At 33.9% G+C, this 121,896-nt stretch overlaps 1 long non-coding RNA gene, 1 other non-coding gene and 1 pseudogene across 2 annotated transcripts; 1 reads left to right on the top strand and 2 right to left on the bottom strand.

Moving 5' to 3' along the window:
• The first annotated feature begins 2,659 nt into the window (after positions 1-2,659).
• On the top strand, positions 2,660-16,818 carry LOC123569786 (large ribosomal subunit protein uL30-like 1 pseudogene; annotated as a pseudogene).
• LOC123569896 (small nucleolar RNA SNORD38) lies at positions 12,897-12,965 on the bottom strand. Its single transcript, XR_006693781.1, has one exon. It is a non-coding gene; the product is annotated as a small nucleolar RNA SNORD38 (small nucleolar RNA).
• A 14,490-nt stretch (positions 16,819-31,308) lies between the features above and the next one.
• LOC135968123 (uncharacterized) lies at positions 31,309-70,647 on the bottom strand. Its single transcript, XR_010582632.1, has 3 exons — positions 70,456-70,647; positions 40,357-40,535; positions 31,309-32,297 (listed from the first exon to the last, which is right to left on the bottom strand). It is a non-coding gene; the product is annotated as an uncharacterized lncRNA (long non-coding RNA).
• Positions 70,648-121,896: the final 51,249 nt, after the last annotated feature.

Raw genomic sequence — 121,896 nt, 5'->3', positions numbered from 1 at the left:
TGAAATTCATTTTCATTTTTGCATTACATAAAAAACAAATGTTACAAATATTTGAAGTTAAAGCTTAAAGAGATGTTCACATTAGAGACATTATTGTAAATATCTGGTCTATTTAAATTGTTATTGTTTGGTTTTGGTTGAATAATTTATTTTACCTGTTGTTTTTAAAGAAGCATAAAATAGATATATTATGCTGAAATATTTGGTGCTAAATTTTTTATAGTATTTTAAATATTTTTCTTTATGACATCTTTCTCATAACAGAATAAAGTATGAAATACTGAGCTATTTGTTGTCACTTCAAGCAAAGTGTGAAAACTGCATGCCATAACTGAGTAGGAATAAATAGTATACATATGAAATTGACTCAGAGACATGCTATTAGTGCTCCCATTCATTTATTAATAAAAATTAATCCCAGATATTAGTATTGGGATATAATTAAAAATTGGGACTAGTTCCTATTCTATAGATTATATGATAGCAGTAAAAACATAAATAAATTACAGAAAAATGGTATTCTCTTTCACAGAAGAAACTCAAAATGGACCATAGACCTAAATGAAAAGCACAAAACTATGCAACTTCAGCAAGCTAATACAGGAGAAAATCTGGGTGACCTTGAGTTTGGTGATAACTTTTTATATGCGACAGCAAAAGCACAATCCATAAAAGACAAAATTGATAAGCTGGATTTCATTAAAATTAAAAATATCTGTTCTGGGGAAAACATTGCTAAATGAGTTAAAGATAAGCCACAAACTTGAAAAATATATTTTCAAAGCACATATCTGATAACGTACTTGTATTTAAAATATACAAAAATTCTTAAAACTTAACAATAAGAAAACAAACAATCCAACTAAAGAGTGGACAAAAGAAGTTGCTATATACCTGACTAAAGAAGACATACCAGTTGCAAAAAAACATGTGAAGAGATGCTCACTAATATATATCACTGAGGAATTACAAATTAAACAATGAGAAACCAACGTGCATCTATTAGAATGACTAAAATCCAAAAACACTGAGAACATCAAATGCTGGCAAGGACGTAAAGCAACAACAATGTTCTTTTATAGCTGGTTAGAACCCAAAGTTGGATAGACACTTTGGAAGATAGTCTAGTGGTTTCTTACAAAGCTGAACATAGTCTTACCACATGATCATACTCTTAGATACTAAGCAAATCATACTCTTAGATATTAACCAAAATTAGTTAAAAACCTATGTCCACACAACATCTACCTGCAAATGTTTGTATCACATTTAATCAGAACTGAAACACACTGGAAGTAATGAATAGATAAATGTATAAAGAAACTGTGTTATATCCATATAATCTGCTGTTATTTGACAGTGAAAACAAATGAACTAACAAGCTGCAAAAAAAAGGAAGAACATTACATGCATATTACTAAGTGAAATAAGCCAGTTTGAAAGGCTACATGCTGTATGATTCCAACCACACAAAATTCTTGATAAGGCAAACTATGGAGACAATACAAAAAAAATCAGTGGTTGCAGGATTGTGAAAGAGAGGGCTCAAGGCATGAATAAATGGAGTACAGGGCACATTCAAGGCCATGAAAATATTCTATACAATAGTTTACATAATTTAATCACTGTATGTATTACCTGACATTGTGCATTTGTCAAAATCCATAGAACTGTACAACACAAGGAGTAAACCCTAAAGTGAACTATGAAATTTAGTTAATAACACACAATGTATCAATGTTTTCCATCAATTTTAACAAACATACTATACTGATAAAAAATGTTAATAGGCTCAAGCCTGTAATCCCAGCACTTTGGGAGGCCGAGGTGGTCGGATCACCAGGTCAGGAGATCGAGATCATCCTGACTAACACGGTGAAACCCCGTCTCTACTAAAAATACAAAAAGAAGATTAGCTGGGTGTGGTGGCGGGCACCTGTAGTCCCAGCTACTTGGGATGACTGTGATAATTGTGTTAACTGTACAAATTGATTGTAAAACATGTGTGTTTGAACAATATGAAATCAATGCAATTTGAAAAAGAACAGAATAACAGCGATTTTTATGGAACAAGGGAAGACAACCATAAGGACAAGCTGCCTGCGGGGTCAGGCAGAAAGAGCCATATTTTTCTTCTTGCAGAGAGCCTATAAACGGACGTGCAAGTAGGAAAGATATTGCTAAATTCTTTTCCTAGCACGGAATATTAATATCAATATCCTGGGAAAGGAATGTGTTCCTTGGGGGAGGTCTATAAACAGCCGCTCTGGGAATGTCTGTCTTACGCAGTTTTGAGATAAGGACAGAGATACACCCTGGTCTCCTGCAGAACCCTCAGGTTTCCTAGGGTGGGGAAAAACTCTGCCCTGGTAAATTTGTGGTCAGACCGGTTCTCTGCTCTCAAACCTTGCTTTCTGTTGTTAAAGATGTTTATCAAGACAATACGTGCACCGCTGAACATAGACCCTTATCAGTGGTTCCGCTTTTGCCCTTTGTCCTGTTCCCTCAGAAGCATGTGATCTTTGTTAGACCCTTATTAATGGTTCTGCTTTTTGTGCTTTGAAGCATGTGATCTTTGTACCTACTTCCTGTTCTTACACCCCCTCCCCTTTTGAAACCCTTAATAAAACCTTGCTGGTCTGAGACTCAGGCGGACGTCATGGTCCTACCGATATGGGCTGTCACCCCCGGCATCCCAGCTGTAAAATTCCTCTCTTTGTACTGTCTCTCTTTATTTCTCAGCCAACTGACACTTATGGAAAATAGAAAGAACCTACGTTGAAATATTGGGGGTGGGTTCCCCCAATATAACCATATATTTCCTGTAAGGCAATATAATGGTTTATTCTTCCAAATGATGTATGTTGTCAACTCTTGACAGTTGACAGTTTTTTAAGCTGTAAACAAAATATCAGGAGCTAACAAGATATGAAGAAAATTAGGTAGAAATATAAAAACATAAATTCTTTTGCAGTGTTATCCAACAGAGAATGTTTGTCTATCTTGTTATGAAAGAAGTATCCTGAAATCTGACATTTCTTTTTTTGCCTGCTGTCTTAAAATACTTGAGAAAAAAATTCCCCCAAATATAAAAACATAAAGTTGTACGTGAAACATAGCTTTTTTTTGGGACAATCCAAATATTTCAGTGTTCTCTCCTCCTCTCCCCTGGTAACAGTGGAAGAGGCTGGTCCCACATATGGAGGACTTTTGATGGCCTAGGGCTAGAGAAAATTAGTTTCATACTTCTAAAGATAAATGCAATTTGCAAGGAGAGCTATACTGGAATGTTAAGGTCACAAAGCTAACAGACACAGTGGAGTATTCAAAACTGTGGGAGAAGAGAATCCTATAGCAAAATGAGTATAAAGAACTAGGAATGTTAAGAATAATCAAATAGTGCAAACTGAGATCAAGATAAATTATGAATGATAATTCTTTCCTTTTGATCAACCAGTTATCAATAAGGCATCCTGACCCAGTCTTGTTTTGCTTTGCCAGTAGCATGATTTGATTCGATTAATGCAAAAACTTCTTGTTTTATATTTTTAGAGATTATGTTTTGCTTTTTTTTTTCTCGCAGTGCTTTGTAGAAGGGCACATACTCCCCTTTATCAGAGCAACCATCCTATTTCAAAACATGCAGCATCTTTTTCCACATTTTTTTTTCTTTTCTTTTCTTTTTTTTCCTCTCTTTTTTTTTAAGATGGAGTCTCATGCTGTGGCCCAGGCTGGTGTGCAGTGATGCAACTTTTGCTCATTGTAATCTCTGCCTCCTGTGTTCAAGCAATTCTCCTGCCTCAGCCTCCTGAGTAGCTGGGATTACAGGCACCTGCCACCATGCACACCTAATTTTTTTTCTTTCGTACTTTTAGTAGAGATAGGGTTTCACTATGTTGGCCAGGCTGGTCTCGAACTCCTGAAAACCTAAGCAATATCATTCAGGACATAGGCTTGGGCAAAGAGTTCCTGACTAAAACAGCAAAAGCAATGGGAACAAAAGCCAAAATTGACAAATGGGATCTAATTAAAACTAAAGAGCTTCTGCACGGCAAAAGAAACTATCATCAGAGTTAACAGGCAACCTACAGAATGGGAGAAAATTTTTGCAATCTATCCATCTGACAAAGGGCTAATATCCAGAATCTACGAAGAATTTCAACAAATTTACAAGAAAAAAACAAACAACCCTGTCAAAAAGTGGGCCAAGGATATGAACAAACCCTTCTCAAAAGAAAACATTTATGCAGTCAACAAACATATGAAAAAAAGCTCACTGGCCATTAGAAAAATGCAAATCAAAACCACAATGAGATACTATCTCATGCCATTTAGAATGGTGATCATTAAAAAGTCAGGAAACAACAGATGCTGGAGAGGATGTGGAGAAATACGAATGCTTTTACACAGTTTGTGGGAGTGTAAATTAGTTCAACCATTGTGGAAAACAGTGTGGCGATTCCTCAAAGATCTAAAACTAGAAATATCATTTGACCCACAATCCCATTACCAAGTATATACCCAAAGGATTATAAATCATCCTACTATAAAGACACATGCACACGTATGTTTATTGCAACACTGTTCACAATAGCAAAGACTTGGAACCAACCCAAATGCCCATCAATTATAGACCGGATAAAGAAAACGTGGTACTTATACACCATGGAATACTATGCAGCCATAAAAAAGGATGAGTTCATGTCCTTTGCAGGGACATGGATGAAGCTAGTATCATTCTCAGCAAACTAACACAACAACAGAAAACCAAACGCTGCATGTTCTCACTCATAAGTGTGAGTTGAACAAAGTTTGAATCTCTTAACACTAGTACTATTTTAAAGATGCTAAATCATACTGATGCTTAGTACCTCTTCAGTCTTTCAAACTCTAAGGTCACCTAGATAACCTAGATAACTGTTAATTTTGCAAGCTATAGGAGTCTCTATTACAGTCCTCTCTACCAGGCTGTATCCTTTATATAGTTAGAGATTGTTCTCAACCAGAGAAGAGCCATGTTTTCCATCTATATTCTTTGAATGAATGATATTAAAAGTATGTTTATTTTATAAAATTATATATAATAGATACTATTTATTAAATATAATAATAAAGACACATTAAATTCATAATTCAGGGGTATGAGAGTACCATCTTGGCAATATTCCATTTGGAAAGGAAGGACAGTCATTTTTAAAGTCAACATTCTTGTCCTCTAGTCTGTATTTGTTTGAAAACTGCCATTCCATATATGCATTTAGTCAACCAGTTGTGCTGACTGAATAATATTTATTGAACATCTTATGTAAAACATCTGTTAGTTTCTGATACATTGCTGAATAAAATACAATTTCTGCTTTCAAAAACCTTTCATACTGTGATAACAGCCTGATAAGACAGATATAATTACATGTATACATGTAACACTAGTATACATGTAATATTATAATTATGGGCAAATGATAGAAAGTGTATATTAAGGTGAAAAAATGTGGCAACAAATTTTCATAGAGAGGATAATTTCTGAGCTGAGTTGACAGAATACACAGAAGATCCTTAAGCTGAAAGAATAAGGGATCTTGTTTAAGTGGCAAAAATAAACATACGTTTAGAAACGTGTGAAGCTTCACGATGATGGGGAAGTATCAACAATTCTATAATCCAAGAATGCAAGTGTATGTGTAAGAAAAGGTGGAAGCTGATGAAAAACAGCAAAATAAGAAAGTGGATTAATAAATAGAGGCCACATCATGATTATTCCATCTCACATTTTTTGAAACCAGGCATACTAATTCTGGACAATAAAGACAGAGTGAACTCTGGTTGCTCAGCCATTACTTCTTTGCTCATGTCAACAATAATACCATGACCTGGCCAGGCATGGTGACTCATGCCTGTAATCCCAGCACTTCGGGAGGCCGAGGCGAGCAGATCACCTGATGTCAGGCGTTCGAGACGAGCCTGACTAACATGGCAAAACCCCGTCTCTACTAAAAATACAAAATTATCCAGGTGTGGTGGTAGGCACCTGTAATCCCAGCTACTTGGGAGGCTGAGGCAGGAGAATCGCTTGAACCCGGGAGGTGGGCAACAAGAGTGAAACTCTGTCTCAAAAAAAACAAAAAAAAAACAAAAACAAAAACAGAGCAAAACAATAAAAAAAGGCATGACCTTCTTTCATGATGCTCTAACTCTTTTACGTCTCCTAAATCTCACCTCAAACAGGACTCCTAGCCAATACCTGGCCACAACGTACATACTTCAGTCAGAACAATAAAACCAAGTAAAGCATAAAAGAAAGACAGTAAATCCCTATCCTATATCCTTAAAAATACAAAGTATTTTATATTTTTTCTAGAATTCCAGCAAATGTTAAATCATTTGCAAGAATTGTCTAAACACGTGATTTGAAAGTTTCTCATGCTCTTTTGCTGGGTTAGAATTACTCTTTCCAGAAGCCTAACCAGGAGGTAGGGTTGGGAAGAGAACCGAGGCGAGGCTTGCTTGGGCATTGTGGAAGATTGAGGACCTGGCACTGTCTGCCTAGCTAGTAAAAGAAGCAAATGAAGAGGAGCTGCAATAGACACTAAGATTAAGCATGTGATTTTGTTTATAGGTAACTATAGAAAGAATGAGCATGCTAAAGATATTAGAAAGGAATGAGAAAATCGAAAAGGAGGTAGGAAAAGATGATAGGCTTCAGTCTTTAGGCTATGAAAAATACCAGTATACCTTTATTTGATGCTGTTGGTTACATAAGACGGACATCGTAAAGGTCAATTTTCACCAGAGAAGATTTAAGAAGCATTGGAGAAATATCTATTTATTAAATTATGTATTCCACAAACAGGAAGTATGCTTTTAAAAATCATTTTAAATTGTTTTTGTCTCATAAAATCTAGCATAATTATTTGTATGTATTATGCTAATAGATAGTAACTAATTATCGTAGGAATAAGGCAATGCATTTTAAGACTGGATGTATAGCTACAGGGTTTTCCATCAAACACAAACAATAATTTCTACAAAGATTTAAACTTCTAATGGAATAAAATAGAAAAAAAATGTATATATATCCTAGCATACAGGAGCAATGATTCTCACAATATAACTTTTATCACATAGAATAACTTATTTGAAGTGTTACATTACATGGGATACTCTAGAGGAAGTCTTTTTATATTTAACCAAAGATATGTATACCTGCTGTGTTATAAATATTTGTTTAAATTTAAGGGTATTGGCCATGAACAAAAAATGAATGGTCATTGAGAAATCTGTTATAATTGGGCATACATGATACAAGATTTGCCTGAGCACATTTTAGAACTCTGGAAAAATATAAACTATTTTTATTTTCCAGGGTTGTGACTGACAACATCTCATGGTTGACGGGTCAATCCTAATAAAACCATATATCTGACAATCTAGATGGCAGGCAGAGGATGGAGATCAATCTTTACTTAGAAAAGTTGATGGAATATGTCATAAACTGAGGACACAATAATACTGTGACCTTGTATATAATAATGAAAAACCCTTAAAGTTTAGTAACTTGATAAGTACCAAAATATTAAATACATTCTTCTGTATTTTGGATTAAATTATATGAAAATACTTAAATGTACCGGAATCAAGAACCCAGAAAATATAAACTTGCTGTAGAAATGACAAGAAAAGTAGAAATAGATTATTTACAGTGTATCTATTATATACAATATACAAATTCTAAAGAATGTTTGGGTAATTTTTATATCACTTTGAAATTTCTTAATCAAGAAGTGAAGTGATGACCCCTCTGCAAAATTGCAATTAATTAAAATAACAGATAAGGTGGGTTTTTTCTTTTCTTGTTTTCTTCCTTTTTTTTTTTTTTTTTTTGAGACGGAGTCTCGCTCTGTCACCCAGGCTGGAGTGTAGTGACATGATCTCAGCTCACTGCAACCTCCACTCCTCCAGGTTTAAGCAATTCTCTGCCTCAGCCTCTGGAGTAGCTGGGATTACAAGTGTGTGCCACCATGCATGGCTAATTTTTTTTTGCATGTTTAGTAGAGGCGGGGTTTCACCATCTTGGCCAGGCTGGTCTTGAACTCCTGACTTCATGATCCACCTGCCTCAGCCTCCCAAAGTGCTGGGGTTGCAAGCGTGAGCCACCGCACCCGTCCCCTTGTTTTATTTTCTAGGAAGCAACATGACTTATTCAAGTGGGTAGCTCAATTAATTATTCAGTGATAATCATAGAAATTATGATCATAGAAAATATTCAATACTTTTTCAGGTGAACATTCATTCGTCTTTTGCACATGCTCCTGTTAGATGTCATTAAAATATTGATGATAATAATCAAGTTATCATATCTTACCATCTGCAATGCTTTTCAGATTTAGTCAGATTTTGAAGTAGCATTTTTCTGTTGAAAAAATTAAATAGGCTTATGTAAAATTATCTAGGAAATCACAAATTAAATGAATTTTATTTTAATTGTTTATATGTATGGAATACCTTCTATGAAAGTAATTAGAAAAACACTAGCAAAAACATTGTTTCAATATTGTATTTGTAAAATTGTTTCCCAAACTACCTTTTATTCTAAGAAATAACTAAGATAAAGAAGCTTAAACTTAAATACTTTATTTTGATATAAAATTTTCCATTATTTGTTTTTTAGGTGAATTTATAACATAAAAACTAAACAAATTTTAAGTATTAGGAGAAGCTTTGGTTCTAATAATGGCAGAGTAACTTATATTGGACTAACAGTGCTTCAGATAACATTTATATATCTTTAGGGAAAGTATAGAATTAAAAGAAAAATAATTTGAAAGCTTGAATGTAACTAAAACCAGGCAATAGTTGGAAGAGATGAAAAGGTAACTCACTCTTTTCTCACCTATTAGAGGAACATCAGTGACATGTATGAGTATAAATAGTAAACATCTATTCACCTCTATTAAAATAACCAGTCTGATTTTTTTAAAACTTTATTTTTTAATCCCAAAATAGTACATAAAATATTGTCTTGATAGTACAATATTCAATAAGTGCTCAAAAAGTGTTAGTTCCTGTTCATTCTTGAGAAACGTTTTGAAATTTTTCATGGTGACCAAAAATAAAATAAAACAAAAGTTGCGTGTTATGTGGGCATTTTGCTGACTTCTCACTTAGAAGAAGAGTTTATTCATTTTTTTGACAAATTGTAAAATCTGCAGGAAGGTACTTGTTGGGAGGCATTAACAGTCAAAGGAGATCACTGTAGGAAGCATCATTTAGTAACATGTGAGAATCTGATTTATATAATTTTACACTGTTCTAGAAATTAGAGACATGATGTTGAAATTACTATATTGGTTAGATTATGCTTCAAAAGAATGAACTGTTTGGTCAAAGAGAAGGAAATTGAATAGTTTTACGTATTGGTTTTGACATCTTGGATTTCAAAAAAAAGCCCAATGGAGAAAGATATGATCTTTGGATGAAGAAACTTAAAATACATATGATTAGCAAAGTTCATTTCAGATACTTCAGGTAAAGCATAATTGTATCATCCATAACCAAAGTCATTAAAAAGGTTATGTATTTAAAAGTGTCTAAAATTTTGAAAGCTGAATTTCTCATACTATGATTGAGAAAGGCCTAATAGAGAACAATGAGTTTATATTAATAGTGATTGTATCAGGAGAGAATGTACATGTGTATCTAAATAAAAGTGGTAACTATGACTAGATTAGAATATCTATGTCAAGAAATAATTGTTTCCAGAAGTCTCAAGCTAATTACAATATAAGGTAAATGAGTTATAAAGTTTAATTACAATGTAAGGTCAATTTTAAAATTTTAGTATTAATAACTAGAGATAGAATAATAGATCTCTTACAGGTAACCATGAAACTAGGCAGAACATATATTCATACTTTTAGAAGATCACCTCTGAAATATAGAACTTGAAATTCATTTCCATCATTAACCGTCTGACTGGATACCAAGAAGCAGTTTAAAATTATTTGCTAAATAAATATTTTCCCTTTAAATAACTATTTTCAAGAAATTTAAAAATCAAATAAATGTCACCTCCAGAATTACTTCTTTGCATACAGTGTTGAATACTACGCTCTTTTTTTTACAACTTCTACCTTGGTTTAACTCAATCCTCTTGCCTCAACCTGGTGGCTCTGAGAAGCTTGAGAAAAATGCAAAAATCTCAATTGGTCTCATTTTACACATATAAAGCAAAATCCAAGTGGAAATCGGGCACTCCATACAATGCTAATCTTTCCATATTTCTTAGTATATGTGCTTTGTTTTCTCCACGAATTGAAATAAATATTTCACCTTTGTTCTTCTTTTCAACCATCCTATTTTATGTATTTTTCTTACTCTGAGTTTATGGTATTTATTCAAACGTCCATGAGTAAATAAAAACTTTCAGAAGATAATTTCCTCAACTTCTCACCATCAAATTTCCATATTTACCTGTATCTCTACCCATAAACTCTCCTCTCATTAGTTACAAAAGATGGCCTGTACTTATTTCTATTTCAGACCAGCTTTTTGACTCGTGTCCTTGATCCTATTCTCACTCATTGGCTCCAGAACTGTCCACTCACATGACTAATCTCTAGCTTCAATTCTCCATCTCCGCTGTAGCGTTTTGTGACTTGGTGCTATGGTTTGCAAGTTTGTTCCCTCAAAACCTCATGTTGACATTTGAATCCCAAAGTTGGAGGTGGGGCCTAATGAGAGGTATTTGGGTTATGGGCCAGATCCCTTATGGGTAGTTTAACAGCATTCTTTGGGTGGGGGGAGTGAATGAGTTCTCACTGTATTAATTCCCTTGAGAGCTGGTTGTTTTTAAAAAAACCCTGGAGCTTCCCTGCTCTCACTCTTCTTTTCTTATGTGATCTCTGCACACACTGGCTTTCTTTGCTTTCTGCCCTGAGTGGAAGTAAAGTGTCTCTGTTGTCTGGGGTATATACCCTGGCTCTTGGTCTTGGCTGAGAAAGGATTCAGGACATATACCCCCACATGAGGAGTGGGTTTTGGAGCAGAAAGTTTAATGGAAAGAGAAGAAAAGCAAGAGAAATGGTGTCCTCATGTTGAGAAAACTCAAAAGAGGGTCTCTGATTTTTGGTGGAATGCAACTGGTTTTGCACAGAGGCTGGAGGAGGTGGTGATTGATTTACACAGGGACTAGCGAATTGGTTTGACCAGGTGTGCCTTCTACACAGCCTGCAAAAAGACTGGCCGTCCCACACATGTGGTTTTATCTGGAGGCTGGCATGACACCTGGCACACCCAGTGACAAGGAAAAGAGGGTGGGAGCCACCATATTGGGTGGACCTGGCTTCTAGCTGCCGGTATTTGCATATCAGTGCTTTCAGGTCTGGTTATTCAAGCCCCTTTCTGATGGAGAAGACATGGTTTGGGAGTTGCTTTTTTATTAAAGGAAGGTTCCACTGGAAACTTTCACCCTTTCTAGCTGCCTAAAAATTATTTCTTAGTAACACCTGTAATAGAAGAAGCCTAAGGCGTCTCACTAGATGCAAATGGTCAATATTCAATTTTATAGATTATTAGAGATGTGAACCAAATAAACCTTTTTCTTTATAAATTACCCAGCCACAGGTATTCCTTTATAGCAACACAAAACAGACCAAAATACATGAGAAGTAAGAAAATTTCTGCCTTACATGACAGAGGTCCTTCTCGTCATTATTATGTGACACTCTTTACTGCGTCTGGTAGAAAATAGAGGTATTTCATAAACAATTATGAAGTAGTCAAACTTCCACAAAGTTTGGGCCAATTTATTTATTTGAGAGATATTTGCATAAGTTTCAACAAGGTGGAGGAAACAAATCTTGATTCTGACTCTATAAAAAGAGAAATAAATATTTGCTATTAGAAATATTTCTATTAGAGGATACAGAAATCACACACCTCAGTATAATACATTTAATAACAAAAGACATTAATGTGATGAAATTGCTGACATTCACCTCAATTATAAAATGTAGACAAGTTTTAGCAGTACTTTAAAAGAAATACTTGATCAGACAAGGACAAGATGTAATAACAATGAAATATGTACATCCCTATACTTATCTATCCTTCCTAGAACATGGGGAGGAAGTTGAGGGGAAGTCTTCAATTAATAGACTTTTGAAAAATTCAAAGAACCTCATCAGCCAAAACATAAGAAAATAATGCAGTTACTTTATTAATGTTAACTATTATTGTTAAAAATAAAAGCATAAAAATAAATTTGTTGAAAATACTGTCTCTTGGAATGCCGACTTTTTAAATGTATTTCATTATAATAAGAATCTATTAATTACATTAATTGCTTTGCTGCGAACTAGAAAGTTGTTTCCCACCTTGTTTTTGATTGGAAAAATAATCTGGAAACACATTACTGTTTACATATCACTTGCTATAATAGGTCCCATATTCTTGAACATGATACTTCTCTGACTACTACCAAGTAAATATTGTCCCCTTTTAGAATAAATTGTTTTAAAGGACTCAGAAACAATTTCTCCATTCATCCACTGCACATTCTCTTCAATCTCCTCCATTCATCCTTGTCACTACACCTCTGAAATTTATTATGGGGTCACCAATGTGCACCATATTGTCTATTCAAGTCTATTACCCATATTCAACTTTCCCACCAGCACTCAGACAGTTAACACTTTTATTCTAGAAATATTGGCATTGGTTTCCATGTTACCACACTCTCTCAGTATCCCTCAAGGATTACCAGCTGATGACACTCTGTACCTTTGCTCTTCTGTCTACTCCAGACCACAAAGTGATGGAGAACAACTGTTTTCAGTTCTTGTCATTTTTCTCTTCTAAAACACCACTTTCCCAATAGGTGAATTTATTTATTTTTTTCTCCTCAGACACACTTTATCATCACTTAATGTCAGTAGCATAACTTGACAAAGTTTTCATCACTGAGATTAATTTATTAATTCCAATATTTGGCCTTGAATTTTGTGTTTCTCTACTCACAAATTGCTTTTGTGTGTTTCATACAACATAGTTAATACTACTTCAATTTACCCAGTTTCTCAGACCAGAACACTAGGCTTTCTCCTTGATCCTTCCAGTCATTGTAACCTTATGTAATCTTGCTATTTATTCTTTCGGAAAGTATCCAAACTGGACTATTTCTTAAAACAGTACTGCCTGGATCCTACTCAAGTATCTAACATCGTTTACATAAACTCTCCAGTAACCTGCGAACAGTTCTAAAACATTTTCTTTTTCCCAAAACTATTAATGACCTGCAACACAGCTGCAGTTATCTTCACATTCTAATTCAATCACGGATATTATCCAGCATAAAACCCAATAATTATTTCCCATTACTCAAAATAAGGTATAAACTCTTTATCTCCTCCCACCTTATATTTTCCTGTCTTTATTCTCTTCTTCTGAAACTTACCCTTATTCGTTTTGTTCCAACCATGTAAGGCTTCTCACATTTTCTCTAATGGGTTATCCCTATTTCCATTATTTTTTCTTTTCCTCTTTCTGAAAAATACTTGACTCATAACTTCTGATAGCCTGCTCCTTTTTATCATTCAAGTATCAGCTCAATAGCCCCTTTTAGAGAGACCATCTTGTCCACCCTATCTAATTTCCTGCCCAGTCATATCTGTCTCCTCAATCCACTTTATTTTCTTCAAAGTGTAATCACCATCAAAAATTACATTTTCTTGATTCAGGTTATTTTTTCATCCAAAGATGCCTTAAGTTTTCTGCCATTTCTATCATCTCCCTTTGTTCTTCCTCTTTCAACTATTTTCTAAATCTGATCAAAATGCTGCTAGAAGTTTATACCTGAGTTTCTCTGTATAAAAGAAAAAAAGATGAAAAAAAATAGCTGAACATTTTCTCACTAATTTGGCATATAAAGAGCTTTTTTTTTTTTTTACTTTTTTCCCCTCAAGGACTTATTTGTTATTAGTATTCTGAATTTTAAAAAGAACATGTATATACGTGTGTGTGTGAGAGAGAAAGAGAGAGAGAGAGTGTGTTAACTGAATCATTTGTATGTCTTCATTTAAGTGTGAAATATTATTAAGCATCTTTGAAGGGAGTATGTGTAGAAAGTAATCTCAATGCAACACCTTACTTTTAAAGCTTTATATATGGAATACATATTTTTATCATTGATATTTGATTTATGAAATATTGCTATGTTCTCAGATAGTACAAATACAAATCAATTTGTAGATACAAATTTATTTAAAATTTATTTTCTCTTATTTTTGTGAATTACATATCTATTAGGAAATCAAAGACATTTATTTTCACAATGATTCCAGAGGGAGTTAAATGTTCTTAACTTATGTAGATGAGCCTTCAATATATCCTTAAGAATATATAAAAGAGATGAGAATTAAACAATTCTCATCAATGGAGCATCAAGAGTTTATTTTTATTATCAGCAAATACCATACTTCAAATTCAAGTACTATAAAATTAATAAGATTATTATTTATTGTTTATGTACATTTTCTCATCACCTAAACCAAAATAGATACTTCAAAAAAATCAATGAATGAAGAGAATTTCTCATCTTAAAATTAACTAAAATTACCAGTCTCCACATATTACCTTGGTACTACTAAATGTGGACCACTTATTTTGATTAAAATGTTAGAAATAACAAAACAAATTTGTTGAACATTTATATAATAGGAGCTCTTATAATGTCTTTTTATTATTTATGAGACAGTGTCTTGCTCTGTAACCCAGGCTGAAGTGCAGTAGTACAACTGTGGCCCCCTGCAGCCTTGACATCTTGGGCGCAAGTGATCCTCCCACCTCAGCATCACAAGTAACTGGGATATTACGTTAATTAACTTACATCAATAATCCTTCTGCATCTGTCAAAATATTTTGTCATATTTATTTAGTGAAAGAATACTTAGCAATACGAAAGGAAGGAACTACTAATTGATGTAATGATAGATAAAAGTCAAAAAATAAGTTAAAAGAAGCCAGATACTAAATAACATAAACTACATGATATATATTTTATATAAGGGGCAACTTTTTGGCAAAATCACTCTAAGGGATTAAAAATCAGAAAGTTGCAGTGGGTGGAAAGAAGGATCAACTTCAAAAGGACACAGGCAAACTTTCTGAGGTGATGGAAATATTCTATCTACATCTTGTTTTGGGTGATATTGCATAGATACAGACAGTAGTAAAAACTCATCGAATTAAATGCAATCCATGCATTGATGTAACAGTCCCAGTTTTCTGCTTGGGAGACCTAGACAGACCGGGAGACTCTTCACATTTCTTCCTGCCTACAGTTTCTTTTAATAAACTGCAATACTCATGTAAAAAAAATCTGAGAAAAATATGCATTATAGAAGATAGGGTTAAAGAGTATGTATTGCTTTAAAAATTTAAAAATAATGTGGCATGACCTTGTACAGGAATTTTGTCTCCTAGGGATATATGTTAGGGAATCCATGTGTGTATAGAACAGATCTGTACACAAATATTCAGAGTGATAATATTGACAGAAGCAGAAACTAAGAAGAAATATGTTGCATGTCTATCAACAGGAAGATGGATGAATAAAATGTGAAATATTTAGACAATATAATTTTTATTGCTTAAAAAACGAACTATAGCGAAACACTAAAACTTGGACACTTGTACTATATTTAATGTTGCGTGAAAAAGCAATTAATGTAAATACTAAAATGTTTATATAAAGTTTAAAAAATAACCTACACTAAACATTGTATTGCATGGGATGCATACATGTGAGTGATAAATGTATAAAATTAAAAGAAAGGCAATGACAAATACAAAATTTAATAACATATTGTGACCACCTGTTGGATTAGATAGAAGAATTTAATGGACAGCAATGCAAAAGTAAATGCCAGGATTTTGATATTTCTTAGGCGGAGTGGTGGCTTAGCAGCTGTTCATTTTATTACCATATTTTACAGTATACATATATATTATATTTTATATACGTATTATATAATGCAATTTTTAAAATGTGTAGTTAATTTATAACGTGTAAGATTTTTGAGCCACAACACAAGAAAGGCAGCGAAACAAGACCAAAGAAAAATCCCTTTGGCTCCAGGAAATCTCCTGAAAAAGAGGGAGGCTTATCAAGCCCTCATAGCCACCTAGGCAAAGCAGGCATTTTGGCAAAGGAGCACAGGAAAGGAAAAGGGCTCAGGTTTAAGCAACTGGAATCATTCCTGCATGATTCCTGAAGGCGGAGATGTGACCAGGTACATCTCAGATGGCTAGAAGTGAAACCTCATACCTTGGAATTGCCAGATAAACATTCCTTGGCCTTTGTTGTAGGCTGGAAAGGATTGATGGCGTGAGTTTACTGGTGCAGAGAACCCGTTGCAAGACTTCACTTAAGGAAACATTTTAGTGGTGTCTTTGTAAATGTCACCCCCCAGAACCTAAAAATGCTGCTTTTAGTGGAACCTTATGGACCTGAAGATTTCAAAATCTGAAATACATTTTGAAACGTGGACAAGCCAAGGTCAAGAAGAAGACCATTCCTCTAACAAATAACATAGTGATTGAGGAGCACTTGGGGAAGTTTGGTGTCATTTGCCTGGAAGACCTCATTCATGAAACTGCCTTTTCGGAGAAGCATTTCCAGGAGATCTCATGGTTCCTGCACCCTTTTCACCTCTCAGTGGCCCATCATGCAACCAAAAATGCATGGGCTTCCTCAAGGAGATGGGCTCACCTGGCTATCAGAGTGAATGCATCAATCAGCTCATCCACCAACTGAGCTAGACTCAGGTGCCAAACTGCAGTAAATTTTTATCAGGGAAGTGGAAGCATGTGTTTTTGTTTTTGGGGCAATTTTTATAAAGTATCTTCGAAGAAAATTATTTCCTGCTTTCATCTTCAAAAACTAGAAAGGAAGGGTCAAAGAAAAGACAGTAGGTTATTTTCATGGCAAGCACGTCTCATCGCAGTCCAGTTCCAAGGAAAAATTCCAGTGTTTTCTACATCGGCTGCCACCTCCTCTGAAATCAGCACATTCCATGGAGGAAGGAGTCCGGCTTTGTTGCATCCTCTCTCCTAGGATTTAATGTTGGTGAATGAATAACTCTAGCATTTGAACAAGGCTTCCTAAGACTCTGGCAGCAGTTGATCTAGTGCAGGTACATAATTCAATCTGGAGATACCTGGAGCCTCGTTCTGAAAAAGACTTGACATACACATAGGAAAAAAGGCACATAAACAAATGTTCACTTGTTTCTGCTGTTAAAAAAAAGAGATTTTTATCATCTGATTGACAATGAGAATAGTGAAAATATTGAATTGGTTGGGGGTTGTTCGCAAATTTTTGTGGAAATAATGTATAAAGGAAATTAGAAAATGAAAAGTATATTGGCACAGTTATATATTTGAGTTTTGAGAAGAACCTAGAAGAAAATTCAGATACTACATTTTATGCAAATGATACTTCTCAACAAAGAGTTGTCTGTTTCCTGTTGGAACACATAGAATGTTGTCCTCTTTCCTGACAGTCCAATTTATTAAGAGTAAAGGCATAAATTCCATTTTTGTGTCTTTTAAAGTTTGAAGCCTTAGTGCTTATTAAGACTAAGTCTAGTAAATAATGCTTTACCTAGAAATTTTAAAATAGGTTAGATTATTTCTTGGAGAAAACAAGTCTTTCTGAAAATAAAATTATTAAAGAATACCCTTCAGATAAAGTTTCCTTCACCTCATTTACTTTTCTATTTCTCTGTTTAATTAATTTATCCAAAGAAATTATCACTTTAGCAATGATTCTGATAAATTAATTTAAAATCTTTATTTCATCTTGCCTTCTAATTCAACTTTTATTAGTTCTAAGTGAATTAGAGAAATAAAACTAAGGGGGAAACATTTGATATTTCAATAACATTGATATTTCATTAGTGCATTGTTATGTTTTATTTATATTACATAATTTACTCAGCAAAAATTATGTACTCCAATCCTTTTGTCTGGAATTGTAACGAAACTGGAATTCTGACACATAACTATTTTATTTCATCTATACTCATTAAAAGACCAAGGCATACAAGAAAAACTGTATTTTAAATAATATTAGGTTTTTATAATTTGGGACTAAAGATATTCAATAATAAATTTTAAAAATATACTTTTTATCTAGATTTTAAGACAAAAGTATTATCCACGTATATCACTGCATGACCCTAAAAGATTTCTGAATCCATACAACTAAAAAGAGGCCAAATATCAAAGGGATATCAAATACGATGGCAGCTTTTTCTCTGCCATTACTGACAACAGCTTCCAAATCTTTTCAGCCCTAAAGCTTTGGAGATCAAAGAACTATCATAAAGGCTCCTGACACATAAGTGTGATCTCTTTAAACAGTATACTAATCCAGGCAAGAAATATACAGTGAAATAACCCATGTTCCTATATTCAGTGTTTTGGGTAGATACACCTGCTTGTTTAAGTCGTATCACTGAGGAGTTTTCAAGCATTCACCTCGCTACTCATTTATATCATATTATTGAGAGAGAAAAAAATGACAGAATAGTTTTGAGCACTTTGTCTGCACAATCACCTTCACATCTTTTTGTCCTATGCTTTTCTCAGATTTTAAAAATAAACTCTGAGACAGACAATTATGTCCTTATTGTGGATTTTAGTAGTATATATGTGTTAGTTATATTTTATTATTTAAGCTAATTTTACTTCCAATTTACAAATGTACTTTGACCAAATTCCACATCCCCTTGCCCAGTTATAGTCCATTTCTCAATCCTGAGTTAGTACTCACAGTTTATAACCCGTTTGCCTTTATCATACTCTCCATTTTCTTCAATTACCATATGTAAATGTTAGATTTTCTAGGTTCTTGCATTTATAAAGACATTTTCATTGCCTCAATTTATGAAAGAGAATTTGGCTGGATATTAATTTCATGTGTCATAAACTTTGTTATTTAAAGATCTGATAACATTCTTATATAAATATTCCATATATTCTTATATAAATATTGTTGAGAAATCACTAATCCAGTACTTGTTCATTTGATAAAAAGAAATCTTTACTTGATATATTATGATATTTTTATCCAACTATGTAAAAATGTATGTGTGATATATTTTCAGGCCCTCTAAAGATCTCAATTGCTTTTTGGGGGAAATATAGTAATAAATGGCTTCTTAAAAAGGAGGCTCCTTAATCATCTTGGAAATGTTTGTTTTATAGCTTTCATTGTGATTACACTTATTCATTTTTCTAAAGTGCCTGTGTTCTTATGTTAGGTTTCTGCTTTTTTCCATATAGATCACCTCATCCATCCTTCTTTTCAGAAAGATTTTCTACTTGCATTTAGAGAGATCTCTTCTGCATGTTTCTGACTCGTATTTTATGTATCAGTATTAATTTTACAACTTATGTTTTTTAATTTTTCTATTGGGCATTTTAGGTCATTGGTGCTTTCTGTATACCATTTCCAATTTTCACTTATCTTGGCTCCTTACCTTACAGTATATTCTCTTTAAATGGTTAGTTCTTAGCCAGGTGTGGTGGTGCACATGCTCAAATAAGAACAAATTATTCCAAAGCCTATGTTTTAGTAGAAACTTGATAAACATTGTTCTGAGCCCCTCTCTCTTCCAATTTGATGAGACTTAAATACTTTAGTTCATCCTGGATATGTACGTTAAATGTAAAACTCTTGGCCCAACATCCAAATTTTGATGTTTAGGTTATCTGATAAATTGTGATGAAAATATTATTGTTTCCTCAATGTTTTGCTATTTGACCCTATTATCAGATGGTAGACATCGATTTGTATTTCTTTCTGATTTCTACCGATTTTTTGCCTTACATTCAGTTCTGCATATGAAGTATGTTTTATGGGAAGCAATATCTTACCAGTGTCTTTGCTGATAGTTGCAAATTTAGAAAAAATATTTGGGGATGAGATAAATAGTGAAATGAAAAGAAAAATTCAGTTTGCTTCAAAGAGCACTCACTGTACAATAGAAAGAAACCTGAACCATTTTGAACTTGGTACAAGATTTTATTTTTGAAATGAAGAGACAGGATTTGTTGCTCAAATGGTCTACATTCAGGTTCTTGGTTAATAATTAGTATTGAAAAGTGCCTCATTCATTTTTATACCATGTCAAACAGGCTTACCATTTTCTGTTTCACTGGTATTGTGAGTCAGCATCAGGTTAACTCTCAATCCTGTTTAAACATTATTGCAGTTATGTTTCCTCTCTTCTTGAATATCTATATGGCAATTGTAATATACTATGTTAGAAACTTCTGGTCACACACCAAATTACCAGGATGTGTATGTAATTTTCCAAAGTTTGTTAACTTGGAAATTAGCTAGATTATTTTTATAGCCTCCTCCACCTTTTTTTTTTTTTTTTTTTTTTTTTTTTTTGACCAATGCTCTACTTTAGCTAGAGTAAAATATGTTCAATTATTAATATAGAATTTATTTTCTGAACCTAACCAAATGGCCTCTTTCCTTTTACATTTGGGCTAGCCTCTTCCACTGCAGTAATTTTATCTGTTTTTAATGATAGTTAATTGCTCCATCTGTTAAATCTCAATAAACTTATGCTTACCTACACCTCATACCTATGGTAATATGCACAACATATTATATTTTTCTAGTCATTCTTCTGTCTTCTTCTTAATAATTTTAAACATTCTGTCAGGTAAAAAAGCTGACAATAATTTTTATGCTCACACTGCCTAATACTGTGCTTGGTGCTTATAAAAAGAATAAATTAAATCATTTGTCAATTGCTTGAGTTTCTCATACCTAACTTAAAATAGCATACTAAAAACAACATTATAAGTAGTTTCCAATGATATCAACATTTACAAAAATGTATACAGTATACATTTATATAAATGTATAATTTCAAAGTGTTTGCAATATTGCAAACAAAGTGTTTCAAAGTGTTTCCTGATTTCTTTTGATTTGTTCTTATGCCTTTCGTACCACTGAATACAATTTGTATTTAATCATGCAAAAATATTGCAGGATGTTGTTGCAATATAGTGCTTCATTGCAAAACTCTTGACTTCATGTTTGTACCATAACCATTTAACATTCCATTCAAATTTGAAGGTTGTAACTTTTAAAATTTATTAGCTGTAATAAATAAAGCTGAGTTTCCTTTTTATTTCATTAAGTAAAAGCATAAAAAGATTCTAAGTGAATCCAATTTGTGTGGTTCCTACTGTTATATTCTCAGAAATAGTCATTGCAAAAGTTTTAGTGAGTATAAATTTAGTTCCAAGTGGTTTAAGTCGTAGAAATTTAAGCAAAATAAAATACTTAGTATTATGTTCCTTGCTAAGGTTTCTGTTTGTTCCAAGGTATAAAAGCAATACTTTTACATCTCATTGGAAATTCTGAAATTTTGATTCATTCTAAAGGAGCAGTTAAACGGTGTCGTGCTTTTTAAATATAGAGAACAGGATTGTAATTACTTTTCCCAGTGATATTCAGATGTGTGCCTTTAGGAAGATAAATTATTTCACGGAAATACCCTTGCTTACACATTTTTCCTCAGGCTGTATTTCAGAATTTTCTATTTACACAATTTCTGTGCTTCCGACCTTCTCCTTGACCTACTGTCACCATGGGCACACTGTTATCTACATCAGACCAATCTTATTCAACTTAATGTAACAAAGTTGTGAATTGTTTTTAGTTGCCATGGACCCCCAGATTGAAGGTCATCTAGGCTGAGTATGCTCAGATGAAGACTGTGTAATCACAGGGGAGGACCTAAGTTTTGGAACAAAGGAGCAGAGACAGAATCAAGAAACAAATACCATTTAGCAGGATCCAAGATCCAATCAGACCAAGATTTAGAGTTACCCCATGGCAGAATCCAATCAGGTCATGCCTCCTGGCATCTCCTTATTGTAAGATCCAATCAGATTATACCTCAGTGCCCTGTGCTTAAAAAACCCAACCCAAATCCCAGCCGAGGAGACAGATTTTAGCATTTTATCTTATCTCCTTGCCAGTTGACTCACAATAAAGCTTTTCTTTTTTCAAAAGCCAATGCCATGAGATTGGCCTCTATGTGCACCAGGCAGCAAGTCCATTTATTACTCAGTAGTAACATTAATATTCCAAGTTTGTTTTACGTAGTGTTCACAATGAAACTAAAACCTGAACTCTTTTGTTAGTAATATTTTATTTTTTTTGAAATAAAAGTAAACTGGATTAGAATGAATTGTTCAAACATGACAACATATGGTTTTATAATACATTATCTAAATTTGAACTTCTAAAGACTCAGCCAGAGACTTTCTGCAAAGTAAAACTAAAGAATTCTTAAGTAACAAACTACATTTGTATTTTGATCAGGACTTTAAATAATTGTAAGCTTACTTTTCCTTAAATATTTTAAAGCTATTAGAATAAAAAACATACAGTTAACATAATAAGGAATTCTTGTCTATTTCTATATAGTAAAAATGTTACTTAGGCTTTAAAGTTTCCTGCAAACTAAATGAGTGCAAATTATTATGAGTTACTACTGAAAAGATTGTAACATACCATTTAGATAAATAATGCACTAGGGACAAAAGTATTTAAAGAATATTAGGGTGTCCCTTTAATGGTAAATAAAATAAGGTTTTGGAGATAATTAAGGTACTAACTATGTATATGCATTTATGTATGTGTGTATATGAATACTTAGAAAATAGATAAAACAGGGAAGAAACAAACACCAGGAAAAAAGTGGAAAAAAAGAAAGAGAATGAATTATTATCATGTAGTATCAAAATAGACTCATCTTGAACTTGTTTTCCTAATTTTTCAGTTGTACATTCTTCCCCATTAACTATTTTTTTCTGGGATTAATTTTCCATAGTGTAAAATAATAGAATATTCTTCCATGATACCTTCAAAATCCCAATGAATTTTTTAACTTCAGCAATATTTGAATATTTTTGGAAATTTAACATATTTTATTTAAATGTTCTATATTGTTAAATAGTTATTACATGTATTCAGTATTATTAAACATTAAAAAGTTTAAAAGATGAGTTTAATACATAGTATTCAATCATACGACTGTACAACCAACCATTTGTTATTATGTTTATGTAATTACCAAAGGCCAAGAAAGAAATAATTTAAATAAGATAAATATGAAAGTATAATATATAGAATGAAATAAATGTCTATGAGTTTATTCTAATGATTTAAATAAATAACTGGTATGTATTTTTTTTTTTTTGACAAAAGTCTTGCTCTGTGGCCAGGCTGGAGTGCAGTGGCGCAATCTCAGCTCACTGCAACCTCTGCCTCCTGGGTTTAAGCGATTCTCCAACCTCAGCCTCCCTAATAGCTGGGACTACAGGTGCGAGACACCATGCCCAGCCAATTATTGTATTTTCAGTAGAGATGGGGTTTCACCATATTGGCCAGGATGATCTCGATCTCCGGACCCCAGGATCTACCCCACTCAGCCTCCCAAAGTGCTGGGACCACAGGTGTGAGCCACCATGCCCGGCCAATAAGTGAGAAAATTATTGAGCATACATATGAGAAAAAATATGATATTGGCATATATTCAAATTACCTCTCCTAAAGTATTTATTAATTACAAAGGAAAAACATAATACGTTTATTGTGAAGAAATCTTGGCCAGGTACAGTGGCTCATGCCTGTAATCTCAGCACTTTGGGAGGCCGAGGAGGGCAGATCACAAGGTCAGGAGATTGAGACCATCTGGCCAACATGGTGAAACCCAATCTCTACTAAAAAATACAAAAAATTAGCTGGGCGTGGTGGCATGTGCCTGTAATCCCAGCTACTCGGGAGGCTGAGGCAGGGGAATCGCTTGAACCCAGGAGGCGGAGGTTGCAGTGAGCTGAGATCATGCCACTGCACTCCAGCCTGGCGACAGAGCAAGACTCGTCACAAAAACAAACAAACCAAAAAAATTGCATAATTTCCTCAACCAATTGAACAGGATAACAATAATAATAAATACCAACACCTTGTATTCCCTGATGTGATATACTAAGACCATCACTTCTATGATGATCTTGCCTAAAGGGCACAATCTCAGTCTAATTATGGGAGAATATCCCAATAGGAAGGACAGTCCACCAAATTAACAACAACAACAAAAACCTAACAATTATTTTTCAGAAATGTCAGTCATTAAATACAAAGAATAACTAAGGATTGACACTGATTAGAAGAGACTAAGGAGAAATTAAAACTAAATGTAACACGGAAGGCTGCTTTGGATTCCAGTAGAAAAACAAAAGGGCATGAGTGAAGAAACCCAGTAACCTTGAAAAAAAAGACTATAAAATCTTTCCTCTGTATCCAAGAGGGATTGTTTCCAGGACCTTGGCAGATACCACAATGACCACATGCTCAAGTCCCTTATGTAAAATGGCATACTACTGGCTTATAATATAGGCAAATCCTCCTCTATACTTTAAATTACATATAACACCTAATTCAATGCATATGCTATATAAATAGTTGTTATGTTGTATTGGTTCCTTATTTGTATTTTTTATGATTGTATTGCTATTTTTTGGTTTTGTTTTCTGATTATTTTTCATATGTGTTTGTTCCAGTCCAAGGATGTGGAAGGTCAACTGTAGCTTAATTAATAATATTATATAAATGTTAATTTCTTTGTTGAAAAAATTGTAGTATAGTTAAGTAAAGTGTTAGTGTTAGGAGCCTTTTTGTAAGCCTAAAGTTCTATTTGTGTATATATATATATTCTATCTATATTTTCTATTATAGAATGTAAATGATACTTTATATATTTAGAATGTACTACATATACTATATATAATACATATATTATCATCCCAAATGAATATCTACATATAAGAGCCAAAAGCTATCTACATATATTTAAAGTTAATTTAAAATTAATTAATAGAAAATACAATTTAAAATTCAAGTGTTCAGTCACACAAGCCATGTTTCAAGTGCTCCAAATGTTAATATGGCTAGTAACTACTGCATTGGACATCACAGATTATGTAACACTTCCATCAATACAAAAAATTCTATTGGCCAGAGATGCTCTGAAACATAAGATCTTATGTAGGCCACTTCGAATAGTGAATTGAATTATTAAAGCAATTTCATAGAATATCATCAATCTGCACACAGCTATTTTTAGCCTTCTAATCCCTCAGTTGACTCCATGGGAAAATTTGACTTGAGTACTATGATCTCCCTACTGTTTTATAAATGGGCCATGTCTACTTTAGTACTTTTGTATATATGCCATTTGCACAGTATTTGACTATCAAAAAAGAACTTTTATTTAGAAAAACAAATTATCTAAATCTAGTTGAACAAGAGTAGCATGCTCCAAGAAATACGTTTGTGTATGGGGGTGGGGAGGTAAGGGAAGAAGGTGCATGGTAAAAAGACAACTTAAGAGATAACAACCAAGAAGGAAGTGGTGCTAACTCTCTTGTTCTTTTTGGCTTCATTTCACACAACTAGGTCAAATTAATGCTGGGGATGGATGTTTAATGATGAATGTGGATATCAATTGTTCCCAGTATAATTTATTGACTATTTTAATCCATTGATGTCTCCACCTCCAGTTCAAAGTATAATTAGAGAATGACTTTCTAATAATTTTGGAACAGAATAAACATAAGACAACTATTGCAATGCTATTTTGTGATGAAGCCTCAGGTATTTATGATACTCCTCCTCTTGACTTTTGTCCATAGGGACTATGAATGTTTCCAGTTTATGCTAATCTTCTTCTCTAAAGGCTATTACTTCAGAAGAAGGAGCTGGTGCTCTTTTCTCTTTCAAGGAATCACTTACAGAATTGACACATAACTATTACCCTTCAATTTGTTTTCTTTTCTTTGGGTAACTACTAAGTTAGTAGTAACTAATGAATTTTTTTAAGTACTAACAACTCTTGATGACCAGTGAGGTTAGCATTCTTATTTCTGATTTACTCAAAAATACCAACTTTTAAGCAGTTTTTCTCTCTCTCATTCTCTCACTAAGAGAGGAGACATAACTTATGTAGGAAATTTCCTAGAAGTAGGCTGTTAGCTTTTATTTCTTCATTCTGTAATTTTAGGTAATTACAAACAGAACTTTAAAAATTTCACATTAACCAACTAATTACATGTGCTCTTTGTTGAATCAATGAATGAGAGCACATTGATCTTAATGAGTAAACAATGTGTAAATAAACTTGTATTTAAAATAAATATAACTATAATGCATTTCACAGGTTGTTAATTTTTTTATAGTTGTATTTATATATATCGGCAAAACTGTTTAAAATGTAAAATTGTTTAGGTTCTTGTTTATATATATACACACACACACAAACACACATACTATATATGTATACACACACACATACTATATACATATACACACACATACTATATAGACAGTATATATTCTTTTTACTATATATGGTGTATATGCATGTACATCCCTATATATATATATATAGCTATTACTATGTACATAAAGTAACAAGAACCTAAACAATTTTTACTAGAATAATAAGGATGTTTATATGAATAAACCTATATGTACTTTAATTTTATCAATAATGTCTTGTTTACTTATGGGATTTAAATATCTTGTGAGTCATAAAGTCAATGTTTAAATATTTATATAAAATTAAAAGCAAGCAAGACATATTTTACCTAACAGATTTAATTTTAATTATTCGGAATATGCTACTGAGATGTTGATTTTATTTGGTTCGTAATTATGTATTGTTCTGCTTTAAATGTTTAAATGCGGTATCTGTATTTTTCCCATTTGTGATTACTATAAAGGAAAAAGAGTATAAACCATTACAAATTCCAGTCACAATTCTTTGCTGACATGATCCATTTATGTTCAATAATTCACCTCTCTTGTGTCACTCAGACAAACTTGGTATTTATATCTCCTAGTTACTTGACATTCATCAGGTCTTGTTCTCTTCTTGGTCAGAGATTGAGGAAAGAAAAATAGTCGTAAATACATGAGGCTCTGTCATGAATACACAAAGAACACTATTCACTATAAAAATGCACTGCGTCTGAAGCATCAGATGCAAAGCACTCATATAAAGCATTCAGAGAGAGAGTGAGTGAGAAAGGAAGAGAAAGATTGAAACTGTTCAGTTTGGGAGTGAAAAACGATCTGTCGGAAGTAACTTAAGGAACAAGCCAGTGACAAACATGGTTCTGTGAAAGTGCTATATAACTTAGGCATCATTTTCTTTACAGTCCTCCCATTAAAATATCCACCATCTCATTCCATATTGTAAGGGGGGAAGTGAAAGCACAAGTTTCTCTACCCTGCATAAAGAGCCTCACACTTTCCTCCTTGGCCTGATGGAAGACCTCAGCAATAGAAGTACCAGACAGCTTTCATGGTTATTAGCCTCCATTCCAGATGACATTTAAAAAATTCCTTATTAGGCTATTATATAGAAAAGAACTACTACCTTTCCATTAGTCACTATATATTCTAACTAGCCCAATTGGTCTCCAATATGATAAATAAATGAATAATTAGATAACATTTAAGCAATCCTTATCATCAATAATGTAAATGAAAAAAACTATTCATTCAAAATTATTTAGTCCTGTGAAACAGTTACTGAGATTACTTTCATTACTTCATCAAATCTTCAAAACATCCTTATAAGTTAGAGATTATTATTATTATAAATTTTAGATTAAGGAAACTGAAACTCAAACTAGCAGAGAAAATAAATGAAGGCAGCTTTCAATATATTTCTGTCTGATTGCAGAAGCCAATTTAATAATCTGATTGTACCACTGCTTTAATAATTTTTTAAATGGCATCATTATTTGTATTTCCTCTCATAAGAATATAATAAAAATGAAAAATACCCATCAGAACAAATTTCAAACCCTCAAATACCTGAAAAAATTGTCTTTTACGTAATTCATGAAGTCCTAAGGTTGTAATACATTCCAATAACATATTTTGGAAAACTGTTCTCCAGATAATATATATTATCTAGAAAATATTAAGATACGTAGTTGAAGGTCTGAAGAAAGTTCATTATCCTCACTGAGATCATTATTAAGGCAGGCTAATAAAATGAGGATCTGACTGACAAGCCACACATCACTACATTTTGGTCTTTTTTGTTATAATGAATATTTTTGTTTTAGGGGAAAAAAGCCCACTACATACTTGCTTGTCAAGTATATCTTTAATTAACCAATTGCATCTTTTACTACACTAACATTGAATTTCAAATGTTCTTCTCAGAATGTTAGCATCTATTCTCCATATATCTCATGCCTTCCTAGTATGAATTATTTTCAAAATTATATTGATCTCCTAAGTGATCTTGGATCGCTGCAACCTCTGCCTCCTGAGTTCAAGTGATCCTCCTTCCTCAGCCTCTCAAGTAGCTGGGACTACAGACATGCACCACCATGCCTGGCTAATTTTTGTATTTTTTAGTAGGGACAGGATTTCACTATGTTGGCCAGGCTGGTCTCGAACTCCTGACTTCAAGTGATCTGTGTGCCTCAGCCTCCCGAAGAGTTGAGATTACAGGCGTGAGTCACTGCGTATGGTCAGTTTTTACATATTTTGATGATGTTAGACTTTGCTTTCTCAGTGGAGAAATTGGCATCATCTAAGCTATTTTTCTGATCACTTTGTTTTATAAGATATAAACAAATAAATTGTGATAAATATATGCAGTGCCTTATGTTTAGCAATATAATAGAGAAAGATCTGCAGACGTGCACGTGTGGACACACAGATACACAAACTTCAAATTTGAAAGAAGAAAATAATCTGATATTTTAAAATAATGCTGTGTTTTGCCATAGAACATGCTTTAAGGAAGCAGAGGATGATCAAAGTGTAAAAATCAAGTTGTCTAAAAGAAGAAAAGAATCCGTTTTGAAAATTTTGCAGCCAGGCACGGTGGTAATCCCAGTACCTTGGGAAACCGAGGCAGGCGGACCACGAGGTCATGAGATCGAGACCATCATGGCTAGCACAGTGAAACCCCATCTCTACTAAAAATACAAAAAATTAGCTGGGTGTGGTGGCACGTGCCTGTAGTCCCAGCTACTCACACGTAGGTACTCAAGGCAGGAGAATTACTTGAACCTGGGAGGTGGAGGTTGCAGTGAGCCGAGATCAGACACTGCACTCCAGCCTGGAGTGCAGACACAACAGAGGGAGACTCCGTCTAAAAACAAAAATGCGTTATAAGTGTGTAGTAGAAGAAAGAGAGCAAAATATTCACTGAAATACACAAAATGTTTTCATCTATTGAATCTATAACAACTTCAGAGAGTGTCAGAGCAGTCATTTAATTAAAACACCACCTATACTCTCAGAATATTCCTAATGTCCAGATCAAATTTTACAAATGAAAGAGAACCAGATGACCCTCATAGGCTGTTACAAAATGCAATTTACATTGTGCAAATAACTTACTAAAATCAGTGATTATGACAATATTTCCCATAAAAAAGAAAGTTAACATTCAAATAGAAATAGGTTCTTTACACATTTATGTTCCTTTATTATGCAAACCTGTGACCGTGTGATTCTCTAAAACTGAATGTGGACCCAGAGTTCATAAAAAATATGCATGCTTTGATAGTAGATTTTGTTCCTGGTTAAAATGTATATATATTATATATATTTAATATATATATATATAAAATAAAAAGAATTGCCTTGATTCCTTAAGCCCTCAATGTGACTGTTACTAAGTTAAATAAAGGGTAACAATATAATACTTTAATGTGAACAACCTTTAAGGAGATAAAGGGGTGAAGAAACAAAGTAAACCAACAAAACTGCATTTTATTTTATTTTTATTTTTGTTTCATTTTTGTATTGCTTTTTCTTTTCCTTTTCTTTCTTCTTCTTCTTCTTTTTTTTTTTTTTTGAGGCAGGGTTTTGCTTTCGTTGCCCAGGCTGGAGTGCAGTGGCACGATCTCAGCTCACTGCAACCTCCACCTCCTGGGTTCAAGCGATTATCCTGCCTCAGGCCTCCTGAGTAGCTGGGATTACAGGAGCCTGCCACCACGCCTGGCTAATTTTTTGTATTTTTAGAAGAGACAGGTTTTCATCATGTTGATCAACACCTGTAATCCCTGCACTTTGGGAGGCCAAGACGGGTCATATTGCTTTTTCAGATGGGGGTTTCACTGTCACCCAGCCTGGAGTGCAGTGATGTAATCATAGTTCACTGCAGCTTCAAACTTCTGAGCTCAAGCAATCCTCCTGCCTCAATCTGCTAATTAGCTGGTGTATTAGTCCATTTTCATGCTGCTGATAAAGATATATCCAAGACTGGGCAATTTACAAAAGAACGAAGTTTAATAGACTTACAGTTGCACATGGCTGAGGAGGCCTCACAATCATGATAGAAGGCAAGGGGGAGCAAGTCATGTCTTACATGGATGGCAGCAGGCAAAAAAAGAGAGCTTGTGCAGGAAAACTCCCATTTTAAAAACCATCAGATCTTATGAGACTCCTTCACTATCATGAGAACAGTGCAGGAAAGACCCATCCCCCAAAATTCAGTCACCTCCCACTGGATTCCTCACATGGGAATTCTGGGAGTTACAATTCAAGAAGAGATTTGGTAGAGACACAGAGCCAAACCATATCATTCTGTCCCTGCCCCTCCCAAATCTATGTCCTTATATCTCATATCCAATTGTGCCTTCTCAACAGTCCCCCAAAGTTTTAACTCATTTTGGCATTAACTCAAAAGTCCACAGTCCCACGTCTCATCTGAGACAAGGCAAATCCCTTCCGCCTATGAGCCTGTAAAATCAAAATAAAGTTAGTTATTTTCTAGATATAATGGGGGTACAGGCATTGGGTAAATACAGCCATTCCAAATGGGAGAAATTGAGCAAATCAAAGGGGCTACAGGCCCCATGCAAGTCTGAAATCCAATGAGGTAGTAAAATCTTAAAGCTCCAAAATGATCTTTTCTGACTCTGTGTCTCACATCCAGGTAACAGTGATGCAAAAGGTGTCCGGGCTAACATGGTGAAACCCCGTCTCTACTTAAAAAAAATACAAAAATCTAGCCGGGCGCGGTGGCGGGCGCCTGTAGTCCCAGCTACTCGGGAGGCTGAGGCAGGAGAATGGCGTGAACCCGGGAGGCGGAGCTTGCAGTGAGCTGAGATCTGGCCACTGCACTCCAGCCTGGGCGACAGAGCGAGACTCCATCTCAGAAAAAAAAAAAAAAAAAAAGGTGAATTTCCATGGTCTTGGGCAACTCTTGCTCCTGTGGCTTTGCAGGTTACTACATCCTTCCTGGCTACTTTCATGGGCTGATGTTGAGTGTCTGTGGCTTTTCCAGGCACATGGTGCAAGCTGAGACTGGATCTACCAATCTACCAATCTGGGGTCTAGAGGACAGTGACCCTCTGTCACTTGGGAACTTGTTGGAGATTTCCCAACAAGTTCCTCATCTACATCTGAGACCACCTCAGCTTGGGTTTCGTTGTTCATATTATATTCAGCATTTTGATCAAAGCCATTCAGCAAGTCTCTAGGGAGTTCCAAACTTTACCAGATTTCCCTGTCTTTTTCTGAGCCCTCCAAACTGTTCCAATCTCTGCCTGTTACCCATTTCCAAAGTCGTCTCCACATTTTCAGATATCTTTTCAGCAGCATCCCACTCTACTGTTACCAATTTACTATATTAGCCTGTTTGCACGTTGCTGATAAAGACATATCTGAGACTGCGCAGTTTACAAAAGAAAGAGATTTAATGGACTTACAGCTCCACATGGCTGGGGAGGCCTCACAGTCATGGTGGAAGGGAAGGAGGAGCAAGTTACATCTTACATGGATGGCAGCAGGCAAAAAGAGAGAACTTTTTCAGGAAAACTCCCATTTTTTAAACCATCAGACCTCATGAGGCTCATTCACTATCACTAGAAAAGCACAGGAAAGATCCACCCCCATAATTCAATCGCCTCCTACTAGGTTCCTCCCACAACATGTGGGAATTACAATTCAAGATGATATATGGGTGGGGACATAGCCAAACCATATCAGCTGGGACTACAGACTACCACCATACCTGGCAAATTTGTGTTGTTGTTTTTGTGGAGATTGGGGTCTCGCTATGTTGCTCAGGCTGGTCTCAAACTCCTGACCTCGTGTGATCATCCCGCTTCAGTCTTCCAGAGTGCTGGGATTACAGGCATAGCTACCACACCTGGAATTGCATTGTAAAGTTGTTTGCATTAAGTTCATTATACATTTATAAAATGATTAATTTGTTTGGAGGTGTTTACTATTTTTTTCTTTTAGATATTCTATGCAGTGTTTATCTTTTGTGTTACATTATTTATATATATATGTGTATACATATATTATGGAGATAGCTCCATAAAATATATAATATATAATATAATATATATTGCTCCCCACACTACATATATATATAAAATGGGTTTTTTATATATATGTCACAATCTACTGAGCTGTTAGGCCAATTGTGTGATATAATCCTGTATTTATCACTAACACCTAATTGTCTTAGGAATTAAAAATTCTAAAATACTTTTTTTGTAAAAAAAAAAAAAGATAATTGCAAAAAGCAATCTTTATATTTTTTATCTGCTACTTTGCTTTTATTATATATTAAAGCTTTTTTTTTTTTAGTTATTTAGCACATTCAGTAGTACAATTCTGCTTTAGTTTTATTATTTAGTTTATTTCCTAGAATGTGCAAGTTTGTGGGGAAAAAATTATGTGAAATTAAGCAGTGCAGTGAGAAAATGTCTTCTAAAGGGTAATGTCTGTGTCTTCTGCATGGTAATAACTTCAGTGGCAGACTATTGATTATCTAATTGTGATACTTTTTAATTAAATTCTGTATTCACACACCTCAAAGGGAATGTGATCACTTGTGAAGTAATACATTCACTGTGTTTCTAGTACAATCTGTGCCTAATGTTTTAATTATTTAGTCTAAATGGGATCCTCAGAGACAGATGCAATGCCTTCACCAAAATACATGCTCATATCCTCATGGTTGGCAGCAAAAGGGCCCTAAACCTTTGTTCCTTACTTAGGATTTTAAAAACAAAGTAAGCTCAGCTTCTTTTACTTGATTTAGATCTTGCCATGTGCATCAGACAGACTTTGTTCAACTGTCATTTTCTTAATGGAGACTACCTTGCCATTTTATTTAAAACATGATATCACTCTAGTTATTAAAATCTTCATTACTCTGCTCTATATTTTCACATAAAATGTGAAACCTTAAGATTTCAATGCCATATAGTTAGTTATTATATGTATTTGTATTATCTATTGACAAGTATCTTTTAATCTATTTTATCTCTTTTTATATTCTAATCACCTAAGAATGTGCCTTAAACACAAAAGAATACTCCATAGATAGTCACTAAATAATCTGTCTTTAAATGAACATATTTAAAGTATATTAATTTTAGACTTGGGTCTGAATTTGCAAATATAATATTTAGTTAAAATTATGCTATATTCTTTCCAAATAGTGATACAATATAAATGTCATAATGGCAGGAGAGTGGATTCCATTTTTAAGAAAGACATAAATCAAATTAGCAAGGTATTGTTCTCAACCTTAGAAACACTTCTGATCTTGAGACTTTTTTTCAGGGTTAAGCATTTCCTACTACCAACTTGGTGTTTCCTGGAAACACCTTCGACTTGAGAACCCCATCAAAGCAAGGCCTATGCTTGATCTTTTTTCTTTTTTCTTTCATCCTTAGTATTAGCACTTATTCATCATGTTCTTAATTATTTAAACAGAAGAACCCACTTCCGAAGCTAGTACACATATAGTCATTATCAGAAAATCAGTCTTTTTTCTTTGTATTTCAAAGAAAATAAAGGTATTTGCTTGTTTTGATTTTATTGTATAGCAAGTTTCTCAGCATCTTTTAATTTTTTTTTTACCATTTCTAACATAAAAATATCATTGAATCCACTCCCCCATCTTTTACTTATACCTCTCCCAAAAAAGAACATGTGATATTATTCTGCAGAAACAATCACCTTATGATCTATCTATAACTATCATCTATCTGTCTCTTTTTTCAGAAATTGAAAACTGTGTTACCCTTCTACTTTACAATGCAAAGTCTAGGGAGGGGAGATAGAGCCATTGCAAGGTGACTTTATCATTCACAATATGTGATTATGATAGCAGTCATAAATGTGCTGGTTAGATCATGCATACCATCTCTTGACTCTAGTGGGAATTCCCTGAGATTAAAATTATAACACCCAATTTTGAAAGCAGTGCATATGGCTAGAAGTTAAAATAAATTAGTAAATGAAAACACATATTTCCTTAAATGAAACATCATAATAAGATGGATGATGTCAAAAGAACTGCACGTGTTCTTACAATAATCTTAAAAGATTCTTCAGGAAAATATTACCACAAATATATGGAAAGTTTTGAAATACTACAAATGCCACTACAGCTGTATTAGTTTCTAATGGATGCTGTAACAAAATAGCACAAACTACTGACTTAAAACACTTATTCTCTCAGTTTGGGAGTCTAGAAGTCTAAAATCAAGTTGTCAGCAAGTCTATGCTCTCTTTGAAGGCACGAGAGGAAGAATCTTTCTTTACCTCATTCTAGGTTCTGGTCATTGCCAACAAACTATGTCATTCCTTTGCTTATGGATACATCATTCTAATTTCTGCCTCCATCTTCACATAGCCTCAACCTGGGTGCCTGTGTCTAAATTTCCCTCTCTTTACAAAGATAGCAATCATTGGATTAGGGCCCACCCTAAAAAAGTATGACATTATCTTAACTTAATTATCTCTGCAAAGACCCTATTTCCAAATAAGATCATATTTACAGGTGATAGAATTAGAAGTTTGACATACTGGTTTTTTTTTTTTTTTTTTCAAGAGACACAGTTCAACCAGAAATGGTGATCTATGACTGAAAATTTCAATTATTCCTCCTGTGGAAGAAATTTCAATATATTCGTATTTTAGCCCTGGCTACTCTCTTTATCTCCTGTCTGGTGCCCCACTGTCTGTAGAGGTTTATGGGGATAGGGATAAAGTCATACGGAAAAGAGGTGAGCAGAATTAGACATTCTGGCTGAAGTTTGGTTCTGGTGCTGGAATCTCTGGGTAAATTTTGGTAAAGTTGTTGCCCAAAGAGGCTACAAGCTAATTAAATTCAAAGCTGTATTTAAAGCCATTACCAAGGAAAAGTACTGATGCTCAAAACCACTCAATCATTATAACTGTTCAGGAGCTGACTACCGGATGAAAAAAACGGAAATAAAGCCCAAAGTTGACAAGAGAGGAAAATGGAAAGATTTTAGGAAATGGAGTATGTTTATGAATTGTTTGTGACCTGGACAGTCTGGCTTTTACTTTGACCGGATATTGTCTTCTATACAAGTTGTTCATCACCATACTGTGTTTAGATCTGGTAGCTCTCAAGCTATATTTTCAATATAAGAATATTTTAAATAAATGAGCACACTGTCATCTAAATAGGAACTTATCAAAATGAATGTCATACATATGTCCTAAAAATGAAAAGCTTGATCTAATCAGTTTCTATTTTATAATTAACAATAAAACCATGCCTTCTCTCTTCTAACTTCCATGTTCGAGACAGTTGTTAAGTACGTTTTTTGTATGCCTTCCCTTTCCTGTTTTCTTTCCCATTGTCTTCATCCCAGATCAGCTTTTCTGTACCTCTCTCTCTGACTCTTGTAAAGGCTTGGCAATTAGCTTGCCAACACCAGTTGTTTTTTTTCTGCTCTAATTCATCCTTTAAAGTTCCACTTGAAGATTGATCTCTCTAAAACACATCACTGATCAAAATCCCCTGATTAAATTAAGCTAAAAAAAAATCTCTTCAGCGTGTTTCAAAATGTGATCTAAACCATTTTCCATCGGTAGTGTCTACTCACTATTTATAACCTTTGTGAAAATAAACATAGCTTATGCTTTCCCTTCCTCATGCATTTACCACCACTTGAAATAATGTGTCATCTGCATTTCCATTTGTTAAAATCCTTCCTGTTTTCCATGATTTGGCCAGTCAATAATAATGTTTTATTGCTCACACAAATGCTGTGGAAAATTCCATCAACACTACCCATGTATTAATCTATCCTTTAAATCAATTCAATTTATTCTTGCAGAAATCAATTCTCACAGAAATCAATCTGTGATATTCTGCAAGTGTCATTTCACACACAGGTTATTTAGATAGTGCTTTGCAGTTATGGACTTCTAATCTAAGGTTTGCGCAATCCACATCTCAATTCCTGCTATGAGTTATAAAACACCAGATTTTTGAAAATTTACTTTGCTAAATATGGAAATTCTGTTTTCTCATTTAGAAAATATGATGGATTTCCTTATGTTCAAGATCATAGAGGTAGTCTTCAGACAAAAATATGAGGCGTATTTTCTGAGTTTATATCTTGAAACGAGTGTGTCAAAGATTTAGTTAGTATTTGGCAACCACATTCTTACATTTATGGAAGACATCCTTATATCTACATGATGATAATGCTATGTGATGAAGGTAGTTTAGTGAGGGAGCATGATCTCCAAAGAATGTTTTGACATGGTTTAAATGTGGGTCTCCTCTGAATCTTATGTCGAAATGCAATCCCCAATGTTGAAAGTGGGGCCTAGTGGGAGGTATTAAACCATGCAGGCAGATTTGCCATGAATGACTTAGTGCCATTCTCTTGGTGATGAGTAAGTTTTTGCTCTGGTAGTTCAGCAAGATCTAGTTGCTTAAAAGAGTATGGCACCTCCCCACTTTCTCTTCTTGCTACCTATCTCACCATGTGCTGTGCCTGCTTCTGCTTTACCTTCTAAATTCCAAGGCCAAGATGGAACAATTTGTAATGACTTTTAGAAGCAAGGAAATGTTGACCACTTTTTCATCTTAAGGGGGATAAAATTTAAATTTTACTTGAGTATTTGAGTAAAAACATGTATTTAGAAGGATGCTTCTCTGAAAAGCACGTGGGCTTACAGTTGTAAGGAGTACCGGCAAAGGCTGACAGGGTGAGGGGAGAGTGGGAAATTTGGTTGCAGGTGAAGACGTGTGGAAGATGTTTCCAATGCAACTTGTGATAAGGAATGATTACTAAGGAAGATTTATTATCTGATAATCAAGGAAAATAAGAATTACATTCATGGTAAAATGATAAGATTAGTAGAGTAGCATCAGGGGGTAATATGACAGAATTGAGATTCCTAGAAATTAGAGAACCACATTTTGTTAATCAGTGAAAGAGAAGAAACCCAAAGATCAGCCATTGGAGAGCATGCTCAGTCCCAATTCCTGCTATCCTTTCAAATAACCATAAATATTTGTTCTATAACACATACTTTACACAGACACAACCAAGTGATAAAATTGGAAAGGTATTTAACATTCTGTATCCAGTGCTTGTACCTTTACTTTTCCTCAAATGTAATATTCTGCAATAATTATCAGAAAGGTGTTATCAATTAAAGGCTATGAGGAGGAGCATTTCTCAGGCACCATGTATGTAAATAATAAAGGAATCAAATTAGGTGGGTCCAAATGATTAAAGGTGTGTGTCTCAAAGTGTCTTATGAGATCTAGAAAACATGTCTCCTTTATATTAAAAAAAAATGAGCATTATCTTTCATCCTCCACCAATACTACCACTTTTAAATACTATGAATAATATTTTTAGGTCACATATTCTATGTAAAAGTAACCAAGATAGGAATAAATTAGCAACATACATAATCATTACTACTGATTAACATACACTGAGACGCATGAGATCTAGAGAACGTATCTCTTTTAAATTAAAAAAAACTTCTTCAGCATTATTTTCCATCCTCCACAAATACGATCATTTTGAATACTATGAAAAATATTTTTAGCTCACATTTTCTATGTAAAACTAGCCAAGAAAAGGAGAAATTAGGAACATATATAATCATTACCACTGATTAACTTTCTGATGCATGAAGACTAGAAAATAATTTCTTATCTAAAAATCAATCACAATTTTAAATTAATGTATTTAATAAAACCATTGTTCCAACAACTGAGAAAATATTTTGCAAAATGTCTCAAAAAGAGAGAAAGTTGGAAAAATACTGGGAAAGTGTAAAATTATCTTTTCTTAGACATAGAGAAACAAAATGCAAAATAGTATATTGGACTGACAACTGTGAGCTTCTTCCAAAAAGAACCGAAACAATCTGTTGATCAATCAAAGGGAAGTTATGTAACCTAATGAAGTAAGGGAGAAACTAGGCTGGGAGATTTTACAGTAGTGTTTGTAAGGTAGGCCATGGTCTAGTACTAGGCTGCTTTTGTGACATGCTCACTTTGAATAGGTGGACACGGAAAGTAGAGGAAGCCTGCATGAACAAGCTGGCAGTCTTCACGATGCATGTATTTTACTTGATTCAGACTTATGTTCAAGGATCAAATATATTTTGGAGGTAATAGCTAAGATATTTTTGCTCGTTCTTACTTTTTTTTTTTTTTTTTTTTACCCAATGGGGAAGGCGATTATATTTGTTTGACTTCTCAGTATTCAGCACAAATCAGAATTAGGAGCTCAGCAATTTATTATTTACAAAAAGCAACGGGCAATTTTCTTATATGCAAAGTGAGAGCAAGGCTCTCTATCCAATCAGCAGTTGTAAAGATTAAAAATAATAACGTGTAAAATTTATGAAAAATAGTGCTCACCAAAGTTTTATTTTATCACACCCACATACATATACATATATAGTATATATCCTGTAGAAAAATCCTTTAAATGTCGGCAGTGCCCTGTGGCTCACGCCTGTAATCCCAGCACTTTGGGAGGCCGAGGCGGGCGGATCAGGAGATCAGGAGATCGAGACCCAGACCATCCTGGCTAACACGGTGAAACCCCGTCTCTACTAAAAATACAAAAAAATTAGCCAGGCGTGGTGGCGGGTGCCTGTAGTCCCAGCGGAGAATGGCGTGAACCCGGGAGGCGGAGCTTGCAGTGAGCCGAGCTCGTGCCACTGCACTCCAGCTTGGGCGACAGAGTGAGACTCCGTCTCAAAAAAGAAAAGAAAAATCCATTAGACGTCATTTATGTTATAACAAATATTTTTATAAGAGTGATAGATATTGTAAAAATATGACCACTATATGTCAGAAAAACATAAAAACAATTACTGATTATTGTTTAACAATGGTTTGTTGTCTTCCATCTATATCTGTATCTGAATCTATCTGTAACTTATCTATATAAATATTTATATAACCAGACTTTTAAAAATACTGTCTTCCCTCTTTTTCTAATACATTTCCTTTTTAAAATATATATGTATCCGAATTTTATTCTAATTTATTTTGTTCTAGTTTATGTTGTTACTCTATTCATTATCACCACTGCTAAAAATGTAGTGTGTGCTTTTTTCTTTTTTTTTTAAATACAAATACTGTTGCTATGATTATAATTTTGCCTGTATTTTGATGTACATTCTAAAAAGTCTTTAAGTGATCTGAGTAAAATTTAGTCACCGGGCTTGTACATTTTCAAATAAACTAAAATTTGTCAAATTATTCCAGAGAATTACAATCATATAACTTCCCCCAGCAGCATACTAAAGTTCCTTTGCTCCACATCCTTGCCAAAGTTAGACCCTAAAAATTGTTCTGTTTCTAATGGAGATGAAATTACATCTCATCCTAATTTTTATTGAATTTTCTTATTTCTCCTGAAATTGAACATCCATGAACACGTTAATGTATCATTTGTATTTTATATTCTGTTGATGACATGTTTTTAACTGTTTCTGATTTTTCTAGTGAGTTGTTGATATCTTGATACTGGTTTGTAGAAGTTGTTTACTTATGTTCTGGTCACTAATATTTGTTAGTTGTACATTTGCAAATGTATTTTTAGTAAGTGGCTTTTTTTCTCTTTTAAAGTATCTTTTCATAAACAGAATTTTACGTTTTAATATAAAATGTATTTATTTTAAATGTTTGTGCTGCTTTTAGTGTTATTTAAGAAATAGATCAACTAATCTTTTTGGCCATAGCTCTACCTTTATTATTTTAAATCCTCCTTTAAGCTCTAGTAACTGAACTTTTGTGTGTGGGAGAAGATTTTGGCGCTCTCTTTTAAATTAATTGTTTAAATTAATTTTAAACAATTTTAAATTAATTGTTTAAATTGATAGTTAATTGTTCCAGCACCATTTTGTGAAAATATGATTTTTTTTCCAGTTACCTGCAATATAAATGTAGATTCTCAGGTGTGTTGCGTTGCCATATTTGTCTATTCCTGTGTCAATACCACATTTCCTCATTACTGTACTTTGATAGTATGTCCGGCTTTTTGGTAAGGAAATTCTATAATCTTGTGCTTCTTCAAAACATGATTAGTTATTCTTGTTCTTCCGTTTTTCCCTAGAATCAACATTTCAAGTCTTATGAAAAAATCTCTCGGCATTTTGATTAAAATTGCCCTAGTTTCATAGATTAGTTCAAGGAACAAATGACAGCTCTACCATACTGACTCTTCCTACCCATGAACATGGTTATCATTCTACTAACTAGGTCATCTATATATTTTTCTGAAATTTCTTCATAAATATTATAGAAGTCAATTGTTAGATTTATCCTTGTACCACTTATAATTTTGATTTTATTTAAATAATTCAATTTTATAAACTATATGTTGTACTGCTTTAAGGCTGGAGCATATCAATGTAGTTTTTAAAATTTTTTAAATTGGGCCAAAAATCTGTTGCAATCTATTTTTATATTTAATACTCTGTACCTTTGTCCTGGGTTCCCTAAGTAGACAATCAGAATAAATAATAATAATGCTAAGCAGTTATAGTCCTACTCTGTCAAGTGAATCTGACCTATATGCTTTTTAGGTTAACAGTTATAATATATACAACGAACTGCATATCCATACACTTTAGTATACTTTGTTGTGAGTCATATCATATCTATTTAGATAAATGTATAAATTTAATTTGTAATAGTTACACAGCATTGTATGCATGGCGTTGAATGTATGCCACACATTCTTTATAGATATTAACTTATTTTGTCTTCCAAACGATCTGACCAGTTAGATTTAGTTTACATATAAAGAAACTAAACCATAGAAACTTGTTCAAAGCAACAAATCTGGTATATGTTAGAATTAGTATGTAAAACCAGGCACGTGGGTGAGAAAGTCAACACTTCTAGCCCCTTTGTTATACTTCTTCACACTGCATATTAAATGCCTATAGAGTTGCTATGAGTGCAAAGAAAAGTGATCTGTTCCTGTCACATATATGAGATTTTTAGACAAACACGCAAGTATATGTTCTAAGAGAGGTCCAAACAATGTTAGAGTGCCACATCTAGATGAAATTTGTGGAGTAGGTGGCATTTATTTCATTTGTTGAAGACATATTCATTTTCTGCACTCCATATTAGTATATCTGCATCCATTGCTTATGGTGAGATTTATATTTTATAGGGAGATTTAAATTGTTATAGTGACAGATAATACATTTAAAGGTGATAGGCAATGATAGTACAGTATGAAAGGGACTTTATATATAAATATATGCATATAAATTTCTCTAGATTGTGTGTGTGTGTGTGTGTGTCTGTGTCTGTGCGTGTGTGTACATAAACTTCACGGGCTTGAGTTTTTTTTAGTTACTGAGATGGAATCAATAGTCCCCTACAATTTTGAAATTTAGGTGGCAAAAATATTTCTCTAGTAACTTTAATAACTCATAAAGACCAGGAATTCAAAGGTTTGAGACAGAGTAGGACAGTAGAAAGTGATAAAAAGAACTGTCAAATGTTCACTAGCAACTCATAAAGACCAGGAATACAGAGGTTTGGGACAGAGAGAGATAGAAAGTGGGAAGAACTCTCAATTTTTTTTAATATTTAAAGGTTTTTATGTTCTTATTTATTCATTTATTTATTTTCTTCTTTTCTTCAACTTTTATTGTAAGTTCCAGGGTACATGTTCAGGATGTGTAGATTTATTACATAAACATGTGCCATGATGGTTTGCTACACAGATCAACTCATCACCTAGGTCTTAAATCCAGCATCCATTAGCAATTCTTCCTGATGTTTTCACTCCTTTCATACTCCAAAAGGCTCCAGTCTCCCTCCCCCTTCATATGTCATTGTTCATCTCCTGCTTGTAAATGAGAACATGTGGTGTTTAGTTTTTGTTTCTTTATTAGTTTGCTGAGGATAACGGCTTCCAACTCCATCCATGTTCCAGAGAAAGACATGATCTCATTCCTTTTCATGACTGCCTAATATTCCATGATGTATATGTACCACATTTTCTTTATCTGTCTATCTTTGATGGGCATTTGTGTTGATTCCATGTCTTTGCTATTGTGAATAGTGTTGCAATGAACATACATGTACATATATCTTTATAATAGAATGATTTCTATTTCTTTGGATATATACCCAGTAATGGGATTGCTTGATCAAATGGTATTTCTGGTTCTAGGCCTTTGAAAAATAGCCACACTGTCTTCCACAATGGTTGAACTAGTTTACATTCCCACCAACAGTGTAAAGGCAGCACTATCAAATGTTAATGGTGTTTGTGCAACGAAGAGAGTAGGTGGCATTGAATCTTACAGACAATTTGTTTGGCTTACCCTCTATAATACTTAGTTTTCTCAACTCTAAAGCTTGAATGATTCCATACATGCTTTATTATGAATATTAAATAATATAATAAACACATTAGAACCTGACACATTATCAGCACCTGGAGATGGTAGACATGTAATCATATGAGAACTTACAGGACAAGAAACCTTACTATGGACAGTAGATTACTTAAGGTCAAACATAGGCAAAAGTGGACATTATTGTTATATCGAAATGGCAGATTTGGAAGTTTTTATGCAATTGAACTTGCATAAGAGATACACAGAAAAATATGCAACTGCCTAAGATCATTAATATGTTAATTTTATAGGTTTCACCGTCTCACACTTCAGTCTAAACTTCAAATTCTCTCTTCTTTGCTTTAAATAGACCAGCCACCTCTCTGTTCCTTGATCATATTAACAATTTGCATGTTTTGTTAAATACACTTTAAATGCTCTTGTCTCTGCTGTGAAATGGCTAGATACTTCTTCTTCAGGCTTCAGTTTCACTTTATCTACTCATTGAAGTCTTTCTTGATTACACTGTCTAATGTAAACCTTCCCCAATAGCATAATTTTCTATTGTATCACCCTACTTATTTTCCTTACCCCACTTATCACAACATGAAGATTATTATTAACTTATTCATTATGATTTTCCACCTTATTAAAATATAAGCTCCTAGGAGTTATTAAACTTTCAAGGCTCAATCTATATTCCTAGTGCCTAGAATGGCTCTTGAAAATAGAAATTTAGGCATTTGTGCAACTAAACCACTTTATCATTAGACTGATTGAACGGAAGTTTGGTTGCACCTCTCCTAATTTTGATCTTGGATCCTCAGAAACTAATTACTTCTTAAAAATGAAGGCAACATCTATTCTGGCATGTATGGAAACAGCATATAAACACATACTCTACAAATGTTTCTTACCTGAATTTTCAGGATTATATTTGACTTGAATAAGTAATACTTAAATTCAATTACAGATAAAATTAAGGACACGTATTTCCTAAAATATAATCCATACATACCTGTCTATAATCACGCATACATGAAATACGTTGATAACTAGTAGATTTTTCTAATGTTTAACATTTAAGGTCACAAAATTAGGGAACAGATTTTTAATGTGGAATGCACAGAGCAATTTAACTTTTAAAAAGTGCCATTGCACTTGCTTAAACTATCTGGAATCAGCCTGTGTATCTAGCACATAATTGTTTAAACATGTTCATTTTAAAATTGGAATTTTAACACCTTGCTGAAAAACATACAATAAAACTCCATTCACCACAATGTATTTTCTTATCTAGCAAAATGAAAGCATTGAATTAAAGAAGAAATATCTAAAAGTAATGGGAGATAAATGGTAAGGTGTGGCAATAGGCTTAGAAAAGTAGAAAAAGAAAGTCTTAAAAAGGCAAATTAGTTCATAGTTTATTGTATAGATATTATAAAATCATCAATATATTAAACTTAACACCAGAGATTTAGTAAAATTCAGTGTCATCTGAAAGGGTACAGATAATTTATTTCTGGGTGATTTAAAGATAAACATTTAAAAAATTTATAGTGACATCCCAGTGGGTATCTTTCCATATATAAAGAATCTCTGTTTTATAACCAAATTAAATCTCTCATTTCCAATGATTCAATCCATTCCTTTGTATTTTGCTGATGGGGGAGATAAATAAGCAGATCCCTATCTTTTTTTAAATGAAATAATTGGAACTCAAGTTAGATGTGATCTTAAGTTTTATAGGAAGGCAAAGAACTGGGAGTAATAAAATTTATCCTGATATATATATATATATATATACACACACACACACACACTTATTTATATTTCTTATATATATCAAGAATAATATATGTATATATCTAAATTATGCATGTATTATTATACATGTTTTATTAAGAGTTCTTTCATATATTGATAAGATATATATAAAATACAATTATATATGTATGAATAATTTAGAATTATTGTATCAGTATGGATTTACTTGAAGATGTAACAACAGATATCTATAAAGCAAATAAAAAGTGAGCAAATGCCTGGTGCAATACAAGGACCACTGGGAAATTCCTTCTGGTTACCAAATTTTTCACCTTAAATATTAATCTTTGAGACCCGTAAGCAACTGAATCCATGGTTTAATAATAAAACTACCTTTGACAGTAAAATTTGTCCTAAGAACCATGGGCTGGGTTATTCTGGATTGTGGTTGTGTTTAATACTAGCAAATATAAGATTGGCCAGTGATAGGATGTGGTGTTTTGCCAAAGAAAATTTGGCAACAGAACCTTATGATTTTCCAGAGCTGGAATTATTTACTCATGTCATGTTGTTAAAAGCATTAAGAGATGAGGAAATTTCAGTATATATCTACTAATTGTGTAAAGCAATAATGGGATCTGTTCTTGTGGTATCTGGAATTTCAGATGTCAAGGAAAACCATTTTATTTTTAGAGTTTTTGAATGGCTTCTAATCACAAAGTTTTCTCAAGTACAGAGGGAAAGAGTCTGCCTTTTTAAAAATCTCTAAATTGCTCCTTCATATGGAAGGAGAAATGACTGCATTGCATCTTATGATAGATCAGTCTCTGGCTATATTATTCACATCCACCCACAGTCAGGAGAACTTTTTATTGTTTTTCTGTTTTGTTTTCCTCCTCTTCTCTCTGAGTTCAGCCTAGTGAAGCTGACTCAATCCCTGAGGAAGGAGACCTGTGAATGAGTGGGTAGGTTTATTTCACTGGACGTAGAATAGATAAGTCAAGTTGACCGTGAGTCCAAGCTGCACTTTCTAAACCGGCCTTATCAGTGACAATATTAATCCTTTAACCCAATATATGGTTTGAAACTCTCAAGTTATATGGAATTTGCGGCAGGCCCTCTCCCCATAATGATCTCTTATATAATTTCCTCCTATTGTGTAGTTTGCTTCTAACCAATAGAGATGCCAATGTTAAGGGAATATTGCGATCGTGATTAGTTTACAAAAGATTGACTTTCTTCTTTCTAGCCAAGTCCCTCTCCAGAAAAATGTGAAGGAACTGATATTGACTGCATATTATGGTTAATTACTTGTAGAATATATGAGACCTAAGGAAATCTAGTCTGTCTCAGATGATGTCCAGGGTTTCTAACTTAAGTCACTTGATAATTTTTGGTGTTATTTTAAAAGCTGGGAAATACAGAAAGCAGATAAAATTTGTGGAAAATTTTGTAATTTTGGTTTTGAAATTATTGTTTGTTGTGGCTGTAGGCCTGCAAATACATTTATCCAACAGACAAATTTATGTTTGAGTTTGGATTATCAAAGCTGAATATCAAGGGTAGTGATATGGGTATTTTCAAATGATGAAAATACATAGTATTTATATAGAAGAAAGAAAGAGTGATAAGGAGAACAAATATGTAAGAGTTGTCCCTGGAGAATAGATTTAAATAGATACTTAAAATGATATATTTTTTTCAAAAATTGAAGAAAGAGTAGTCTCATAGAAGTCAAGGAAGGAAGGTAGCATGACTCAAGGCTGTGATCAAAATCATGTGTCTTTCAAGTACTGTTTTATAATTGTTTGAGTCTTTGCATACTATATCTCTGTTTATATTGGTATTTAAAATGTCTTAAGTTGCCTATGCTTACCTAACGGTTTGTATCTAATTTATATGAGAATGATATTTAGTTGACATTCTAGGCATTAATGTCCTTTGAAAGAGTGGGCCAGGATTTCTAGTTTCGAATGCAATATCAAGAACGGACTATAAAAACTGAACACAAAAATATGCTCAATAGAGCAGAAATGTATAATAAGAAAATAATTAAATAATTTTATTGAAGTTGGCAGCATGAAAGATAGTGACTTCAACTAAGAAATTTCACTGAAGTAAATAAAAGACAGAATTTAGATTATACATGACCGAGGAGTTAATTGGAAATAAGTAAATAATGTCATCAGGAGGAGATGAATTTCATGAATCCACAATTTAAAGAACAGTGAAAAAGTACTGTGGTAGAGGTAAATGATTAGTCATGTAGGATTTCTACAAAATAGGAGAAATTTGAGCTGGTTATATAGATGTGAATAAAGGATAACAGAAAATAAAAACAATGAAAATCCAAAAGAGATAGGGTCTGAAAAATGTACAAAACACATCATATAAAGGAATGAGATTCCAGAAAATAATGGATAAAATGTTTTCAGGGTCACTGGCAGAGGGGATTACATTGACAAAAACCTTATTCATTAAAACTGAAGGAAAAACAATAAACACAAGTTACAGTGCTGGACAATGACAGATTCATTCTTCAAAAATATAGGGCAAATTCATAAACATGATGCAATTAATTGAATATATTACATAAACCAAATATGCTTGTAATGTACTTTCAGCGAAAGAGGTTACAGGGTATACAAGTAGTACTATAAGCAAAAATTAAATAAGCAAGTGCTAGCATTTTGGGCAGATCATTAAAAAATTAGTTTAAACTGTTAAATGCAAGAACCCATAGAAATAATATCAGTTTAAGTCTGGTTTCTCTGAGTTATAACAGGGGGCACATAATTGCTTCCTTTGCTCAATGAAGGGAAGCAAAACAAAACAAATAACTGTGAATGTTCCTAATTATCTGTCAACCAAGAGAAGAGCATATAAGGATAGGAATGAAAATGTTACTTTACTTTCAACCTCATTCTCTCCTTCTGTTGACAGGTAAAAAGATTGTTAACGATTATTTTATTTCAGCTGAGGCTGATTTGTCACTATTGATTCAACTTAATCAACCTATGTTTAAAGTCAGAGTAGTATAAATCAAGGGCTGAATTCCCTCCAACTTTTAAATTAGCTGTATATATGTATCTGTATTATCCGTAGAAAATTTTCTTGAACATTAAAAGTAATGCATCTTTTAAGCAAAATTGTTATTATACCATATTGAGTTAAGATAAAAATGAAGGATATAAGAGTACCTAACACATAGGGATTGATGCAAGAAAAATTCTGCTTCTGGCCAAGATTTAGAAATAGAGACTACATTAATCTCCCATCTGAACCCAATAAAAGCATGGACAAAATACATTAGATTAAAAAAAATGTTGTGCATCAGGCAACAAGGAAGAATTACCAGAAGCATTGAAACACAGGTGGAAAACTAGAACTACACACATAAAAGCGAACAGCATCTGTTTTGAAAACTACATGACAAATATTAATGTTCTTATTATTTCAATATCTGTAAAAGATAATTGTTTAAAAAATAATAACAATGTATTTTAATGTTTGTAAGTCATGTGTAAGTAAAGTGCACGCCAATATCATTAAAACTGGGAGGGGAGAGATGGATGTATACTACATCTGAAGTGCAGATTCAATATCACTTACAAATAGACTATGGTATGTTAAATATGTACACAATAAATCCTAAAGTATACACAAACAAGACAAAGGATTACACTAATAAGTTAGCAAAAGATACAAGTATAAAATAGAAAATTGATGGAAATAGAATAGAATAGAAAAGGTGATGGATTAAAACCAATTATACTAGTAATCATATCAACTGCAAACGACTGATACACACTAACCACAGAGATCGTCAGAAAGAAGAAAGAAGAACTAATTACGTGTTTCCCATAAGATACATGTTAAATAGATTCAAAGTAAAAAGACATTAAAAGATATACCATATTTTTGGGTAAACTGGATATTCACAAGCACAAGAATGAAAATGGACCCTTATCTCAGTCTTCATAGGAAAATTAACTCAAAGTTGATTAAGAACTTGAATGTAAGATCTAAAACTATAAACCTAATAGAAGAAAAGACAGGGGAAAACCCCATGATATTGGTTTGGTCAGAGATTTTTTGTATATAACCACAAAAGCACGGGCAAAGAAAGTTAAAAAAAAAGAGACAGATGACTGTATTAAACTAAGACACTTTTGTGTAATGAAGGAGACAATAGGGTGAGGAGACAACTCACAGACTAGGAGAAAATATTTGCAAATCATACATCAGATTAGAGGCTAATATATAAATATATAAGAAACACAAATTAGATAATAATAGGCCAAAATAGCCATATTTTTTTTAAAAGGCATTGTTTGTTTTGCTTAGGAATGCTTAAACAATTTGGGTTACTTTTTGGTTCCGTATGAAATTTAGAATGTCTTTTTCTACCTCTGTCTGTGAAAAATGACATTGATAGTTTGATAGGTATAGCACTGAATCTGCACCTAACTTCAAACTATACCACAAGGCTACAGTGTCCAAAAAGTATGGTACGGTTACAAAAACAGACACATAGGTCAATGGAACAGTTTAGAGCACTCATAAATACAGCCACATATCTTCAACGAAGTTGACAAAAATAAGCAATGCTGAAAGAATTTCCTATTTAATAAATAGTGCTTGGATAGCTAGCTAGATCCAAGTGGAAGACTAAAACTGGACTCCTACCTTTCACCATATATAAAAATTAACTCAAAATGGATTAATGATTTAAATGTAAAACGTCGAACTGCAAAAATACTACTAGAAAACCTAGAAAACACCATTCTGGACATCAGCCTTGAGAAATAACTTATGACAAGGCCTAAAGCAATTGCAACACAAACAAAAATTGACAAGTGAGACCTAATTAAACCAAAGAGCTTCTGCACAGCAAATGAAACTAACGACAGAGTAATCAGGCAACCTACAGAATGGAATAAAGTAATTGCAAACTATGCATCCAACAAAAGTTTAATATGCAGAATCTATAAGAACTTAAACAATCCAACAAGCAAAATACAAATAATCCATTAAGAAGTGGTTGAAAGACGTGAACTAAAACTTCTCAAAAGAAGACATACAAGTAGCTAACAAACATGAAAAAATGCTCAATATCATAATCAATAGAGAAATGCAAATCAAAACCAAAATGAATTACCACCTCACACCAGTAAGAATGGGTGTTAAAAAAAATTCAATAACGACAGATGCTGACGGGGCTGAGGAGAAAAAAGAGGATGTTTATATAGTATTGGTGGGAATGTAAATTAGTTCAGCCACTATGGAAAGCAGTTTGGAGATTTTAATTTCTTTGGGAACTTAAAATAAAGATGACTCTATCTTTTAATTTAAATAGAGCCATCTCAATACAGCAATCTCTTTCCTGGGTATATGGCCAAAAAAAAAAAAAAATCATTCTACGAGAAAGAAACATGCAATTGTATCTTCATCACAGCACTGTTCAAAATAGCAAAGACATGCAATCATCCTAGATGCCCATCAATGGTGGACTGGTTTCTTTTTTTAATGTGATTCATATACATCTTGGAATACTATGCAGCCATAATAAAGAATAAAATCATGTCTTTTTGCAGCAACATGGATGTAGCTGGAAGACAATATCCTAAGCAAATTAATACAGGAACACAAAACCAAATACTACATGTTCTCACTTATAAGTGGGAGCCAAACACTGGGTACTCGTAGACATAAAGATGGCAACAATAGACACTGGGGACTACTAGAAAAGGGGAGGAAGAGAGGAGATAAGGGTTGAAAAACTAATTATTGAGTACCATGCTCATTACCTGAGTGACAGGATTAATTGCACACCAAACCTCAGCATCATGAAATATACCCATGTAACAAACCTGCACATATACCTCCTGAATCTAAAATATAAGTTGAAATTATAAAAAATAAAAATAAAAAATAACAAATAGAGAAAGACTTGAATAACCATTTCACAAAAGAAGACATACAAACAGCCAACAGAAATATTTTTTAAATAGTCAAAATCTCTAAACATCACAGCAATGCAAATTAAAACTACTATGAGATATTGCCTCACATATGGTAGATTGGCTATGATTAAAAAGATAAAAAATCTTCAGTGTTGATGAGGATATAGAGAAAAGGAAACTCTTATACACTACTAGTCATATTGTAAATTAGTGCAGCCATGATGGAAAACAGTATGGAGTTTCCTCTGAAAACTAACAATAGAGTTAGCATATGACTTAGAAATCCCAGTACTGGGTATTACCAAATGAATTTAAATCAGTATAAAAAGACTTGTTTGCAGTCCCATGATCATTGCAGCATTATTCACAGTAGCTAAAAATATATATATATATATAACATATATATATATATATAACCTGTGTCCATTAATAGATGAATGGGTTTTTAACATGTCTGTCTATACACAACAAAATCCTATTCAGCCTTAAAAACAATACATTTTGTTGTTTGTGACGGCATGCATGAACCAAGATGACATTATGTTAAATAAAATATACCAGGCACAGAGAAACAAATACCACATGATCTTAACTGCATGTGTAATTTAAAAGTCAAACTCAAAGAAGTGGAGAGTAGAATTGCGGTTAACATATGCTGAAGAGGGTATGGGACGAAGAGGAAAATGAGAGATGTTGGTCAATGCATACAAAATTACAGATAGATTAGATGAATATGTTCTGGTCTTTTATTGCACAACGAGATGACTATAGTTAATAAAAAAGTTCTGTCTCTTTAAAAATAGCTAATAAAGATAATTTTCAGTATTCTGGCCATAAAGAAATGATAGATAAGATTATTATTATATAATCTATACATAAAACATCACACTTTACCCCATAAAATGTATGTAATTATCATTTTTCAATTAAAAATAAAATAAACTTTAAAATTAAACAATGTTAACATCACTCAAAAGACAGCTGAGTGTCAGACAAAATAGTTTCAAGAGCAAAAATTATAGCCATGTATAACAATAAGCATATCTTAATTAAGGTGTTAATTAAGAATACACAAGAATCTCACATAGTATGCACCTAGTAACAAAGCTTCAAAATGCACGATGAGAAAACTGATAGAATTTCAAGATGAAATTCCTCTCAATAATTGATACAAATAGACAGAAAATAAACTAAGGTGTAACAGACTTGAACAACATTAGTAATTACTAATATAATGGTATTTATATATTACTCCTCAACAAAAAGAGAAATACATTATTTTCAAGTTTATGCAGAGAGATCAAATTTGGGCCATACATAATTTCTCAATACATTTTTAAAAAATCAAATCATAAAAATTATGTTCTCTGACCATTATAAAATTTAATTAGAAATGAACAAAAGAAAAACCTCTAGAAAATCCCCAAATATCTGGAAGCTAGATAACCTACTAGTAAATAAGCCATGTCTAAAAGAAATCAGAATTGAAATTGTGAAGTATTTTAAGCTAAATTAAATTAAAATGTGGCATATCAGAATACGTGAGCTATTGCTAATATATTATGTAGTTGGAAACGTATAGCTCTAATTACCTGTATTAACAACAGCAAGAAACACCTTAAGGAAAATTCCCAAATACATGAATCCAGCTTAGAAGTTAAGAAACTAGATAAAGAAGAGCAAAATACACACAAATAAGAAGAAATTAAATAATAAAGATATAAGAAGAAATCAATGAACTCAAAAATGAAAACAACAAAGAAAATGAATAAATCCGAAACCTGGATCTTTAAGGAACCTGAAAAAATTGATAAACTGATTACAAAAAAAATAAAAAAATAAAAAAACAGGGAATACAAAATTTATCATTATCAGGAATAAGGAAGGATACAGCCCTAGAGATTCTACAGATAGTAAAGAGATAATAAGGAATCATTATGAAGATCATTCCCAACAATTTTACAACTTGGATGAATGCTTCCTTGAGAGACAAAAATAACAAAATCTCTCTCAAGAAGAAATATTGAAAAAGACAAGCTTAAGATAGTGAAAAGGCAGCACAGACACTGGGAGAAAATGTTTGCGTATCATATACCTGATAAGAGGCTTGAATACAGAATGTATAAGAGCCCTCACAAATGACAATTAAGAAGATCAATAACCCAACTTTTAAAATGAGCAAAAGACTCGAATTGGCATCTCTCTAAGGAAGACACATAGATAGCCAGTTAGTATGTGAATAAATATTCAACATCATTAGTCATTAAGTAAATGCAAACCAAAACCACAACAAAATTCCACTTCACACTGACCAGAATCCCTCATCGAAATAACACACAATAACTACAATTGGTGAGGATGTGGAAAAACTGGAATCCTCACATGCTGGTAGGAATGTAAAATAATGTAGTCACTCTGGAAAATCAGTTTGCCAGTTTTGAAAAATGGTAAGTATAGAGCTTTCCTATCACCTAGCAATTCCACCCCTAGATTTATACCCAAGGTAAATGAAACTATATACCAATACAGAAACTTCCACATTAATGCTCACAGCAGCATTGAGCATAAGCATCAAAAAGGGGAAACAACCCAAATGTCAATCAATTATCTAATGAATAAGCAAAAAGTGGTATATGCATACAATGAAATGTTATTCAACCATAAAAAATAGCAAAGTACTAAAGCATGTTACATTATAAACCCCCAAAACATTAGGGTAAATGAGAAAAGTCATACACAAAATACTATGTTTTATATGAATCAATTTTTATGAAATGTCTTTGAAAGGGAAATCTATAAAGACAATTCAATTGGAAATGGTTAACGCTGGAGTTAGTGAGGAGAAATAAGATTGATCATCACTGAGCAGAAGGTTTCTTTTTCAGGTCATGGAATGTTGTAAAATTAAATGATGATGACAGTTACACAACTCTGTAAATACACTAAAAACATTGAATTGTAAGTTTAAAATGGGTGAATTTGAAGGTAAGGAAATTATATTTCAATAGTGTGGTCTTAAAAAGAGAAATAGATGAAATGAATAATCTCAGAATTATTAATTCTGATTTAAAACATAATTTTATTTTTTTAAATTTTTTTATTACTATACTTTAAGTTCTAGGGTACATGTGCACAACGTGCAGGTTTGTTGTATATGTACACATGTGCCATGTTGGTGTGCTGCACCCATTAACTTGTCATTTACATTAGGTATATCTCCTAATGCTATTGTTCCCCCCTCCCCCTGCCCCCTCCCCACAATAGGCCCTGGTGTGTGATGTTCCCCTTCCTGTGTCCAAGTGATCTCATTGTTCAATTCCCACCTATGAGTGAGAACATGTGGTGTTTGGTTTTCTGTTCTTGCGATAGTTTGCTGAGAATGACGGTTTCCAACTGCATCCGTGTCCCTACAAAGGACACAAACTCATCCTTTTTTATGGCTGCATAGTATTCCATGGTGTATATGTGCCACATTTTCTTAAGCAAAGACTTGGAATCAACTCAAATGTCCATCAGTGACATGACTTTATTTTTTAATAAAATATTTGCATAAGGAATATTCTGGGATAAAATGGCTTTATTGATTAATTCTACCAATTGTTATTTAATAGATATTATTAAATATTTAAATTATGAAATATTTTTAAATATTTAATTTAAATATTTTAAAGAAATAAGTTATACCAATCTCACATGAACATTTCCAGGAAACTGAAGAGAGGGTGATATATCCCACCTCATTCTATCAGGTCAGAATCACCTTAATACCAAAACAAAATAAAAACACTACTAGAAAACAAAACTATAGTTAAAATTTTTTGAAAATGTATATGTAAAACCTTTAAACAAAATTTTAGGAAATAGAGTCCGACAGTGCATAGGAAAGATAACGCATAACAAAAAAAGTGATGTTTGGACCACAGATGCACTATTAATATAACACGAAAAAAACAATTAATTGAAATTACCATAATAGCGACAACATCAACAAAAAAGGTGATAACCTTGAGAGTGAAAAAATATTGCAGAAAAATTCAACAATGATTCCTGATTTTTTAAAACAACTATCAACCAACAAGGAGGATTATTTGCTAATCCTTATAAAAGTCATTTGTGATCCAGCTTCAGGAGGCTATCTGAAATTTAAAAATAAAATAAAATAAAATAAAGGTCATCTGTGAATATGTATAGCTAGCATCCTTCTTAATGGTAAAAAATATGAATGATTCTTCCTAAGATTGCAACAATTGAAAAATGTCTAATCCTATTATTTCCATTCAACCTGGTGATGCATGTTTTATTAAGTGCAATCAAGCAGAAAAAAAGAAGTAGGAAGCACACAGAAGATGTAAAAATCTAGAAAATGTTACAAATTCTAAAAAGACAAAGGTAGAATGAAATGGGAAAACCATAGGGGAAAGGTTTATGGAGGGGCTGGAAGAAGAGACATGTGTTTTATTTTGACTGATGTGATGGTATCTTTAGTGTATACATACGCCAGCAATACAATTCCATAATTTAAATATGTTCATTTTATCATATGTTCATTACACCTCTATATTAAAGAATCAAACTATCTTCAACAAATAGAAGAAAAAGTTTCGTCCTTAATGCTATAAATACTATAAACATGAAAAATATTGCCAGTAAAATAGAAAAAATGAACATACTGATTAATTTTTTTCAACATTTACTTTAAGTTCTGGGATACACGTGCAGAACCTATGCAGTTTTGTTACATGGTTATACAGGTGCCATGGTGATTTGCTGCACCTATCAACCCGTCATCAAGGTTTTCAAGCCCCACATGCATTAGCTATTTGTCCTGATGTTCGCCCTTCCCTTGCCATCCACTCCCTGACAGGCCCTGGTGTGTTCCTCTCTCTATGTCTATGTGTTTACATTATTCAGCTCTCACTTATGAGTGAGAACATGCAATGCTTGGTTTTCTGTTCCTGTGTTAGTTTGCTGAGAATGATGGCTTCCGGCTCCATCCATGTCCCTACCAAGGACACAAACTCATTTTTTATGGCTGCATAATATTCCATGGTGTATATGTGCCACATTTCCTTTATCCAGTCTATCACTGGTCGGCATTTGGGTTGGTTCCGAGTCTTTGCTATTGTAAATAGTGCTGCAATAAACACACATGTACATGTGTCTTTATAGTAGAATGAATTATAATCCCTTGGTTATATACCCAGTAATGGGATTGCTGGGTCAAATGGTATTTCTGGTTCTAGATCCTTGAGGAATTGCCACACTGTCTTCCACAATGACTGAACTAATTTACATTCCCACAAACAGTGTAAAAGCATTCCTATTTCTCCACAGCCTCACCAGTATCTGTTGTTTCCTGACTTTGTAATAACTGCCATTCTAACTGGAGTGAGATGGTATCTTATTTTGGTTTTGATTTGCATTTCTCTATTAACCAGTCATGATGAGCTGGCTAGCCATATGCATAAAACATAAACTGGACCCCTTCCTTACACCTTATACAAAAATTAACTCGGGGTCGATTAAAGACTTAAATGTAAAATCTAAAACTCTCAGCCCTGTTCTAGCAGTAGTTTACATGTTTATTACATTTTGTGTCTCACTATGGAGTTCCCTTAGTTTCTGCGAGTCCAGCTCTGCATTAAATCTTTCATCTATTATACCTGGCATTTAATACTATTTAATTCAAAAAAATAGCATATTCGTATCTATTTTTCCAGAACAAATCATCAAAAGTATTTTACATTTCTCATCACTTAGGTTCTATTCAGACACTAGTATTTAAGTCGGCCATGATATACCTCTGTGGGTAGGCTTCTTCCTGTTTGTGCCTTGTAGGCACGGGGGCACCAGATATCAATTTATTTTACCATGATATCAGATCTTATCTTCCTCTTTTGCATTTATTTTGTGTGTTTTCTAGCCAGTTATTTTTCTTCCAGGAATGAGAGCTCAACATAACTGGAGCATCTTGTTAGAGGCTATTAATATACCAATCTTAAAAGACAATCTAGAGCAAAATTGTTTTCACTCATCAAGATTCACATTGCATCTGCTTCCAACAGGTGTGGTGTTTTTCTCTTCCTCTTCCTGAAGGTAAGAAATAGGCCTTTAAAAAAAATTTCCTGGTGGCCTTTGTTATTCAAAAATAGTAAGTGGGCCAGATGGTATCAAAATGAATGTGTGGATTGGATTGCAAAAGATGAGCTTCCTCCTGCAGGAGTGAACACTGCTAACTGGCTCCAGTAACACAGCTTTGACTGTGTTTTTTTTGTTTTGTTTCGTTTTGTTTGTTTGTTTTAGTTTGTGCAATAGACCTATAAGATGAGCTTTTTCATAAGGTTAGAGTTTGAGTGTTAATTATTCAATAGTATTTACAGTAAAACATTTCTCTTCCATTATACATAATAACTAATTTGCAATAAAATAACCTACTTTATTTAGTCTCTTTGGTTTAGTTTATAATGCTTAAATGACTTTGGTCTAGGAAGAATGAGCAATAGATTGAAGTCCCAAGGCATCCCATGTCATATTTAATTTTTGGTATATTAGACTGATTTTTGGCCAATTTCAATACAAGTGTGGATATATATTTGATAGGAAATCCCACTTGGAAGTATCCCTATTTCATATTAATGTATGGAAAATGTTTTGAACTTCATTAAGGTCATGTTACTGACAACAGTCCCAGGAAGCATTTCTGGCCAGGACTAAACTTCACTTCCAGTTTCCAGGAAGGAGAAAATGACCTCCTCAAGTGTAATTTTTGTAGATAGTTGCTCAACTTTTGGTTTGAAAAGGTTATAAAAATCACACTCTGCTTTCCATCTTCATATTTATATCAGTGTTGCCTTGGTCTTTTGCACAAGTTTCCAAGTTTATTTTAGTTCCAGTGCAATGGATAAATTATTTTCCCTTTACCAAAGCACCTGAGGATGATCAATACATTTTATGGGTGTGCCTGAATATAGTAAAAGTCAGGAATCCAGACATATGTTGACTCCCAGTGGAGTCCCAAGGGCACCATTATACACAGAGATACCCTTGCTAATGCAAAGCTGCCACTACTGCTGTATCTCTCAAACTTTCTTCACGTTTATTTTATCCAATTAAATAATGTTCATCCAGTCAAGAGCTCATCTGTTTCATTCTTCGGAATGACAGCACTAGCTTTGAAGCCATTTCCATTTTTGGAGACAAAGAGAGGTTTTATTAAAGACACTTTAGACACAATCTAAAGTAAGAGATTTAGGGGCTTTTATAAGCCTCCTCTTATTTTACTTATAAAGGGATGTAGTGACTGAAACAAATCCATGGAATTTTCTGATCTTAAGAAATGGTTCTGTGGAATAAGTCTTCTACTAGACCTTCTAAAATTTTCATTTTCTCAGAATAGAGATGACATTTTTAAGCACGCCATTCTGTTTTACCATTCTCTTATCTTTTAGAGAGTAGATGAGTTACAATTTTTAGTGAATGACTTTGTTTAGTTCTGTTTTAGATTGATGTGGCTCTACATAGATGACTTAATTACAGTAGATGATGTGATACCCATGTCACGAAAATTTTCAGTAGTCACAGCAACAATAGAGATATTAAAATGCTATATTTTGGAACCCAAGGCACATTATAGTTTGAGAAAGTATCATGTGAAAATTTACATTTACAAATTCATAATATGGAAGGGACATATTTATCTCTTGTGATAGCCTAGACACAGATGTGTAAATTCATGTAAAGGTCATTTTGACCTGCTTGAAGCTGCACACTTAGAGTAGTCTTTTGTAGTTTGTCAGAAACACACAGATGACACAAACCCATTTTGAGGAGCATCCTATTCCTGTCACACTCTGTTATGAATCTATTGTTACGCCTATGTTATCTGGTGGGATATCAGGACTAGTTAGGTATCCACTTAATAATAACTAGGTTCAATTATTTTCAAGAATTATTTGTAGATATTTGGAGAGAAAGTGAGGGAAAGGAATCAGTTATAAATCAACGTTTACATATTTTGGAATGCAGCTCATTTTTTGAGTTGATTACTTTCATTTTAATGTTCAACAGTTACTGATATTTCAGTGATTAAAGACCTTGTTTAGTTAGGCCATTTGCTGTGGCCTAGGAAACAGTGTTAATAAGTATGAGGTTCAGTACAAGTTTTGCAACTATGATAATTTCTCCCTTTGCCTTGTGGTCCCATAGCAATGTCAGTCACAGTGTCCATGACATTATCCTTCTGTCATTTTCCCAAGGAAAGAAAGTGATAAGCTATCACAAATGTGAGAATACAAATGGAGTTAGAGTTTATGAAACTAGTGTATCCCCACGAATAGCTGTGACCAACTCTATAATCGGGACTCTCACTTAATAAGCCAGCTATTAATATAGGTAAGGATGAAATTCTTGAAAGGCCTGGATTGAGTCCTAGTAGCCCATCTCTACTTTTTATGTAGTGCTCTCATTACCATGGCTTATGCTGTGGAGAATGAAATACAGCTTATGTTAAGTTAGTGATAGTTGTTATGTTTCTTACAAAGTTCAGTGATGTTGTGCAATTTTCCAAAAACAGCCAACTCTGAGCAGAGTTGTGGGCACTGTGGGTTTAGTAATACTATTAGAGAATTTGGAAATTATTGAGCATGAAGTCAAACTTCCAGAACCACATTCACATATTCAACAAAAAATATCATCTTAATAGAGCTTTGTGGATTTTATATGAAATAATTTATCCCATGGGAAGCCACAGATTTTAGCATCAATGTGTGAAGCATAACTGTTGGTGTGAAAAGGAGCATATGAAAGTACTATTCTCTAATGTCTATCTTCTTGATGTATACCATAAACTTGTTTGCACTGCTTTCTTTAGTATGTCCCATTAATATGAAATCATATCATTTCAGCACATTTCCTTTAGATGGATTTAGAAGGCATCACTTTTGAAAATTATGCTTATGAAGAGCAACAGACAGTCCTGTTCTCCCCTAGGTACAGTTCTTTCCACATTCTTTATTTCATTTAAAACAATCAAATATAGGCCTGTATAAGGCTGGGATTATCTGCTAAATTGATCTTTTGAATTTTCCTCTTTTTGATGTCTATAAATTCATCCTAAATATTTTCAAACATTTCCAGTATTCAGATAAAGATAAATGCATAGAAAAATTTTCATGGTCAGAAAAAATATATGCAGTCTTATATATCTAGTGTCTATTATATAGATTTTATTTTGACCTGAAATTTTAGTTTCTTGAAGTCTAGAATTCTGAAGTTATAGAATCGAATATAATGCATCAGGTTAAGAGATGGTACAGCTATAAAATGACTTCACGCATCTCCTTCATTTTTTTTTTACCCTCTCTCTGTGATGCCAACTATGCAATCTAGGTAAGAGACAATTTCATAAATCCTTTGGAGTGGATTCTACATCAGGAATCTGAATAAGTAAATTCCTTCTGAGATGGTCTTGACATATAAACATCCATAACAGATGGAGCCAGCCAGTTGTTATCAACAACTTATCTCTAGAACTCAGGACATACTATTTTGGTTGTCTGCTGACTTCATTTTAAATACAAATGGCAGTATTTATTTGAACCATCAAGTTGAAAAGAGCCTCTTTAATAATAGACAATCTACATGAGTAGACGGCACTGCTTGTCCAAGGAGAACTTAGTCTGCCTCCTGAACACAGCTAGAGTCCAAGGTTGGTGTTTCTGAGACATCATTCACAGGGGGAATTAAACCCATAGAGTTTTATTAACTTACACTGTCATTCAGTAATACAAGCTTCACATATTAACAAATATATGGTTTTTGTTTCTAATAACTTGCTTCGTTTTTTATATATTAATAGTGGCATTCATTACCTCAAGATAAGGAATAATATAAAAGTAAGAGAAAGCAAAACAAAGACATAATTTCATAGATTTTGACCTTCAAAATAATTCTTTGAAATTTACAGCTGTAACAAAAGTTGAGAAGAAAAATGTAGTATACATAACTCAACTAGAGACTTGAAGTACTCAATGAATAAAGTATAACTTAAAATATGGATAGAATCATGTATGATTGGTAGGAGACAATCCCCACTCAGGTCACTTTATGAAAAAAAAAGAAAAAAGAAAAAAAGAGAGGAGAGCTGTTGAGTCTAAGAAAGGGCCCTAACCCTGAATTCACTCCAGTCTAGATTATGAGGGGTGGGAGAAGAAAACACCTTTAGATAAGCTTAAGAGTTTGCAAATGAATGTGTTTTTTATCTCTTGGTTGAACTCTAATGCTGTGGTCTAAATGTTTGTGTTTCCCCAAAGTTCCTAAGTTGAAACCTAATCACCAATGCTATGATATTAGAATCAGGATAATAGGGAGGTAAATAGGTCGTGAGGATGGAGCTCTCATGAATGAGAAGAGTATCCTAATGAAAGAGGTCCCAGAGAGCTGCCTCCTCTCTTCTACTATGTGAGGGCCCAGCTAGAGAAACCATCTATAAACCAGAAACTGGGCCCTCACCAAACACCAAATTTTCTGACTTCTGGACCTTGGACTTCCCAGCTCTTCAAACTGTGAAAAATTTCTGTTGGTTGTAATTTACCCAGTTTATGGTGTTTGGTTTATAGTAACCCAGACTAGAAACCTGAAAAGACAAGAAGCATTGTTTGTGAAGCCATCTTGCTCCAACTGGAACGTAAATGAGTTTTTTGTGTGTGTTCAGGCAAAGAGGGTTTAGAAAAATTTGCAGACGTTATTTGCTGTCCTAAGATGGTTGTAAAAAAGTGTGTTTTCTTCTTTGCCCAACAATAAATCAGAAGGAGGTCAGAACTAACAAGAAAAATACGGAGCTGGAACAAAAAGAATAGACACAATAACAGTGAACTGCATGATTTAAATCACCTGGAAGTGTGGACAGATTTCCAGAGGACGTTATGGAGAGAAACCCAAAGTTGTCCTGTCCTAAGACCTAGCTCCACACTCTAGTCATATCATGGCACTATACAGGCCCCTGGAACCCACAAGTCCCATGTAAAAGAGAATTATAATGAAAACAGACCAAAAATAAAGTGGAAAAACTGAGCTTAAGATTTTGCCCAAATCACAGTTAGACAGGAATTTGATTCAGCTATAGACACTCTTTTTGTTTTACCCAATAGATATACTTATACAAATAATATATGATTGTAATTTTCATATACAACTATGCATATTGAAAGGATATTTTTCTAGCTCTCTTAGATAATTGTTCAGAATGGAAGGAGAATCATGACAAAGATTTTGGGAAAATAAAAATAAAAGTAAATTAAAAAAGAAGGGTTCCAAAGGATGGATATTATCCACAATATTTTTCTCTGTAGCCTTCATTTTTTTTCTTTCTCCAGTATACCTTCCAGATTTAAACAATTCCAATACACTTCCAGTCTTAAACAATTCTTGCACACTAGCCATTCCTCATAATTACTACAAGATTATCTCAAAGTCATCCAAATTTAAATGTTTGTGTGCAGTTAGATGAAGCAAAAGTTATACTTGGCACATTTTATCAAAATATTTTTTAAAACATGATTATTTACCATTTTATTTAAATGGCACTCTTCCTTTGTAAAATAAGGAAGAAATTATAGTGAGGTATATAATTATACAGTTGGAAAAACTCTTATTTTTGCAGCTTTCCATGAAAAAAATCTAGTAGCCATTTGTTTCATTGGCCCTTTTAAAATCTTACGTTTACTGATATTAATAGAGCCTTTAAAATACAAGGTTTCGACTTTTATTTTTTATATGCGGAAAGGCTTTGAGAGAGAAGTTATTGCATTCAAAGACACTGATAAAATTAAAGCATTCTAAGTTTCTAGGTTAATTTAAATCATTTTATGTTCCTTAGATACCCATTTAATTTTTTCCCGTTGTGTTGATCACGCCACTGCACTCACTCCAGCCTGGGCGACAGAGCAAGACTCCCTCTCAAAAAGAAAAAAAAAAAAAAGAACAACTATTTTGGTTATTTTTTTCTTCAAGACATAATACTTGCTGGGCACTGTTTAAATAATGCGAAAACCACAAAAAGTCTTCACTCAAAACACCGCAGCCCAATAAACAAAAGTAAACACAAGAATGAATTATGACGAAGAAAACAATGGGAATAAAGACAACGGAGTGAAGGATTGCACTAATTATTTTATCGATTTGACTATAGACAGAATCATTTTTAGACTTCTTAGTTACTTAGAGCAGCAGTCATAATACTTGCTGCCCTACTAAATAATGGTATAGTATACATTCGATTTTATTTCTGAAGTCTAATGATGTCTAGACAAGTCTATTCTTCATGATGGTGGCAACGGGCCACCTGCAGCAGCCCCTGGGAGGACCTTGGCTGCAGCGGGGGAGGCAGAGCGGGGGCCGCACTCTCCATGAAGCCAGCGAACGCTGGGAATAGGTGAGAGCCCCGCCCGCTACTTAGTTGGAAGTGCAGGAGACCCCGCTCCTGGGCACAGCCACAGCCACCCTGCTGGAGCTCCAGGCCGGCATTCCTGTGCTCTTGGGGACCCAGAAAATCCCCTGTCCTTGTTGGTTAGAAAGTGCCTGCTCCTGCTCTCTGGCCTCTCCCCACTCCCAGCACTCCGGGGGACAGCAAAGTTGTGGGCGAGCCCGGGCACTGTTGCAAACCAGCTGTGTGTGCACTGACACAAGGGCCCCCTGCCGCCTCAGCCCTCTCCAAACTTTGGGCACCAACCAGCATGGCAGGAAGGCCAGGGGTTGCTGAGGGCAGCTTGGTCCTGGCCTGCTGGAGCCTCATAGCACGGACAGCCTGGACACCATTGATGGCATGTTAAAGGCAGACAGGTTCCTAGGCAGGAAGGGGCGAGTTCCCAGTGAAATCTCACCTTCGAGCCAGGGAAGGCCTGAAACCTGGAAGCTGGGTTGCCAGTTCTGGGAGAAGTCCGTGCCTTGGTATGAGAACATCATTGATGATCATTCAGCCATTCAGTTACTGCTTTTTTCAGGCCCACTTATGGCCTCCCATGGACCAATCAGCATATACTTCCTCCATTCTGAGCACATAAAAACCCCAGATTCACACACTTGCCAGGACAACCTGCCTGCAGAAAGGAGCTCTCCCCATGGATTTACTCTCCACCAAGAGCTAGACACTCACTGGGATGACCTGCCTGTAGAGAGGGACTACCCATTACAGGTCTCCTCTCTGCTGAGAGCTTGACACTTGGTGGGATGACCTGCCTGCAGAAAGGATTTACCCACTATGCGTCTCCTCTCCCGAGAGCTGTTCTGTCCCACAATAAAGCACCTCTCTGCCTTGCTCACCCTCCGGTTGTCCAGGTACCTCATTCTTCCTGGAAGAATTTCGCTCTTGTTGCCCAAGCTGGAGTGCAACGGCAAGATCTCGGCTCCCTGCAACCACCGCCTCCCGGGTTCCAGCGATTCTCCAGCCTCAGCCCCCCAAGTGGCTGGGATTACAGGCACACACCACCACGCCCGGCTACTTCTTTGTATTTTTAGTAGAAACGGGGTTTCACCATGTAGACAGTCTGGTCTCAAACTCTTGACCTCAGGTTATCCACCCGCCTCGGCCTCCCAGAGTGCTGGGATTACAGGCGTGAGCCACCACACCTGGCCAAAAGTTTTAAGTATAAATTCAGACAGTCATTATCATAATCCGTTTTTGTTGGTGAGATTAAGTAGAAATTTGACTTTGATACTTAAACTTCATCATTAAAATTCCCTATATTTGTTTATAATAAGAAAATAACTTTTTTTTTTGGCTGGGCACAGTGGCTCATGCCTGTAATTCCAGCACTTTGGGAGGTCTAGGAGGGTGGATCACCTGAGATCAAGAGTTCAAAACCAGCCTGGCCACATGGTGAAACCCCATCATTATTAAAAATACCAAAATTAGCTGGGCGTGTTGGTGGGCACCTATACTCGGGAGGCTGAGGCAGGAGAACTGCTTGAACCCAGGAGGCAGAGGTTACAGTGAGCTGAGATCGAGCCACTGCACTCCAGCCTGGGAGACAAGAGCGAAAGTCTGTCTCAAAAAAAAAAAATAATAACAACTTTTTTCAGTTGCAAGAAGCAAACAAATAATTCAGGCAATTTTCTGTTATTAAAAAGTAACACTGTATTCTCCCTCCTTCAAATTCCCTTTTTTGCACATGAATTTATCAGAGTCACTACTGAAAATTCTGCATAACATGTAATTATCAGGAGTCACTATTCTCAATATATAGAAAATGGGAGAAATGAGGCAGTCATATTACAAAATTTTAAGACAAATGTCAAAATTAGATTCTAACAGGAAAATTAATCTTACATCAGTTATGAAATTTGATGTTGTCAGAATATGTTTCTTTTCACGTGTTCCCAAGAATGATTCTTTGATTTATCAAATACTGTTTTGGGCCTTGAAATGTTCATATTTTATGAACAAACACATTAATATAAATATCTTATTTTTCCTCACACATCTTTTCTTTTTAAACAAAAATAAAATGATAAATACTTTTTTCTAAGCATATTTGGTCTTTTTTTATCATCAAGATTGGAGGCATTGACTATTCTCCCAATCTTTATCTCTAAATTCATTATCCCCAGGTTGTTGTCTTTTTGATAAAGCTTTCACTTTTATTCAGCTTCATGCTCAGATTCTTTCTGTTAATTTGTTATTCTTGTGTACTTGCTTCAAATATTCAATAAGCAAAAAAAACCTACATTACTATTTGTTTACATTAAATGATACGTTTACTTCTTCCACATAATTTTCTAGTCAGAAATAAAAACTATTTTTATAGTGAAAAATTTCAATAAAATGGTTGAGATTGATTTCACCAATTAAGTAAATTTATCTGCTCCATTCTTCACGATATGTTTAGCTATTCTGGGCCAATATTCCAAGTATATGCTGTTATATGACACATTTCAACAGCTTATCATCCATTTCCCAGATTAGATATTACTCCATCGTGAAAGTTTCTTCTGCAGATCTTGAGAACCACCCTGAGAACTCTTCCCTTCACAAATCTTTGAAGATCACAATAAATATATGATTTGGTTTCTAAATGAAATCTAATATAATCCCATGGCTTATCATAGACAGACAATCCAAAACAAAGGTAGAGAAAAGATGTAGAATGTTTGGGGGAGATTGAGGTCTCACCATGTTTCCTAGTCTGATCTCAAACTCCTGGCCTCCTTTTATCATCCTGCCTCTGCCTCCCAAAGCTCTGGGATTACAGGTGTGAGCCACCATGCCTGGCTGAAAGTCAAATCTTAAGCAGATATGAGGGTCACTTAATCAGAATGCAATTTTTTTGTGATTCCTCTTTAGCCTCTTTGATACTGACAAGTTCCAATCTATGCAAAATAATGGTAATTACTTGTTTAACTGCTCTATGAATACCTATAATGATTATTAATCAAGTGAATTAAAATAGATAAATATAGATATATACATATATATCTACAATACCTTAACATGGAGACCTTTTTTTAATCTCAGGTCACATATGAAAATTGTAGATATAAACTTGCTAGCTCAGTGTTCAATAAGTATTTACTTAGCACCTTTTATATGTCAGACAATGTTCTAGAAATTGAGAGTTCAGCAGTCTGTTAGAGAGGCCCAGGCTTATATATTATGGGAGACAAAGAGAGGGAGAGAGAAAGCAAGCAAACAAGACGAGTACAGGTGTTGCTGTACATTAAAAATAAAATAAACAGGGTAACTGCCTACAATTGATATGAGATGGAGAGAGAGGTTCTGCCTTTTAAAGGGTTTCTGGAAAGGCCTAAGAAGAAGTATTTTTGGTCTCAAGTGATCTTCCTACATTGGCCTCCAAAAGTGCTGGGATTACAGGTATGAGCCATCACTCCCAGGTTTCTTGTAATAATACTGTCAACAATAATGGCAGTAACAATACAATAATGTTTAAAGACCATTTTTTGTATTTAATAAGTACATTATTTTTCCATTGTTTGAGTGTAGAATAAGGTTCAGAAGGTGTACTAGTCACTTCTCATGCTGCTATGAATAACTGCAGGTGACTGGGTAAATTATAAAAGAAAGATTTTTACCACAGTTCCACATGGCAAGGGAGGCCTCAGGGAACTTACAATTATGGCGGAAGGGTCAGCAAACACATCCTTCTTCATATGATGACAGAAAGAAGTGAAAGTAGGGAAAATGCCAGATGCTGACAAAACCATCAGATCTCATGGGACTCACTCATTATCACAAGAACAGGATGGCGGAAACTGCCCCCATGATGCAATTATCTCCACCTGGTCCTTCCCATGACATGTGGGGATTACGGAAACTGTAATTCAAGATGAGATTTGGATGGGGACACAGCCAATCCATATCAGAAGGCTTAATTGACTTCTGTGACCCGTGCAGCAATTAAAAATTATATTTTGGAAAATGAGCACTCAAATATTTGCTTTGAAAACCTAAACTTTTAACTGGTGATCGTTAATTCTGGATGAAAATTAGTAGCCCTCACAGAGCTTAAAAAGTTCCAGTACCTTTATTCCCAGTCAGATAACAAACACATCTTTGAAAGTGGGTTCTAGTCAGTGGTATATTATAAAAATGTCCCAAGTAATTATAATGCACAATCAAAACTGAAAACCACTGACTTATTTATTACAATAATTTGTCATTACTTACCATTAACATTAACACATAACATATATTGATCTCAAGTTTCATAAACTATCACAGAGAACTTTAAATTTGACACAGAACTTACAACCTTGTTCATTCATGAATTTTTAAAAGCATGATCTATTTTTCTTGGTTCTGGTGAAGTCTACGAATAACTCTATAAATGAAGCATATTGTTTTCCCTGATTGTTTTCCCATTTTAACTTCAACTCTTGCTTATAAGACTGAGTCAACTGTTCAAATTCTAGTAATTTAACTAATAATGATTTTAGTTATATAAATAAAAATTAAGTTATTAACCATAAAAAATTGTATAAATTCAATCTGTAGGTCTATTCTTCTTCCATATGCAATTGTTGAAAATTAAGATACATGAGGTATGTTTCTACTTACCTTAATGATTTTGATTTTTCATCAAAAATCTGATATAATTTTGTATATTTTCCTATTGCAAAAATATACAGTCGTTCCTCATGGGAATACCCACAAGATATTCCAGGACCTCTCACGGATACCAAAATTCATAGATGCTCAAATCCTTTACGTAAAGTGGGATATTTGCATATAACCTCCACACATCCTCCTGTATGCTTTGCCAACTCAAGATGGCTTATAATACCTAACATAATGTGAATGCTACGTGAATAGTTACTGTACCGTATTGTTTAGGGAATAATGACAAGCACAAAACTGTCTATATATTCACTACAGGCACAATATTTTTCAATTATTTTTGACCTATGGTTTGTTGCATCCACAGGTGGGGAACCCACAGATAAGAAGGGTCAACTGGACATAAAAACTGAGAACTGCTAAGGAATGACTAGGAAGTTTATTGAGTCTTTCCCCCTGTAAGTATATTAATCCGTATATTAACTTAGGATTTTTATTAAGAATAGCCAAAAAGCACACAACCAGTGGGGAATATATTTTCCTTAATCCTCCTACTTTAATCCCCACATCACTGTTTTTCTGGCTACTTATATCTCGTTTCAAATATTGATTTTTTTCAGCTTTTCCTTTTGGGTTTCAAGACATAATGTATTTTTGTATTTGGTGTTTCCAATTTAATACCTTCCTGTTAGAGTTGACAGAGTGATGATCAGAAGAAATACTCCTCAAAAAATAAAAAGAAAATAACAGAAATACTCTCTCAACACCGTTACCTTTCATTACCTTTTAATGTACGTAAAAGGTGAAATAAATTGCATAGATTCAATAAATAATTATACTTTAAAAATCTAATTAATTATAAACTTTATTTCTTAAAAAGTGTTCTAAGATTGACCTTACTTCCACTGGGAAAAAATAAAAATCAATGACACTGATTTTCAGTCCTTGGGCTAAATTATGCAATGGGTGTAAAACTGCCCAATATTTCCTAATAAAGCCCACATTTTCACAATATATTATGTATCCCCTAGAGTACACAGAAATATATTATTTGAAAAAATAACTTTATTATAAGTAAAATTCATGGAGCATGAGGCCACAAGGGAAAGTTTTAAATATTTGATACTTACTAGTAAATCATGGTGTGGTGTTAGATTAGCTGGCACCTCTCTTACTTGGTCTTAGACTTACTTTCAGTGTATGGGAGATTCCAATTCTTATCTTGAGTGCTTTTTATGTGACTATTTAAAATCAATAAAATATGTTGTCTTGGTTATACATAATTCAATCGTATTTTTATTTTGATCATTTAGTTTGTAAATGACAAAGTAATCTTTAACAATTATAGGACAAGAAAACAAGAGTCAAATTAAGGTTTAAAAACTAAAACCTTGATTTAATTTTTCTACAATGTACCTAGTTATTGTATCTTTATGAAACATCACATTGTATATAATCATTGTCATTTAAAAAATAAATAATATTATTTATAAAAAGCAAAACCGTGCCAACAGCTGTTATTCATTTGAACTTTAAGAGCAACATGAAGTAATTATTTTCTCAGTCTGTTGATGTCTCTTATGCCTTGTTTATTATTTGCCTGTTTTATCTTCCCTGTAGTAGTTTTATTTTCATTTGCTTCCTTTTGTGTTGTTCTCTATGTAAAAGAATTGACAAGGTTTCAGGCAGGGTGCAGTGACATTTTGGGAGGCTGAAGCAGGCAGATCACGAGGTCAGGAGATAGAGACCTTCCCGGCTAACAGAGTGAATCCCGTCTCTACTAAAAATACAAAAAAACTAGTTGGACATGGTGGCATGCACCTGTAATCCTAGCTACTCAGGAGGCTGAGGCAGGAGAATCGCTTGAACCTGGGAGGCGGAGGCTGCAGCGAGCTGCACTACAGTCTGGGTGACAGAGCAAGACTCTGTCTCAAAAAAAAGAGAAGAATTGACATGGTTTCATTTTACATCGTCAGCCACCAGGGTGCAATTGCTTTAGCTCTCTCTGTCCAAAATTTATGAAAAATCTTTGTGCTCTAACTTGCGTCAGAAGCCAAAACTTGTAGAATTATGAAGGCCCTCATATTTATAAACAAATCACACATTCAGTTTTACTCGATATATTTGAAGTCTCTATATATTTTATCATTTAATCATTAATATCATGTATTAATATATACAAAAGGTGAATTAGATTATATTGATTCAATACATAATTATACTTTAAAATCTGTTGATTAATTATGAACTTCACTTCTTAAGAAGTTTTACATTTCTTACATTTTCAAAATTGTGTAGTTTAAATAATAAATTATAAGTTCACACTACATAGTTACCAAGTACTTGGGATGAGAAAGCTCTTGGAATAGAAGTGCTGGGCTGATAACTCTAAGTATCTGCTAGGATAACTTAAAATAACAATAAATTTTTAGGCACCTACTGTATTCTACGCTTTAAAAATGTCTTTTGACTTTTCTTTCCCAATTTGGATGAATAAACTATATTTTACTGTACAGGTTCTTTTAATTAACATTCTTTACCTTTTCCCATTTCACCTATCACATAGCACATCACAAAGTGCTGAAAAATCAAACATCAGGGAATAACAGAGCTTCTACTTTGATTAATCAAAAGTGCCAGATACCATAGGCCTTGTTTCTAATGTTACTGGCATTCTTTAACATAGGACAGGAAATTAAATTATCTGATATAAATTCTGCTGCAGCTTAATAGGCTAAGAAAAAAGGAAAAATAAATAAAGTATAAAATGTTTATTAAAAAACATTTGCTAAAGTGAGTATGGATTAAGAAAAGCAAACCATTATCAACAAGCATGATTTTAAAACATTACAATGACTTACTTGCTCTTGAAATTTGACTGGAACTGTGCTGAAACCTTTATTCTGTAGCTACAAACCATTCACTCTAATTTCCTCTTTTTTAAAACAGCCTTCTTTCTCCTGCAAAGGATGCAGTAGTTATGTTCCTAAGTATCTTTAAATGGCATGAATGTACAGCCATGCAATGCAGAGCTTTGTGAAAGGGTCAATAATGACAGTTTATTTACCAATTCTGACAGTTGTACGTGAATCTGTGGAAACCACAGAGGGAAACACTTAGCAGACAGACAGGAAGTTTGGCAAGAATGAACCTACTTTGCAACTACTCCAAGCTAACTTCAAAAGTGTCTAAAGAACAACTGGATAGTAAGGAGCTATTATAGATCAAAATTGTCTTTATCATTCTGCCATCATGAACATGTCACTGAGAAAAATATATAAGGAACAAAAATACTGCCATGGCAACAATTAGACAGCCTTTATCCCATGCTGAACCTTCTAGGAGCATTATTTTTTCAGAATATAGAAAGATTTTTCAAGTTAACACACTAAAACTCTATGAAAAAATTATACAGTTATTTGATGAAGACTGACCATCAGGCAAGATACTAGTTGCTTATATTGTGTCTAGGCCTTGGCAATCACTGCCTTAGATAAAAGTGCTCTTGATAACTTTTTATGACAAATAAAATATACGACCTGTGGTAGATTGTATAATGGCTACAAATTCATTCCATCTTTGTGCACGTCTTCCTTCGTATTGTGACTTTGCAACTCATTTCCTCAAGAGATACGATACAATGCTTCCCTGCTTCGATTGGATGTGGCTAATGGAACATCAGCATATGAAACACAAGCAGGTACTGAAAATGGCTTGCTCTTTGGTGCTTTCCCTCTAACACTGAGCTTGGAAATCTGAGACCACCATCTATAGCGGCATTGGCAAGTAGGCTAAAGATAAGAGTTGAAATGGAAAAGATTCATGCTCCCAATCTGACAGTTTTTAATCACTAGATGTCTGAGTGAAGCCATCCTTGATGAAATGAAAGAGTCCAGGAAGATCAGAAGGCTGAGCTAAATATCACGATTGCTTTCTTAAGCCAACAGAACTGGAGGAATTTGTTAAATAGTAAAAGCTAACTTATACATTATTGTACATTAAATTATGAGTGAACCATCTGTATATATAGCATTATGGCATGGATCCAACCTTTCTCAACATTTATTTGTGTACTTGAAATTTAATGTCAAAAGATCTTTCGATTACCTTCAGATGGTACCATATATACTTGTGCATTGTTGATTAATTCAACATTAAAATTTAATTAAGTATTATTTGTGTAAATTTTTAGATACTATTATACATGTCTCTGAAATATTGGGATTATTCGTAGACTATTGTCTCAATTCCATAGCACATGAGGAATTAATTAGTTTAGAGATGGGACTTATATAGTTGAGTATGAGAACCTATTCCTTTTTCATATTTCCAGAAAATAAATTATCTTTAAGCACCACATAACAGATAAAAATACCGTTTTGTATTATAATTCCTTTGGATTAAGGATATATATTATTATTGTTGTTCCTTTTTTTCTTCTGGGACACCTAAATAAAAGTAAGATTTCCATGGAATTCATAGTGGAGATGAATCAGATAAAAAGAGTTACAGTGTCTTATCAGATGTCTTCTTGAAACATGCATTTTTAGTAAAGTATGTGCCTGACCCCAATATAAAGTTTCAGCAAACAAATGGAGGAAATGTTACATTGCCCCACCTATGCTCTTAAGAACTCAATAATAACAGAAATATGATTTCCAAAGTAGAGTTTAACATTAAAATATACACATATTGTTGGGAGGCCAAGGCTGGTGGATCACAAGGTCAAAAGATCGAGACCATCCTGACCAACATGGTGAAACCCATCTCTACTGAAAATAGAAAATATTAGCCAGGCATTGTGATGTGCACCTGTAGTCTCAGCTACTCGGGAGGCTGAGGCAGGAGAATCGCTTGAACCTGGGAGGCAGAGGTTGCAGCAAAGCAAATGTGCTACTGCACTCCAGCCTAGGTGACAGAGCGAGACTCTGTTTAAAAAAAAAAAAAAGTATATATATATATATATATATACACACACACAGACACACAGACATATTGGATCAAAGTGGTAACATGTCAAGCCACTATAAGTCTTGAAATTTACAGGATTAGAAAACTTGGCTATAACCCAATATAGATGTATTAATATAACTTAAGCACAATCTCATTCAGGATAAAGAAAATGTGGTATGTATACACAATGGAATGCCATTTGGACAGAAAAAAGAATAAAATTATGTAATTTGTTGCAACATTGATGAAACTAGAGCTTATTATGTTAAGTGAAATAAATCAGGCACAAATACCTTAGATTCTAATTCATATGAGAGACCTAAAAATGTTAATATCATGGAGATAGAGTCAAATGATATCAGAGGCTGGAATATCAGAGGCTGTAAAGGGCTTGTGGATGAGAGTCTGGAATAAAGAAAAGTTGGCTAGTGGGAAGAAACACTCAGAAGGAATAAGGTCTAATGTTTGATAGCAGAGTAGGGTGACTGTTGTTAATAACAGTGTATTGTATATTTCAAAATAGCTAGAAAAGAGGTCTTGGAATGTTCCCAATGCATAGAAATGGTAAATACTTGACGGATACCATAAATACCCTGTCTTGATGATTACACATTTTTTGCATGCAATGAAATATCATATGCACCCCATAAATATATACATACATTATGTATCATTTAAAAAATAAATAAAACTATCTCATTTAGAGAAGAGGGCTCTCTTTCCATGTAAAGGGAAATTGGAACAACACAGGGAAATATCAAGTGTGTCTATGCAGACATTCAAAGGGGAGAATGTGCCTTGGCCTAAGAACAAAGACTTTTATGCTGCAGTGGAAGATGTGTGGATAATGTGGAGATAGATGTGTGAGGCTGCCTGGGCCAGATTTCATAAAACAGCACACCATGACTTACACTGCTAGTTCTCAGAGCATATTGAAATAGCTCCAATGAGCATTGGACTTCTCATGCAGCATACACACAGTGAGAGATCGTACCAACCAGATGGTGTACAAGTGTAGACTTTTGGACAGTGTTATTTACTATTTAAAATTAATAAGCCATTGTTCTAATTATAGTTGAATTTTCATTATACATTTCCTGTTATCGATATGAGAAAATACCAAGCTGACAGTTTTATCGCTTATCGTACTTAGAGAGATCGATATCCTGACTTCCTATTTATTGCCTCTGAACTTGATTGTTCTCAGTTATCCCTTGAAAGATGAAGATATATTGAGTTTGTAATCAATTCATGTTTCTGATTATGTATATGGATCACCATTTTGAACTATACTGATTCGAAACAGAAATTCCACATTTTGGAGTCATGACAGATTCCGCAACCTACTCTAAGCAGCATGTCCATTATTCTGCTTTGATTTTTTTATCTTTTAAATTATTACATAGCAAAATTAAGATAATTGTGGTGCTAGCATTTTAATAAAGAATTATGTTATTTATTACAAAAAGTTTGTAAAAATTCCTACCTGGAAAGGCTCTTGATTTAGAAGATTTAGAGTATAGGGGTACTTGCATTTTAAAATACTTCACAGCACACCAACATGGCACATGTATACATATGTAACAAACCTGCACGTTGTGCACATGTACCCTAGAACTTAAAGTATAATAATAAATAAATAAATAAAATACTTCACAGGTTGTGTTAATAGTACAGATAAAAACAAATGGTTTATTAAGTTTAAAAGGGAAGTAAATAAGATCTATCATCAAATGTTTTACCGAGAATACCTCATTTAACATAAGCAAACTGATCTATACACACAGGAAAATCCTCTGAAACTTTAAGAAGATGAAGAGCTAGAAGTCAAATGCTGGCTACGGGGGAGAGGGCAGTCGCTTATGCTGATAACTTTGGTTTCCTGTAAGAGTTCCTTTCACAAGATGTTTACAAAGATTCTGTATCCAGTGCTGTAAGTGGTTGTGTCTCCTGGGAGACATTCTCAGTATAAGAAATGTTAAATTTATCAGGATGTTGCATCTCACTTCCCCTGAGAAGCAGTGGTAGCAAAGCTAGACATCTGCTTAAAAAAAAAAAATAGCTGCAGGAAAACCTTCAGAGAGAGGTGATCTTCGGGGGCAAAACAATTTTGTTGTTATAGCTTGATTTTTTACCTTTGTTCTAATTTGAAATGCAAGTTCCAACACATGCAGCTGAAAACGTACCTAAACCTTCAGCATAGCTTTACTTTAAGAATCAGAGCTTCTGTCTCTTCTTTTACTTCCTAAGAAAAGCTATAATCTTAATAAATAAAATGAGTTTTATTGCAAACATAATTATTAAAATATTCTTTTTTTTTTTAGGATTTCAAGATGTTACAATTTCAGCATATAAAACCAATACGTCATGAAGGAATTAAATAAATAATCACTACCTCTCTGTATTTCCCAATGCAGGCTTGTAACTCAATTAGTACTATACAGCAAGCGTTATGTTAGGATATTCAGAAAAGCGTAAGTCACTCGTGGTGTGTTACTGTAACGTAGAGTGGTAAAGATCTTTGGCTCTGAAGTTAACCAGTGACAGATTCAAGTTCCAGATTTTACAACTCTTTTTTGTGTGACATTGAGTGATATACTTAACCTCATAAACTTCATTTTTCTTACTTGAGGTTTAGAGATAATATGGGAAGTAGATGAGATAACATATAAAGCACCAAGCTGGATATATGGCATGCAGTAAGTGCTCAATAAAGGCTAATTAGTATTTCTGTTATTATCATTATTTCTACCACAAGATAGGTTTATGTAGGAAAGATAAAGGTGAGGCTGTATACAGATAGGAGGGTGAAAGAAGTGTTCTGTATATGAAACTGAGGCATTTTGTACTTTATGCTGAAGGAGACCATTCCAGATGGGTTCATAAGTGTGTTGATCAAATGTGTGAGCTAGAAAAATTATTTTATTGTTTCTGAATGAGATGACATGAGTGACAAGCACTGGTGTGCCAATCTTGACTTCACACTCAATAAATTCACACACTGCTAAGATTCCTATTTAGAATGATGAAGAGAATATTGAATTAGGTTTATGCCTGAATGAAGAGTAGTAATAGGGGCAGATCTTAGGCATATGCCAGGGAATTTGAGAAATTCCTCTTTGATATTAGAGTGGTTCAAATTAAAAGAAGGAACAGAAGGTCACTCCCAATACCCGTTTGTTGCAAAAGTAGAGGACCCAGATGGATATTATTGTAATCATGTGTGATTCACAGTTTTACAAGTACCATAATTTCTAAGTAGTGAGGAACATGAAGTAACTTGGTAAGTATACTGTAATGACCACAATGTGATAAGAAATAATTATTATTTCTATTGGTGACAGTGTAACAGATACCATTATATTATTCTACTCTTTTGCCTATGTTGATAATTGAAGGAAATATTATGTTTTAGTAAGAGGATATTGAAAATAAAAATGTAATAACTTTTTTCTTATGCAACTTCATTGATCCCCTGAATTTTATCTTCACGATTCATCATAAGATGATTGGAAGCAAGGTCACTGTACTGCACAAAGCCAAATGCAGTTAACTTTCCATTTCACCATCTACCTAACTCTCCAGGTTGAGTGTAATATTTGGAAAGGGCTTCTTTTTTTTGAAAAGTCAGTGAAATTTTACAATTATTTCTTCAGTTTGCACATAACTAAATTTGTTCATTCATCAGCGATTTCTTTTTCATTTTCTCATAGAAGGAAAGTTACAAGGAAAATAAAGGGGAAATGGATGGAGTGTTTGATGACTATTTTATATATAATGAACCTAAAGATCTCTCTTATATATAGACATTTGAACAGAATGTAAAGAAAATAAGTGGATCTAAAATGAAGATATGTGGTGAATATCACTCTAATCAGAGGGACTAGGATGTGCAAAATACCTGTGGCAAAAGTATAATTGATATGTTTTAGGAATATCTCCAATGACAGGTAAGTTAGGACATGGTGTACAGAAAGACAAGAGTAGAATAGTAGTAGAATAGTAGAATAATAGAAAATAGTAGAATATTAGTAGAAGATGAAAGCAAGATAAGTAATGTGTGTGTGTGTGCGAGTGTGTGTGTGTGTGTGTTTGTGGACGATGGGGATGGTGAACATTACATTTAGTGCCTCAAAGGTCATGAAAATGATGAATAAAATCTTTAATGAACTGGGAAGTTCTGCTAATGAATTTGATACAGAGAAATACCATAGTTTACTTTACTTTATGGTACTTTAGAAGTACCATAGTTTACTTTACATTTTAATCACTTTGCTTACAATATGGAGAGTTGACAATAGGTGAGAAAGGAATAAAGGAGAACATTTAAAAGTTACTGAAACAATTCAGACGAGAAATGATAGCTCAGGTGGCAGTGGTGCTGAAGCTTACAGATGAAGGAATAAAGTTTCCATTTACTGATGTAGGAAAATTTGAAAGCAGAGTAGCGTCTTTGAAAACAAAAGTGGAGTTTTGGACAATTAATTTTATATGCTGTTATGAAACAGCAAAGACAATTTTGGTAATTCAAAATCATTAGATTCTTCTTGCTGTATGGTGTAACCTTCTAATAAAGGCAGGTGAAGGATGTGAGGCTGCATTCACTACAGTGTTCCCTCCAGGTAGTATATTACAAAGAACAAAATTCTCAGGCAGGATTCTGTCATGGATACAAGCGTTTGTTAGCAGATGACAAAAAATTATCAAAGAGTGTCAATTCTTTGTGTGTGTGTGTGAGAGAGAGAGATTTTTAATCTCACCTTGTGTAAAATGTTATTTAAGAAAAACAAAATACTATTCTAGATCCCAAATTCAGCAAATTTCTTAGTCAAAGTCAGGTGGGTCATTTCTAATTAATTTTCAGTAAACAGGTCAATTTCCAAAAGAAAATCCCAAGAGCCAGTTGGCTGGGAAAATCATGGGCTCTATTATTATTTTCAAGAAAATGAAGGGAATTCTTACATTATTATCCATATAGCTTTAGAACCACTAACTTTATCACAAAATGCGTAATTCTAGGAACCATTTTAATTCTAGAAACTTCATGTAGTTTTAGTCTCACACATAAACTAGTTACTTTGTCAAAGAACAAAATGGACACAACTTATTTGTCACGTGGAATATGGAATTATGGAATTCTCTTAGAAAGAGCTGCAAATTGGCAAAGACATATGAAATGTGAAAGAAAATTTAACTAATAAGGCAAGCTCAGAAGCTTTAAGGTACAACTAACAGGACTTGCAGAGTAATTTGGAGATGAAGAAATAACAGATATAATAGAAGAAATACAATAATATATGAATTATTTAGAACAATATTTCAAAAAGGTCATAAGTTGATTACTTGTATATGAATAACTTTGATATCTTCATGGGTTTTTCAAAAGATAGTAGATCAACAACTTCAAATTTATAAGGAGAGTTTAGTTTGAGCCTGGATTTCATTACCCAAACGATTTAACATTTACATGCAAGGGCAGAATTAATATAATTTTTAGGCTTCACTTATTCTAAATTGTTAATACCCACATCATTTTGTCACAATTAGAAATGATAAAAATTAAAGAAGCTACATTAGCAACATTTCTAGATATGATTATCTGCCAACATATTTAACAAAATCACCTGAAAAACTTACTAAAAGTGCATCAGCACTCAAATCGTGTCTGTTCCGCATAAGGGGGTTCACAGCATGCTACGCCAAAACATGCCAGTTTGGCATATTGACTACTTTGAGCTAAAGACACCTGTAAAACAGCAGATGCAAAAGGGGCACTCTGACCCTCCGTTTTCTTTCCCTAAGCAGGAGATAAAACTGCCACGTGAAACATGCACTCCCTATAACCAGAAAAAAAAGAATATTCTCATCACCAGAGGCAAGCAGTTAAGGCCAAAATCTGTACAGACTCTGTTAAATAGCCTGTATCTTCCTTTAATCTTTTACTATCCCACAGTTACTACTCTTTGTTCAACCTAGTGTATCAGCACTTAGACCCAACTACTTTCTGTATCTTCTTTTTCCTCTGAAGTTTCTCATGTACAATCAGTCCTCTGTAGCTGCAGGTTCTGTCTTCAACTGTGGATTGAAAATATTTTAGAACATAAACAAAAATAAAAATACAACAATTAAAAATAAAATTAATTTTAAATGCAATGGTATTACAACTATTTACACAGCCTTTACATGGTATTAGGCATTATTAGTAAAATGTAGATGATTTAAAGTATGTGGGGGGGAGTGTGCATAGGCAACAAGCAAATACTGTACCATTTTACACAAAGAACTTGAGCGTTCTGGGATTCTCCTGTGTGTAGGTAATTGTGGAACCAATCCACCTGTGTATACAGAGATGGTACATGTAAAACATATTAAATTAAAAAATTATGCTTTTTCCTGTTAATCTGTCTTATTTTGTGCTAATTCTTAGTCCCAGATGGAGACCCTAAAAATGCTTTGCCCCTCCTCTATGTACGACATCATTAGCAATTTAGAATGCTTAATGGCAAAGCATTTGTTTCATAATAGCAATGCTGTCTGTAAAAGCTAGGCCTAAAGAAAGTTATTCAAGACTCAAATAGCACAAGGCAAAAATTAACTGGTAACTAACAAAAGGGTCTCAAATGAAAGAAAACATACACTTGTTTCCAGACTAATAATGTCAATACTACATGTATGTCACCTCTCTTGAAGTTCTTCTGAAAAGGACTATGTGAAACAATAACCAGAAAACAGTGGGAGAAAGAAGAGAGGCATATAAGTTGCTAGATTTAATGTCAAATCACCACTACTTAAACATTGTGGTTACAGAGAGATGACCGGGTCAAAACTGATCCAGAAATTTACCCTATAGAAAATGTTACTTGAAGTAAGACAATATAAATCCAGTTTGTTGTCCAAGTCTTAACTATGATCAACTAAGAACAGAAAATCAAAATAATTTACAATACACTCTAAATTATATAAATACCAAAATTCAAAAGGAATCTCCCCACTCCGCATACACACACTCACACATACACTTGCAAACACTGTATCATTTACAGTGTATCATTTACAGTAATTAAGCAGAACTAAAAACTTGAAAATGCTATAAAGCATGAATGAATTGGTATATAATTTTTACTTCTTTTATTATTATTTTTCTTAGGTTTCTAAATTATTTACAAAGGGCAGTAACTAAATTCATTGAGAGTTTTCTAGGTTCTCTGCAATATGAGAGCACTTTACATGCATGCCATATATAATATTCACAAAAATTTTAAGAGATAGCTATTATTAATCTCCATTTATGAATGAGAATGTAGTGTCTTGAAAAGTTTAAATTTTCATTATTGGCAGATAGTATCAAGTCTGAATTTGAAAACCACATATATTACTAAAAACAACTATACTTTTACAAACAGATACAAGTTTTAAAGCAAATAGAATATTTGCAGCAGTACTGTAAAGGATGATAAGGAGGTAATGGTGGAATACGTGTCCCTGTTAGAAAGATATTATAGTTTTCCAGGTGAGAAATAGAAGATTGTTCTCGGGCAGTGGTAACCAATATGAAGATAAATTAAGAGCTATTTACGAGGTTGATAAATTGAACTGTTATTGTTGTAGGTATTGCTTATTTACTGTTAAGGAAGAATCCCCTGGTATTTTCACAATCATCAGTATAAGGTAGAAATAGCCTCACAGAATGATACACAACTATAACTGTGTGAACTAACTGCAAGAAAAAGAATCTTACATGCCTTAGAGTGCTACAGCCCAAGATCAGAGGATTCTATTATGTGTTTGCAAGTGTATGTGTGAGTGTGTGTATGGGGAGTGGGGAGATTCTTTTTGAATTTTGGTATTTATATAATTTAGAGTGTATTGTAAATTATTTTGATTTTCTGTTCTTTAAGGGAAAGTTTCAGGTGCCTGCTTGAATACCATTACTATTGGTAAGTAGCTGATTATCTTCAATTATTTTCAATCTTCCTACACTATCTCTTTCATCACACACACACACACACACACACACAAACACACAGACACGTATACACAAACCTGTACTATGATGCAGAAGTGTTTTTAAAAATGATAAACTATGTCTTAACACAAATAGTTCTCAAGTGTCAAACAAAATTGAGATTACCTGAAAATCAAAGAACATTTTCCAAAATTTTATTTAGAATTTTTTGGTACAAATTTATGGGATACTTGTACAATTTTGTTACACGTATAAACTGCGTAATAGTTAAGTCAGGGGTTTTAGTGTATTCATCACCTGAAAAACGTACATTGTGCCTATTAACTAATTCTCATCATTCACTCTGCCTCTCACCCTGCACCCAAGTTGGGACAGTCCCTTCTGAGCAATATCCTGGCATAACAGGAAGTTCTTCACCACGTTTCTTCCTGTTTGATGCAGAGACAGTACAGGTACTGTCCTGTGGTTGTTCTAGTGAACATGACCTTCTCTATCCTTCTCCTGAAACCTTCCCTATTTGTCTAACCAGTGACTAACTGCTTCCTCACTCACTAGTACTGCAGTATTCACAGTGACTAACTGCTTCCTCACTCACTAGTACTGCAGTATTCACAGTCATAGCATTGCTGAACTAATACAGCTAAAAACACAAACCAACTAATTAGAAGTCAATACTGATTTACAGTTGTATTTGTCTTTAGCTAAAGAGTACATAGTCAAAGTACTATATTCAAAACCTACTTGTATTTGTTTTCTTTTCTTCCATACCATTATTTTACATATAGTTGATATATAGGTAAGTTCATTTGATTGTTTTCAGAATATACATTTTATTCCCTTTAATAAAGACATAAATGTATATTTTTAATTCAAGGCAAAATATTTTTAATGCAAGACATAACATTAAGATGATTATCACTAAGCATATGTTATAAAATAATCTTTTTCTATAGCTGCATATATTTTATTTTAAAACATTTATAGTTTAGATGACATGAACATAGTGAAATATGACAAAATTTTTAGTTCAACTTTCTAAGATCAGTTTTTATAGTTCTCTGATATAGATGAACCATACAAATGATGGCCTGTATAACTTTTGAAACAACTTTTACACATTTGAGTGATTCAGATCCCTATTATCCAGCCACATTTTTTAAAAATTTCATTTTGAAGAGAGAGGCATAATTTGAAACTGTGTTGATCTTTGAACTTAGGACACATTTCAGGAAAAGGAGGTTTTCATATGCATAAAATTGAATTTTTTGCAATAGCCTTGATGTGTAAATTATGATTAAGTGTTTCCTTATAGCTGAATTAGAACAGATGCATGTGATGAATACAACAAAACAGAAACAGATGGCATACCACATGTATAACATCTTAATACATCTCTTTTTATGTAAGATAATTAGCATAGCAAGTATACTATATTTAACTGATTTTCTTAGAACGTTCTGTTTCCACAAAGGAAGGAACAAAATGGTTTTTTGAAATGTACCGTAAATATATACACCTTCACACAGTGTTTTATTGTTATTGTTATTGTGACGTACTAATTTTCCCAGTTAAACCCACTAACACACACACACAAAAACACACTCTACATTTATCAAATTTGTGTGAGAAAATGTAGTTACTGATTGTCTACTAAAGTAAATATTGAATAAGGTAAGTTTTATGGGAGAATATATATGTTTTTTTCAAAAAAAATATTTATCTCACCGTAATTGCAAAAGAAATATATGCGTAAATCCCTTTGTGTTCCTATAATTTATTTGTATTAATGTTTTATGAGTATTAACTTTACTACTTATTCCATGTCATAACACTTTGTTCCATACATAGAGCAAATTTAAATGCAGGATGAGTTTAGCTTTGAATATGAAAAAAAAGTTAAAGAGAGAACTAAGGCAATTATATGAAAAATACAAATGCCTAAAATCTTCCCAGGCTATTGAGGATCAAAAAGGATTTGAGGTTGGATTATCCAGATTGATAAAATTGATTAAATAATTCCTTAATTTTCCATTTGAATATCATTGTGTGATTACAGACTTATTAAATGAATGTTCATGACAAGCTTGATAATTTGGGTCACTAAATCCTCTTTTTCTCCACAGATATTTTGACAGTTGCTTCAATTTTCTTTTCATTCTTTCTTGTCCTAAAGTATAAGCATATGGATTATTTTGTAATACGGTCAAATAACATTTTTCTAAAAAATATAAAGCATGTGTAACCTTGGGAACACCAAAATTAGTTTCAACTTTTCACCAAGTTCATTGCCGCATTTTTTACTAAGCTACAATCGCAATATTTAAGTCATTAAGCAACCTTATATTCACAAAATTAACCAGTCTGTGTTTGAAACTTTCAGCATGTAGATATATTCAGTGGTCTCTTAATTGTAGCGTCTCACTGGTGTGGATGTTGTGATAACATCCTGTTTGTTCTCACTCTGTGTATCTATTTGCATACGTATCTATGTAATCTCATTAGTTTCTGTTAGTATACATACATGGATACATATAAATAATATACATGTAAATGAACATATATAAGTATATAAATATCAGTAAACATAAAAGAAAATGTTATTTAGTATAAAGTAGATTTTATAATTGATTTTCCTGAAAGTGTTATGAATTTTTTTCTTATTAGAATAAAAAAATGAGTAGTAAGAGATATACTATTTACATGAATGGCCATAAAACGTGACACTAATCATTACAAAGTAATATATTTTTAAGGCAAAATTACATTCAAACAACATAAAACCTGATCTTGAAAACTGATTTTTTCTATTAGTAGACTTACTGCTTGGAAAATATGTTGACTTTTTTGATAATTTCAGTTAAAGAATGCAAATTGTTATAAGCATGAGGAATAAGGCTGATGACCAGATTAAAAACCAATCAAGCTAATAATGAAATAATCTGCCTAATATTTTTTCTTTCAATGAGAGCATTTTTTCATGTTCACCACACAACATTAATAGCCTTCCTGCTACAGTAACATTTGCAATTGCAGATAAGGTAAGCAAACATGTTTGTACTCTAGTAAGGTCTTTAAGCAAAAATAATGTTGTGCTAATATCATTTTAAGAATATGGAGTGTCACTAACTTGGTTTTCATTTTAAGGTATAAAAGTGAGTAATTAGTCATGACAACCTGGTATATGAAATATAATTATAAAATCATCCAGCAAGCAAGGCTTTTTCATGTTTGTATAGTGCTTTCCTAAATTAAAATATAATGGGACTTGGAACATAATTAAGATAACACAAGGAAGCTCGCTCTCTCTCTCTCTCTCTCTCTCTCACACACACACACACACACAAGTAAAGAAAAAATACTACTTCGACATAAAGATTTCTTCATTTAGAAAATCACAGATTATAATTATGTTTATTGAATCATGATTTATTTAAGAGAAAATATTATGTATAACATGCCTTCTGTACTCATGGCAAAGTTGGAGATTAAGCAGCCCCAAACACATTTCCCTGAGATATAAAAATGTGAATCATTTATTCAAATGACTTAATCAAACAAATTCAAATCATATTATCTTTTGTTCTGAGAATGGACTAGTAGCAAGTATCATATGTGTGCTTTAACATATATTACCTAATTAAATTGTGGAATTCAATCAGAGCCAGGAATGCAAATCAGCATAACAGTAAACTAAATAATTATACTCATTTATTCATCAAATATTTATTGGGCCCTGCAAGTTGCAAGGCATTGATTTGCATACTATAAGTGTATCATAGTTAGATTCAGAAATATTGAACACTGAAAAGTCACTGGAAAAGTGAGAGACATGAAGTGCTCCAGGAAAACAGATGAAATAAATATAACTAAGGATTGAATGAATGAAGAGAAGTCAGTCAGAAAGCAGACAGGCACATCTGCATTAATGTGAGAGAAGGAGATTCTGCTTACTTAAGAATTTTTCTTTTTCTTATAGAATAAGAGATACTGGTATATATAAGTGAGGATAATGCAGAAAAGAAAATAAAAAAGAAAATGGAAGTTAAGATACAGATGTAAAAAAGCATAAAGTTTATGAAAGAAAATAATGTATGTTTCATGGTTTTTATTATTGACATAAGTTTTCTTTTTTTCTTTTTAGTTTTGGACTTTTCCAAAACTGCAAAATACCAGCTGGAACAAAAATGGTAAAGGGTGAATAAAATCTTATGCGTAATTTACGTATTGCACATATGCCATTTTTGCCATCCAGAAGGTATTCACTCTTCTTCTGGTTAAAAAGTACACAGTGAGGACTTCATGGGAATGCAGCCTGTGCAGTACAACAGGGCCCCATACTTATAGGAGTCCCATGCTTGATTTAAGCATATCTAAAGATCATTAGATTTTCTTTTTAACAGAAGATCCTGTGCTCTCATTTTGCACTGGGCCCTGAAAATCTAGTAACTGTTTCTGATATTATACATGGCATTCTTGGTGGAGCATAAGGCCTTCTCTCCTTTGAGTGGGCCCTGACAGCTTAACTTGTTAGTATAATTGTGTTCTCCTTCAGCTAGAAATTCCTGGGAACACCAGGCTATATCATGGCAGTGAAAAATCAGCCTAAGATGATTGACTGACTTTTTAAAAACTATTTAGTATTCTGAGCTTTCTCTTCTCCACTGAATGAGAAGTAAGGGGCTGTGAGATCTGGAATTAATGCAGTTGTCTTGAGGTCACCATAAAAAAAAGGCCTGTCTGAGATGCAAGTCAGCATGCAGAGGAGAAGAGAGTGGAGCCACAGCTTGGACGGGTTCCTGAGGCATCATTTGATCTCTTAGAATGTCCTGCACTTGAAGCCTGACAAATTGCTGAACATTTTCAATTGAGACAATGAATTCTCTTTTAGCTCCAGTCAGGTTTAACGACATTATTCTGACCCTTGGAATAGAAAGAATCTCTATCAAAATACATTCAATGGAAGTATGAAGGGAAAACATTTCATTTGCATTTCATTTAAAAAAAAATATCTTACATAGAATTAGGTAAGTGGCCACTCAGATTGTAACTCAAATGAAAAGCCTTTATTCCAGTGATGAAAATACAACGGAAAAAGAACTGCTGTGGTTGAAGAAGGGCTGTGTCCCTTTCACCACACTCTGCATCTTCTTGAGTGGTCTGAGAAAATGCACCTTGGGTGTGCAACTCCATAAAGCACAGTTTCAATAGTTCTTATGTATCCATTCATTTTGTATCAAATCAATCTACTCACATTTTCTCTCTTTATCTAGATTTAGTAGTATAGTTTATCTTATATTCTGAAAGAAATTAAGATAGTTTTTTCAGTTGTTTAATCATCTGTGTGCTTTCTCCCTTACAAATTGCATTTATTATATCCTTGTGAGGTTGACAGTGATTTATTAAGATACTATGTATAAGTATAGATCGTTACCAGTCTAGGCACCCATTTAATAACTGTCTTCACAAGACAATATAACGTATTTATTGGTTAACGCCATGAAGATGTAAAAGAAAAAGGTTCCACTACAATGGAGGAATAATATCTATCAATTGTTTTTTTCCACAGAGGATGTCTGTCATTCTTAAAACTCAGCTTTTTATTACTTCCAAGTCATGCTGGTATTTATCTTATTCTGTTTACATTTTTATTGATATGACCAGTGTAGCTAGGAAAATGTGAACACACGTAAGAATTTAACTTCAGGCTGTGAAACTGGAGGCAGAAATTCTGTGATGCAGGAGTCACAATTTTTCAAATGTCTTCCCATGTGTCATTAAATCTTAACATGTCATCGAGTGTAAGACAGACCATTATTAGAGGTAATACTAAGAAATGTTTTAAATGCAGCTTATTAAAAGTGAATCTCTTGTAAGACACCTTAAATATAAAAACTATACACAACAAAGTTAAGGAAATATCATAAATAATGGAAAATTATTTTCAAATAAATATTAACATTTCTACCAGAAATGCATCAGAGGACTAGATTCTATTTGTCTATCCCAATGGTAGAGGTTGTCGCACTTTAATTTTGGCCAATCTGTTCAGTGTATAATTGTGTTTCTTTGTAACTGTATTTACATTTTTCTTCTTACTGATGAATTAAGGCATATCTTCACATTTGTATTAGTCATTCATGTTTCCTCTTCTGTGGGTTATACATTTTCTTCAACACACTTTTATTGACATAGTTGTTCCCTTTTTGTTTTGTCAGAATTGTAAATGTATGTTAATTATTTGTATGTTTCAGTTATACATGTTATCATTATTGTTGCCCAGTTTGGGTCTGAACTGTTCAGCCTCTCTTTAAGAATGTAAGTTCTGGCCGGGTGCAGTGGCTTACTCCTGTAATCCCAGCACTTTGGGAGGCGGAGGCGGGCGGATCACGAGGTCCGGAGATCGGGACCATCATGACTAACACAGCGAAACTCCGCCTGTACTAAAAATTCAAAAAAATGAGCCAGGCGTGGTAGCGGGCGCCTGTAGTCCCAGCTACTCGGGAGGCTGAGGCAGGAAAATGGCGGGAACCCGGGAGGCGGAGCTTGCAGCGAGCCGAGATCGCGCCACTGCACTCCAGCCGGGGCGACAGGGCGAGACTCTGTCTCCAAAAAAAAAAAAGAATGTAAGTTCTTCATGTTAACAAAGTCAAATGTATTCATCATTTCTTTGTGGTTTCACTTTTGGGTCCTATTTAAAAAATACTTTCCTGTCCCAAGGGTGTAAAATATTCTCTTACATTTAAAAATGTGCTTTTTTTCTCTGTTTTTTCCACTGTAACTAAATGTAAAATTGTATATCAAACTGTATTATTTTATAGCTTCACAGTTAATCTTGATATCTGTAGGGCAAGTTCCTCATGCTGATTATTTTCAGAAACATGCATTGTCCCTTTTTGGCTCTGGGTACTTCCCTATATATTTCAAATTCCATAGACAGCATGTTTAGAATCTTCACCAAATTTCCTTAAAAATTGATACATTTTATATTTCTCTCCAAAAATAACTTATTCCTTGTTTATAAAACTGATTTATACATGCCTTCAATATTTTTGGGTGTGCATCTATTGTAAATTCTATTAGTGTAACAATTTTGTATGTAATTTTTAAAATAAGCTACTTTATTGCTTCTATGTGGTAAATCAATGAATTTATGTAGTTGTGTCCATTAAATATGTTGAACTTTCCTATTAATTTTAATAATTTATAGATTCTCTCATTTCTGTATGTGGAAAACCTTACTTCACAAGAAGATATTTGGAAGAATTATTACATTTTAAATATTTAAAAACTGTAAAAAAACCCAGCTTCAAGTATTTATCTCAAATGGATAATGGGTTAATATACCCCAACTATTCCTGTGATTTGTATATCATTCCTCTAATTGCACAAGAATCTGGGAAGTTTATGATTCCCAGGAAAGAGAAGAAGGATATTAAGACCCTAGTCAATTTTAAGCAACACCTTATTTTCCCTAACCCACGTGGACCCTTGAAGTCTCCTGTTTTGCTATTAGTTGGTGCAAAAGTAATTGTGGTTTTTGCCATTTAAAAGTAATGGCAAAAGCCACAATAATTTTTGCACCAACCTAATACATACAGAGGTTGAGATACTGCCAAGCCCCAAAAGTTCTGGCACTAGAGCTCTGCCTCCATAGAAATATCACACAGCCTTTCCCTGTGGGCAATTTTTCCCTTTCCATATGCTGCAGGGAACACTGTGAATGCTTCCAGCATTCTTGGACAATTTCCAAGTCTGTCGGAATCTACAGTCGCTCACCTTTGTTGTCCCTGGAGGCGCTCTATTTTTCTATCCTTCATGGTATCCCCACTTCTGCCCATTATCCTAGCATAATCTTTTTGATGAATTTCTGTTTTATGAACAAATGCTAAAGCTGCTGATTTCAAGTATTTTTCCCCTAGAGAGAGGGTATTAAGTAGGAGAAGGATCTGAGATAAAATTTATTACTTTAAAATTAGATGGTTTGGCAGCACATCATTTCGTATCTTAATCTGTATCATCAAATGCGTGATGGAATTTGTTGATGGAGCTGCAGGCACACTGAGACAGGAGTTAGCCATAGAGGGGACCAGATCTATGCTCAGGTTCACAGGTATGTAGACATCTGTACCAGTGTCTTATTGCTGCTATAGCAAATTACCACCAACCTAGTGGTTTAACATTTATTACCTTACATTTCTAGAGGTCAGAAGTCAAAAATCAGTCTCACAGAGCTAAAGTAAACTTGTGAGAAGAGCTAGTTCCTTCTAGAGGCTCTTTGGGGAGAATTCATTCTCTTGCTTTTTCAGGTTCTAGAAGTTGTCTGCATTCTCTGACTTATCACTTCTTCTAGTGTCACATCAACCTCTTGTTTTTGTTGTCATATCACATCTTTTACAACCAAATCTCACCTCCTCCTATAAAGACGCCTGTGATTACATCAGGACCATTGAAACAATTCAGAAAAATCTCTTCATCAAGATCTTTAACCCCATTTCCAAGTTCCCTTTTTCACATAATTTTCACTTGTTTCTGGAATTAGGCCAGAGACATTTTTGGAAGGTCATTATTCAGCTTACCACATCTGACTGTTAAATATCACTATTTGCATGCCCCTTGGAAATTTGAATTAGACAAATTTAAGTACTTAATTTTAATACTCTCATGGCTCCTCCTTGCATATATCTAAGTTAGTGGGAGCAACTTGCTCAAGTAAATGCCTAATAATCATGCTATATATTTTTTTTAATCCTCACATCCAATTAGATTCTAAATTGTTTCTTATTTTTCTCCTAAATAATTACCGAATTCACCTATTATTTTAATTCTCCCTGAGTTTTATTCCTAATGTTTCCTTGTCTTACATATTAACCATAATAGTTTTAGCAGTCTTCCTGCCATCACACTTACCTTTTTACAATTACTCAATACTACAGCCATCAGTGTAATTTTTATAAAACATAATCTGATAAATCACCTCTCTTCCCAACAGAAAATCTAACCATCTGAAGTTGAACCATGCAATAGTTTTCTGTTTTCTGTAGGGTAAAACCTGCAACAGATTGGCAAGGCCCTGCCTAGACTGCATAGGCTATAATCATATTTACTAGAGTGATAATGTGATTAAATTTTGGGTTCCCTACTGGACTGGATTCTCCACAACACAAAAAGCATGCCTCCTTTGCTCCCTATTGAATTTCCAGGGGCTGGCACAGTATGTGATAAATACATGCCCAATTTGTTGGATACAATACCGAGGCCTTTTAGAATCTAGTCTTTATCTTTCAAGCTTTTCCTTTCCAATTTACACACATATACACACAAAAACCCCAAAATCGTGTACAATACTGAATTAATTGTTCTTCTGCAACTAGTTTATCATATTCTTGTGCATTTGCTGTCCAGACAATTCTACAATGTTTGCTTGTAGCTTTTTATCTTTCTAAATGAATGGAAAATTGTATTTGGACTTACATACTCTAAATTAATTGTTAGTCGACTCTGTGTGTATGTAGGACTATAATATTTAAGAAGGCATGGCCAAGAGGACAAAATATCTGAAAGTCATCTAAATTAAAATGGAATCACTGGCAGGAAAAAAAAATTTTTTTAAATCTGACAGAGAGAGCCAGGGAAGCCCATGAAGAGATGGTTCTCATGCATGTATCTGAAAACAAGACTATCGCAAAAAGACTCTACAACAACTACAATGTTGAATAAATGTCATTACAGCTGATACAGTTTGAGTTTGTGTCCCCACCCAAATCTCATCTTTAATTGTAATCCCCAGGTGTCAGGGGAGGGACCTAGCTGGAGGTGATTGGATCATGGGGCCCCTGCTGTTCTCAAGATAGGGAGTTCTCATGTGATCTGGTTGCTTGATACATGACTGGCATTTTCCCCAGCTCTCTCTCTCTCTAGGGATTAGTGATCCTTGTAGCCAAGTATAATTACCTCAAAACAATGACGCAATCCTTCTCATTTATTTCTTTAAAAGTCTTTGTCTTCCTTTACCTTCCAGAATTTACACATAGTTTACTATGGCATGTGTATTCCCATTGTAACTATTCCAGAATAAATACCATTTCCTTTCAGAGAGCCTCCCTCTGTCTTTTACGTTGACAAACAGTTTACAGAAAATTAAGATTTGGGCTTTTGTACTTGTATTAGATTTCCATGCTGCCATAAAAATTCACAAATGTAGTAGCTTAAAATAGCACAAATTTATTATCTCATTTTTCTGCAGTCCAGAAGTCCAGGATGACTCAGCTGATCTCTTTGCTTTAGATTTCACAAAGCCAGGATCTAAGTGGCTTTGTGAAGCCACCGAAGGCTCTGAAGATAGTCTGTCCCTAGCCTCCTTCAGTTTGTTGACTAAATTCAATTATTTGCAGCTACAGGACTGAAGTTCCTGCTTCCAGTTGGGACCGGTCCTTGTTCACAGAGGCTACCTTGCTCTTTTTCTCAAGCTCTCCACATGGTCCCCTGTACCAGCAACAGTGCTTTCCCTTCCGTATTATGTCTCCTGACTCTTCTTCTTCAGTTACAGCGTTAACTGACTCTTTCAGTTTTCTTTTCTTCTTTTTCAAATTAAAATTGAATGTTTAAATTGGCAAATAATTGTACATATTCATGGGGTACACTGTAATGTTTTGATGTCTATAATGTATAGTGATCAGATCAGGGTAATGAGCATATTCATCATCTCAAACATTTATCTTCTTTTTGTGTGTGTTAGGAACATTCAATATTCTTCTTGCTATTTGAATCTATATAATGCATTATTGTTAACTGTTTGTAAAGGCACTTGTGATTACAGTGAGTCCATTCAGATAATACGCAATATCTTCCTAATTTATTGTAAGCTGATTAATATCCTCATTCATTCATCTTCAAAGCCACTTCACAAGAGTGCCTAGACTAGTGTTTAATTGAATAGTGATTGATTAAAAACAATCTGTAAAGAGGGAAGGAGGAAAACTAGAATTCTGTTTGCCCTGGTACTGGCAAGGAAGGAAGAATTTCTAACCTTAGGTATAACAGAATGGCATCAAGAGGTCTTCGAAGCATTTAGGATACTGTCTGTAAAAATGAGGTAGGGACCAGAGGCTGTATTAAAAAAATGAGAGTTTTGTTAGGTATTGGAAAATTTACATTTTTTCTTCTATGTTTCTTATGTTTTAAGTTAGTTTATTTTTGTTTCTCTTTTTTATCTCCTCTTGGAAATTAATAGGAAACTGGTTTAAATTAAAATTGTCTTTGTGTTATATTTACGAACTGATAAAATTCAGAAAAGTTGAAGACACAGCATCCTAGTCCAATGCAGGCTTGAGCAAAAAAGGAAGCCAGGTGGGAGCAGTAAGTGTTGGGAGCTAGTGAGGAGGGAAAGCAGATTGTGTGCCTGAGGCCTGCAGGAACAAAGTGAAAGATTAACTGGAAGACTGGTCATGGAAAATTATTCAAAAAGAGCAATAATACTTTGTTTTTTTAAGATTTAATTACCTCAAGACAAAATCTTAAGGTTTTGATATTGATTCCTTAATATATGTCTGTCTTCTGGTTTGTTTCTTCCCTAAGTCTACTGTACAGATGACCCGTAGAAATGGGTAGTCTGTTTGATTTTTGTAAAGATTAACAGGTTAAGATAGCAATATAAGGAGTAATATTCTTTTAAAAATATACTCTGAAATTAGGTATTCATATGTGGAGCAAATAAAAACACACTTTATTTTCTTTTTACATTACTTTGACATTTCTAAATTTTCACAATTAATATTTATTATAACAAATATTGAATGATAAAACATTTAATTAATATCTAAGTAACTGCTAAAAGGCATTTATTATTTTTGCATTACTAATAGCAACAATTATTATTTTTTCTCTTTCTCCTTCATTACACTTTTTTTATTCAACATAAAGTATAACTGGAGCGTCTGAAATTTGCCACATGCTTCAAAATAAAATTGAATAAAGTCCTAGACAAGATCAGTCTGTTGTAAAAAGACGGGCAAAAAAAAAAAATCATATTAAATGAGTATAGGAAATGTTACAAATGGAAAAGCTTCTAAAAGTCAGCATAAATAGCTATGGAGTTCATTAGAATGTGAACTAGCCACCCAGTTGTTGGATTGGCTTGTGGAGAAGGTTCATTTTATAGATCACTTCTTGAAGGGCGATGTAATCTATGTATATTGAGGTTGAATTCTGACACATTCTATTTGGGAGGATCCATTCTGATATCATATAATTTGTTCCTGTAATAATAACTGATTAGGATCACCCCATTGTTCAAAGATAGCTAGTTTTGGTGTTTAGTTCATTTTTGTTCTCCTGATGGAATTGGAGAAAAAAAGCTAAAATCAGCTTTACCATCATACTTCTCATCTCTGTTAGACCGATACCTCATTTGTCCAAGTAAATCCTATAAATAAATGCATTATAATTGCTATGCAAACATGGATTCACATAAAAGGAGTCATAGTCACTACTTACCATGACACACCAGCATGCAGAGTCAAAACTAAAATAATGTCTACCTGCATACGACTTCCCTGGTCCTCTTGCCTCTTATAATCGTATTCCAACTCCATACCCTTCCATTAGAGAATTTCTGGAGTAGCTGCTGCTATTATACAGAAGACTGAATAATATTCCCAGGCATAGGTGAAGTGTCCTTAAATGTATTATATTTGAGACACCACAGTTTGCTGTTATGCTGATATGCAAAATGTTAAACTGTTAAATTCCACATACATTTTTTACTCTTTTCTTAAACAGGTGTGGGGGGAAATGCAGTAAAATGCTACAAAAAATAATGCTTCTACAAAAATCAAAAACTAGTTATGGACTGTGGCAATGAATAAGCATGATACAGCTTTGGTAATTTTCCAACTACTTGTAAGGCACAAAATAGTTTAGCAACTCATATCAGAATATGATATATGTTTGCATGCATGTGTGTATGTATTTATTTCTGCTTGTAGTAATTTCTTTTTTTTTTTTTTTTTTTGAGACAGAGTCTCGCTCTGTTGCCCAGGCTGGAGTGCAGTGGCGCGATCTCGGCTCACTGCAAGCTCCGCCTCCCGGCTTCATGCCATTCTCCTGCCTCAGCCTCCTGAGTAGCTGGGACTACAGGCGCCCGCCACCGCGCCCGGCTAATTTTTTGTATTGTTAGTAGAGACGGGGTTTCACCGTGGTCTCGATCTCCTGACCTTGTGATCCGCCCGCCTCGGCCTCCCAAAGTGCTGGGATTACAGGCGTGAGCCACTGCGCCCGGCCTGCTTGTAGTAATTTCTATACTCATGATATTTTTTAATCATTTCATTGGGTTATATCTAATTTCATATGACAAAAGTATATCCTAACATCATTAATTCTGTGCAAAAGTTTGAAAATACTCCTTCAAATTGTATATCATAAAATAACAGCTAAAACATAAAAATGACTACAATTTAACACAAAATGAAGATTATAGAAAATATTTACATAGTATTTTGCAAGAACAATATGATAAATATATACTATCATAAAATATATTGACTATTTTACCTTCCTTTTTCATGCACGATAAAATTTGCCTCATCAGTCATACAATGTCAAAGACTATCTTCGAAAATTTCTCACTTGGAGAAAAAATTATAAAATATAATGATAAGTTTCAACCTTTAACTGATTTTGAAACATGCATTTCTTTTCAAAATTATAAAATTTGACCAATTGTTTATGGTAAGATTTTTTTTTTTTCCGAGACGGAGTCTCGCTCTGTCGCCCAGACTGGAGTGCAGTGGCCGGATCTCAGCTCACTGCAAGCTCCACCTCCCAGGTTTACACCATTCTCCTGCCTCTGCCTCCCGAGTAGCTGGGACTACAGGCGCCCACCACCTCGCCGTGCTAGTTTTTTGTATTTTTTAGTAGAGACGGGGTTTCACCATGTTAGCCAGGATGGTCTCGATCTCCTGACCTCGTGATCCTCCCGTCTCAGCCTCCCAAAGTGCTGGGATTACAGGCTTGAGCCACCGCGCCCGGCCTGTAGTAAGATTCTTGAATAAAGAAGTTCCAAGTGATGTTTCTTTGTGAATACTAAAATTAAACCCTTTATAATTCATGATGCAAATTCTATAATTTAAATGACATAGTCACTATGTCAAATAAATGTTCTACCATAAATTGAAGGGATTTTATCATTAAAATACAGAATAAAAACATACTTCATGATACACTTAACTCAAACCAGCATCAATTCATATGAAATAAGTGTGGTTATTTTCTTAGGAAGATATACATAAAGAAGTAAATTTGTGATATACTTTTGAGTTTGATGACAGTAGGAAGAAAGAGTGGTATTTTTTTTCTTTGAACTAGCTCACACCTGTTTATTCAGATGACTAATTTTAAAATAGTACGTATTCAGAGTTGCAGAATTGTTGCTTAGACGATCAGATTCTCCAACTAAAAAATACTAATTGAGCTCTTCTGGAATAAGTTAAATGATTTTTTTTTCTTTTTATCAAATATAGAAAAGAAGTATGACAAAGAACGGATATTTAGATTGTAAAAGATAAATTCAAGAACCTAAACCTCAAACAGAATTTTTGCAAAATGTGGAGTGACCTGAAAAAAAATTACATAAATTATCTTCTTTTTCTATGTATGAACCTGTGATCTAAGGCATTTTACACTCATAAGGAGGGCAGAGCGGCCCTAGTCTATGTGTTTCTGTAGGGTGCTGAGAAATATGCACTGCCTTTCTATACTGGGCTATTATAACATCAGCAATTATGATGTTTTGGGAGGGGTGGGAAGAAAGTTCCACGTCTAACTCGACTCTTACACACTCCCATGAGCAGCTGCTAGATATTGTTAGGACTATTTATAAACACTTGGAGCAACACTGTCTATTCCAGAAGTCTAGAAATAACTGAAAGACTCATGAATTTTACAGCAAGATAGAAGCCATGTCACACTTTTCCTGCTAATAACTTTAATACTATGAATTGTTGGAGAGCTTGGAGGATACCAGATGAAAAATTTTGAGAAAATAAATTATTATAAGTAACATTGCTAACATTTTCAACACTTTGTTTCTCTGAACCAGAAGGTGGAATTCAGGCTGGCCTCACATGCCAGCAAGAACTCTAGGCTCAATAAAAGTTCTCAAGATTTTCTGACTCTCTAGAGCAGAATCGTTTTTGGCTGCATGGATGGAATCTAAGGGTACACCTCTAGAGTGCTGCCTTCCACAGCAGAAGTTAAGCAGGCAAGGTTCCAGAAATATTTTAAGATTTTACTGTGTATGTGAAGACACATACTTTTATTTTTAATTCGAATCAGAAGTATAAAAAAGAACGTATGCTATTTGTCCAATAAGGAAACAAAGCAGTCCAGAAATTTCAGGTAGGCGAGTATATAATACAGGGTGCTTACAAAATAGATGGGAAGATTGAAAAACAGGCTCTATTTTGTCTCCAAGAATATTACAGAAGTGATTCAACAGTGGGCAATACTACATCTCAATCCAATTACATTAGGGCTAAACCAGAAGCAAAAAAGAAAAAAAAAAAGATATATATATATAGCTTTTGACATGGCTACCTCTCACACCCGGAAGAAAAAAATGGAGGGTGGTAGACTGTCCAGGAATGGCTCCTATTTCCATCCTCTTGCTTGGCAGCACCCTGCCTGCTAGCAGTCAAGTACTGTAGTATAATAATCTGTGATTTTTGCTTCTGTCACAGGATCTTTCGAGTGTCATTTCACCAGCCAGACACCTCTGTGCCCTGTGGCGCCTTTATCTGAGATTTGTTTGAGCCCGCTGGGCTCCTTCTGCACGTTCAGCCCAGCAGGCTGCGCTCAGCCCACCCTACCGGCCCAGATCCCATGCCTACCAATGGTAAGCCATGCGTGGAACTGTGGGGAAAAGAAAGAGAGATCAGACTGTTCCTGTGTCTATATAGAAAGAAGTAGACATAAGAGACTCCATTTTGTTCTGTATTTGAGATGCTGTTAATCTGTGACCCTACCCCCAACCTTGTCCTTGCAAGAGACATGTGCTGTGGTGACTCAAGGTTTAACAGATTTTGGGCTGTGCAGGGTGTGCTTTGTTAAACAAGTGCCTGAAGGCAGTATGCTTGTGAAAAGTCATCACCATTCTCTTAATCTCAAGTACCCAGGGACACGTACACTGCCAAAGGTCACAGGGACCTCTGCCTAGGAAAGCTAGGTATTGTCCAAGGTTTCTCTCCATGTGATAGTCTGAAATATGGCCTCGTGGGAAGGGAAAGACCTGATCGTCCCCCAGCCTGACACCCGTGAAGGGTCTGTGCTGAGGAGGACTAGTATAAGAGGAAAGAAGGCCTCATGGCAGTTGAGATAGAGAAAAGCATCTGTCTCCTGCCTGTCCCTGGGCAATGGAACATCTTGGTGTAAAACCCGATTGTATGTTCTGTTTACTGAGAAAGGAGAAAACCACCTTAGGGCTGAAGGTGGGACGTGCTAGCAATGCTGCTCTTTATACACTAAAAAGGTTTATGGAGATGTTTGCATATGCATATCAAGGCACAGCACTTTTCCTTAAACTTATTCATGTCACAGAGATCTTTATTCATATACTGCGACCTTCTCCCTACTATGATCCTATTATCCTGCCACTTCCCTTTTTCTAAGATGGTAAAGATAATGATCAATAAATACTGAGGGAATTCAGAGACCGATGCCGGTGTGGGTCCTCTGTAAGCTGAGCGCCGGTCCCCTGGGCCCACTTTTTCTTTCTCTATACTTTGTCTCTGTGTCTCATTTCTCTTCTCAAGTCTCTCGTTCCACCTAACCAGAAACGCCCATAGGTGTGGAGGGGCAGGCTACCCCTTCAGGAGCAAGAGTGTAGGGATGCCCGGAACAGAGCTGCGGCTGGGTGGCTGCAGCCACACCTGGGAGGGGAGGGCTCCCACCCCACCAACGCATAAGGGAGCAGGGCTCCTACCTGTTCCTGGCTCCTGGCGGCTCCATGGAGTGTGTAGCCCCCCACCGTGCCTTACCTGCTGCAGCGGGCACCTTAACAATGGCCACTCCAGACAGGTGGCCTCTGACATCACTTCCAAGTCTCAAAAATGTGCATGATATGTTTTAAGTGAAGTTTCTGGATTCAAGAGAGTTTGAGCTATAGTGGCCTCTTCCAGTATGTAGTAGTCTCTAATCTTCCAGCATTCTCAATGAAATGAGATAGAATGTGAAATTGGATGGAGTATATGCAGAAAACCCAGCACATAGATTATATTCCTCAGTAACCATTAATGTACACAAATAATATGAGAAATGTGAAGAAAAAAAATGTTGAAATGTTTCTTTTAGCAATGAAAATTTGTCCCCCCAAATTAAAAGAAAACTCTAAATTATTTCTATGTTGGCAATATTTCAAAATCGTATCATCAGGCGTTGTCAACATCCTAATATAATGTATTACAGATCTGTAGAGATTATTTCAATTTTTAGAAACATTCAATTTTTTATTATTTCTGGATGTCTGCATTATTAAATACAGGCCACTGTAATAATTCAATCATTTATGATTTGGTGTTTATTACTAAACTATCTGAGCCTCATTATACTCTTCGATGAAACACAGATGATAAAAAAATGGAATGTTCAGTTTAAACAAAATGATGCATTACATAGCTTAGGAAATGACTTGTGTATCATAAACATTCATAAACATTCAAATATTATTAGCTAGAATATTGATAAATCGGTCATGACTGTGATTGATTATGTAGAAATTATACGGAAGACTCCCTCTGGAATGCTGCCAGAGTTTGTGCATGCAGAAAAGTGTTTTCTTGTTATTTTTGTGTATGAACAATATCTTGATTTGGTGAAAGTGTACTAATTACTATTTTTTTCTCTAACTCTAAAGATACTACTAGTTTCACAGAGTTGTTTTTTTGTTGTTGTTGTTTGTTTGAATGCATGTACAGTTTTCTTAATGCTGGAAATTCAAAAATGCCAGTAGGCTATGTGTAGTTGTTAGATTTCTTTCTTTCTTTTATTATTTTTTTGGGAAAAAAAAACACTTTAATTTTTAAGACAACTGTAAGCACCTGAAACAATGGATTGTTGTTACAACAACACTTGTTACCTTTTCACAATCTGGTTATCGCAAAGGCATATGGTTAGATGTTAATGGACAAAGTCAAAAACGAGGCACCTTAATGAACGTAAAGTTTAAAATAAAAAGACTTTCAATCCACTGACTTCTGAAAGAGGCTAAATATACCTCCATATGTTACATTCTAAAATTGTATTGCCTTCTATGGTTTGTGTTCTGGCGTCTACAATTTATTTTAGGGAAATGCATAAACAAAACTGTGTGCAACCTGCAAAGAGAAAATCATTTTTTCAACTTCATTTCATGGAAAGACAATGAAAAAGCGAGTATGGTATACACAATTTACAGTGCAGGGGGCAGAATATTCCCCACAGCTCAAAGATAACAGATTTCTTTCTTTAATGTGGTAAAGTGATAGAGAAACATTCCTCACCCCACCACCTTTCAAAACAACTCTGTCTTGTGTTTGTTACCATTATTTTCTTCTTTAATTATGTGATTAATTCCCCCGTTCTATTTTCACCTTTGTATATTCTCATTTTAAACCTTTATTTAAATCCATATCTATTTCACTGTATTTATTATCTAATCGTTTTTGTATTTTCTTTATAATTATTATATTTTTTCTTTGTGTTTTGTGATATTTTAAATGCATTTTTTTCTTTTGAAATTGTTTTCCATTTGAAGGAAGCTTACAAACACTATATAGAGTTTCTTCATAGCATGCATCAACTTTTCTATCTTGTTAAGATTTGATACTACTGTGACACATTTGAAATAACTAATAAATTAATATTGATGCATTATTATTAGCTAATGTCCATATGTTATAGAGATATCCTTAGTTTTTAACTTAGTATCTTTTTCTCTGTTCTAAGACCCATTCCAGGATAAAACACTCTTTAATAATTGCATCTCCTTAGTGTCCTTTTGATTGTGACAATTTCTCAGACTTTCCTAGTTTTGGAAGACTTTGACAGTTTTAAGGAATACTAGTCAGATATTTTATAGACAACCTCTCAATTGAGGTTTTACTGATGTCCTTCTAGACTAGAAGGACTCCAGTCCTGCTAGAGTGGAGTTGAAGGCTTTCAAGAGGAAAAAATACACAGAGTTAAATAAACTTTCTCATTACCTTACTGACAAGGCTACATACTATCAATGTGACTTATGACTGTTGATGTTGACTAAGATAGTATTTGTCAGGATCTTTACTGCAGAGTTATTCATTTTCCACCCTTTCCAAACTATATTATTGTGGAGAAACTCACCATGTGCACCATACACATAAGGAGTGAAGAGTTACGTTCCACCTTCTTTAGGTAGATATAGCTACACAAATTATTTCAAATATTTCTGATTGGGTGTTTTCTCTAGTCCCCCTTATTTCCTAACGTATTCAATAATTTCTACCAGATTGGAGTCATAAATATTGCTTTTATGTATAATTCAATATTTATTCATTATATTGCTCAAATTCTTCCAGCTTTGTCCATTGGGAGGTTTCTTAATTGGATCCTGTGTCCCTTTGACGTATCTCCACCATGGTGCATTTTGACCACATCCTTACCCTCTGGCACATAGGATACTCCAGGCTCACCTTATATATTCCCTAGCCCAATCATGGAATCTGCTTTTTGCCAAGGATACCTGTTCTTTTTAATTGGGTGATAGTTTTTTAAAAACAAGATCGGCTTTTATTGCTATTGAGGTGTCATTGCTTCCAGACCTTCTCAGCAAATACAGCTTGAAAGTGTGTGTGTGTGTATAAGTGCATGTGTGTGTGTTTAACGTGGTATCACATGGTTTATGCTAGCCTCCCTGACTCTGTCTGTAACCTTTCACTCCAACAGTGAGACATCTAGCCCCCAGGAGTCAGCTTCTGCCATTCGCTTAGTTACTTGTTCATTTCCAGTATTCAATTATAGTGGCTTCAGGGTTGTTAACTTAATCTCATGAATAACAACATTGCCAAACAAACTCTGCTTGTTTACTGATTCTTTTGTGTTTACTTTTATAATGTCCACTCCTTTTCAAAAGAATGTAGGCCAAAACATTTTCCCTATCCCTTCCATGAAATTGTCTCACATATTATAATTAAGTTCTTTTGTGACAGTCTGAATTCCATCCTAGGATCCCCCAACTTCATAATTTATTTCTTAAAATGTTTCATACATTAAAGTTAACCTTTATTTTCATATTATTCTGTGGGCTTTGACAAATGTATGGTGTCATATGTCTACAATTATAGTGCCATACAGAATAGATTCACATACTAAAAATATTCTCTGTGTTTCACCTATTTAGATAGTTACAGCTATCTAGAGTGGTGCTTCAGGGAAAATTCAAATCCACTTTGAACTTTTCAGTGGCCATTAAGCTGGTGGTTTTCAGAGTCTCGTGTTTATTGTGCTACCTATTGGTTTTCAAAGCTCCCACGGAGTTGGGATAGTGTAAAAGGAATAATGTAAGTTAAAATGCCAAGAAGCTTGTGTTTTACATTGAATAAATGCTCCTCCGATTTTTGTAAGCCTTTTACCAATTTAAAGAGGATGGAAAAAGTTTATCTTGACTATTTTTTTCAGTGTTCTTATCACATAAATGGAGGATCAAATTATTTAAGATACATACCAAATCATCCAAGAAGTAATTCCCTTCCAGCTCTCTTTAGATAGAAACTTAAGTTGTTTCACATGATTTCTAATAAATAATGAAACATTAAGTAGCATCATATTTTTACACAAACATAAGCATGCCAATAAATAAGTTACGTGAGATGGAATATTGGCTCAAAACAATTGAATATTGTTCTACCATAACTGGAACATAGTTTATTAAAAGTTGTGGGACATAACTTTATTAAAAACCAAGGAACACCTGTATTTAGAATGCCAAAAGGAGAAGGAAGAGGAAAAAAAAAAAACAGGTGAAATATTTGAAGCAATAAAATTACTGAGAATTTTCCAAAATTAATGCCAGATATCAAACGACAGATCCAGGGAGCACTGAGAGCACCATGCTAGATAAATGCTGGAAAACTACAAATAGACATATCAATTTGATATTACAAAAAATGACAGATGAAGCAAAAATTCTGAAAGAAACTACAGGAGAAAAAATTACCTATAGAGGAGCAAAAATAAAAATTAAATACAGAAACATTGCAAGAAAGATGACAGTGAAGTGAAATATTTAAAGTATTGAGAAACAGAGAACAACAATGACAAAAAAACACCAATCTAGAATTCAGTACTTTATGAAATTATTCTTCAAAACTGAAGGGGAAATGAAGACTTTCTAAGACGAATAAAAATTGAAAGTATTTATTTCAGACCTGTAATCCAAGCACATTGGGAGGCCGAGGTGGGCAGATATGAGGTCAAGAGATCGAGACCATCCTGGCCAACATGGTGAAACCTCATCCCTACTAAATATACAAAAATTAGCTGGGCATGGTGGTGTGCGCCTGTAGTCCCAGCTACTTGGGAGACTGAGACAGGAAAATCGCTTGAACCCAAGAGATGGAGGTTGCAGTGGGCTGATATCATGCCACCGCACTCCAGCCTGGCAATAAAGAGAGACTCCATCTCAAAAAAAAAAGAATGAAAGTATTTGTTACCAGTTGATCTGTCTTGCAAGCAGTGTTAAAAGAAAGTACTTAGAGAGAAGGAAAAAAAAATGTGTCAGAAATTCAGATCTACGTTTTAAAAAGAGCACCTGAGAATAAATGATTAAATATAAAATAAAAGTTTTTGTTGTCCTTATTCTTAATTGATCTAACAGATAGTTTTCTAAAAAAATAGAAACAATGTGTTTCATTATGTATGTATATACACACATTTATATGCTCAGTGTTCTCAATGCATTCAAATATATATGCATATATAGTTTAATCTTATGCAACATCAGTCTGAACAAGATAGGTCAATTTAAATGCATATTTTCTTTCACTTCTGCCACCCATAAAACAGTAATACCAATCTCTTCTCTTCCTCTTCTCCCTAAGTCTCATCAGTGTGAACACAATGAGGATGAAGACCTTTATGATGATCCACCTCCATTTAATGAATAGTAAATATATTTTATCCTTCTTATACATTTCTTAATAACATTCCCTTTGGTCTACCTTAATTTGTTGTAAGAATACAACATACAATACACAAAACATACAAAATACATGTTAATTCATATTTTTTGTTTTTGGCAAGGATTCCAATCAACAGTAGGCTATTTGTAGTTAAATTTTTAACCGTCAAAAGTTATTTACAAATATTCTACCGTATGGAGGGTCAGTGTCACTCAAACCCTATTGCTCGTGAATCAACTATATATGCCTACATACATGTTTTAAAATATATGGCATTATATATATGTATATAACTGAAGTTCTCTGAGCTTCCTGGAGTTTTGTTTCGGCAATGACGTTATCTGCGTGTGTGTGTGTGTGTGTGTGTCTGAGTGTGTTTGTGCTTTTGTATAGGTGAAATAAATATCAACAATGATACAGGTGACAGAAGAGAGAAATTGTAAATGTTTGGTTATTTTGTTACTTTGTTATTTGTATTACTGGCCGTACCTGTGAAGTGATGCAGTGTTATCTGAGAGTGGGTTGAATTAGTTATAGATGTATATTAAAAATTCTAGGTCAACCACCAAAAAATTGACTAGGAAATGAGTACAATTAATATATTTAAAAAGAAGAGAAAATGGAATGTTATAAAATGGTCACTTAAAAGCACAAAAGGCAGACAAAGAGTGGAAGACCAGAAAGGAACAGAGAAAAATAAAAACAAATAGAAAACAGTAAAAAAATTGTTAGATATTATTCCACCTATATCCTTAAATATCAATGGTCTAAATGCACTACTTAAAAGATACAAATTTTTAAGACTGGATCAAAAAAAAAAAAAAACAAGATTCAATTACTCTATGTTGTCTACAGGAAACACTTTAAAGATAAAGACATCAATAGGTTAAAGATAAATGAATGGAGAAATATATGCCATGCTAACACTAAGCAAAAGAAAGTGAGATTAGCAATAATAACTTCAGGCAGAGTAATTTCAAAGCAAGGAATGTTGTCAGACATAAAGTAGGCCAAAATAATGTTAAAGGAGTCAATTCTTCCTGAGCATGTAACAATCCTTAAAGTGTATGTGCCTAACAATAGACCATCAAAATATATAGGGCAAAAAGTGACTAGAACACCAGAAAAAATAGATGAATCCAGTATTATAATTGGAGACTTTAATATCTTTCTATCCTTGAACAGATCCAGCAGGAAATAAGTCTCTGAAAACTTACTTCAAAACACCACCACAATCAATCAAATTGACATAATCGACATATATAAACATTTTAGGCAACAACAGCATAACATACATCCTTCTCAAGCTCACATGAAACATTTACCAAGATAAACCATATTCCAGGCCATTAGAAAACCTTAATAAATTTTTTAAAAATAGAAATCTTACAATTTTTGCCTTCAGTTCACGATGCAATTGAACTAAAAATTAAAACAGAAAAACAGCTGGAAAATCACAAAATACATAGAGATTAAATAACGTACTTCTAAATAACACATAAGTCAAGGCAGAAATCTCAAGAGAATATCCAGCTTTATAGAAAGAAAAAAATTAATAGCATGGTGAAAACTGGAAGTATATATGGAATAAATTAAATCTTAAAACATCTTAAATCACAGTCATATCTTAATATTTGCGGGGAGCGGGGATTGGTTTCAGGGCACCTTTCTACCAAGATCTATGGATACTCAAGTCCTTTACAGAAATTGTCATGGTATTTGTATCTAGCTTATTCACATCCTCTCATGTACTTTAAATCATCTTTAGAATACTTATAATACTTAATACAATGTAAATCCTATGTAAATAATTGTTATCCAGTACTTCTTATTTGTATTTTTAAATTTTTTTTCAAATACTTTTCATCCGTGGTTGGTTGAATTCGAATATGCAAAACCTGAGGTTACAGAGAGTCAACTATATAAATTTTCAATGGAAAATATCATTAGATTTACTATAATAAGTATAATCATGGAACACAAATCAGCCCAGGAACATCTATTCTATGTTAAATTAGGCAGACAGAGAGCAATCCTTGAAATTTAATAGCAAACATTGGTAATCAAATAAGAACTTCTGAAATATTTGAGGGTTTTTGAGTCCTATGCTTTTCTCAAGTAGTTCTAAAGATTTCCCCACAAATATTCAATCAATTTTCTCAGATTCACCTACACACTTAAAAGATAAATTGCTAATATGAATAATGTATGACTATGTATATTTACAATGGGAAATGAACACAATAAATTCCTCTTGCAAAACAGAAACGAGTCAGCCTTCTTCTATCTCAAATCTCAAGACATATTGTAAAAATCATATATCAATTTTTTGTGGGTGTTATTTCTCCTACCAGAAAATCCTGTAATTCACAGAACTGACATTGTTTAACTTCCCATTCACCTTGTTATCTTTTATTATTTTTTATGTGGTTTTAGACCTCAGATTCAGACAATCATAGGCAGTATATGGCATGTTAACATTGCTCTACACAAACTCCTAACATTTCATTTATCCACATGTACTCTACTTTATTCCTATTCACGGCTTCCATTTCTCTATTGCACCATAAGAAATTATCTTAATGTATTTGATGGAAATCTTTTTACTTGTGTGCATTACTGTAAAAAGTGTAAATTCTATGGTTATATATTTTAATTTATGAAATAAAATGGTGACGTGATATAGATTTTATTCTATTTTTTTATTATTATTATACTTCAAGTTCTAGGGTACATGTGCATAACGTGCAGGTTTGCTACATATGTATAGTTGTGCCATGTTGGTGTGCTGCACCCATCAACTCGTCAGCACCCATCAACTCGTCAGTTACATCAGGTATAACTCCCAATGCAATCCCTCCCCCCTCGCCCCTCCCCATGATAGGCCCTGGTGTGTGATGTTCCCTTTCCCAAGTCCAAGTGATCTCATTGTTCAGTTCCCACCTATGAGTGAGAACATGCGGTGTTTGGTTTTCTGTTCTTGTGATAATTTGCTAAGAATGATGGTTTCCAGCTGCATCCATGTCCCTACAAAGGACACAAACTCATCCTTTTTTAAGGCTGCATAGTATTCCATGGTGTATATGCGCCATATTTTCTTAATCCAGTCTGCCACTGATGGACATTTGGGTTGATTCCAAGTCTTTGCTATTGTGAATAGTGCCGCAATAAACATACGTGTGCATGTGTCTTTATAGCAGCATGATTTATAATCCTTTGGGTATATACCCAGTAATGGGATGGCTGGGTCATATGGTACATCTAGTTCTAGATCCTTGAGGAATCGCCATACTGTTTTCCATAATGGTTGAACTAGTTTACAATCCCACCAACAGTGTAAAAGTGTTCCTATTTCTCCACATCCTCTTCAGCACCTGTTGTTTCCTGACTTTTTAATGATTGCCATTCTAACTGGTGTGAGATGGTATCTCACTGTGGTTTTGATTTGCATTTCTCTGATGGCCAGTGATGATGAGCATTTTTTCATGTGTCTGTTGGCTGTATGCATGTCTTCTTTTGAGGAATGTCTGTTCATATCCTTTGCCCACTTTTTGATGGGGTTGTTTGTTTTTTTCTTGTAAATTTGTTTGAGTTCCTTGTAGGTTCTGGATATTAGCCCTTTGTCAGATGAGTAGATTGCAAAAATTTTCTCCCATTCTGTAGGTTGCCTGTTCACTCTGATGGCAGTTTCTTTTGCAGTGGAGAAGCTCTTTAATTAGATCCCATTTATCAATTTTGGCTTTTGTTACCATTGCTTTTGGTGTTTTAGACATGAAGTCCTTGCCCATGCCTATGTCCTGAATGGTATTACCTAGGTTTTCTTCTAGGGTTTTTATGGTATTAGGTCTAACATTTAAGTCTCTAATCTCCTTAAGCTGATAAGCAACTTCAGCAAAGTCTCAGGATACAAAATTAATGTGCAAAAATCACAAGCATTCTTATACACCAGTAACAGACAAACAGAGAGCCAAATCATGAATGAACTTCCATTCACAATTGCTTCAAAGAGAATAAAATATCTAGGAATCCAACTTACAAGGGATGTAAAGGACCTCTTCAAGGAGAACTACAAACCACTGCTCAGTGAAATAAAAGAGGACACAAACAAATGGAAGAACATACCATGCTCATGGATAGGAAGAATCAATATTGTGAAAATGGCCATACTGCCCAAGGTAATTTACAGATTCAATGCCATCCCCATCAAGCTACCAATGACTTTCTTCACAGAATTGGAAAAAACTGCTTTAAAGTTCATATGGAACCAAAAAAGAGCCCGCATCTCCAAGACAATCCTAAGTCAAAAGAACAAAGCTGGAGGCATCACGCTACCTGACTTCAAACTATACTACAAGGCTACAGTAACCAAAACAGCATGGTACTGGTACCAAAACAGAGATATAGACCAATGGAACAGAACAGAGTCCTCAGAAATAATACCACACATCCACAGCCATCTGATCTTTGACAAACCTGACAAAAACAAGAAATGGGGAAAGGATTCCCTATTTAATAAATGGTGCTGGGAAAATTGGCTAACCATAAGTAGAAAGCTGAAACTGGATCCTTTCCTTACTCCTTATACAAAAATTAGCACAAGCATTGTTTTATGATTTTTTTCAGTTTTTTTTTTTTTTTTTTAGTTGGGTAATTTTCATGGCAGACAAATTTCCTTCCTGACACCTAGACAAAAAGATAGACATGCACAATTGCAGGACTCATCTCCAAAACCAACTAGCTAGAGTTGTGTTCTGAGGTTTTTTTAAGGCACATTTTATAGGCGATACTCCCTTTCCTCAAACACACAGATACACATGCACACAAAGACAAGGTCAAATAGATGCAAACGATGCACTGAATTTCACCCTTGGTGTGTTTTGCTGATCTTTTCATTTTTTTGTCTGGATCCAGGTTTCTCTCCCCTAGTTTCCTTATTTCTGTGGGGGTGCAAAAATGCAGTTTCCTTTACAAATTTCTCATAACCACTGTTAACATCAACCAGATTTAGAAAGTAATCCTTAGTTCTATTCAGTTCCTATGCTTTCATTGTGAACTAGTTTCATTTACTCTTAGTCAAGCCATGGCTCTCAAAACTCCACCCTGGAAAACATCCCATGCAGTTTATCAGAGTGTTTTATTTAATGACCATTAGTTTTGGAATTTTTCTAAGAAAGCAAGTGATTCTTGTTATTTTAAGCATTTACCAGGTTATCTTATCTGTATCAAAATCATGCTCATATTAACTAAACTGAACTCTATAAATGAGAATTATGCAGAAATAATATATGTTTCTAATTATTATCCAGGTAGTCTTACGGTTTGTCTTGTGATAGATATCAAACATAAGAATATTAAAAACAGCTTGCTTGCATTCTGTCCCCCAGGTGTTCTCTTCCAGGTTAAGAAATGTCAAATTATACTAAAGAATTTCACATTAATAACCTTGTTAATATTATAAACAAATTAAATATCTTCCAGGGACAATTTTATGTAATTATATTCATGTTAAAGCATTTTACCTCTTATTTTTTGTTTTCTATGTTGATTTGAATATACTGTATAAGCATAATCATTACTCTGGAAATAGCATAGATATTGAAATGTTTATAATAAAATTTAAGAGGCAATAAGAAAGATATATTAAAAATAATAACATATAAAGTTTTATACATATTAAATGTAAACCTATTTGTATACACTATATTATTTCTAAAAATCTGTAAGAATCAATAGCTTGATGTATAAAGATTTTTATTTTACCATTATTCTCTTGTTAGTTCATGTTTAGTGGGACAGTTCATTAAATAATCATTTAAATCCAATCATATTTTTGCAAAATTGGCATACATTTATTTTTATTTAGCATTTGTATATTATATTATAGTATCTTTAAAAATAAAGTAAAATGAAGTTAAAGAGGCAAGAAGAAAGGCATATTGGAAAAAGTGAATATAAATTTGTATTTGTTGGTTTTGTTCCTCTTTACCTAATGGAAGCCATATGGCCAGATAAGATTCAGTGATGGTATTCTTTGAAATCAAAACAATGATGTAGATTTTTCTGAGATTAAACATTTACTTATATGGGAACACATTTTCTCCTGACTAAGCCAAACAAAAATATTTTTCAATCTTCCCCTAATCTTTTGTAGCACTAAAAATGTGTGAGGAAGAAAATAGCCATTTTGCTGGATAAAGAATGGTAAGAGAAAAAGATTAATTTACATTGAAGCCAGTAGGATTTTCATTTCCGATTCTCAAAATTCAAAATTTCAGCAAATAAGGGCAGAACAGAACACAGAACACTCAAAAAAAAAAAAAAAAAAAAAAAAAGATCAGTCACTTTAATTTCCTAATCTAAAACTAATGCTAGTGAATACCCAACAGTTTTCATTGTCATATATTGTAATAGAGTATTTGTATAGCATTTAGAATCATTCCCAGCATATTTTGTCTTATATAGATATTAGCTCTGTCAATGAAATGAACAAAAATATATTAATCTTAGATTAAGTACATTTTGTGTTGTTCAGTGAATTCATTCATTAGTATTGTAGGACAGAAAAATACTGGCAAGAAGAACTCTAATTATTTTACTGACTATAAAGTTGTAATCACAATAGAGTGGTCAGAAATTGACCTACATTTGTCATAGACAAATTGTCACAAGAATTGTATAAGCTCCATGTCTTCTTGAATCTGACATTGCATATATCAATGGTATCCTGTATAATAAAAGGATGTTGAGGTAATAATATAAGAAAAGGTCACCAATGCTCTAGTGCCCAAGGTCCTAGTCTCATTCTTTAATAGAATACATCTATGCTCCTATCAGCAACTGCAGTTGCATGATTTTCTGCCTAGAACCGTAAATGAGAAATCTCCGCTCTTATGTAATGCAGCGGGATCCTACTGTTTTCCACCTATTTGAGAGAACATCAGTCTTCTAGATCATCTGTTTCTTCCCTAGATCACCTAGGTCCCTATCTCTTAAACTGTCTGTTGAAATAGCATTTCAACACACTATTATGCCTTTCATTTGAAACAATCAAATACACAAACAAGCTTATTCTGATTCTATGTACCTCATGAGCCACAGGCCCATTTCTTTGCTGTTCTTTACACAAGATAAAAAGATCATAAAAAAAAATTGTCTGTTAGCATTGTCTTCAATTCCTCTTGTGAACCTAACTACAATTTGGTTTGAAACTCTATTCCATCTCACTTCCACTTTGTTCAACTCACTTTTTAGGCCTTATTTGACTTGACATATTTGCACTATTCAGAAGGATGCAGCATTCTCTCTTCTTTTCTCTTCAGTAGCATAGAATCTTGGTTTTCCTTTAGCCACCCATGTACGTCTTTCTCAATACTAATTTCTTTGCTGGTTCCTCCTCCTATCTTATTTTGGAAGTTCCCAAATGCTCAGAGCCTGGTCTTCTGTTTTCTCTCTGTGTGCCCTCCTTTTGTGATTTCATTCACACTAACTGATAACTTACAAATGTGTATCTCCAGTTCTGACCTGTCTTCTGAACTCCAACCTTATATATCTCTCTACTTGACATTTTCATTAATACCCATCTCATATTTTACACTTAGTATGTCCAGATATTTACTGTTGCTCAATAACTCATTCTCAAACCTGTTTCACCTACATTCTTTTCTCAACCTAGTTAATGACAACTAAATCCTTCCAGATCAATCCAGAAATCTTGGAGTCCTCTTCACTTACCTTGAGTGATATCCTGTACTTGCCCATATTAGAAAACACCAAAGAATTTTATTCTCAGAAGTTATTTGCTCTTGTTTTTCCCTCTACCTGAGATAGTCTTTCACAGATATCCAACTCATGTCCTCACATTTGTCAAATCTTTGTCAAATATAAACTTATCAAAGAGTTATACTTTCTACCTTGTGCAAAACTAAAAATCACTCCTCCTCTGGAAGCATTTTCCTTACCCTCCTTAATATTCTTCTTATAATTAATAATAATAATTCTGAATATAATTCTTTGTTATATGTTTCTTTCAAAAGAAAAAGAAGTAGAAAAATTTACTCAAGTGACCAATTTAAATTTTCTACAAGTTCATCTAAGCTTTTGTTCTTCCATTCAGAACCAGATTTTGATCACTCTGATTTTTATTCTGCATTATCTAAAAGCATGTATAAAAAGATTGACTTTTTCTATGAATAAAAACATAATAGCTAACTATATTAAGAATCCCTTCAACAAACATCACAGAGGAAATTAATAAAACACAGAGGCTCATTAAAAAATAAAAGTGCAAAAATATACATCTCTAGGTGTGAAATAGTCATGTTCAATACCTCCTTACCTAAATCAACATATTGTTTAAGGAAAAATGGCTTACTATTAGTGTATGTATTTGTGTCTGTGCACAATGAGTTGTCTAAACTGAGGCTATCATGTGAGTCACACTATGATCCATTTAATGTAGTTAGGTCTATAGCTTTCCATTTCCTTCATGGTGTCTATTTGTATGAGATGATAAACATGAGACCTATTTGTACTTTTACTGCTTATATAGTAAAAATACAAATTTTTATACAAATACATATATAAATTTTGTATAGTAAAAATACAAACGTTGCTCCTGTTGCATTCCCTTCTTATTTTTCCTTCTTTCTCTTCTCAAGTTTTACTATATTAGTAAACATTAAAGTTTTATTTCTTTTAATTTTTGACTGAGAGTTATTGGGATAGATCTTTTGATATACACATAAAACACTTGCAGTGGTGCCGAAGGAATGGAGAATCATTTAGGTAGACCCATATGAGGTTGTTTGAGGTCTTTGACTAAAATGTCAACAGAAAAACAAAAAGCTTTGGTTTTTGCCATAGGCAACTGTAATCCTTGTCACCAAAATAGTGCTGCTCCAAAGACGGAGAAATTACAGGGTTGTGGAAGAATTACAGAACTGACTTCAGGGAGAAGGAGCAACGTCCCCGTTTCTGACACAACAGAATGAAATTCTCTGTCTTCTTTGAGGATTAGAAAGAAAGCAGTATTTTTGTCACATTTTCAATGTCATGACTTTGGACAACTCAAAGTAGTAAATATTCCAGATGGATAACTGTGAAAGAAGCCACAGAAGAACATCAGCTGAAGAAGCCAGTGATCAGCAGAGGGACATTAGGAGAGGAAAAGCAGCCATCCCTGCAGTCACAGGCTTTGAAAACAAAGAAGAAAACTGCAGAAAATTCCCACGTTGCAGGGAAATGTAGGAGGAAGAAAACATGTGTGGTTTGGGGGATTCGTGTTATGTAGATGGGTACTGCAGAGGTAGTAAAAGTTTATGTGCTCTGAAATGTTACTGATGTTTACTGGGACAACATATTGTTTTGCTGACAAATATGGGATTGTGCAGAGCAAAAAGTGAGATGAATAAGTAATGACATTTGCTGATTTGCTTATTTACACTTTTAAATTCAACATAAATTGAGAAAGTATAATTTCATTATTTCACAATTTCTCTCAAACTCTATACCATTCTACTGGCTATTACTAGTCTTGAAAATGAGTTCCAAACTATATTTAACTGTAAGAGAGAACTGAAAAATTAAGGATAAAAAATGCTTTTAAAAAGAGCTGAAGAGAAACCATTGGAAAGGATAACAAAAATGAACAGAACCATTAATAAACAAAAGAAAAGTTTGTCGGCCGGGCGCGGTGGCTCAAGCCTGTAATCCCAGCACTTTGGGAGGCCGAGACGGGTGGATCACGAGGTCAGGAGATCGAGACCTTCCTGGCTAACACGGTGAAACCCCGTCTCTACTAAGAAATACAAAAAACTAGCCGGGCGAGGTGGCGGGCGCCTGTATTCCCAGCTACTTGGGAGGCTGAGGCCGGAGAATGGCGTGAACCCGGGAGGCGGAGCTTGCAGTGAGCTGAGATCCGGCCACTGCACTCCAGCCTGGGCTACAGAGTGAGACTCCGTCTCAAAAAAAAAAAAAAAAAAAAAAAAAAAAAAGAAAAGTTTGTCTAATATCTAAACCACTTTCAGGTTGAATTCCACACGAGTTGAATATCACATGAGATCAGCTATTTTTTTTTTTCCTGTTGCATTTCCTATTTTCCTTCTCTCTCCTCAAGTTTTTTGCTTTTTAGAAAGTTCTTACATTTAAAATATAAGAAATTTTTTTCTGTTTCTATGAAACAGAAAATCAAGTATTAAATATGATACTTTTGGAGGAACAAAATTTATGTCCTCTGGTGCTCTAATTTCTTGCATTCCCATTTGCTTCTATTTATGGAATATAAATTAACAAAACTAAAATCAGTATGTGCGTGTGTGTGCGTGTGTGTGTTCATGCACGTGTGCCTTGAAGAAAATAACTATAATTCAGCACATGCAGTACCATATGTTACCTTAAGAAAGCACTTCAATTTAAAATATCTTTTCCAAGATTGACATTGAGCAAAATAATTTTTTAAAATTTGACCATTGTGGGGGAAATCATTGACAATAAGTCAAAGACTGTGATATGGCTCCACAAGGAACTAAGGGAAAGGTTCAGAAAAAAGGTAATACAGGCATGAGCATGATCTCCCTGTTTGTTCAACTTAATATTGAGAAATGTAGTGGCTACAGACAAAATAAGAGAGGCCCTCTATGTGGAAGAGAATGAACGATCTTAGATTTAGAAATGATATTGACCTGTCATCTTAGACCTGAAAGAAACTGCATTGGGGTTGGGGGAATGGGAAAGAAGAGAAAGAAAACAACAGATTATTTACTTAGAGCAGCTATTTGTCTGAAGTAATCTCAAAAGTGGGGGAAAAAGGTGGCATAGACTTCTAGTGACCGACAAAGATTGATATAAAGGACCAAACTAACAAGAGTAGTCATAGACATTAAATGATGTGAAAATTATTACTTCTTAATGTGAGAACAATGAGTTTGGAAATTTAGCTTTTGATTGAAAATCTCTGTATTCTCTATTTCAATATGATATATTAAAAATGTGTAAATTAAATGACACATGAAACACAAAATTTGCAAAAATAACTAGGCAGAGTTGACATTGAAAAAAATTGTTAGTGATATTGAGCCATTATATTACTGTAGAACTGAAGAACCAAAAATTGATTTAATTTTTGCAAATTTTCTTGAGAAGCTGTCCAGACACATGTGTAAATTGTTGAAACAACATTGTATCACACTCTTTACATATAAAACCTCTTCCAAGTCAAATAATATCTAAAATATTTCATTGTTTTCTACATGAAAATGACCAAAAGTATTTTGTGACCAATTTTAAAACCTACCATCTCTCTGAAGATTTACACAACATTTCTTCTTTCTAGAGAGAAACAGTAACTCCTTATAAAATACCATTACAATGATAGCATGATAGACAGTTTTTTCATTTATTCAAATTATAATCTTTGGATATCTACATGTGAATAAATACATGAATGAACTAATTTCAGTATGTGATAATTCCTATGAATAAAGTGATACATACTACCATGATTTATTTAAAAAAAAAAATGTATGAGCTAGTTCTCTGGATGACATCATCAGACAAGACTCTCTCAGGATAGGTGATCATTAGCAGATCCCAAATATCAATGAAAAGCCACTTCATTGGGGCAGGGAAACAGGAAACGAAAATCGTTTCAGTTGCAGTTGCAGGAAGGTTATAGTAATGCCTACATGGAACTTTGTGACATCATACAATTTGTTCACCCACAAAAATAAGAAAAAGCTGGAGTTACTCTACAGTGATGCAGATTCTAAGACAAAATAGAACACGAACACTTCCTATAGAACGTCAGCTAAATACAAGCTTGCACCACCTTCTGAAGTTATACCTCTTTTAAGTAGGTGTTCCCACTGAAGCAGCTGAAAAATAAATGATCCCTCAAAATTGAAATCTGTTGTCATGTTTGGTGAAGCCCCAGGTACTGTAGATACTGAGATCTGTTAGTTGTACAGAAGGAAGTAAAGTCCTAAAGGATAGAGAATGGGAAAATTGACCAGCAAGAAAGGATACATTCTTTGAAGAAAATGTTCAGCAGTTAAAATTAACACATCCACCAAGGGATAATAAAAAGCATTCATCTACTCCAGGTTGATATATACACCTAGTGAGTGTGATTCTTGTGACTGAATCAAGCCATTGGAATATTAAAGGATGATACATCAGTGTCAGTTGAGTCGTAAATCAAGGAAAAAATACATGACTACATAGGAGATCTACATGAGAGATATTAAATGTAAAACCTAAGAAAAGGAGGAAGATTTCCAGCTGATAAAAGCAGACTTCAATCTATATCTTCAATCCTGAGAGAGATTAATCCCATTAATACATATAAAAAGTTAGTCAAGTAGAGTCAAGTAGATTGACCATGCAGAGACAAGAAAGGTCAGAAAGCTATACTTAAAAATTCTAATGGGTTTCTAAAGTGTTAGTGAATTAGGCAACATCTTAGAATATTAATCTGAGAACAAAAGTATACAAGTAAATATATTTAAAATTAAAGCCTTTACATGTCACAGGATAGAGACAACCAAATATTTCCTTGAGAGGAAGTGACACTGTAGGGTTAGGATAATCCAAAAATATTCTGAAGGTGGTAGCATTTCGGATGTTCTTAGTAGGATTTCTGTTAGTAGTAATTGAAAGCAAGAGATAGTTTCCATTGAAACAGAACAGCATAAACAAATGTAGACTCAAATTGAGGGAAGTCCAGAATGTTTATGGACTATAGTTGATAACACCCCACTTAGGGAAGTCCAGAATGGTTATGGACTATAATTGATAATAACCCACTTTAGCTGAAATGTATGTTACAATTAAGGAACTATGATAGAGAACACTTATAATGCCAGATTGAGGACATATTGTATCCTGCCTTGAATACCAAAGTACATCAATTTTAATTAATTTGGTAAGCTAAAGGGAAACAAATGATGGTAACTGCGTAAGAACACGAACAGAACTTTGGGTTAGAGGAGATTAACTTGGCAGCTGTGAGAATTCTCCCTTGAATATTTGATATTACTGTTTCACTGCTTATAATTAGATACCATTGTTGAAAGAGTATTATGTACACTTCGAGAAACTTTATATTGCTGAAAAACATTTTTATGATAAAAAATTGTATACAAGCTGTGTACTGATTTTGTTTCTAATTTACATGTGAGTCATATATTTGTATTTCTTTAACAAAAGAGGAATTAAAAAAATGAAAGCATGCGCTATGAGCAGAAGGTTGCTGAAAGTGTGGTTTCACAAAATGATAAAATGATAAACATAGTATCCACCTATATGAGACAGCAGTCCTTATTATGAAGTAGTATCAATATCTCATAAACCACGTATTGGTAAAATACATTATAATGGCAATTGATCATAATTGGAATACATCTTTCCTTAATAATTGGCCAGTGAGAATATTTATTACCTAAGATTAGCTTACATGCAAAGATGTATCAATGGCTAAAAAGGGGGCTTTTGAAGAATACAAACCCATCATCTCAGTAGAGAATACATTTTATTATTTGATATGAATAGTCTCTTTTTTGAGACAGAATTACACCAGGCATGTATGAGATTATGAGACATAAAACCAGGTATGTGTTTTATTAATTCACTATCTTCTATAAAATATTTTGTAATGAAATTATTTTATTATATTATAGAAATTTGACTGTATGATTGATTGTCCCCAACTGGAAAATTATGACTTCCTTGCAATAGCCAGTATATTATGATAGAAAAAATATACACTACACTGGTTTGCACTTATATTAGAAAATAATAGTGAAAACACAGTGTTAATTTCTTCAGGGGAAAAAGTGACCATCCTAGAGACTGGGAGGCTTTGGGCAAGAAATTTTGTAAATTCTGTAGGGTTGAAAATATTAGGTAATTTTTAGGATATCCATAATCTATAATGTCTTTATGCATTGAGAATTTGAGTTGTAGTGTATTTAAAAGACTTATGTAATGTAGACTCTAACAGATTACAAAGTATTATACACTAGCCTCCATTTGTATTTTAAACTTTGTTTGTCCTAAATAGAGCCAAACAGAATATTAAAAAAATACTACCAGAATTATCTGTCAATTGATTATATTAAATATTTTCCATATTCATTACCTCCATTGACTTCTGTCATTTACCTCTGGTATGTATTAATTCACATAGTCAAATTCACTATTGAATGAAATAGCAGGCATTGTATCATTATGCTTATCTAGGCATTACAGCATATGGCAGATGAATACCATCTGCTGGGAACATGCTGGACTAGAAACTTCTCTGGCAAAGCTCTTGTGGAATATGGGCTTCTGGGCTAAATGATATTAAGCTAGGCTATGTTTAAAATGCCCTATTGGTTAGTCGAATATTGTGGCACAGCATCACATTTAGCCTTATTAAAATTCGCTAATACAGAACACTGGAAGGCCAATTGCCACACATGACATTAACTGAAAGTGGGTCAACTTGGTTCTTACCAGTCTATTACACAAAATTTCTATGGAAATTGCTGTTATTGTTGGTTGGATTCCAATTATTCATAATATCCATGAAATGGATAGAACAATTTTCTGCTTAATATTGCTCTTCAGAATAATAGCAAGCTATAGAGCATAATGATAATTTCCTTAAGAAAAGTAATTTCCAGAGAGTTATTTCTGGGCAATGTAGTGTTTGAGTTCACAAAAGTAAACACACACATCCACTATATATATACACACACACATATATATATTTACATGTATATATACATATAGATGCACACACCTACACACACACATATTCTAACAAAGCATAGGGAAGTTAAGCATAAAATAGTTTTATTTAATTATAACATAGAACTATCATTAAATGCAGGCAGTCCTCACTTTGCATATTATTAAATGCAGGCAGTCCTCACTCGTGCATATGAGAATTGTGTCTTTGTCCTGCACAGTTCCATGAAACAAAATTACCATAACCCACCCACCTGTAATCTAACAGAGTAACATCTTGATCAACCAATGCCTTTGCTAATTCAGAATAAATAAACTTCTGGGAAATGAATTTTCCAGAAGTGGGTATCTATAGATGCTAGGCTACAAATTTGGTTTACAAAAATTCCTGTGTTTTCCTTAAGTCAAAAGATGGTTTGAATCCCCTGTTCTGTATTATTTCAGCATATCTTTATCATTTTTTATCTACTGGTTCCAGTAATTCTAGTTTTATTCCTCTGTCTCCTGTTCCTTCTATACTACCAATACCATTGATTGAAAATTCTTTAAATTAAGAATCTTTGTCTTATTCTTTCTTGAATTTTAGCACAATAATTTAATACATTTTTGTCATGACCATATTATTTTGATTTTTGTTATAATATTTTCTCTGAATATAATTTAACCAAATGCAACAGTAGATACAAAATCAACTTATTATATTATAGCTCATTATTTTCATTATGTATCATACATTTAGACATTCTATAAATCATTAATCATTCACATGTTAGGCATAAATAATTATTTGTGAGCATATTACTAGTATATTCTAATTAATGTCAACAAGATACTTGTCATATTTTGACCTAATTTTACCTCTTCCCTATTGCATTTTTAAAAAATATACATATGACAAAACTTGAATACTGTTTTTTTTCCACATGTTATTTCCTATTATTTTACAAAAATGTGTGATTATATAATCTAGCAATTTTTCTTTTATTAAACCAACCTTGGACAGGCAAAATACTGCATCATCAGTGGTCTCCATCATAGTCCACTGATCCCATTTTTTTCACTCTGTCATGTGCACGTACTCAACGCGTCTCAAAAATCATTTATCACATTATTATGAAACCATGCAAAAGCCAGTAGCACAGGTGTCTGCAGATATGAGTAGTTTATATCTGAAGAAGGTTCTGTGGCATCTTGAGCCCATAGTTCTGGAGAGAAGTTCACTTTGAGATTAAAAGTTGGTATATGCAAACTAGCTAGAAATATCTCAGAAGAGGAAGACCAGACCCCAGAATCATTATGAGCCAAATAGTGAAGCAGAATGAAAAGGGAGGTGAAAAGTTTTCATGGGATTATTAAGGGGGAAAAACAGAGGGGTGTGTGTGTGTGTGTGTGTGTGTGTATGTGTGTGAGAGAGAGAGAGAGAGACAGAGAGAGAGAGAGAGAAATCACACAAATTTAAACTCAAACTCAAGATAGAAATTTGAGGTAGGAATAATGTCCATCTACTTTGACCAAAAAGTATTAATTTAAATGTAATATTCAGGTTTTTCTTCTTTAGAAATTCTTGTTCACAGCTTACTTACTTTGAAGGGTTCACTTGAGTGAAAGAAGTACTGGAGCTGGTTTTAAATTTGATGTCTAATTTCCAGTATTTTATAACTTTGTATTTATTGTGACCAGGAAAATGGATTTGAATTATTTATTTATTTATTTATTTATTTATTTATTTATATATTCGTTTTTGAGATGGAGTCTTGCTCTGTCCCCCAGGCTGGAGTGCAGTGACTCGATCTTGGCTCATGGCAACTTCCGCCTCCCCGGTTCAAGCAATTCTCCTGCCTCAGCCTCCCGAGTAACTGGGACTACAGGCACATGGCACCATGCCCAGCTAATTTTTGTATTTTTAGTAGAGACGCGGGCTCACCATGTTGACCAGGCTGGTCTCTATCTCCTGACCTCGTGATCCGCCCGCTTCAGCCTCCCAAAGTGCTGGGATTACAGGCATGAGCCACCGTGCCCGGCCTGAATGTTTTATTAATTTAAACTGAAAAACATTTCTAAACAGTTGAAAACATAAAAAAAAAAAAAAAAAAAAAAAAAATCCACAATTCTATTATTCAGGCACAACTTTGTTTACTCTGTAGGCATTTGTAACTTTATATTTATTTCATGTTTTCTCTCTCTTTTTCTCCTCTTGTTGCTATCAGGTACACAAATTATTCTGAATTTTTATTTAATTTTAAAACATTAAAATTTCAACATGCTACTCTATTTTGATGGTAGGACTTCTACGTGATACATATTTTGAGAATATTACTTATTCTCTGTTCAAAATATTTTGTCAGTTTACAATTTTGTGATATAGTGAATGAACATTTAAATGATCCTTTTTGCATACAGTATGTAAAAGCATTAATTATGATGAATCTGCAAAGGTAGGGTTTAGAGATCAAAATATGTTAACCTTTATATGTTCTTGGGCCTTATTTGCAAATTGTTCAACAAATTGTTTTTCAAAAAATTATCACTATCATTTGAAACAATTCTAATCATTCATTAAGATGCCTGCTCACATCTCTCTCTCTCACCTATATCATAAATAATTATGTTTCTTGTTTTAAATTCCTGCATGTCTCAATTACTAATGAGATGATTATTTGGATATGAATCCTACTGGATTCAGTATTGTAATTTCTTGAAAATATTTTAAAGGAGAAATGAAAACTGGTTCTATTCCTTGGTTAGTGTAAAGAGAACACACACACACACACACACACACGCACTTTAAAATTTCTTAATAAATTGCCTAGACAAAGACACAGAAATTGTTAGGTGCGAGACTGACAAAAAAAAAAAAATTGTAGGAGCTGATACAAGCGAATAAACAGCTTTCTTCAGCTCACAGGTCACTAGGGAAACATGCCACTGATGGTGTTCCTTTCTCTTCATGGCAGCACATCGATAAATGCAGAAGATGCCACATCCATCATATATTAAGATTCACAGCAATAATCAGGAAGGAATCAAACAGCTTTGGTCTTAATATAACACATTTTTAAAAATGCAGAATATTCTTATATCAAAACAACTGAGGAATAACATGGATACCACTGTCCCCACCAATGCCACAGCATATTGGGAGAAAGAGGAGGCAATTCTCACTGCACAAGTAACTCTGACTTTAGTTTTCTAGCCTCCTAGGAAGACCATTTCTTCATAACTCATCCTTGGTTGTGATTTAAGGCTTCCAGATTTGAGTGATTCTGAGTCGGAGTCACACATTAATAATCACAATCAAAGCGTTCACGTAGTCCATACGGGTCAGCATGACTCCCTAATCAAGGTGTTCTTGTGATTTTGTGAGCACCTAATCATGGCTACTAATTCCCTTCTCATCTAAAATTATTAGAAGGGTTTCTTTTCCCAGCACTGCATACTGCCTGATACAGTTGACAGTCTTGTCACTTAATCAAAAAATATTATTACAATAATAAATGTAATGTAAAAGGATAGATATGGATATAACGAAGTTTAACAAAAATACAGCATAACATACTATTTTATGGAAAATGTTTTATAATATTTATCTCTTATTTTAAGCAGGAAATTAACATTTAAGTAAGTTTTAAACTAAACACAATCTATAATGAAATTTGTGGAATGTGGTCAAAGCCAAATTCATGAGCAAAACACAAGGTAAAATGGTGTTAACTAAAAATTGTCAATGTAAATATTAATTAGTTAGTCTTCTAAAGCCAATCAAACATAGAAAATCAATGATAAAATGAATGTAAGCAATTAAAATAAATGATTATGAAAACAAAGTAATTCCTTAAAAAATAGAGACAATAGGTTGATAATTACATACTGGGGAAACTATTTCTTCCAGTGTTAAGAAAAGAAAATAAAACATGAATGCTAAACTTTAAGAAAGGAATAATGTTGTAAAAGGCTTATATAGTTGCTAAAATCCAAATTGCAAGAAATAAAGATCAGGTAACCAATTTTAAAATATTCAGACTCAACACATACAAAAATAAAATAATGATTTATCATAGTTTATTTATTAAATTGCTGAACATTTTTACATAGGAATAAGCAAGATTTGTATATATGAAAGCTAAACATATACTTATAAGGTTGGTGGAAAAGTAAATTTACCCATAAAGCTTAGATAATTTGATAAGCAGAAGTTAAACTAACAAAATCTAAACAAAGACAAGCAAAAAAATTATCATCTTAAAGTCTATTTTTATTGATATACACTGAGGAAGTTGTGAATATAGGCCCTGTATTCCTTGGAATTGCTTCAACTGGAAATCTAATTTCCAAATATGGATAAATTATTTAATGAATAAGCTTCAGCTATTTAAATAGCTACTATGTAACTGTTAATAGAAAATGTTTTAAAAACAATGGCATGCCAAAATGTTTACAATTTATTAAAAACCATGGTCTACAAATAACTC

The sequence above is a fragment of the Macaca fascicularis genome, chromosome 17, assembly GCF_037993035.2.
Source record: "Macaca fascicularis isolate 582-1 chromosome 17, T2T-MFA8v1.1".
In the NCBI taxonomy this organism is placed as follows: Eukaryota; Metazoa; Chordata; class Mammalia; order Primates; family Cercopithecidae; genus Macaca; species Macaca fascicularis.
The sequence above is the reverse complement of the archived record's forward strand: the minus strand, read 5'-3'. Positions and strand labels throughout refer to the sequence as shown.